The sequence below is a fragment of the Periophthalmus magnuspinnatus genome, chromosome 18 (genome assembly GCF_009829125.3).
Source record: "Periophthalmus magnuspinnatus isolate fPerMag1 chromosome 18, fPerMag1.2.pri, whole genome shotgun sequence".
Lineage (NCBI taxonomy): Eukaryota > Metazoa > Chordata > Actinopteri > Gobiiformes > Gobiidae > Periophthalmus > Periophthalmus magnuspinnatus.
The window spans coordinates 3,208,250-3,335,749 of record NC_047143.1 but is presented as its reverse complement, the minus strand read 5'-3'; the positions used below and the strand labels follow the sequence as shown (position 1 = coordinate 3,335,749).

The following is a 127,500-nucleotide window of genomic DNA, read 5'->3' as shown; positions in this document are numbered from 1 at the left end:
CCCCCCCCCAAAATAAAATAAAATAAAAATAAAATAAATAAAAAAAAACAATAAAAAAAAATCCTAAAAAAAAACAATAAAAAAAATCCTAAAAAAACAACAAAATAATTTTAAAAAAGTAGTAAAAGTCAAACTATTAAAGTATCTGTTTAAAAATGTACTTAATGAGTAAAAGTAGAAGTATTGCTTGCAGGTTTTGATGCGGTTCTAATGAAGCTTCAGACGTAGTGATTTTGATACAGATTTGTGCTGGATTTTGTCCAAAAGAAACAACTGAATCAATTTTTTTTTGTTTATTTGTTGTTTATTTGCTCAAATTATGAACATGCTAAAAATAAACCCTCAGACTTTTCAGCAGGTCTCAAGAGTAAAAAATACTTTTACTTTTCAGTTCCGTTCAACAATGTAGTGGAGTAGAAAGTACAGATACTGCTCTCAGGTGTAGTGAAGTAAAAGTAAAAAGTATCCACTGTAAATTGTACTTAAGTAAAGTACAGATACCCTTTTACTTTGCTATGTTCTACCACTGGACTAACCTATAGGCGCACAAACCCAAATATTAGTCTAATGGCTTATTCACGAATATATTTTTTCGATTACTGTTTTGTTTTGAGTTTTTTTTTAGGGTATTTTGTATGTATTTTATTTTGTTTTTATTCCATCATCATACTTTGGGTGGGTTTCATATTGTTGTGATGATGTCATAGGTTACTCCCAGATGTGGACAAGGAAATTCACAAATGATGAACTCGATCATCTCCATTAAGATGAGTCCCCCCAAACTCACTGTATTACAAGAGGAAAATGTATTTTAACAGTATGCATTTTACTGCCCCTGTGTGTTTTAAACAGCCCACTGTCCTATAATCTGAAACCAGCAATGAGCTAAATAAGATCTGTGTATTACTTGGACTTTATGCATCATTTATGACAGTATTCCGCATTTTTATGACAGCCACATATTTTTTTATAGTCAGTCTCATAATCAACCTGTTATATGTTCCGTTATATGGTTTATAAGCCTAGGTCTATTTATTTAGGCTATTTAAGCATGTATAAAAAACTACATTTGCCTATTTAAGCCCATTGAAATGATAAGAACTGTGTATGTGGGCTTCAAACATCGAACAAATCTTCTAAATAACAGTTAATAGGATGATTTAAGAGATGCGTTGTATTAGATGTATATGTTTACAGGTCTTTCACTCATCTACACCAAACTGTTACTCTTACTTAACATCAGCCTGTCCAGGGACTACACCTGGGAATTTGTAGTTTTGCTATAACCTGGCACCATACATCTTTCCTGTTTTTTTTTTTAGATCAATGTGTTGTTGTGCACTGTCCCTGTCCAAATAAAACCATACCATACCATACAAATAATAAACAAATAAAACAAATAATCCCGTAATATATGTCTTTTTCAATCATCCCAAAGTAAAATAATATAATAATAATAATAATAATAATAATAATACAATATAATAATAACAAAAAATAATTATAATAACAATAAATATACCATAATAAAAATCATCCCATAATATATAATTTTTTCAATCATCCCATAATAATAATAATAATAATAATAACAACAACAACAACAACAACAACAACAACAACAACAACAACAACAACAATAATAATAATAATAATAATAATAATAATAATAATAATAATAATAATAATAATAATAATAATAATAATAATAATCATCCCATTTTATGTGACCTGAACGTGCGCCACGGTGACGTAGCGGTGACGTTGCAGTGACAAACCGGAAGTCCCGAGGAGCGCAGAATCTCGTAGCCGGGGACCGAAGCCTGACAGGCGGGTACAGCGGCTCCCTCTGCAGCCTCCTCCGCTCCGAGTCCCACCGGGAGCGGCTCCTTTTCCACCCGGGCTTCGCTGCAGCATGGAGGAGGCTCACGGATGGAACTACTCATGACAGTCCGGAAGATCGCCTCCATTTGTACGATGGTGAGTGGAACGGCACGCGGCTGACGCAAAGCTAAAGCGACGCGCACTACATCCCAGGCGTTTGAAACATGCAGGCAGATTTACACGAATGAATGTGACTTTATTATGAAATCAATAAAGTTTAGAGTCTGTCCTTGGATTATAAGGTTAAGGAATAGTTTAGGGACGAGCATTTAGATAAAATTAAGTTGAAAAAAACATGTCTACGCTAATGTATTTCACGTAGTTTATCAGCAGCTACACTTAAAAACAAAATGTGTCACAATTTCACCTCATACATTGTTAAGATAATGTAACAATTGTGTAATCCCAACCTTAACACCCACCAATGATCAAAAAGTTTAAATAATGTGGGCGTTTTCATAGATAAAGATTAAAATTTGTTAAGTGTGACCTCGCCCCCGCGCGAAATGCCTGGGGTGTACACACTCCCACAGTTAGCTTCCATGCTAACCTCACAGGGCAACAATAACACAAGTCTTACACTAGTTTAATCCCACGACACGCTTGTTTTTCCCCGTCAGACACACTGCAGAGGTCTGGGGTATCACCCACAAGAAGGAAAAACTGAAATCAGTGAAATCTAAAGCGGGAGTTTGTGATAAAATAGTTTGTTTATGCGGGAAGGGCAGGGCACACAGGCGCTAGCTTAGCCTGTTAGCCTCATCCCAGCCCAGAGCACAAAGTTGTTTACTCATCACACTCAGATAAAAATCGGATTCCTGGACTTTTTTTTTTCCTATTCCACTTTAGTCCCATTCAGCAAATATGTAATAAACTTCCAGATCAAGTTGTGTTTTTAAAGCTTTGTGGAAGAATACTATCTGGAATCTTGTATTTTGTGTTTTGTTTATCTGTTGCTGTCATTCTGGTTTATATTTGTGTGGAATACTCTGAGATTCTGTGGCAAAGCTGTGTACATTTACTTTAGATTGTTATTGCATGTGATGGAGCAAGTAAATACTGCAGGATGTGTTTGGAAGTAAAGTCCAATCTATATTTTGCAGATCTTTACAAATTGAGTTTGACAGTAGCTGACAGATATTCTTTATGTGTTTTATTTGCAGTGTTGGCAGTAATAACAGTGTAGTAGGGGATGTGCAGTGTCCAGCTTATTTTTTGTAGTTATTATAATATCTCCAAACAGTTTAAACGTGCTCATCGTTTGTGAGACGACGTAGATGTAATTTGCCATTGCTGTTAAAGAAGGTTTTGTTTCTTTTGATTTTTCTGTAGTTTTATTTAAAAAAAAAACAAAAAAACAAGTAAGAAAACAATCAAAATGTTGCTGTATACTTTAGCAGTAATGTTGTGTGGTGGGGTGTTAGTAGCAGTAGTAGATGTAGCTGTAGTACTAGCAGCAGTAATAGTATTAATAGTAGCAGTCTCCGTAGCTGTAGTAGTAGTAACAGAAGCAGTCGGAGTAGTAGTCGTAGTAGCAGTAGTAGTAGTTGCAGTAGTAGCAGTAGCATTAGTAGGAGCAGTTGCAGCAGTAGTCGTAGTAGTAACAGCAGTTGCAATAGCTGTAGTCGTAGTAGAAGTAGTAATTGTAGTAGTAGTAACAGAAGCAGTCGGAGTAGTAGTTGCAGTAGTAGGAACAGTAGCAGTTGCAGTAGTATTAGCAGCAGTAGTCGTAGTAGTAACATAGCAGTTGCAATAGCTGTAGTAGCAGTAGTAATTGTAATTAAAGCCGCAAGCGGCGATGATGGCCCTCGCCCCCCGCGCGACCGCCCCCCCATGCGACCGCCTGGGGCCGGCCACCGCCCCCACGCACCATTTTCCCCGCCTGGCCACCCCACGGCCACAATCGGCCCCCCTTCACACAGTTTCTATATAAATGTGTGACCAACACATTATAATGGAGGTCCACGGCGTTGAACCGGCAACCTCGTGCACAATACAGGTATGGTGTAATGGACTTTTTTGCCTCTTTTGAGGTCCACAATGATCTCACCAACTTTCATGCCAATCGGACAAAGTTGTGTTTTTTACCTGTACAGTAGGGGGCGTTATGGAGGTCACTGGCCACATGTTTATAATGGTTCTCTATTCACAGTTTTAATCCGCATAAGTGATTAGAATTTGAGCTTTTTAGTCTGATCCACGTGTCTGTGAGAGGGAATCAAATATGCAGGAAAGCAGTCATATTTTGACAGTGTGGTGTGCATAAACCAGAAAGAATATCCCCAAAACGTGAATGATTATTGACAATTGACATATGTACATGCTGTATGTGGAGTTTGATGTAATTCGGATGAAAAACCAAGGAGTAGATATAATTCATAGACATGTAAGTCAAAGTGCCAAGTGCCAATTTCTTTTCAATTCATTGCGCCCCTGGTGGCCAACAGTGGAAAATAACCCATGGCCATCATGTAATTTTTTGTTTCTTCTGATGCCACTGATTTATTCCCTGAATTTCGAAGGAATCCGATAATGTTGGCGTTTCACCCCTATGGTAGGGGGCGCTATAGTGTTCATTTTGATTAAAATTAATATTGCATTCCATTCATGCCCCAATCACACATATGTGATGTGAATGTGAGCTCTGTAGGGCAATGCCTGTGGTTGTGAGAGGACATCGAAAAAACAGGAAACGAAGGCATTTTTCGGCGGCAACGTACGGGCGAACCGTGTGGAATTCGGAGAAAACATGTATAAGTTATGAAAACCTATGTCTCTGGATGTGGCATGTGAAATCTGAGCTCATTTGGACCAAAAACCTGAGACTAGTAGCGTTTTGAAAACACGCGGCGAAAAATTTGGCGAATTTTCAATTCAATATAGCTGACTTCCTGTCTGTCCTAGGGCCGCACTATGATTGGCTTTTTTGCTCGTCTCCATGAGCTCAATCACTGGTGTGAATTTCGTCAAGCTAGGGCGAAAAATGCGTATCGGCTCCCAATTCATTTTAAAATTTTGAATTTTCTGGGTGGCGCTGTCGAGTCAGGGGGCATGGGACATTTTCCCGACACAAATTTAATGAAATTTTTCACCAAGCCGGTCGATTCTATACCCCCATGTGAGACTTTTCGTGAATGTTCAGGGGGTGAAAAATGCGATTGTTTTGGCGGAAAAACGAAGAACAATGTTAATATGCAGTGTGGCCCTGAGCTGTGTGGCCCTGACTCTATATGAGAGGGGTCTGTGGCTTTGCACCGGCAACCACGTACATAATACAGGTATAGTGTAATTGACTTTTTTGACCCTTTTAATGCCCCCAATTATCTCCCCAAGTTTCATGCCAATCGGACAAAGTTGTGTATTTTACCAATACTATAGGGGGCGCTATAGTGTTCATTTTGATTACAATTAATAATCCATTTTATTAATACCCTCACATCACACGTGTGATGTGAATTTGAGCTGTGTAGACCAATGCATGTGCGTGTCAGACATTTTTCAATGTTTTTATTTGGAGTCTATGCGCCCCTGGTGGCCAACCGTGGAAAATGACTCATGGCCATAATGTAATTTTTTGTTTCTTCTGATATCACTGATTTATTCCCCGAATTTCGTAGGAATCCGATAATGTTTGCGTTTCACCCCTATGATAGGGGGCGCTATAGTGTTCATTTTTATTACAATTAATAATCAATTTTATTAATACCCTGATATCACACGTGTGATGTGAATTTGAGCTGTGTAGACCAATGCATGTGCGTGTCAGACATTTTTCAATGATTCTTTTTGGAGTCTTTGCGCCCCTGGTGGCCAAGTGTGAAAAATGGCCTATGCCCGTAATATTATTTTTTGGTCCATGTGATGCCCCCAATTTATTTCCCGAATTTCATAGGAATCCAATAATGTTGGCGATTCACCCCTATTGTAGGGGGCGCTATAGTGTTCATTTTGATTAAAATTAATATTGCATTCCATTCATGCCCCAATCACACATATGTGATGTGAATGTGAGCTCTGTAGGGCAATGCCTGTGGTCGTGAGAGGACATCGAAAAAACAGGAAATGAAGGCGTATTTCGGTGGCGGCGTACGGGCGAACCGTGTAGAATTTGGAGAAAACGTGGATAACTTTTGAAAACCCATGTGTCTGGATGCGGCATGTGAAATCTGAGCTCATTTGGACCAAAAACCTGAGACTAGTAGCGTTTTGAAAACACGCTGCGAATGAAGTGGCGAATTTTTGATCCAAAATGGCCGACTTCCTGTCTGTCATAGAGCAGTGCTTCTATTCATTTTTATGCTTGTCCCCCCATTCTCTATCATTGTTCTGCTTTTTGTGTGTGTTTTCCAAAATAAACCAGGCTCCTCTCCCATAGGGGTGAATTTTTAGGTGGCGCCGTCGAGTCAGGGGGCATGGGACATTTTCCCGACACCAATTTTATGAAATTTTTTGCCGAGCCGGTCGATTCTATACCCCCATGTGAGACTTTTCGTGAATGTTCAGGGGGTGAAAAATGCGATTGTTTTGGCGGAAAAACGAAGAACAATGTTAATATGCAGTGTGGCCCTGAGCTGTGTGGCCCTGACTCTATATGAGAGGGGTCTGTGGCTTTGCACCGGCAACCACGTACATAATACAGGTATGGTGTAATGGACTTTTTTGACCCTTTTAATGCCCACAATTATCTCCCCAAGTTTCATGCCAATCGGACAAAGTTGTGTATTTTACCAATACTGTAGGGGGCGCTATAGTGTTCATTTAGATAACAATTAATAGTGCATTCTATTAATACCCTCACATCACACGTGTGATGTGAATTTGAGCTGTGTAGACCAATGCATGTGCGTGTCAGAAATTTTTTTATGATTTTTTTTTTTAGTATTTGCGGCCCTGGTGGCCAACCGTGGAAAATGACTCATGGCCATAATGTAATTTTTTGTTTCTTCTGATGCCACTGATTTATTCCCCGAATTTCGTAGGAAACCGATAATATTGGCGTTTCACCCCTATGATAGGGGGCGCTATAGTGTTCATTTTTATTACAATTAATAATCCATTTTATTAATACCCTCATATCACACGTGTGATGTGAATTTGAGCTGTGTAGACCAATGCATGTGCGTGTCAGACATTTTTAAATGATTTTTTTTGGAGTCTTTGCGCCCCTGGTGGCCAAGTGTGAAAAATGACCTATGCCCGTAATATTATTTTTTGGTCCACGTCATGCCCCCAATTTATTCCCCGAATTTCGTAGGAATCCGATAATGTTGGCGTTTCACCCGTATGGTAGGGGGCGCTATAGTGTTCATTTTGATTAAAATTAATATTGCATTCCATTCATGCCCCAATCTCGCATATGTGATGTGAATGTGAGCTCTGTAGGGCAATGCCTGTGGTCGTGAGAGGACATCGAAAAAACAGGAAACGAAGGCGTATTTCGGTGGCGGCGTACGGGCGAACCGTGTGGAATTCGGAGAAAACGTGGATAACTTCTGAAAACCCATGTGTCTGGATGCGGCATGTGAAATCTGAGCTCATTTGGACCAAAAACCTGAGACTAGTAGCGTTTTGAAAACACGCTGCGAAAAATTTGGCGAATTTTCGATTCAATATAGCTGACTTCCTGTCCGTCCTAGGGCCGCACTATGATTGGCTTTTTTGCTTGTCTCCATGAGCTCTATCACTGGTGTGAATTTCGTCAAGCTAGGGCGAAAAATGCGTGTCGGCTCCCAATTCATTTTAAAATTTTGAATTTTCTAGGTGGCGCTGTCGAGCCAGTGTGTGTGGGTCATTTTCGTGATGCATATTTTCTTGAATTTTTTGCCAAGCCGGTCGATTTGATACCCCCATGTGAGACTTTTCGTTGACGTTCAGGGGGTGAAAATTGCGATCCCAGGGGGGGAAAAAAAATAATAATTAAAGCCGCAAGCGGCGATGATGGCCCTCGCCCCCCGCGCGACCGCCCCCCCATGCGACCGCCCGGGGCCGGCCACCGCCCCCACACACCATTTTCCCCGCCTGGCCACCCCACGGCCGCAATCCGCCCCCCTTCACACAGTTTCTATATAAATATGTGTGACCAACACATTATAATGGAGGTCCACGCCGTTGAACCGGCAACCTCGTGCACAATACAGGTATGGTGTAATGGACTTTTTTGCCTCTTTTGAGGTCCACAATGATATCACCAACTTTCATGCCAATCGGACAAAGTTGAGTTTTTTACCTGTACAGTAGGGGGCGCTATGGAGGTCACTGGCCACATGTTTATAATGGTTCTCTATTCACAGTTTTAATCCGCATCAGTCATTAGAATTTGAGCTTTTTAGTCTGATCCATGTGTCTGTGAGAGGGAATGAAATATGCAGGAAAGCAGTCATATTTTGACAGTGTGCAGTGCATAAACCAGAAAGAATATCCCCAAAACGTGGATGATTATTGACAATAATCATGTGTACATGTTGTATGTGGAGTTTGAGGAAATTTGGATGAAAAACCTAGGACTAGACAGGTTTCATTTGCACTTAGGAAAAGTCGTGTAGGAATTTAAATCCAATGACGAAGTCATATTTTGAGGGCATCCTACTCATGAACCATAAAGAATATCCACGTTTTGGGGATATTCTTTATTTATGGATGATTATTGACAATCGACATATGTACATACTGTATGTGGAGTTTGATGTAATTCGGATGAAAAACCTAGGAGTAGATATGATTCATAGACATGCAAGTCAAAGTGCCAAGTGCCAATTTCTTTTCAATTCATTGCGCCCCTGGTGGCCAACAGTGGAAAATAACCCATGGCCATAATGTAATTTTTTGTTTCTTCTGAGACCATGAATTGATGCCCCAAATTTCATAGGAATTGGATAATGTTGGCATTTCACCTCTATGGTAGGGGGCGCTATAGTGTTCATTTTGATTAAAATTAATATTGCATTCCATTCAAGGCCCAATCTCGCATATGTGATGTGAATGTGAGCTCTGTAGGGCAATGCCTGTGGTCGTGAGAGGACATAGAAAAAACAGGAAACGAAGGCGTATTTCGGTGGCGGCGTACGGGCGAACCGTGTGGAATTTGGAGAAAACGTGGATAACTTCTGAAAACCCATGTGTCTGGATGTGGCATGTGAAATCTGAGCTCATTTGGACCAAAAACCTGAGACTAGTAGCGTTTTGAAAACACGCAGCGAATGAAGCGGCGAATTTTTGATCCAAAATGGCCGACTTCCTGTCTGTCATAGAGCAGTACTTCAATTCATATTTATGCTTGTCCCCCCATTCTCTATCACTGTTCTGATTTTTGTGTGTGTTTTCCAAAATAAACCAGGCTCCTCTCCCATAGGGGTGAAATTTTAGGTGGCGCCGTCGAGTCAGGGGGCATGGGACATTTTGCCAACACCAATTTTATGAAATTTTTCGCAGAGCCGGTCGATTCTATACCCCCATGTGAGACTTTTCGTGAATGTTCAGGGGGTGAAAAATGCGATTGTTTTGGCAGAAAAACGAAGAACAATGTTAATATGCAGTGTGGCCCTGAGCTGTGTGGCCCTGACTCCATTAGAGAGGGGTCTGTGGCTTTGCACCGGCAACCACGTACATAATACAGGTATGGTGTAATATACTTTTTTGACCCTTTTAATGCTCACAATTATCTCCCCAAGTTTCATGCCAATCGGACAAAGTTGTGTATTTTACCAATACTGTAGGGGGCGCTATAGTGTTCATTTAGATAACAATTAATAGTGCATTCTATTAATACCCTGATATCACATGTGTGATGAGAATTTCAGCTGTCTAGAACCATGTATGTGCGTATAAGAAATTTTTTAATTTTTTTTTTTTTTTGTATTTGCGCCACTGGTGGCCAACCGTGGAAAATGGCTCATGGCCATAATGTAATTTTTTGTTTCTTCTGATGTCACTGATTTATTCCCCGAATTTCGTAGGAATCCGATAATGTTGGCGTTTCACCCCTATGGTAGGGGGCGCTATAGTGTTCATTTTTATTACAATTAATAATCCATTTTATTAATACCCTCATATCACATGGGTGATTTTAATTTGAGCTGTGTAGACCAATGCATGTGCGTGTCAGACATTTTTAAATGATTTTATTTGGAGTCTTTGCGCCCCCGGTGGCCAAGTGTGAAAAAAGACCTATGCCCGTAATATTATTTTTTGGTCCACGTCATGCCCCCAATTTATTTCCCAAATTTCGTAGGAATCCGATAATGTTGGCGTTTCACCCCTATGGTAGGGGGCGCTATAGTGTTCATTTTTATTACAATTAATAATCCATTTTATTAATACCCTCATATCACACGGGTGATTTTAATTTGAGCTGTCTAGACCAATGCATGTGCGTGTCAGACATTTTTCAATGATTTTATTTGGAGTCTTTGCGCCCCTGGTGGCCAAGTGTGAAAAATGACCTATGCCCGTAATATTATTTTTTGGTCCACGTCATGCCCCCAATTTATTCCCCGAATTTCGTAGGAATCCGATAATGTTTGCGTTTCACCCCTATGGTAGGAGGCGCTATAGTGTTCATTTTGATTAAAATTAATATTGCATTCCACTCATGCCACAATCTCGCATATGTGATGTGAATGTGAGCTCTGTAGGGCAATGCCTGTGGTCGTGAGAGGACATCGAAAAAACAGGAAACGAAGGCGTATTTCGGTGGCGGTGTACGGGCGAACCGTGTGGAATTCGGAGAAAACGTGGATAACTTTTGAAAACCCATGTGTCTGGATGTGGCATGTGAAATCTGAGCTCATTTGGACCAAAAACCTGAGACTAGTAGCGTTTTGAAAACACGCAGCGAATGAAGCGGCGAATTTTTGATCCAAAATGGCCGACTTCCTGTCTGTCATAGAGCAGTACTTCAATTCATATTTATGCTTGTCCCCCCATTTTCTATCACTGTTCTGATTTTTGTGTGTGTTTTCCAAAATAAACCAGGCTCCTCTCCCATAGGGGTGAATTTTTAGGTGGCGCTGTCGAGTCAGGGGGCATGGAACATTTTGCCGACACCAATTTTATGAAATTTTTCGCAGAGCCGGTCGATTCTATACCCCCATGTGAGACTTTTTGTGAATGTTCAGGGGGTGAAAAATGCGATTGTATTGGCGGAAAAACGAAGAACAATGTTAATATGCAGTGTGGCCCTGAGCTGTGTGGCCCTGACTCCATATGAGAGGGGTCTGTGGCTTTGCACCGGCAACCACGTACATAATACAGGTATAGTGTAATTGACTTTTTTGACCCTTTTAATGCCCACAATTATCTCCCCAAGTTTCATGCCAATCGGACAAAGTTGTGTATTTTACCAATACTGTAGGGGGCGCTATAGTGTTCATTTAGATAACAATTAATAGTGCATTCTATTAATACACTAATATCACACGTGTGATGTGAATTTGAGCTGTGTAGACCAATGCATGTGCGTGTCAGAAATTTTTTTATGATTTTTTTTTTAGTATTTGCGCCCCTGGTGGCCAACCGTGGAAAATGACTCATGGCCATAATGTAATTTTTTGTTTCTTCTGATGCCACTGATTTATTCCCTGAATTTCGTAGGAATCCGATAATATTCGCGTTTCACCCCTATGATAGGGGGCGCTATAGTGTTCATTTTTATTACAATTAATAATCCATTTTATTAATACCCTCATATCACACGTGTGATGTGAATTTGAGCTGTGTAGACCAATGCATGTGCGTGTCAGAAATTTTTTTATGATTTTTTTTTTAGTATTTGCGCCCCTGGTGGCCAACCGTGGAAAATGACTCATGGCCATAATGTAATTTTTTGTTTCTTCTGATGCCACTGATTTATTCCCCGAATTTCGTAGGAATCCGATAATGTTTGCGTTTCACCCCTATGGTAGGGGGCGCTATAGTGTTCATTTTGATTAAAATTAATATTGCATTCCACTCATGCCCCAATCTCGCATATGTGATGTGAATGTGAGCTCTGTAGGGCAATGCCTGTGGTCGTGAGAGGACATCGAAAAAACAGGAAACGAAGGCGTATTTCGGTGGCGGCGTACGGGCGAACCGTGTGGAATTCGGAGAAAACGTGGATAACTTTTGAAAACCCATGTGTCTGGATGTGGCATGTGAAATCTGAGCTCATTTGGACCAAAAACCTGAGACTAGTAGCGTTTTGAAAACACGCTGCGAAAAATTTGGCGAATTTTCGATTCAATATAGCCGACTTCCTGTCCGTCCTAGGGCCACACTATGATTGGCTTTTTTGCTTGTCTCCATGAGCTCTATCACTGGTGTGAATTTCGTCGAGTTAGGGCGAAAAATGCGTGTCGGCTCCCAATTCATTTTAAAATTTTGAATTTTCTAGGTGGCGCTGTCGAGCCAGTGTGTGTGGGTCATTTTCGTGATGCATATTTTCTTGAATTTTTTGCCAAGCCGGTCGATTTGATACCCCCATGTGAGACTTTTCGTTGACGTTCAGGGGGTGAAAATTGCGATCCCAGGGGGAGAAAAAAAATAATAATAATAAGAAGAAGAAACCCAGGAAGAACAATGCCCCTCGCCATCACTTCGTGAGTGGCGAGGGCCAATAATAAGAAGAAGAAACCCAGGAAGAACAATGCCCCTCGCCATCACTTCGTGAGTGGCGAGGGCCAATAATAGTAACAGTAGTAGTCGTAGTAGTAGCAGTAGCATTAGTAGGAACAGTAGCAGTTGCAGTAGCTGTAGTCGTAGTAGAAGTAGTAATTGTAGTAGTAGTAACAGAAGCAGTCGGAGTAGTAGTTGTAGTAGCAGTAGTAGTAGTTACAGTAGTCGTAGTAGCAGTAGTAGTAGTTGCAGTAGTTGCAGTAGCATTAGTAGGAACAGTAGCAGTTGCAGTAGCTGTAGTATTAGCAGCAGTAGTCGTAGTAGTAACAGCAGTTGCAGTAGCTGTAGTCGTAGTAGAAGTAGTAATTGTAGTAGTAGTAACAGAAGCAGTCGGAGTAGTAGTCGTAGTAGCAGTAGCAGTTGCAGTAGCAGTAGTATTAGCAGCAGTAGTCGTAGTAGTAACATAGCAGTTGCACTAGCTGTCGTCGTAGTAACACTGTATTAGTCTTTCAAGTGGCTTTTCCAGACACTAAATGTTGTGGTTGTATTTTGTGTATTATTCATTCGCTCCACACTTGAAGTTGATAAGATTCTGTCGTAGCTGCAGCTGCCCTGGGACAGACTTGACAATGTGTGTGAAGCATCTGTGACAATAGGAGACGTAGTAACTGTCCCGCTTTCACTGAGACCCCTTAAAGTTCACTATTTGTTGATTAGAGGTAATTGATTTATGAGCGTTGGAGCGTCGGAGGTTTGAGAAATTCAGAGGTCGGCGTCTAAGGTCAGTGAATCCTGTGGTATCTCCTGATCTGCTCCTCCTGACCCTGGACAAGCCTGTACTGACCCGCACCAACGCGACACTGTCCTACTGGAATGGGACAGAGCAAAAGGGCTGTTACCATAGCAATTATTTACACAGAGTAAAACTATAACAATGATAGTTTTACGTTATGTGATTAAAAAAAAAAGAGAGACGTTATAACGATTTATACGGGACAATAGCAAGGAGAAAGAGGAAAAAATGAGTTAGCAGATTTGTTATTTTGTTGTATTTATATGTAAAAATTTAGATTAAACTCATGATTCACAAGTCGAGTCCATCTTTATATAAATACATTGTTTCGCAGTACTTTTTCCTGCATAAATAAGTAGTAGTTTTGGCATGAACTCCTCCTGCAGATGTCGTCTTATGAGTGAAGTTCGGGACAGATAAACAGAGATCCGTAATATTTCCAGAGCTTTTGCCACGCCCCCTTTTTTCACTGTATTACTGATTACTGTCTTTATTTGTTTATTTTATTATTGTATTTATTTGTGAGCGATGAAAGAGGCAGGACACGGCTGCACATGGAGCTTAGAAATGCAGGAAAATCTCCACAAAGAACAGGAAACAGGAAGCGTACCATATATCTGTACTGGGGCAAGATGCAGTTTAACAAGGGGGAAAATATCAGGTGCAGGGCCTTTAAACGTGATCATAATAATGTAATAATAACAATATGACTGTGTTTTTCCGCAGGGCGCCAATGCCTCTGCTCTGGAAAAGGAGATTGGACCGGAACAGTTTCCCGTAAACGAGCACTACTTTGGACTGGTTAATGTAAGTGTGAACGTCTAATTCATTTTATAGATTTACAGATGACTTCACAACATTTTATAGACCAATGATATTTAACACAGATGAGGGCAGGTGAAATTAATGGGGCTAAACTGCAGATTTCTACGGTAACACGGTGAGTTCTTGGGTTTACTCGCTAAAAATAAATACAAAATAATCAGATTTAACATTTGTGATTTACCTTTTGGATATTTCATGGTAAAGTAGAGCGTAATAATGCTCCTAGTTCCAACAGGGAAATCAGGCACAGGCCCCGATCTGGGAGAATGACTTCATCTTGTTCTAATCTGAAAAACACCAGTTTAATGATGTCATTACACCAACACAAATCTGCTCTGCTCTGGAAATAATAACTGTTTAACTGTTTCTGCCTGGTTGTTCCTGTTCAGGTTTGATTTTTAGCGGAGAATCCAAACGAAATGCCAAAAAAACAAATGTAACAAACGACAACATCAACAACGAACATATGATTTATTACATTATTTATTATGTGTTTCAGATTAATTCCAGGCAAATTGTTGAATTTTTTTGATCCATTCCCTTCTTATTTTTTAGTAAACGAGTCATTTTAACAAAGTATTTTAAAGGTACACTACGTAACCTGTCCGATTGAGAGTGGGTCACCTGCTTATTTATTAATGAATTACTTAGTTAACTAATTCATGAATTGTCTGTGTAATGAGGACTGTAATATGCAGTAGTTTGAACCCTGGCTAGCGATCACTGCAGGGTGTCGGGTCAGGACAGAGATTAGGTTTGTTCAGGTGAGGCTTAAGAACGAGGGAGTCCACAGGTAGGTACAGGTAGAACGTTCCTTTTAATGTCCTTACTTGGGGTGTGGGCGTGTATGGGTGAGAAAGAGTGGGTTTGTGTGTGTGTGTGTGTGTGGTTATCTACAAGAGAAGGAATAAACAAATACAAACAATATGTTAATCACAATCAAAATGGTGATTACACAAGTGACCGCGTGGTGATTTACATAATGTGAAAGACATACAAAGAAGTTCACAAAATGACCGATAGGAGGCCAGCGTGTATAAATTGGAAAGTTTTACTCAAAACTCTAAACTACACACGGTCAATTACAAGTATAAGTTCTGAACACAATATCACAAATACACAGAATACTTACATCTAAGGGACGCACACTATAATTCAGACATTAAGTCAGTCCGAGAGAGCGCCGATGCACGTAACGTTGTGCGACCGTGTAAAATAATAATCTGCGTGTCTGCGGCGCACTGGTGTACACTCGCGCTCCCTCTAGTGGTGCAACAAGGGATAACAACAATTAAGAACAACTAAACTAAACCGGTAATATAACAGAGCTAAATGGGCTTTATGGTCGTCCAGGTCTGATCCGTAGCAAAAGATTAAGTTTAAACCTGTCAACTGGACAAATCGTTGTAGGAGTGAAGACGTTTCGCTGCTGATCCGAGCCGCTTCTTCAGTCGGTGTTTACAGTTTCAGTGTAGTTGGCTCCTCCCTTCAGATATAAGTCAGTGTCCAGCTGTAATCTGACCAGAACTGAAGAAGCGACTTGGACGAGCAGCGAAACGTCTTCACTCCTACAACGATTTGTCCAGTTGACAGATTTAAACTACATGAATCAATAATTAACAATTGGATTCATGTAGCGACTTTCAAGATGCTGCCAATCCGCACTAGCGCCCCCTCTGTCTGAATTCTGACAAGCTCGGGCTCTGACAAGGAGGTCCCACGGTTTTATGCTTGTCTCCATGGAGATGTTATTGCTTGGTCAGGAATGTTCCGCAGTATGTGACTCCATCTGTCTTGCGTCAAAGATATCTTGAAAAACATTATTGTGACGGGTTAGGGCTGTTGGCATCAGCTGCTCGTCTCCTTAAAGTTAGACAAGTTTAACACCGAAACATCCAACGCAACAGTAACATGGAGATGAGCAGGTGACTGACCCTCCTTCAGAAAAGTTACAGTGTCCACCTTTAATTAGAAAAGTGTAAATACTAAATCTCGCCCTTTGTTTGTGTGTGTTTTTGTGTGTTCTTTTACAGTTTGGAAACACGTGCTACTGTAACTCGGTGCTGCAGGCGCTCTACTTCTGCAGACCGTTCAGAGAGAAGGTTCTGGCCTATAAGGTGAGTTCAGGCTTCAGCAGGAGGAAAAACCACATCCTAATGTATTTTTATATGTCCTGGTTGAGGTTCAAATGTCCCACAAGAAGTGTTTGACTGTAAGGCCGCAAGACGAATCGCAATCAAATCAAATGGACACAATTAAATCACAAAGACTGGGATTTCCACCACAAATCACAAAATCTCCTGTCGTATTCTGCGTAAAAACAAAAACTGCTGATCTGTACAAACATGTTCTGAAATGTGATTTTTGTGTTAGTTTGTCACTTCAGATTTCTGTTTTTTTTTGGTCAATTCTTCTGGACGTGTTTTAAAACGTGAACTTTGAACAGAATCTGAATATTAAAACACAAATCGCAATCGGAAAACGTGTCCAAAAAATTGCAATGAGATATTAATACAAAACAAAACATTAAATATCACTTTATACCATTATTTGGAATTTTTATTTTATTTTGAGTTTAATTTATTATCTATATTAGCCTTTTTTTGGGCGACTGTAGCTCAGAGTGTTTGTCCACTGATCTGAATGTTGGCATTAGTAGAGCCATTTCAGTCCCCACAGGTTGAATACTGTTGTTGTGTCCTTGGGCAAGACACTTAACCCACGTCACCCCCAGTGTCTGTATGTCTGACATTTTGCTTCACATTTTTTTGTAAATTTTTTCCCCAAATTTTAATTAAATTCTTCCCCAACATTCTTTGTAATTTTTTGCCACAGTTTTCATCAAATTTTTCATATTTTTGCCTGACTTTTTTTTTAATTCCTAAATTTTTTATTACATTTTTTGTAATTTTTTTTTTACCAAAATGTAGCATACCTTTTTTTAAATATTTTTTCCCAACATTTTTTTTTCAAAATTTTTCCACCAATTTTTTTTTGTCAATCTGTCTGATTTTTTTTCCGGCACTTTTTTTTCATATTTTTTCCCAACATTTTTTCTAAATTTTTCCACCAGTTCTTTGTCAATTTGTCCCATTTTTTCTGGCGTTTTTTCCCACATTCGTTTCAACCCCCCCTCTTTATTTTATGATATTTTCTGTGTGTCTGACAGGTGTTTATCTTTAACAGGTGCAGCCTCGTCGTAAGGAGTCTCTGCTCACCTGTCTGTCCGACCTGTTCAACAGCATCGCCACGCAGAAGAAGAAAGTGGGCGTCATCCCCCCGAAGAAGTTCATCTCTCGACTTCGAAAAGAAAATGGTGAAAACTACTGTGACTTAATAACTTTTAACAATGTCCCACTCAAAGGAGACACGACTCCGCTTTAGAAAAATCTACTTTTACACCGTGTTTAATGTGTTTTCCTCGTCATAAACACACTTTCATATTTAAGTTTTTGTGTTTACGGTGATTCATGTTTGAGTACTAATCTTTCTCCCCCTGTTTTCAAGACGTCATCGCTCTGATCTTGTTTATCTTCATTTACACAATCAGACCCGATGAGAGCAGTTTGACTCTTTTTCATGGGCGTTCTGTTCAAAATACAGGAAAAATACAACTAAAAAAACAAAAACAAATGACATAACTCCATTTAAAACAATAAAAACAGGAGCAGGTGTGAGTATAAATGTTTGTTACCAGATTATTACGCTGCGTTTGTGGCACTAAAGTATTTAAGTTTGCGTTTTTTGGGAAGTAAAACATCCAAAAGACACATTTCCATCTCAGTTCTGGTGAGGAACGTCCTTAGACTTATACAATCACGTCATCTTGTATTAATCTATGCCTCGTTTTCATCGCCATCGCCGGTACACGCCCACTGCGACGTACTTGTATCCTTCTCTAATTGTTCAGTCAGAAATCATAACTATTATCTTCTTTAAACAGTTTTTGTCGTAACTTTTTTTCCCTCAGAGCTGTTTGATAACTACATGCAGCAGGACGCTCACGAGTTTTTGAACTACCTCCTCAACACCATCGCCGACCTGCTCCAAGAAGAGAAGAGCCAAGAGAAACAGCACAACGGGAAAGTGATTCAAAATGGCGGCGGTGGAGGAGGAGGAGGGGGCGGAGTCAACGAGGGCGGGACCGACGGAGACACGCACAAGGAGACGCAGGAGACCTGGGTCCACGAGATCTTCCAAGGAACGCTGACCAACGAGACGCGCTGTTTGAACTGTGAAGCCGTGAGTCCTCTGCGTCCTCTGACCCTCCTCTGCATCCTCTGACCCTCCTCTGCTCCATCTGATCCTCTCTGCATCCTCTGACCCTCCTCCTTGTCTTCTGCTCCACCTGATCCTCCTCCTCTGCATCCTCTGACCCTCTCCGCTGCTCCTTTTGACCCTCTTCTGCATCGTCTGAGCCTCCTCTGCATCGCCTGACCTTCCTCTGCTCCATCTGATCCTCTCTGCGTCCTCTGACCTTCCTCTGCTCCATCTGATCCTTTCTGCATCATCTGATCGTCTTTTGCTCCCCCTGACCCTCTTCCTCTGCATCCTCTGACCCTCTTCCTCCGCATCCTCTGACCCTCCTCCTTGTCTTTTGCTCCCCCTGACCCTCTTCCTCTGCATCCTCTGACCCTCCTCCTTGTCTTCTGCTCCACCTCCTCCGCATCCTCTGACCCTCTCCGGTGCTCCTTTTGACCCTCTTCTGCATCGTCTGAGCCTCCTCTGCATCACCTGACCTTCCTCTGCTCCATCTGATCCTCTGCATTCTCTGACCCTCTCCGCTGCTCTCTTTGACCCTCCTCTGCATCATCTGACCCTCCCCTGCTCCATCTAATCCTCTCTACATCATCTGATTGTCATCTGCTCCATGTGATCCTCCTCCTCTGCGTCCTCTGACCCTCCTCGGCATCATCTGACCCTCCTCGGCATCCTCTGACCCTTCTCCGCTCCTACCTTTGACCCTCCTCTGCATCTTCTGACTCTCTCCGCTGCTCTCTCTGACCCTCTTCTGCATCATCTGACCCTCCTCTGCGTCCTCTGACCCTCCTCAGCATCCTCTGACCCTTCTCCGCTCCTGCCTTTGACCCTCCTCTGCATCCTCTGGCCCCTTACACTGCTTCCTCTGACCCTTTCTGCTGCTCCCTTTGACCCTCCTCTGCATCAACTGAGCCTCCTCTGCTCTGTCTGACCCTCTCCGCTGCTCTCTTTGACCCTCCTCCGCATCATCTGATCCTGCTCCGCATCATCTGATCGGCCTCTGCTCCACTTGACCCCCTTCTCTGCATCTTCTGACCCTTTCCGCTGCTCTCTGTGGCCCTCCTCTGCATCATCTGAGCCTTCCCTGCTCCACCTGACCCTCCTCTGCATCATCTGACCCTTCGCTGCCCCATCTGACCCTCCTGTGCATAATCTAACCCCCCTCTGCTCCTCCTCTGCACCATCTGACCCTCTCCTCTGCATCTTCTTCTTGTTCTTTGCTTGGTCCGTGTTTGTCCTTGGTGATTATACATTAAATGAAACAAAAACCGTCTGTATTACATCATGAGCTGAAGGCTGAACGGACGATAAAACTGTCCTGGGACCTGCCGCACATTAGGACATAAGACAAATGTTTTATAGTAACACAATTCTCTACACTGTAAAAATATCTGTGTGATACAGTGAGTAGATTTAGTCTAATCTGTCTTTATATAGATACATTATTTCCTAGTACTTTTTCTGCATGAATAGTAGTTTTGTGAGTCTTGTGAGTGCAGTTTGGGTCAGATACATCACAGTCAGAGTCATATGTCTGTTGCCCTTAATAATAAATGTGCGTTTTTAGGTGAGCAGTAAAGATGAAGAGTTCCTGGATTTATCTGTCGACGTGGAACAAAACACATCCATCACGCACTGCCTCAGGTACCACTCTGGAATAACAGTCCAATGAGGTTCTTCTGGTCTCACGTTCATTTATTTCAATAGATTATTTTTTTTCAGACCAAGGTTTAGTTTGTTTTCAGTGTAAATTTCAGACTATAACCCACTACTTTTTTCCCCACACTTTGAACCCTGCGGCTTATACAAAGGTGCAGCTAATTTATGGATTTTTACTGGCTAACGACCACCGGGGGGCGCTCTCTAACAGTAAACACCAAAGTGAGACAGATGTGGGGACAGATTATGCGCAGAAGAATTCACTAGTTTTGATTTTGAACTGTCATTTTGTGCATCACACGCAACCTCATCATGGAAAACACACAGAGAAATGTAAATGATGCAGCTTTTAAGTTAAAGACAACGGATCTGGCATCAAAGAAGGAAATAGAGCCGCTGCACGTAAGTTTAGAATCAAAGAAGGAAATAGAGCCACTGCACGTAAGTTTAGAATCAAAGAAGGAAATAGAGCCACTGCACGTAAGTTTAGAATCAAAGAAGAAAATAGAGAAACTGCACGTAAGTTTAGAATCAAAGAAGGAAATGGAACCACTGCACGTAAGTTTAGAATAAAAGAAGGAAATAGAGCCACTACACGTAAGTTTAGAATGAAAGAAGCAAATAGAGCCACTGTACGTAAGTTTAGAATCAAAGAAGGAAATAGAGCCACTGCACGTAAGTTTAGAATCAAAGAAGGAAATAGAGCCACTGCACGCAAGTTTGGCATCAAAGAATCGATGGTGCGACGTTGGCGGCAGCGGGAAGAACTTAGTCAATGTAAAAAAACGACAAAAGAAGGAAATAAAAGCAGATGACCCGTGTTGATGTCGTGTTGGTGCCGATTTTCAGAACCAGTTTGAAAAAAGCGTGTCTTAAACTCAAAAAACCTCCCTGTACCGTCTTTCTGTGTAGATATCTCATGTTACGACACACGGCTTATATTCAGGTGCGCTCAATTGTCCGAAATTTACGGTAAACCTTGGTCTGCAAAAATAATCTATTAAAACAGTGTAATAACGGTGCGTATGTGCGAACTGAAGCTGTATGTCTTGTGTGTTTCTGGCTCAGGGGCTTCAGTAACACGGAGACTCTGTGCAGTGAATATAAATACTATTGTGAGCAGTGTCGCAGCAAACAGGAGGCGCAGAAGAGGTCAGACATGAACACGAACACACGTCAAAGAGCGAGAGTCAAACCGCCAACCTTCAGATCAGAGGACAAAAAATGTTCTATTATAGTTTAGTTATTCATGATTGTCAAAAAAATCCATGCCCAGGTACTAATGAAATATAAAACTAGTATTAAGTCTAGTGTCTGGGATCATCATCGAGCAAAAATGACATAACTGTGACAAAGTTGTGTGACGTTTCCTGAAGAGTTTTATATGGTTTTAATCCGAACTAGTGTGGACACGATACTAAAGTTTTTGATTTGGATTTTGATGCCCAATTGATCGTTTTCCACCAGGTCCACATTTGCCGTATTTGTCCATGTTCAGTGTTAATTGTGGAAACCTGTGACCCCTGACCTCAAACCTGATCCAGTCCTAATAATGTGTAAAGTATTTGTCAAAGGTTTAATTTCTAAATGCATCAAAAATACTTCAAATTGAATTGTCAGAATTTGTTCCTTTCTGTCACAGTTGTAGAATTTATCTTTAAAGTATAAATATTGCAACAATCTGACACCTCCTCAGTCAGTGTTTTTTTTTTTTTTTTTTAATATTTTACACACTGTAGACACATATGAAAACATCAAATATCTGAAGAAAGATTTATTAAATTTTTTAGGAAAGAAAAAAAGGTAAATAGTTGAACTGATTTTTTTTAATTTTTATTTTAATATTTTATTTTTTAATCCAAAGTAGCCATCGTTTGCTGCAGTTTCGTACACTGATTGGGTTGTGATAGTGCTCTGAAGGGGGAGCGACTTAACGCAGAGAGCAAAAAGCGAAGTACACGTGTTTGATGAGTTGTGTTTGTTTTCAGGATGCGAGTGAAGAAGCTGCCCATGATCCTGGCTCTGCATCTGAAGAGGTTTAAGTACATGGACCAGCTGCACCGTTACACCAAACTGTCGTACCGCGTGGTCTTCCCCCTGGAGCTCAGGCTCTTCAACACGTCCGGAGACGCCACCAACCCGGACCGCATGTACGACCTGGTGGCTGTGGTCGTGCACTGTGGGAGGTACTGAAACGGGGCTGAAGCGGGGGCTGAAGCAGGACTTATTTTATATTTCACACTGATGACAAATCTTTGTAGAATATTTTGTTGCAGAGTCGTCGTTATCTCTGAACCCTCTCTCCCTTAAGCCCTGCTCTTTTTTGCTCTCTTTTCTTTCTCTTTACTCTCTTTTCTCTCTTTGCTCTTTTTGCTCTCTTTTTGCTCTTTTCTTTTTTCTCTGCTCTTTTCTTTCTTTGCTCTTGTTGCTCTCTCTGCTCTCTTTGCTCTTTTTACTCTTTACTCTCCCTGCTCTCTTCTCTCTTCTTGCTCTCTTTGCTCTCTCTTCTCTCTCTTTGCTCTTTACTCTCTGCTCTCTCTGCTCTCCTCTCTCTTTGCTCTCTCTTCTCGCTCTTTGCTCTTTACTCTCTCCTCTCTCTTCTCTCTCTTTGCTCTTTACTCTCTCCTCTCTCTTTGCTCTTTACTCTCTCCTCTCTCTTTGCTCTTTACTCTCTCCTCTCTCTTCTCTGTACTTGCTCTCTTCTTGCTCTCTTTGCTCTCTCTTTACTCTTTTCTCTCTTTGCTCTTTTTGCACTCTCTTTTTTCTCTGCTCTCTTTTCTCTCTTTGCTCTTTTTTCTCTTTCCTCTCTTTGCTCTCTTTTTGCTCTTTTCTTTTTTCTCTGCTCCTTTTTTTCTCTGCTCTTTTTGCTCTCTTTTCTTTCTTTGCTCTTGTTGCTCTCTCTGCTCTCTTTGCTCTTTTTACTCTTTACTCTCTCTGCTCTCTTCTCTCTTCTTGCTCTCTTTGCTCTCTCTTCTCTCTCTTTGCTCTTTACTCTCTGCTCTCTCTGCTCTCTTCTCTCTTTGCTCTCTCTTCTCTCTCTTTGCTCTTTACTCTCTCCTCTCTCTTTGCTCTTTACTCTCTCCTCTCTCTTCTCTGTACTTGCTCTCTTCTTGCTCTCTTTGCTCTCTCTCCTCTCTCTTTGCTCTTTACTCTCTCTTCACTCGTCTGTTGACAGATGTTTACTCCACTTTCTCGTGTCTAATTTCTCTTAATCTTAATCTATTTTCACACCTCGTTAAACTGCTTTTATGAGTCTTGTGTCGGATTACGTCATAATCTCGTGAAACCTGGTTTTACCTTCGCCGTAATCCTCACCCGTGGTTGTTTTGTTGTTTACTTTTCAGCGGCCCAAATCGGGGACATTACATCACCATCGTCAAGAGTCACGGCTTCTGGCTGCTCTTCGACGACGACATCGTGGAGGTGAGGACCCCACAGGACGCCCCGTGTGTGCCTGAGCAGAACGCGCTTTCAAAACACAAACAAACAGATAAAGACGGGTTTAAAGCTTCACTGTGTAACTTTTATGGTTGGGGGGCGAGGCTGTTAGCTCCTCGTCTCCATGGAGATGTTAACGCATCGCTGGTAATGTTCCACAGAATAGCATTAAGCTCGTCTGTCTCATTACATCAGTGACTAAAATACAACCTGAAATACAAGCGTTCAAACCGGGAGTGGGCTCGCCTCTCCAGAGATCTGACCTGTAACTCGACCTGGGGGTGCCGCCTGCTTGTTTCCACGGAGATAGATGATTTAATGCCGTACTGCGAGACATTCTAAGCACTGGAACGGCATCGGCACGGAGACGAGAACGCAGAGTTTGGAGGGTCAGCCGCATTTCTTCCGTCTTGGAGATGTAATCGCTTTGCCTGGAATGTTTCACAGTACGGCATTAAACCTACGTATCTCCACGGACACAAGCGGGCCGAGTTCCGGGTCAGATCCGCGGTGAGGCATGCCATACTGCGGAACATTTCAGGCAAAGCAATAACATCTCCATTAATAGTGTTTATTACAATAATCTAGATCTACAAAAGCTCAAATCATGATCATTTTTACTATTTTTATATTTTTGTTTTAATGTTATTTTAGTAAAGACGGTGATGAACTGTAAGTACAAAACGCTCGAGTGTTTTTGAGTTTTCGGGCGCCGCTCCAAAGCCTCAGATGGAGCGAGGAAATAACTGAGCTCATGTGTTTTTAATAATAATAGTGTGGTACATTTCCAGCTGCAGTGAAGGCCCCGCTGCTTTTCCAACATTTCAAATAACGCACGAGTTTCACTAAATGTTTAAAATAGTGGACAGAGATTAGAAGTGAAATTTATGCTTTAAAATCTGAGAAAAGACTGAAATCTGAACTTTAAACTAATCCAAGAACCCCATGTGTTTCAGAACATATTTGTAGACGTCTAAACTACACGGTTCTTTCAAAGTACGGCATTAAAATGACCTGTAACCATGGAAACGAGCTGGTGACACCATCAGGACGATTTACAGCTTAGACAGGACACGATGATCATTATATTGACTTTTTTACTGTGTGGACTGTTTCTCTGCAGCTGGAACATTATGGGTGATTTTTATTTTATTTTTTTTGTTGTATGATCAGATTTAAGTTTGAATGAATAACTTTTATGATTCATTACAGACGCAAAATAACGACTAAAGTGTTTTATTCAAACAGAGGATGTGTTCATACAGGTCAAGGCCTCGTTTATTCCTTTCTTTTCTGTCCTTCTTTCTTTCGCTCTTCTTTCCCTTCTTTTTCTTTCTTTCTTTTTTCTTGTTTTATTTCATTCTTCTTTCTTTCTATTTTCCCTTCATTCATTCTTTCTTTCATTCTTCTTTCTTACCTTTCTTTTTTCTTTCATTCTTCTTTGTTTCTTCCCTTCTTTCTTCCATCCTTCCCTTTCTTTCTCTATTTCCTTCTATCTTTCTTTCCTTCCTTCCTTGTTTCCTTTCTTCTTTGTTTCCTTTCTTCTTTGTTTACTTCCTTCCTTACCTTTTTTGTTTCCTTCTTTTTTCTCACGTTCTTTCTTCCATTCTTCCCTTTCTTTCTCTTGCCTTCTTTCTTTCCTTCCTTCCTTACCTTTCTTGTTTCCTTTTTCTCTCGTTCTTTCTTCCATCCTTCCCTTTCTTTCTCTTTCCTTCTTTCTTTCTTTGCTTCCTTCCTTTTTTCCTTTCTTCTTTGTTTCCTTCCTTCCTTACCTTCTTTGTTTCCTTCCTTCTTTGCCTCATTCTTTCTTCCTTCCTTCCCTTTCATTCTCTTTCCTTCTTTGTTTTCTTCCTTACCTTCTTTCTTTCTTTCCTTCTTTCTCTCTTTCTTCCCTCCTTACCTTCTTTCTTTCTTTCAGATAAGATAAAGTTTGTATAAATCACTCCTCTGACTCATCACAGACACAAAACAAACGACTAAACTGTTTCTTTCTGCTGTTTATTTATTTCACCTGATGATTTTTTATCTGTATTTTAGATTTAGAATAGATTTTGTGTTTTAAATCTGTATTTACTCGAGCGAAATCTCTAAACTTCATAATTTAAGTTAAGTTCATGAGTCACTGCACTTTTAAACTGTTTGTCTTGTAAAAAAAAAACTTTAACTGTCAAACGTTTGTGTTAAAACGTGACATTTATTCTGATCCGACTTTCTTTACGTTTAAACGACAGAACGACAGAACGAGTCTTGTCGCGTCTAAGGCCTTTGCTTTGTTTGTGTTTCACCAAAGTCAGATCTGATGGTGTAAATCCTGGTTTTGTTTGTGTTTTTAAAGTTCGTCTGAGGTGAAACTGCACGTCTCTGTTTAAGTCTGTGTCTGTTTTATGAGACTCACCGGAGCAGCTCAGGTCACGAGTCTCCGGGGTCAAACCGTCTCAATTCAATCGATTAATCGGGACTAGTTGTTAAAGAAATCAGCCAGGGAGGGCATCTGACACACGGGGGACACTTCAGAACACGTTTGTCCACGTCTAAACTAAAGTCTTCTGTTACAAATAAATCTATAAACTACAATTTCATTACATTTCGTCGCAGTTTATAACAATTTTGTATTAAATTCGCCGCTTCAAATGTGTCACAGTACGGCATTAAACTTGTCTGTAACCATGGAGACAAGCCGGTGACACCATCAGGACAAGTTCCATCTTAGACAGGCCACGATCTTTATATTGACGTATTTTCAGCTGTTTGAGATTTAAGACATTAAAGTTTGAATTAACTTTTATGTTTCATTACAGACGCAAAAGAACAAAGTGTTTTATTCAAACAGGATGTGTTCATACAAAGACTCTTTATTTATTTATTTACTTCCTTCTTTACCTTCTTTATTTCTTTCATTCTTTCTTTCCTTCTTTCATTCATTCTCTTTCCTTCTTTCTTTTCTTCCTTCCTTTCTTCTTTTTCATTCTTTTTTTCTTTATTTAATTCTTTCTCTCGTTCTTTCTTCCATTCTTCCCTTTCTTTCGCTTTCCTTCTTTCTTTTCTTCCTTCCTTACTTTCTTACCTTCTTTTTTCATTCTTTCTCTTTTTTCTTTCTTTATTTCATTCTTTCTTTCTTTCCTTCTTTCTTTCTCTCGTTCTTTCTTCCATTCTTCCCTTTCTTTCTTTTCTTCCTTCCTTCCTTTCTTACCTTCTTTTTTCATTCTTTGTTTTTTCTTTCATTCTTGTTTCTTTCCTTCTTTCTTTCTCATTCTTTCTTCCATCCTTCCCTTTTTTGTCTTTCTTTTCTTCCTTCCTTCCTTACCACCTTGTTTGTTTCTTCCCTTCATTCTTTCTTCCCTTCATTCTTTCTTCCCTTCGTTCTTTCTTTCTTTCTTCCCTTCATTCTTTCTTTCTCCCCTTCGTTCTTTCTTCCCTTCATTCTTTCTTCCCTTCGTTCTTTCTTCCCTTCGTTCTTTCTTCCCTTCATTCTTTCGTTCTTTCTCCCCTTCATTCTTTCTTCCCTTCATTCTTTCTTCCCTTCATTCTTTCATTCTTTCTCCCCTCCGTTCTTTCTTCCCTTCGTTCTTTCTTTCTTCCCTTCATTCTTTCTTCCCTTCGTTCTTTCTTTCTTTCTTTCTTCCCTTCATTCTTTCTTCCCTTCGTTCTTTCTTTGTTTCTCCCCTTCGTTCTTTCTTCCCTTCGTTCTTTCTTCCCTTCATTCTTTCGTTCTTTCTCCCCTTCGTTCTTTCTTCCCTTCATTCTTTCTTTCTTCCCTTCATTCTTTCGTTCTTTCTTCCCTTCGTTCTTTCTTGCCTTCGTTCTTTCTTCCCTTCGTTCTTTCTTCCCTTCATTCTTTCTTCCCTTCATTCTTTCTTTCTTTCTTCTTTCTTTCTTTCTTCCCTTCGTTCTTTCTTCCCTTCGTTCTTTCTTCCCTTCGTTCTTTCTTTCTTTCTCCCCTTCGTTCTTTCTTCCCTTCGTTCTTTCGTTCTTTCTTCCCTTCATTCTTTCTTCCCTTCGTTCTTTCTTCCCTTCGTTCTTTCTTCCCTTCGTTCTTTCTTTCTTTTTTCTCTTTCACGTCACATTTTCACTAAACAGTTTTAAATCTGATGCATTTTCCTTGTTGTTTTGACACTAGTTTAGATTAAAGTTCATGTCGTTCTAAACTTGAGGAAAAGTCCAGTTTTCTTTTGTTTTTTTTTCTTCTTTTCTTTTGTTTTTGAATACTTCTTTCCAGTTTTGTTTTGCGGTGGTATCGATCGCTGACTCCGCCCGTGCGTCTGAGCTCGATGGCGTCAGCGTCGTCTTGTTTTGTTCGTTTCCTCTGAGTTCAGTCTCGTCCTGATTTGACCCGTGATGTTTCTGTTGCACAAAAACAGGACAAATGTGGATCATGTTAAAGTCGGAGTTTAGTTCAGGAGGAAAAACTCAGACTTCACCTTTTTCTCAAACACATTTATGTCACACAGAGACGTGAAGATCAGACTGAAACAGAAACGACGTCACAAACTCAACACACACCGACTTAACACGAGGTTCACAACAAACATGAAACATCACACAAACATGAAACGTCACACAAACATGAAACGTCACACAAACATGAAACGTAACACAAACATGAAACGTCACACAAACATGAAACGTCACACAAACATGAAACGTCACACAAACATGAAACGTCACACAAACATGAAACGTCACACAAACATGAAACGTAACACAAACATGAAACGTCACACAAACATGAAACGTCACACAAACATGAAACGTAACACAAACATGAAGCGTAACAGTCCCACAACATCCAGAGACTTGAGGTACTCAGGACGGATCTCATCCACCGAGGAGCTTGCCAACCACCTCAGTGACTTCAGCCAGGGTGATGGACGAGTCCGCCTCTGGGTCCCCAGTTTCTGCTTCCTCCTCGGAAGACGTGACAGTGGGATTGAGGAGATCCTCAAAGTATTCCTTCCACCGCCCGACAACATCCCCAGTCGAGGTCAGCAGCCCTCCACCCGCACTGTAAACAGTGTTGGTGAAGCACTGCTTTCCCCTCCTGAGGCGTCGGACGGTTTGCCAGAATCTCTTTGAGGCCGTCCGATAGTCCTCCTCCATGGCCTCCCCGAACTCCTCCCAACCCCGAGTTTTTGCCTCTGTGACTGCCCGAGCCGCGGCACGCTTGGCCTGCCGGTACTCATCAGCTGCCTCAGGAGTCCCACGAGCCAACAAGGCTCGATAGGACTCCTTCTTCAGCTTGACGGCATCCCTTACTTCCGGTGTCCACCACCGGGTTCGGGGATTGCCGCCGCGACAAGCACCGCAGACCTTACGACCACAGCTACGAGCAGCCGCATCAACAATAGAGGTGGAGAACATGGCCCACTCGGAGTCCATGTCTCCAACCTCCCCCGGGATCAGGGAGAAGCTCTCCCGGAGGCGGGAGTTGAAGACCCCCCTGACAGAGGGCTCCGCCAGACGTTCCCAGCAGACCCTCACAATACGCTTGGGCCTGCCAGGTCTGTCCGGCTTCCTCCTCCGCCAGCGGATCCAACTCACCACCAGGTGGTGATCAGTTGACAGCTCAGCCCCTCTCTTCACCCGAGTGTCCAAGACACGCGGTCGGAGGTCAGATGACACGACAACAAAGTCGATCATCGACCTCCGACCTAGAGTGTCCTGGTGCCATGTGCACCGATGGACACCCTTGTGCTCGAACATGGTGTTTGTTATGGACAAGCTGTGACTAGCACAGAAGTCCAATAACAAAACACCGCTCGGGTTCAGATCGGGGAGGCCGTTCCTCCCAATCACGCCCCTCCAAGTGTCACTGTCGTTACCCACATGGGCGTTGAAGTCCCCCAGGAGAACAACGGAGTCCCCGGTTGGTGCACTGTCTAGTACCCCTCCCAGGGACTCCAAGAAGGCCGGGTACTCTGCACTGCTGTTTGGCCCGTAGGCCGACACAACAGTGAGAGACCTGTCCCCGACCCGAAGGCGCAGGGACGCGACCCTCTCGTTCACCGGAGTGAACCCCAACACGCAGTGGCTGAGCTGTGGGGCAATGAGCAAGCCCACACCAGCTCGCCGCCGCTCCCCGCGGGCAACGCCAGAGAAATGGAGAGTCCAACCCCTCTCAAGAAGATGGGTTCCAGAGCCCAAGCTGTGCGTGGAGGTGAGGCCGACTATATCTAGCCGGTAACGCTCAACCTCCCGCACAAGCTCAGGCTCCTTCCCCCCCAGCGAGGTGACATTCCATGTCCCCAGAGCTAGTCTCCATGTCCGGAGATCCAGTCGTCGAGGTCCCCGCCTTCGACTGCTACCCGGATCTCTCCGCACCCGCCCCTCATGGCTCCTCCCGCAGGTGGTGGGTCCACGGGAGGACACAAACATGAAACGTCACACAAACATGAAACGTCACACAAACATGAAACGTCACACAAACATGAAACGTCACACAAACATGAAACGTCACACAAACATGAAACGTCACACAAACATGAAACGTCACACAAACATGAAACGTCACACAAACATGAAAGTTAACACAAACATGAAGCGTAACACAAACATGAAGCGTAACACAAACATGAAGCGTAACACAAACATGAAGCGTAACACAAACATGAAACTTAACACAAACATGAAACGTCACACAAACATGAAACGTAACACAAACATGAAAGTTAACACAAACATGAAGCGTAACACAAACATGAAGCGTAACACAAACATGAAGCGTAACACAAACATGAAACGTAACAAACATGAAAGTTAACACAAACATGAAAGTTAACACAAACATGAAAGTTAACACAAACATGAAACGTAACACAAACATGAAACGTAACACAAACATGAAACGTAACACAAACATGAAACGTCACACAAACATGAAACGTCACACAAACATGAAACGTCACACAAACATGAAACGTCACACAAACATGAAACGTAACACAAACATGAAACGTCACACAAACATGAAACGTCACACAAACATAAAGACACAGAAGGATGAACATTATGGACTTAACACAAACACACAGTAGGATGTGTTCATACAAAGCCTCGCTTATTTATTTTCCTTCTGCATTTCTTTTTCTTTCTTTATTTCCTTCATTCTATTCCATTCTATTCTCTATTTCATTTTTTCTTTCTTACCATCTTTCTTTCTTGCATCTTTCTTTCTTTGTTTTTTTCTTTCTGCCCTTGTCTTTCTTTCATTCTATATTTCTTACCTTCTTTCTTTCATTCTTTTTTTCTTTTCTTACCTTCTTTCATCCATTCTATCGTTCTTTCTTACCTTCTTTCTTTCTGCCCTTGTCTTTCTTTCTTTCATTCTTTCTTACCTTTTTTCATTCATTCTTTCTTTCTTTCTTTCATTCGTTCTTACCTTTTTTCATTCATTCATACCTTCTTTCTTTCGTTCTTTCTTACCTTCTTTCATTCTTTTTTACCTTCTTTCATTTTTTTTTTACCTTCTTTCATTCTTTCTTTCTTTCATTCATTCTTTCTTTCATTCTTTTTTACCTTCATTCATTCATTCTTTCTTTAATTCTTTCTTTAATTCTTTCTTTCATTCATTCTTTCTTTCATTCTTTCTTTCTTTTCTTTCTTGGATAAATATTTTCTCTGTTAACATCGTCGACTCTTTGTCTTTAAGTCTCTGCGTCGATATCGACCAGAACAGAGACTGAAAACATCATTTATTTCTTTTAAAAACAGCGTCGTAAAGTTTCATTTTGACCGTACGTTGTTTGGTAAATCGTCTTATCGAACCAATTTATCGATTAAAGTGGGATATCGGCTGAACTAATATGTTTCAAACCGATATTCCATCCAACAAAACTGTCAATGTCGGCGCCAGAACCGTGTCTGTGCATCTCAAAAATGTCAAAATGAAGTTAAAAAATGTAAACGTCGCTGTAAACATAAATTTTTCGGGATTATTTACAGCAAATATGTGCAGTTTTGGTTATTTTTACATCTAAAGTTTAATTTCTGCATCAACGTTTAATCGTCTGTTTCTGTTTTCCAGAAAATCGACGCTCAGGCGATAGAGGAGTTTTACGGTTTAACGTCGGACATTTCTAAAAACTCTGAATCCGGTTACATCCTGTTTTACCAATCCAGAGACTGAAGCTCCGCCCCCCAAATCTGCAGCCTCGCCCCAACATGGAAACACTTAGCTTTAGCACACAAGCTAACGCCACAAACTGGGCTTTTCCGACGGGACGAGCCAAGAGACGGGACTGAACAGACTCAAAATGTCCGCCGCCGCCACGATCAAAACGAGCACCTCACAGGAACAAGATGGCCGACGATGGATCTGGGAATAAGGAAGTAATGGAACTCTAGAATGGGCCAAACGACAGCCACCATCTTGGAACTGTAGAACGATCATCTGTTGAAATTAATTTAGTCAAAGGCGGCGTAATCCCTGGACACGTCTGGCTCAAACCATTTTACATTTGGAAAAAAAAAAAAGGATGAGGAAGAATATCTGGATTACCAAAGAAAAATCTGCCCAAAATAAGAAGGTAGAAGTCCAAATTTGTTCAGGAGCACGTTCCGTAGCGAGTTTCCTGGGATTCTAGGCCTGTCACGATAACATAAACACTATACATCGCACTAAATAATAATATTAAAACTACTTAGGGATACATTAAAAAAGCAAGAAAATCCTAATTAACCATTTTGGAGCGGACAGAATCGTTAAAATACACGCGCTGAAGTAAATAAATAGCATAATTAAGCCGTAAATAACCAGAGAAGTGACTTTTTCCACCGTCTGCTGCTCAAATCTTATCACATTACAGCAAAAATATCAAAAAACTATCCCATATTGCAAAAAAATATACCGAAATGTACCGTTCCAGGTTTTATATTTGGGATACAACCACAGAAGGGGTTGAACCCGCAACCCAAACACGGATAAGGCCCTAAAAGTTCAGACCTAAACTGTATCTACTGTTTTAATCTGAATAGAATTAACACGTAAAATGACCAATTGTTTAACACGCTAATGCTAAAGATGCACTAGGTAACTTTTCAGGTGTCTGCCACTTGCTTGTTTTCGTGGAGATGTTACAGCTTTGCCCGGAATGTTCCACACTATAGCAATAAACTTTAGTATTGCCGTGGAGACGAGCAGGTGACACAACCTCAAGTAATTTTTACGTCAAAAAACCCCCCAAAAATCCCCAAAACTTCAAGTGAATATATCCAAGATGAGTTTAACGCCTTGGGATACTACGGAACATTTTAGGCAAAGCAACACATCGCCATAGAGACGAGATGGTGACGCAACCCCACTCGTGTTTTCAAGTGCGGCAAAAAAATGTTTGAAATAAAATAAAATAAACTTAAACTCAATCTTGGATATACAGTATTCAGTTAAACGCTTAGTGATACTACGGAACATTTCAGGCATAGCAACACATCGCCATAGAGACGAGATGGTGACACAACCCCACTCGTGTTTTCAAGTGCGGCAAAAAATTTTTTAAAATAAAATAAAATAAACTTTAACTGAATACTGTATATCCAAGATTGAGTTTAACGCTTTGTGATACTACGGAACATTTCAGGCATAGCAACACATCGCCATAGAGACGAGATGGTGACGCAACCCCGGTCACATGTTTGCAAGTGATCTCTACGGCAACAAAACAAAACTTAAACTCATCTTGGATATATAGTATTCAGTTAAACGCCGCGTGATACTGCGGAACATTTCAGGCAAAGCAACACATCGCCATAGAGACGAGATGGTGACGCAACCCCGCTCGTGTTTTCAAGTACGGCAAAAAAAAAACAACTGAATACTGTATATCCAAGATTGAGTTTAACGCCGTGTGATACTACGGAACATTTCAGGCACAGCAACACATCTCCTGAAAAGTTACATAGTGCATTTGTAATACATAGACTGTATATATAAATGGACGTAGCTAACCTGCTAGCCGCCGCGCTCAAAATACGAACTGAGCATGGGCGAACTTCTGGCTCCAGTTCACTTTCTATTGAAAAACCGTGGCCCCTCTCTCTGTAACTGCTGCTGTCAGACTCGTCATTTTTGGTCTTATATAATTAGACGTAGCTAACCTGCTAGCCGCCGCCGCTGCGCTCCAAACAGGAAGTGATCACGGTCGCGCTTCCTGCTTCAACGATTCTGGCTCCGATTCCCAAAAAAATGCATCGTTCCAGGTTTGATATTTGGAACGAAAAGTCGATTTAGTGATTATCGTGACAGGTCTACACCACGCACACTTCTCCGATACGTTACAAAGTTGTGTGTCTGGTTACCGAGTTTAGACGGGAGTGATTGACAGATGGATCAGCCAATCAGGGACAGGCTTGGTTCATATCAAAACAAACATGGCGGCTTTGGTTAGCGTCCACTCTAGAGTCCTGTTCAAGCTTCGGTATCACTTTTATTTAACTGATTTTGAATGTGCTAAGTTCTCACAATGACGTATGCGTTTGCTCAGCGACATTACGTTACATAATTATTCGTCTTCAAACATTTCCGTTACCGCTTCACGCACAGTTTTGAAGTTGATTTGGGTTTTGAAGTGACTGAAACTGACGCGCGTTGGATCTTTGGTTTGGTTTTATTTGAAAATGTTAAGTAGTTTATGAAGAGTTAATGTGCAAAAACATGAGATTGAGAAACTATAGACTGTTTATATAAATGGGCGTAGCTAACCTGCTAGCCGCCGCGTTACAAACAGGAAGTGATCATTCAATTCTGGCTTCAGTTCACTTTCTATTGAAAAACCATCACTCCTCTCTGTGTAACTGCTGCCATCAGACTCGTCATTTTGGTCTTAAAATGTTCGTAGTTCACACCTGCTAGCGTTAGCGTTAGCCACTTTGTCCAGGGGTGATTGCGCGTAACGAAGTGATGTAAAAAAACGGGCGTAGAACGAAAAAACTGGAGCATGGACACGTGGTCAAAATTTGAGTTAATGTTACAAAAATAATACTCAAAAGTGTGTACGGATTAAACAACTAGATGATACAAAAATAAACTACAAAATTACTAAAAGATCGCTGATATGGTTGATCGCTGGCGGTTAAAGTAGCTTAACAATTAGCGCCCGCTCGATGTGTGGAAGTCTGCTCTAAATCCGCCGCTATAACTGCTAGCCTCGATTAGCTTCATTTGACTGAACGCACTCGCTCAAACCTAATGATGTTTTTGCACATTAATTCTACATAATGTTAATGCTGCACTGTGTAACTTTTCTGGTGGAAAAGATCCATCGTCGCCTGTTTTGTCGCCATGGAGAAGTTATATTGCTTTGCCTGGAATGTTCCACAATACGGCTTTGATCGAACCGTGACGCCAACAGACCAAAAACAACATAATTACGCACAAATGTAATTGAGTGAATACAAGACGGATGCGTTTAATGCCGTACTGTGGAGCATTCCAGGCAAAGCGATGACATCTCCAGGGAGACGATGATGCGGTAAAGTTACACAGAGCAGCTTTAAGGATGAACATTGTGGTGAAGATTGTTTATGTATAAATTTAATCAGTGTTTGAGTTTGGATTCTGTGATACGTTTTGAAAAAAAAGACCTGGAGTTGTGTTTCGTTTCATTCACAAATTCTGCGAGTTCTTCTTCTCTCAAACGGAAAACGCACCGTTCCACCTTGTGATGTCATCGTGTGGTGATACAGGAAGTGCTCCGCTGTGTTTTTAAACTTCACACGCCTTCATTTCTAGAAACATTTGGATCACTTCAGACCTGGAATTATTGCCAATCTCTACTGAACTAAAGGTAAAAAATGAGCTGCTAACTTGAAAAAAATACCACTTGATGACATCACGAGGTGGAACAGAGCGTTTTGAGGTTTGGAGATGTTACAGACTAAGAATAAAGTTACTCAAACATGTGCGAATGAAACAAAACACAACTCCAGGTTTGTTTTTGAGGAGGAAACAAAGCGTCAAAAAGAAACGCACATTTAGTTTTGTTGTCATGTGTCATAACTGATTCATGTGTTTTTTATTTTTTAATAAGTAAAAAAAGCAGGATTTAAGCTAAGAACATCCAGAGGTGGGAGTCAAAAATGTACTTAAGTGAGTAAGTTTAACCGTCAGGACGTAACATCTGATTTATAAGTTGAATTGAATGTTTCGTGAAGGATAAAACATGAAAATAACGCACGAAATGTGGTATTTTTCAAAGGATAAAAGCAAAAATGGAGCTGCAGGGAACACAAAAGTTCAAAGTTCATTTCATATTGTTGCGTAAAACTTTTGTCACTTTAGATTTACTCACAGTGGGAAGAGGAACTGCAACTTTTACTCAAGTAAGAGTACTGTTACCCTGCACAATATATGACTCGAGTAGCAGTAAAAGTATGACATCTGAAGTACAATCATAACTGATACTCCCACCTCTGGCTGCTTCTTTTTCAATGTTTTTTTTTTTATTTTCCAAGTGAAACAGGCCAAAGTTTTATTGAATGTTATTTCGTGTTTTCAAAATCCGTTCTTTCACCAAACGCCTCGTCAGAATCTTGGCGGTCTCGGTCTCTTTTTCATTTTTACATAAGTGTTTTTGTCTGTTTTTCAGCTCAGAATGACACAGAAACATGTGCAGTCCGTGTGCGCGCCATCAACTCCAAAATAACTCTGTATTTAGATCATCGTAGTTCATTTATCTTCACGTTTTCAAGCTTCATCTTCGTTCTCCAGGTGTGGGGAAGTGTCTTGCAAAAGGGCACAACCGCAGCAGGGATTTAACCCGCAACCCGAGCACAAACGAGCCCCTAAAAGTCAAGACATGAACTGTATTTTTCAGTCACTTTACAGCAAAAAAAGTGTTACTCTACGACTTTTATTTGAATAGAACTGACGAAATGCTTGACACGCTAATGCTAAAGATGCACTACGGAACTTTTCAGGTGTCTGCCACTTCCTTGTTTCCGTGGAGATGTTAAAGCTTTGCCCAGAATGTTCCACACTATAGCAATAAACTTGTGCATCTCCATGGAGTGACCTCTACGGCAACAAAAATACCCCTTTAACTGAGTACAGTATATCCAAGATGAGTTTAACGCCGTGGGATACTGCGGAACATTTCGGGCACAGCGTCTCACATCTCCGCGGAGACGTGCAGATGGCCGACCTCCACCTGAAAAGTTACGTTGTGCGCTTTTAATCCATAGACTGTATAAATAAATGGATATAGCTAACCTGCTAGCCGCCGCGTTACAAACAGGAAGTGATCATGTGCGCACTTCTGGCTCCAATTCACTTTCTATTGAAAAACCGTCACACCTCTCTGTCATTTTGGTCGTAAAATGTTCGTATTAACCCGCTCTGCTTGATTCTGGAATTTTTATTTCGCGATTTCGTCCGTAAATCAAGATATGAACATTAATACCGGACAAATCAGGCGCCTTCTTTCCCCGAGGTCGCTCCTGTTAGCGTTAGCGACAGGTTTGATTGACAGTGTTGCTAAGCACTCGCTCCCATGCTAAACTAGCGGTGCGACTGAAGTGAATCGGCGTTACTTTCAACACCCTCGCTCCAGATTGGCTCTTTGGTTGCTATGATACTCGCGGTCAAAATTCCAAAAATTAAACTCGGCTCCAAATTAGCCGCTATAGCTGCTAGCCTCCATTAGCTTCACATCACTATTGGCGACGTCACACTCGCTTAGCCCACTTCTTTATACAGTCTGTGCTTTAATATGAATTTATTTGTTACGTTTGGACATTTTTCTGTTATTCGATGGAAATTTTCTGGCGTTTTTTTGATTCCCGTTTGCTCGAAAATCTCGCGTCTTCTTTCGGGAAAGCGCAGTAACCGTGACAACGCATACATTTTGGGTTTAAGCTCAAAGGAAAACCCGAACCTCGAACCTTGAAACGAACTGAAAACGCCGCAAGACTCGTTACGTAAATGTGTTAACGAGACGTCTCACTTTTGTCGATCGTGTTGTTCGTTTTTTTGCGCTGAGGCGACGGCGTTTAGCGTAACCTTTGGATTATACGATTATACGATGAGATCTGTACATACAAATATATATCGGAATTATTATAAATGCTTGCTTGAAATAATCAGACATGTCAAATTTTGAAACTATAAAAAAAATCGGTTTCAAAATTCCGATTCTTGTTCATTTGTTTTGTTTTGGCGGGAAAACTAAACTGTGAAGCATCGAACCAAAACACTCACGGTTTGGACACGTGTTTTCATTGTTTTTTTCTTTATTTCTATGATTATTTACACCGTAGATTCTCACTGACGGCTCAAAAATATGACTGAATGTGTTTGGAAAAGGTAGTAAATGAAAATATAAACTCAACCTGTTTTAGATTTTAGATTTTTTAAAATAACAACCCTTTGTTTTGACTTTTTGGTTTGGATTTTTTGCATTTTTTTACCCTTACTAAACACTTCCATCCACTTTGCGTCATATTTTTGAAGTTTTTCGGTGTGTATTTAAATGTAAAAAGCGCTAAACGTAAAGAAAAAAACCTTATACGAGAAGATGTGTCCAAACTTTTCACTGTTCTTTCTTGAAATGTCCCTCGCGGGCTCCTGTAGTCACACTAACGACGTCACCGCGAATGTTAACGAAACGATGCAAAACACTGCAAAGAAATGTTCTCGACTTAAAGCTGCGCTGTGGAACTTTTCTGGCGAAGGAGACGAAAGGGTAACGGCGCAAAGCTAAGCCGCGGGTCAGATCTGCGGAGAGGCGGCCCCACTCGCAAGTAAAAGCGCGCGTTTTTCAAGCTAGCCCGTTACCGTTACTGAAGTTTTTAACGCCGCACCGTGGGACATTCCAGGCTAATCACTAAGACTCCACGGAGACGAGCGGCAGGAAAGGTTCCACAGCGCACCTTTTTTAAAATCATGATGTCATTTTAACGCTACAGAATTGCCAGCCTGTTTCCATGGCAACCTCACGTAAACATTACCTCTCATTAAAGAACGTATTAAGTGTTATTTTTTTGTTATTTATTTGCTCATTTAAGCCGCAGTTTGTTTGTTTTTTGTGTCACTTATTCATTTTGATGTTAACGCAGTTTAAAGTTTGAGATTTAAGTTTTGGACTGAAATAAAACACAAACTTTACAACTTTATATGACGTCTTTGTTTTAAATACTGAGAAATGTCTTTAAGTTTCACTATGGAACTTTTCAGACGCTGGGTTTGGCACTTTCTCGTCTGGAATGTTCCACAGTGTAGTATTAAAGTTGTTTGACAGGTTACGCTTTCACTAAAACATGATTAAATATAAAGCAAAATGGAAGTCAAGTGCTGTCCACAGGGGGCGCCGATAGCTCCACGGCTCTTTGTTGTGATGAAGTTTAAGGCGACGTCATCTCCCATTGGACACTGCAGTTTTCTAACGCGGAAGTCGGCGGATTTGTTGCTTTTATTTAGTGGTTTTAGATGAATATTGTGATTTAAAATGTGTAAATTCTAACAATGATCCACAGGGGTCAGAGGTCATAACTACAGAGCAACACAAGCACAATACGTCTGATTTAAGATGGTATTAAAATCTTGTATAGTCTTTTTTATTTTATTTTGTTTTATTTTAGTGATGTCTATTTTATTTTACTTTAGTTAAATTTATCTTATTTTATTTTAGTCAAGTTTATTTTGTTTTATTTTAGTCAGCTTTATTTTATTTTTATTTATTTTTATTTTATTTATTTTAGTGATGTTTATTTTGTTTTATTTTAGTGAAGTTTATTTTATTTTAATGAAGTTTATTTTTGTTTTATTTTAGTCAGCTTTATTTTATTTTTATTTATTTATTTTTATTTTATTTATTTTAGTGATGTTTTAGTTTTATTTTAGTGATGTTTATTTAGTTTTATTTTAGTGATGTTTATTTAGTTTTATTTTAGTTAAGTTTATTTAGTTTTATTTTAGTTAAGTTTATTTTATTTTAATGGTTTATTTTTGTTTTATTTTAGTGAAGTTTATTTTAGTGAAGTGAAGTTTATTTTAGTTTATTTTTTTTAATTTTATTTTAGTGAAGTTTATTTGTACTTTTATTTCACTTCCTGGTTGGGGGACATACTTATTTCCATAATTGTTACCTAGCAACCATCATGTAAACACAGGCCAAACTTGTCTAAATCGCACAGTAGTTACGATTAGATAAATACAAATACATGACAACACTTTTATTTAGTTAAATCCATGTTTAAACTGTCAGAAAAATGCCTTCTCTGTGCCCAAACTGTCTTTTAGGTGGAGTTTTCCAAGATTCTTTTGAGAACTCAACACTACTTCCTGTATTGTTGTACTTATGTTAACTTTATTTCAACAAACTGTCACTGAACTGATGTAAAACTATGATAAATATTGAACATTTACCATAATTAGAAAAATATGAAACCTTCCATGCACTTTGGGGACTCTCCACTCAGGTGTTTACTGCCCCCTTGTGGTCAGGTGGAGTTCCTACATGAAGTGAGACGAGACAAATATGTTTTATATGTAGTAACTTGTATAAAAGATAATTTATTCATTTAAAAACAATTACAAATGCAGTAATTATGTACAGGCTTTGTCCAACAGTCCTTCAACTTTGAGTTTATTTACATTTACAAAATCAGACGTATTATTAAGTCCACTAAAAAACCCCCAAAAAAAACCTTTGTCTTGTATCGAATGCTTAAAGTCATGCAATTTTCCCCTAAACTATAAGGTAGTTTCTGTAAAAAGACATGTATGTTTCAATGTTGTTTTTATGTACAAACATGTTTAAAATATGTACAATGATGAGGCAGACTCTGAGGCTTATTCTTAAAAGATTTTACATTACACAAAATTGACTCTTGTGAGGTTTAAGACGTGTTTAAAGCATCAAAAACACACCTGGTTTCATCACGCATAAGTTTAAGTCATCTGTTGTTTATTAGGCTACTGCTACTTCTTCATCTCCAAATCTCAAAACGCTCTGTTCCACCTTGTGATGTCATAAAGTGGTAGTTTTCAAGTTAACAGCTCCTTTTTTTACCTTTTGTTTAGTAGAAATTGTCAATTCCAGAGCTGAAATCATCCAAATTATTCGAGAAATGAAGGTGTGTGGAGTTTAAAAACACAGCGGAGCACTACTTCCTGTATCACCGCATGACATCACAAGGTGGAACGGAGCGTTTTCTGTTTGAGAGAAGAAGAACTCAGCCAAAATCTGCAGTTTTTGTGTGTTAAACATGTGCGAATGAAACAAAAACACAACTCCAGGTGTGTTTGTGATGAGGAAACACTTATAACAGCTCAAAAAATACGTAATACGAGCGCTTTAAACTGCTTTTCTGAAATAATAAGAACTAGGGCTGAGACGTTTGATTTTGCTGTAATCTCTTCTACACAAAACATGTAAAAAGAGTTTGTGTTTAATGTTAATGGCCCTTTTTTCTACTATACACTGACGTTACGGTTTTAGCTGCGTCTGTGTTTTAAAGATCCGGCTCTTCTTCATACCACAGTCTCGGAGCTGGAGCCTTTCCCGCTGAAAAAGTCCCAAAAGTTCTTCGGTTCGCTCTTCTGCTCGTCTTTCGTCTCGTTTTTGGCGTGCTCTTCTTCGGTGTCCTCTGTCGGAGTCTGTCGCACCCACACGCTGCCCTCGTTGGACACGCTCAGGCCGAAGCCGCCGCCGCCGCCCAGACCGGGTGGATCTGCGGTGGGGGAGAAGGGCCAGGCGGCGAAGGGGGGGTCCTGGGAGTCCGGCGAGCGGGGGGAGGAGAGGGCGGAGGGCGAGGGGTGGCTCAGACTCAGGAGGTTGTGGTGGGAGTGGAACTGTCTCATGTGGGAGATGGATTTGAGCAGAGCGGCGTCGCCTGGAAACAGAAACACCACGAGTTTCATTGTAAATCTCCAAAAAAACCTTTAGAACACGTGTCAAACTCAAGGCCCGGGGGCCAAATGCGGTCCGCCACGTCATTTTATGTGGCCCGCGACAAGGTGAATTTAACTGACTGTCCTTAAATGTCAGTTTATCAGGAGTTTACATCTTTGCACATTTGAGACGAATCATTTTGCTGAAATTGAGTTCGACACCGCTGCTTTAGAACATCAGTCTGTATCACTCTGACTTACATTAAAGCTGCACTACGCAATTGTTTTGGTAGAGGGTCCTGTACCACCTGCTCGTCTCCACAGAGATGTTAAGGCTTTGTAATTTTCCACAATGCAGCGTTAAACGTATTTATCTTACATTTATTCAGTTGCAGAAGTTTCTATTGATTCAAAATGACGTGTACCGTATTTTCGCACTTTTTTTTGTCCGAGGCTGCGACTTATACTCAGGTGCGACTTATTTGTGGAATATAAGTCGCATCTGAGTGTATAAAGTGTATAATTTCACATCTTTGTTACAATTGCACTAACAACCGCGTTTTTTTCTTCATTATTATGCATTTTTTGACTTCTCCGGAGCGACTTATAGTTAAAAAAAATATGGTACCGTATTTTTTGGGCTATAAGGTGCACTTAAGATCCTATAATTTCCTCAAAAGTTGACAGTTGATGGATTGTTGGAGCGTTACAGCTGTGGTCAAGAGCCTCGTGGAGTCATATGTGTGTAAGGATCTCAAAATGGCAAAGAAGAAGTTCACTGAAAAGGAGATCCGGCCAGAACACATCACCAACCCAACATGGACGAGGTCACGTTCGCCTTTGACATCCCCGTTAACCGTACAGTCGAGAAAATGGGCCGGTACGGGGAACGAGAACGTCAGAGAAATCTTTCACTGTCGTTCTCTGTTGCCAGAAACTACCACACGTGATCATTTTCGAGAGGAGGACTTTTCGGTTTCCGGTCGGCGTCATCCTCAAGGCGAACCATAGACGATATAAAGAAGTGGACTAAGCGAGTGAAAATAGACCCATTTATTGATATAGCGACTTGTAATCCGGTGCGTTTATAGCCCGAAAAAATACGGTTTATAATCCTATGTAAACGGGCTTGCCTCTCCACAGATCTGACTCAAGGGTGTCTTAAAGGGGAGGTAAATCGTACTGTTTCCCCGAGCTCCAGACTAACTTTTTAGGGACCGTCCCAAAACGTCCCAAACCCCCGAGTGAACCATTGTGGATAAAGTTCAGAAAGAAGCTAACGGAGCGCTCTATGCCGCAATTTTAACCGTTTCCGAGACGACGGGACAGCGTTAGTTTGGGGTCCCGCTGTTCACCCCGGGCCCAGTGCAGAGACGGGCCCCTTACACACTTTGTAATTGTGCATTTTACATCAGACAACATGTAGGGTGATTTGTACCCAGGCCCTAGAGTTTGTTGCTTCACTCCTGGTCTGGTTTAATGCCGTACTGTGGAACAATGAAGCATCTCCATGGAGACAAGCCAGTGACTCCAGCAGAAAAGTTGCACAATGGACCTTTAGGATTCAAAGAAGGCGGTAACTGTCTGTATACACCAAGTTTATGGAGCAAAAAAACAGCTCATGTTTTATCAGCGGCTCATTTAACATGTGTAATGTCTGCTTTCCTCCACTGGATGGCGCACTGAGCACATTTTACTGTCTCTGGAACTGAGGCTTTAGGCTGGACTCAAACATTTATCATTTTAACATCCAAGACTCAAACATTTATCATTTTAACATCCAAACAGCTTAAATGTGGCTTTAGTGAAGACAGTATTAGACAGAAATAGTACAAATACTGAGGTACTTATAGTAACAGTAACAGTTAGGACAGGTGGGAGGTGTAGTGGGAGGTGTTATGGGAGAGTGGGAGGTGTAGTGGGAGGTGTAGTGGGAGGTGTAGTGGGAGGTGTTGTGGGAGGTGTAGTGGGAGTTCTTGTGGGAGGTGTAGTGGGAGGTGGAGGTGTTATGGGGGGTGTAGTGGGAGGTGTTATGGGGGGGGAGTCCTTACCCCTCTGCTCCCGTCTCCTCTGGCTCTGGTTCAGTCTGATGGCCTTCAGCAGGACGTCGCCGCTCAGAGGAGACGGAGCGTCCTGAGGAGACGCACTTCCACTGGACGCTCCCACCGAGTCTGGAGACGGAGCGCTGTCATGACGACAGGAGGGAGACGGGGAGGGGGAGGAGGGGACGGTGCTGTAGGGAGGGAGAGAGGAGGGAGAGAGGAGGGGGAGAGAGAAGAAAGGAGAGAGAGGGAGAGAGTAGTGAGAGAAAGAGGGAGTAGGGGGAGAGAGAGGGAGGAGGGAGAGAAGGAGGAGGGAGAGAAGGAGAGAGGGGGGAGAGTGAGAGTGAGAGGGGAGAGGAAGGAGGGAGAGAGAAGTGGGAGAGAGAGAGTAGGGGGAAAGAGAGGGAGGGACAGGAGAGGAGGGAGAAAGAGGGAGGAAGGAGAGAGGGAGAGAGGAGGGAGAGAAAGAAAGAGAGAGAGGGGAGAGAGAGGGAGGAGAGGGAGGAGGGTGAGAGGATGGAGAGAGGAGGGAGAGAGAGGGAGAAGGAGGGAGAGAGGAGGGAGGAGAGGGAGAGAGGAGGGAGTGGTGAGAGAAACAAACTTTATTTTATTTGATGTATTTCACACATTTCCAGTGTTCACTACCTGCTCCTGTTTCCTGTTGTTATTTAAAGATGCACTATGTAACTTTAAAGGTGGAGGGTCTGCCACCTTCGCTATCACAGGTGGAATTTTTTAGCTATTGTGGTTGTCATGGTTACCTGAACTTGTGTGTGTTGCCGTGGTTACCTGAGCTTACGTCGCAGGAGGTAGTCGATGATGTCGGGGTCGGTCTGGATCAGGCTCATCAGCACCTCCTGCTGGAGCTCCGCAGAAACCTGCACAGTTAAAATAATCCACTGTGACGCTTCAGTACATCAGATCTGTGGAAACGCTAAACTAATAAAGTTGAACTCTACCGTGAAGAGCCGCCTGTAGTTCTGGATCAGTACCAGAGTCACGTTGATGATGGCGCTGCTGTCCTCGATGCCCAGGGACAGAGGACACTCAGACGTCCTCTCCTTCTGCAGAAGGTTTGGACCAAAGATCACGGCCAAGTTTGCAGCCGTCATCTTATTCCCTGAGATCTGCACCAGCACAGGACACACGGGGTTAAACATGACACGGCACACGCGGGGTTAAACATGACACGGCGCACGCGGGTTAAACATGACACGGCACACGCGGGGTTAAACGTGACACGGCGCACGCGGGGTTAAACGTGACACGGCGCACGCGGGGTTAAACGTGACACGGCGCACGCGGGGTTAAACGTGACACGGCGCACGCGGGGTTAAACATGACACGGCGCACGCGGGGTTAAACATGACACGGCGCACGCGGGGTTAAACATGACACGGCGCACGCGGGGTTAAACATGACACGGCGCACACGGGTTAAACATGACACGGCGCACACGGGTTAAACATGACACGGCGCACACGGGGTTAAACATGACACAGCACACGGGGGGTTAAACATGACACAGCACACGGGGGGTTAAACATGACACAGCACACGGGGGGTTAAACATGACACGGCACACGGGGGGTTAAACATGACACGGCACACGGGTTAAACATGACACAGGACACGGGTTAAACATGACACAGCAAACGCGGGGTTAAACATGACACAGCACGCGGGGGTTAAACATGACACAGCACGCGTTAAACATGACACAGCACAAGGGGGTTAAACATGACACAGCACGCGTTAAACATGACACAGCACAAGGGGGTTAAACATGACACAGCACATGGGTTAAACATGACACAGCACACACGGGGGGTTAAACATGACACAGCGCGCGCGGGGTTAAACATTATAAGATGTTTAACAAGAGCATCTCTGTTTTGAAAGAAATCTCCAAACTCATGATGAACTTTCTCTTTATTTGTTTGGGATCGGCTCTACAAACTTGTCGTGTTAATCTCGTGTCTTAAAGTCTTTTCAAATCACAACAATCACGTCTTTGGGATCGTCTCCGCTCTTTCCTTTCATTCATTTATGTTTAGTTTGTTTTATTCTACAAAACTTTGGATCATATTTTTAGAGAACTTGATGGACATATTTCCGTGTACCTGTTCTCCGTTGGGGCTGACACTGTCCTGGGCGTGGCTCTGGACACGGTGCAGCAGAGACAGGAGCCTCCACAGAGTGTCCGAGTTACAGGGAGGGAGGAGGAAGAGGAGGAGCTGCAAGTACTCGATCTGATCTGGACCATGTAAACCTGCGCCGAGAGAACACGCTTTAAACATGTGAGAGACGCTTTAAACATGTGAGACGCTTTAAACATGTGAGAAATGCTTTAAACATGTGAGAGACGCTTTAAACACGCTTTAAACATGTGAGAGACACTTTAAACATGTGAGAGACACTTTAAACATGTGAGAGACACTTTAAACATGTAAGAGACGCTTTAAACACGCTTTAAACATGTGAGAGACACTTTAAACATGTGAGAGACACTTTAAACATGTGAGAGACACTTTAAACATGTGAGAGACACTTTAAACATGTGAGAGACACTTTAAACATGTAAGAGACGCTTTAAACATGTGAGACGCTTTAAACGTGTGAGAGAGACTTTAAACATGTGAGAGACACCTTAAACATGTGAGAGACACTTTAAACATGTGAGAGACACTTTAAACATGTGAGAGACACTTTAAACATGTGAGAGACACTTTAAACATGTGAGACGCTTTAAACATGTGAGACGCTTTAAACATGTGAGAAATGCTTTAAACATGTGAGAGACACTTTAAACATGTGAGAGACCCTTTAAACATGAGACGCTTTAAACATGTGAGAGACGCTTTAAACACGCTTTAAACATGTGAGACGCTTTAAACATGTGAGAGACACTTTAAACATGTGAGACACTTTAAACATGTGAGACACTTTAAACATGTGAGACACTTTAAACATGTGAGAGACGCTTTAAACATGAGAGAGACGCTTTAAACATGAGAGAGACGCTTTAAACATGAGAGACGCTGTAAAAACGTGAGAGACACTTTAAACATGTGAGAGACACTTTAAACATGAGAGAGACGCTTTAAACATGAGAGACGCTGTAAAAACGTGAGAGACACTTTAAACATGTGAGAGACACTTTAAACATGTGAGAGACACTTTAAACATGTGAGAGACACTTTAAACATGTGAGAGACACTTTAAACATGTGAGAGACACATTAAACACATTCAAAACACGCTTTAAACATGTATAAAGTGTCATTTCAGGAGATTTTGAGCTCCAGCTCCCCCTGCAGGTCAGATGTTTTTACACTTAATATGTTTTTTCTGTTGTATTGTGTTAGCATGCTTAAGCACTGGGACAGTCCATTTGTCACGTGCTCAGTGCAGTAAACACTGACCATGTTCATTACAAACTGTGACTTTAAGTGAAAGAGTGATGAAGAGAAAGAGTGTTTTATTTGTACCGCTGGCGTGGAGGAAGGCGGGGTATAGTTCCCGTGGTAACAGAGGGTCAGGCATGTCCCGTAAGAACTCTTTAAGCAGAGCTGCGACGTCGTGGATGCTCTGCTCCTCGTCCAGCTGTACGTCCAGACCCAGGTCGAAATCCTCACGTAACTGCAGAGAAATATGAAGAACATCACAGGAAATATGACAAACTACAGATAAATCACTGAACTTTTCCACTTCAGTGCATTACAAATGTGTCCAGATGACCTTTGACCTCTGCAACCTTTGTTTTACACAAAGCCAAGAATGAGAACAGCGCCCTCACCTGGCGGACACGCTTTTTGGAGCTCCCCACTCGGAAAATGCCGACTGTCTGTAAACCTGCACGAAGAAATCAAATCATGTCACAATATTTAAACACATCACATTATTATGGAGCAGTGACCACCACCTCTGGTCCTGGAAGTACAGTTCTGTTTCATTTTTCCCATAAATTTCCAAAAAATATATATATAAAGTTTGAAAGCTCAGGGCTAATCAGCTATGAGGAAACTAATGACCACAAGACCGACAATTTATGTAAAATCTCTTTCTGAAACTGCTGCATTAATAAAACATTTTTGGATAGTTTTGTGTTTTTAATGTTCTTTTTGGACCTTCCACCTTTTATGGAGATTATTGACCACACAGTAATGGAGTCTTGGAAGTATTTTAGGACACTCAAACACAATTTACTATTATTTTTTTACTATTATTATTCACTTCATACTTCTACTGCGACTGACAGAACCATATAAAGACAAAATGAGAGAAAATAAATGTTTTTAAAAACATAAAAAACTGTGATATTTAAACAGGTTCTGACCGTGGCTCTCGATGCAGTGGCAGCAGCTCTCCACCAGGCGGGGCACTTGTCTGTAGATTGGGTTCAGGCTCAGTTTGGAGGGAGTGCGCCCCCTGCTGGACCCCTGAGGCTTCTTCAGGTCCAGCTCCGCGGGGTGAGACAGCTGCAGCGCCTCCAACAGGCGAGACTGGCTCTCTACAAGGTCTGAGATGGAGTCCACTGACAGACCGCCCTGAGGTGAGACAGGTGAGACAGACAGGTGAGAGACAAGAGAGACAGACAGGTGAGAGACAAGAGAGACAGACAGGTGAGAGACAGGAGAGACAGACAGGTGAGAGACACGTGAGACAGACAGGTGAGAGACAGGAGAGACAGACAGGTGAGAGACAGGAGAGACAGACAGGTGAGACAGACAGGTGAGACAGACAGGGACGAGACAAGAGAGACGGACAGGTGAGAGACAAGAGAGACAGGTGAGAGACAAGAGAGACAGACAGGTGAGCGACAAGAGAGAGAGACAGACAGGTGAGCGACAAGAGAGAGAGACAGACAGGTGAGAGACAGGTGAGACAGACAGGGACGAGACAAGAGAGACGGACAGGTGAGACAGACAGGTGAGAGAGACAGGAGAGACAGACAGGTGAGAGAGACAAGAGAGACGGACAGGTGAGACAGACAAGTAAGAGACAGGAGAGACAGACAGGTGAGGCAGGTGGGACAGACAGGTGAGGCAGACAGGAGAGACAAACAGGTGGGACAGACAGGAGAGACAAACAGGTGAGGCAGACAGGTGAGAGACAAGAGAGACAGACAGGTGAGAGACAAGAGAGACAGACAGGTGAGAGACAGGAGAGACAGACAGGTGAGAGACACGTGAGACAGACAGGTGAGAGACAGGAGAGACAGACAGGTGAGAGACAGGAGAGACAGACAGGTGAGACAGACAGGTGAGACAGACAGGGACGAGACAAGAGAGACGGACAGGTGAGAGACAAGAGAGACAGGTGAGAGACAAGAGAGACAGACAGGTGAGCGACAAGAGAGAGAGACAGACAGGTGAGCGACAAGAGAGAGAGACAGACAGGTGAGAGACAGGTGAGACAGACAGGGACGAGACAAGAGAGACGGACAGGTGAGACAGACAGGTGAGAGAGACAGGAGAGACAGACAGGTGAGAGAGACAGGTGAGAGACAAGAGAGACGGACAGGTGAGACAGACAAGTAAGAGACAGGAGAGACAGACAGGTGAGGCAGGTGGGACAGACAGGTGAGGCAGACAGGAGAGACAAACAGGTGGGACAGACAGGAGAGACAAACAGGTGAGGCAGACAGGTGAGACAAACAGATAAGAGACAGGTGAGACAATAAGGTGAGACAGACAGGCAAAAGTTTGGTGAGACAGGTACAAGACAAGAGAGACGGACAGGTGAGACAGACAAGTAAGAAACAGGAGAGACAGACAGGTGAGGCAGGTGGGACAAACAGGTGAGACAGGCAGGAGAGACAAACAGGTGAGGCAGACAGGGACGAGACAAGAGAGATGGACAGGTGAGACAGACAGGTGAGAGAGACAGGAGAGACAGACAGGTGAGAGAGACAGGTGAGAGACAAGAGAGACGGACAGGTGAGACAGACAAGTAAGAGACAGGAGAGACAGACAGGTGAGGCAGGTGGGACAGACAGGTGAGGCAGACAGGAGAGACAAACAGGTGGGACAGACAGGAGAGACAAACAGGTGAGGCAGACAGGTGAGACAAACAGATAAGAGACAGGTGAGACAATAAGGTGAGACAGACAGGCAAAGGTTTGGTGAGACAGGTACAAGACAAGAGAGACGGACAGGTGAGACAGACAAGTAAGAAACAGGAGAGACAGACAGGTGAGGCAGGAGAGACAAACAGGTGAGGCAGACAGGTGAGACAAACAGATAAGAGACAGGTGAGACAATAAGGTGAGACAGACAGATGAGAGACAAGAGAGATAGACAGGTGAAACACCAGAGAAACATCAGACATACTTCCAGGTTTTAAGCCAGATGCCCTCCCAGACACAACTGACTGTGGATTTTTTGTGTTTTGTTTTGTTTTAATGTGCTGCCCTGAGACCACAGACAGGACGTGTGATTTTTATTACAGAATGAACGAGACACAAGATTTGACATGATTCATAAAATACATTTTGTTATTCTGTTCACAATTTAAATTAAACTTTCTGATTTTCAAACTACAGCTTTTCTTTGTCTTAGTCTCTGTTTTTGTCCAGTCTAAACATAAACACATGAGTTCAGTTTCCACATTTGGGCAAAGTCTCATGGCATTTTTGTCTTTATCTCGAAATCTTGACTCTTTTCAGTCCATTGCTGTTAAAGTGTGTGTGTGTGTGAAGGTGTGTGAGGGGGTGTGTGTGTGTGTGTGTGATAAAGCTGCACTCTGTTACTTCTCTGGTTGAGGGTCTGTCAAATGCTTGTCTCCATGACGATATAGCTTTGCCTGGGATGTTCTGCAGTGTGGCATTAACTCTGTCTGCATTAACCACAGTGACACTGGTCTGGAGGAGGAGGAGGAGGAGGAGGAGCGAGGAGGAGGAGGAGGAGGAGGAGGGAGGGGAGAAGAGGAAGAAAAGGGAGGAGGAGCGGGAAGAGGGAAGAGGAGGAGCAAGGAGGAGGAGGGAAGAGGAGGAAGGAGGTGTGAAGAGAGAGAGAAGAGGGAGGAGGGGGATAGGAGGGAGAAGAGGGAAGAGGAGGGACAAGAGGGAGGAGAGGAAGAAGAGGGAGGAGAAGGGGGATGAGGGAAGAGGAGGGAGGAGGTGGGAAGAGAGGAAGAAGAGGGAGGAGGAGGGAGGAGAGAGACGGGGAGAAGGGGGAAAAGAGAGGGAAAAGAAAGGAGGGGGAGAAGAGGGGGAAGGAGGAGAGGGAGGAGAGAGGCGGGGAGAAGGGGGAAAAGAGAGGGAAGAGGGAGGAGAGGAAGGAGGAGGAAAAGAGGGGGAAAAGGGAGGAGAGGAAGGAGGAGGAAAAGAGAGGGAGGAGGGGGAGGTGTCTCTTGTGTAAACAGTTTCTCGGCTGAACTGTGAGTCACAGAATTATTTGGCACAAAACCAGTGGGAACGACGTGGCCTTTTATTCTCCGAGTATAAAAAATATACTTTAAACAAACATATTAGGCTGATGTCTGGTGTATGTTATAATGTTGTGTCCTCATCACAAATATACACACGTTTAACACACAAACCCTGCATATTTAGGGTGCGTTCTTCTCTCAAACAGAAAACACCGATCCACCTTGTGATGTCATCATGTGGTAATACAGGAAGTGACATGTTCTGTAAACGTTTAACTTAACTGTAACTTTTATGGTTTTCTTTAACTATTTTAACAATATTCCCTCGTCACCATCTTATTCAGACAGATTTGGAATGATGTATGTGCTACATCTGAGGCTTGAGTGCTCAGGAAAATTCCAGTTTCACCTACCCCCTACCCCCGCCCACTGCTCTATACAGATGGTTTTAAATGTAGGGTTAAAAATGTCACGTTTTAACAATAAAAACACAAGAAAATCTGCTTCTTGATGAGGTGAAATAAGCTGAGAATGACGGGGGAGCGGAGACGGAGAGAAAGAAAGAGTGAGGGGAAAAAAGAGCAACAGTGAGAGGGGGGTGGATGGAGAGAGGGGTAAGAGGAGGGGTGAGGAGAGAGAAGGAGACAGTGGGTGAGGACAGAGAGATAGAGATAAAGACAGAGAGGAGAAAGACTGAGAGAAAGAGAGTCAGAGAGGGGGGCTGGATGGAGGAGAGAATCGTGAGAAGAGAGGGAGGAGAGGGTGAAGGGAGGGAGAGAGTGCGAGGGAGAGAGAAAAACAGAGAGTGAAAGAGAGAGTGTGTGTGAGAGGAGGTGGACGGAGGAGAGAATCTGAAAAGGGATGAAAAGGGTGAGTGGAGGACAAAAATGGGTGAGGGAGGGAGAGAGGGGAGGGCTGGATGGAGGAGGGAATCGTGAGAAGAGAGGGAGGAGAGGGTGAAGGAAGGGAGAGAGGGAGAGAGAGAGAGCAAGAGTGAGAGGGCGGTAGATGGAGAGAGTTGTGAGAGGGGTGAGGAGAGGGAAGGAGACAGTGGGTGAGGAGAGAGAGAGAGCAAGAGTGAGAGGGCAATGGATGGAGAGAGTTGTGAGAGGGGTGAGGAGAGGGAAGGAGACAGTGGGTGAGGAGAGAGAGAGAGCGATAAAGACAAAGAGGAGAAAAACAGAGAGAAAGAGAGAGTCAGTGAGGGGGGCTGGATGGAGGAGTGAATCGGGAGAAGAGAGGGAGGAGAGGAAGAGGGCACGAGAGGGAGAGAGAAAGACAGAGAGTGTGTGAGAGGAGGTGGATGGAGGAGAGAGTCATAAGAAGAGGGGGAGAAGAGCGAATGGAGGACAAAAATGGAAAATGGGTGAGGGAGAGAGAGGGGAGAGGGCTGGATGGAGGAAGAAATCGTGAGAAGAGAGAGGGAGAAAGAGAGAGAGAAAGTGTGAGAGGGGTAGGATCGAGGAAAGAATCATAAAAAGATTGACGAAAAGGGTGAATGGAGGGAGAAAATGGGTGAGGAGAGGGAGAGAAAGAGGGAGTAGAGAAAGAGTGAGATAGAGGAAGTGAGTGGCTCTGTTTTAAGCTGTTTTAGATGAATACGGTGGTTTACAATGAAGAAAACGTGAAACCTTGATCTTCGTTTGTTATTAAAGCTAAATACTTTATATCCAGACCTGGCGTGTCCAACCTATGGCCCCAGGACCAAACACGGCCCTCGGAATAATTTTTTTTGGCCCTCCTACTGGATTCCTATTGAATTGGCCCAAATGATCACACACACATATTTTTTTGTGCAAATTCAAGTATTTCTAGCACTATAACTGCACGATATAGATCTAAAAATAGTGTCGTGTGACGAAAAAAGTTCAAACAGTATCAGCTGATCACACGTCTGAAGCTTTCAAACCCACAAAAATCCTAAACTACCACTTCGGTGCATCACGTGACCATTTCTCCAGCATCTGATTGGCTCCTGGGTTTTGTAGTTTTGTAGCGCTGCGGATACATAAATGGCAGGTCTCTCGTCGGCATTAGCGGCTTAAGCTAAGTGTAGCTCAGGGCGGGAGAAGTACAGGCTGCAGCAGCTAATTACTAATGCTAAAGCTAACAATCGCACGCCACAAAGAGACCGAGCGTTTTAAGAGTTCAGGAGAAAATCAGAATAGACCAAAAAAATGTAATTGAAATAGGTAGAATAGTTTAGCATTGTTTTGTTATCTATTCTGTTATTATTGTGATATTATGTAAAAAGAAGTGGTCTAAGTGAGTGTGACGTCACCCTTAGCGCTCAGCTGCCGCCAAATGCTCCTCGAGGCTAGCAGTTATAGTGGCTAATCTGGAGCCAAGGGCCGTTCTTGGAAATCCGAGCACAAAACCAAAGAGCTAATCAGGAGCGGGGCTGTTGAACGTACACGCCTCCTCCCGCTCGCACTCTTGGTTTGACAGAAGGCGGACGCTGAGCAACGCTGTCAATCAAAGCTGTTGCTATCGCTAACGGGAGCTACCTCGGGGAAAGCAGGCACCGGATTGGTCGGTTATTAATGTTCATATCTTGAGTTACAAACATAATAGTGAAATAAAAACACCAGGATTCTGCAGAGCAGGTTAATACGGACATTTTAAGAGCAAAATGACGAGTCTGACTTGAATTAGAGCCAGAGTGGATGAAGCCGAAAGCGCGCCCATGCTCACGTCCTATTAGCATTAGCTTTGTCCATTTACCGTGTTTTCCGGACTATAAATCACTCTTTTTTTCATAGTTCGGCCGGAGATGCGACTTATACTCAGATGCGATTTATATATGACTTTTTTTTTTTTCTTCATTATTATTATGCATTTTTTTGACTGGTGCGCGACTTATACTCCATTACGACTTATACTCCCGTGCGACTTATACTCCCGCACGATTTATACTCCCGCGCGATTTATACTCCCGCGCGAATTATACTCCCACGCGACTTATACTCCGGCTTATACTCCAGCGCGACTTATACTCCCGTGCGACTTAGACTCCGGCGCGACTTATACTCCATTACGACTTATACTCCCGTGCGACTTATACTCCGGCTTATACTCCTGTGCGACTTATACTCCGGCTTATACTCCGGCGCGACTTATACTCCGGTGCGACTTATACTCCATTACGACTTATACTCCCGTGCGACTTATACTCCTGTGCGACTTATACTCCGGCGCGACTTATACTCCCGTGCGACTTATACTCCAGAAAATACGGAAATACTCTATGGTTATTATTAATGACATTTTATTACATTTTATTTAGATATTTGCTTTACCATTCTCTTACATTGGGATAGAAAGTAACTATAGTAACTCAAAAGATGCACTATGTAACTTTCTGGTATGGAGTCACCTGTCTGCTTAATGTTATTGCTTTACTTGGAATATTCCACAGTACGGCATTAAACTGATCCATTTACTCCAATACGCTCATTTTATTTTTTAAAAACTACCTTAAAAAAACACACATTCTTACTGTAAGCGGAGTTGCCTTTCCACAGATCTGACCTGTAACTTCACTTCGCGTCACTTGTTTGCCTCTATAGAGATAGCTAAGTTTAATGCCATACCGTGGAACATTACACAAATCAATAACATCGCCGTGGAGACAACTTTAAGACTTTAGGTTTGAGCAACAGGAAAGTCAAATTCTCTTGTCCAAAAAGACCATGGATCAAAAGCGGAGACAGGACGAGAGGCGCGGCCGCAGACGAGACGCGTTTAAAGACGATACGATCAAATAAAAAACATAAAAACGTGAAAAATGTGTGAAATATTCGTAAAACTCGGGGAGGGTCACAGACATCAGAGCGTATCTGGAGTTTGGACGAAACGTGTGAGGTTTAAGGAGGAGATTTACGGTTATGTCGTCCTCAGAGAAACAAGGAGTACGATGAGAGGTCAAAGGTGAAACTACAAGAAACGAAAACACATAATTCCACTTTTTAAACCAGATGCCCTCCCAGGTACAGCTGACTTAATAGTGGACTTAAGCAAACTTAAGTCTTTTAACAAACAAGTACAAAATGTGGTCTAGAAATATCATAATTTAAAGTAAAAATACAAAAATAAATGTCTTTTTTTGACTAAACTTGTATTGTAGCCACAGCGGCCCTGGGGCAGACTGACAGAAGCGAGGCTGCCAATCTGCGCCATCAGCCCTTCTCTCACTCAAACACCACATTTATGGTCAGAATTAACTCCCCAAAGTGTAACATTACAACATCATACTTCAGATAGCACCATAAACACTTTCTCAGCTTAAACCAGATGCCCTACCCTGCGCTGCACTCTCCCGCTGTTGTCCAGGAACCCGGGCGGCTGCGGTTTGTCGAAGAAAGGAGCGGGCGCCACCGAGTTGGCCGAGGGAGAGGAAGGCGCCACGCAGAAGGGGGGGCTCATCAGAGGCCTGCTGCTCGAGAACAGGAGCCTTTTCTGGGCCCTGAAGCGCAGCACACTGGCCTCTAGATCCAGACAGTCCCTGCGGCTCGCCTTCAGCTCGTCCTGTCTCCGTTTGTGAGCGCGGTCGTTGGCGATGACCTGGGACAGGGGCAGGCCGAACGCTTTGGGAGCCGTTTCTGAGGAGGAGAGACGCAGAGATTACAAATAAATATTACACATTTTTTAAAATCCTCACGGTCGTACTCAGAGATCTGTGTATGTTTGAGCAGTTTGAGTTTGAGGAATATGGGATGTTTTCTTTTAATATTTTGCAGTATTTACAGCCCAAGAGATATGCCAGATAAATAAAATCATGTACTACTTTCTGAAGTATAAGTCGCTCTGGAGTATAAGTCGCTCTGGAGTATAAGTCGCGCTGGAGTATAAGTCGCGCTGGAGTATAAATTGTACTGAAGTATAAGTCGCTCTGGAGTATAAGTTGTACTGAAGTATAAGTCGCTCTGGAGTATAAATTGTACTGAAGTATAAGTCGCTCTGGAGTATAAATCGCTCTGGAGTATAAGTCGTACTGGAGTATAAGTTGTACTGGAGTATAAGTTGTACTGGAGTATAAGTCGTACTGGAGTATAAGTCGCGCTGGAGTATAAGTCGTACTGGAGTATAAGTCGTACTGGAGTATAAATTGCTCTGGAGTATAAATTGTACTGAAGTATAAGTCGCTCTGGAGTATAAATCGCTCTGGAGTATAAGTTGCACTGGAGTATAAGTCGTACTGGAGTATAAGTCGCTCTGGAGTATAAATCGCTCTGGAGTATAAGTCGTACTGGAGTATAAGTTGTACTGGAGTATAAGTTGTACTGGAGTATAAGTCGTACTGGAGTATAAGTCGCGCTGGAGTATAAATTGTACTGAAGTATAAGTCGCTCTGGAGTATAAGTTGTACTGAAGTATAAGTCGCTCTGGAGTATAAATCGCTCTGGAGTATAAGTCGTACTGGAGTATAAGTTGTACTGGAGTATAAGTTGTAGTGGAGTATAAGTCGTAGTAAAGTATAAGTCGCTCCTGAGTTTAAGTCACACCAGCCAAAAAATGCACAATAATGAAGAAAAAAACATATACTTCACACAAAAGTCCCATCTGAGTATAAGTTGCACCCCCGGCCAAACTATAAAAAAAGTGCGACTTATAGTTTGTAAAATACGACACCTGGAGCCTGAGTATGATTTTGATTTTTGTCACAATCTATTTAGACTGAGGCTGTATCCGAATTTTGTCTGAAATGTGTAAGTTATCGCTCTGTTAACAGCTCAAGCTAAGGTAAGCGGCTAACGCTAGCAACTTTAGACCATAACGAGTATTTTATTCATAATCAGGATCAACAGTGGGATAATTTCACTGGTCTACTGAGTGCTGGACGCTACTTTTCGAGGTGCATTGTGGGTGATTTTGATTCCACTACTTTTCTCCAACTGGACATTCGGACAGCGCTGAACATGGCGTGACCCCTGAATAGCGCCCCCTGTAGGAAAAGTGTGGACATTGACACACAGCCTTAGTAGATCTACATAAAGATTCCTGCTTCTTCTGAAAGTTCACATTTTATTGTGATTGGTTGAATCCACCTCTGACTCATTGAGACTGACCAATAGGAGAGGGGGGTGGGAAGTCGACTTTGTTCGAGCGTCGAGTTGGATTCACCAGAACATTTTTCAATCGTGACACGTTCATTTGATCAAAACAGCAAATTGTCACAAGAATGAGACCACGGTTTGATTTTTATTAAAATATTGCCCTGCCTTAACACACACACACAGACACACACACACACACACTTAATCCTTCAGACTTCTCTCTCTCCCTCTGTCTCTCTCTTTCTGCCCTCCCTCCTTCTCTCTCTGTCTTTCTCTCTGGTGCAGGTTTAATGGGCGAGCAGTGTCACATGACCTGTCACATGACCTGTCACACGGCTCAATCCTGTTAAAACTACAGCAAACGGGTTACTATAGCAACAGTGTAGGGCACCACGGTTAACAGGATTCCACTCTACGACGTATGACCTCTGAACCTGAACTGACCCAAAACAACAACGCTTTTCTTGGTGAACATTTTAAACTTATTTATCTCCATGGAGACAAGCAAGTGATACCACCGGGCCAAGTTACAGGTCAGATCTGTGGAGAATGTTTTTTTATCGATACAAACAGCTGGAATTGGAACAGTTAAAGCAACAAGATCTCCCACTAGAAAAGTTACACGGTGCAGCTTTAAGTTAAAATCACATCTGAACAGGTTTGTAAACACAGCCCTTTTCAAACCTTCATGAGGACACATCAGATCTCACACTGTCCCGAGAGCTCACGCACACACACACGTGCACACTACTACGTGCACACTCCTACAGGTCAAAGGTCACAGACTGGCACCGTGCCCTGTCCAGACTTAGAGCTCAGAATAACTCAGGATCATCAGGCTTATTCAAGATTAACTAAACCGACTCCCTGAAATCTTTTTCTCAGAACAATGTCATAACATGAGCCTTAATCATGAAATAAATACATAATTTAAAGATACACTGTGTAACTTTCTGGAAGTGGCACCACCTGCACAGTTCCACGGAAAAAGACAGTTAAAGTTTCTCCTCCAAGCCAAGTAAGAGTCAGGTTTGTGGAGATGCAAGCCCAGTCACAGTAAGGACGTATTTTTATGTGTTTTCCACTGTAATAAACACATCCATAGTGAAAAAAACATGCTTTCATTTTAGTCTATTCTTAGTGAAAAAAGTTACATATTATGGCTTTAAGTGGTGAATGTGACAGTGAAAGAAGAAAATGTCTCAGGTTTAGAAGGAATATTTCTGACAGGCCTCTCACACTTTCACTCAGGCTTCACTCGGAGGTGCTTAGACGGGGGCAGTGTCTTGCCTAAGGACACGTCAGAGCTGTATTTGAACCTTAGACCCTCTGGTTGATGGGCTACCTCTTTATCCACTGATCCGCTGTTGTGTTTGTGCTTCTTTTACACATTTACACAGTCTGCTGCTTATGGGACAGCTCTGTTTATTTTCCTGGAGCCTCTGGGAGATAATTACAGACAGAACAACACGCGCTCTGGTCTCTGGTCTGGTCTCTGGTCTCTGGTCTGGTCTCTGGTCTGGTCTCTGGTCTCTGGTCTCTGGTCTCTGGTCTGGTCTCTGGTCTCTGGTCTGGTCTCTGGTCTGGTCTCTGGTCTCTGGTCTGGTCTCTGGTCTCTGGTCTCTGGTCTCTGGTCTCTGGTCTCTGGTCTCTGGTCTCTGGTCTCTGGTCTGGTCTCTGGTCTCTGGTCTGGTCTCTGGTCTCTGGTCTGGTCTCTGGTCTCTGGTCTCTGGTCTCTGGCCTCAGATCTCTGGTCTAGTCTCTGGTCTTGGCTCTGGTCTTGGCTCTGGTCTCTGGTCTTGTCTCTGGTCTTGTCTCTGGTCTCTGGTCTTGTCTCTGGTCTTGTCTCCGGTCTCTGGTCTTGTCTCTGGTCTCTGGTCTTTGGTCTGGTCTTGTTTCTGGTCTGGTTTGAATTTAGTTTAAATAAATCAAATCAAAATGACTTATCTGTCTCTGGGGGATAATAAAAAGCTCAAACTAAAATCTCAGTGCAGCTCAACAGTCGTCAGGAGACACCAGATCCAGATCCAGATCCAGTGTCAGGGCAACTTGAGGAGAGTAACAGCCCTCAGGATAAAAGTGTCCCTCCTCTGTGTCCTCTGTGTCACAGCAGCCTCTAGGGGGAGCCAGGTGAACTCTGGAGACACGACGGGAAAGTCTCTTCTAAGACTCTTTTCTCTGCTCTTTTGTTTCAGTCTTTGATGAGACAGGCCATTCCTTTAACGTGTTTCCTCTGCCATATTTGGTGTAGAAAGCCCAAAGAATTATTGTTAAAAAATCAGTAGCATTTCAGAGCGAGTTGGCGAGCACAGTTATCTCCAAGGATACAGGAAAAACAACTGCTCAAATCACACAATCCAAAGGGCCTTTGAACATAAGCATGAGCCACACGTCTTAGTCAAAATCCCCAAATATTAAGATAAAAATGTAACAAAAAAACTGGCAAAAATTGCTCAGTGTGCCAGCCAGTCAGCCACAAGAGCAGCCAACCACAACCACGGCAACCACGGGAAAATCGCTTTAAATTTTATGTAGTTTGTATAGTTTTGCGTGAGTGTGGACGACCTGAGAGTGAACCCAGATGTGAGGCTTAAATAAACCTGAGTCACAGCAGAGACGATGTCCAGAGCGTCCACATAGAGACATATGTGTCTGCTCTGTCACACGACGCTTATGATGTTTGTCCTGCTGCTCCTTTGTGTGTATATTCAAAGGACTGTGTTTATGGGGGGTTAAAGCCTCACTGCGGGACATTTTGTCACATTAAAACAGGGTTAAAGCCCAACTGTGGGACATTTTGTCACATTAAAACAGGGTTAAAGCCCCACTGTGGGACATTTTATCATATTAGAACAGGGTTAAAGCCCAACTGTGGGACATTTTATCACATTAGAACAGGGTTAAAGCCTCACTGTGGGACATTTTGTCACATTATACAGGATTAAAGCCCAACTGTGGGACATTTTATCATATTAAAACAGGGTTAAAGCCCCACTGTGGGACATTTTATCATATTAGAACAGGGTTAAAGCCCAACTGTGGGACATTTCATTGCATTAAAACAGGGTTAAAGCTCCACAGCAGAACATTTTATCACATTAGAACAAGATTAAAGCCCCACTGTGAGACATTTTATCAGATTACAACAAGGTTAAAGCCCCACTGCGGGACATTTCTGTGCATTAAAACAGGGTTAAAGCCCCACTGTGAGACATTTCATCAGATTAGAAGAGGGTTAACCTCCCATTGTGAGACATTTTATCAGATTACAACAAGGTTAAAGCCCCACTGTGAGACATTTCATCAGATTAGAAGAGGGTTAAAGTCCCACTGTGAGACATTTCATCAGATTAGAACAGGGTTAAAGCCCCACTGCGGGACATTTCTGTGCATTAAAACAGGGTTAAAGCCCCACTGTGAGACATTTCATGACATTAGAGCAGAATTAAAGACCAGGACCACGTCAGAACACTACTCCACACTCATCAGCCATGACCCAGGTAACTCCAAACAGCTTTTCTCCAACATCTTCTCAAACCTCAGATCTCTCCTTGTTACAACCCCCCAACACAAACTGCAACATGGACTTTATCACTTCCAAAACTGACAATATTCCACACAGTTCCACTCAGGACATTTCAACAATATTCAACACACACAACCTTTCACACTTTTGTCCCACGACACAGTAGGAGGTCAAGAAGCTGCTCAAAGCACACAACTATTCACCTGCTCTAATCAAACCTTCTAAAAAAAACCCACCTTGGACCCAGTACCCATGTCAAATTACAGACCTATTTCAAATCTCTACTTCATCTCCAACATTTTAAAAAAGTTGTTTCCACCCAGCTCCACCATCATCTCAAATCTAACAGTCTTTATGAAAAATTCCGATCTGTTTTCCGCCCCTCCGTGACCTCCTGATGGCCTCTGACCCCCGTTCCACTTCCCTTCTCATTTTTCTCGACCTCTGCTGCGAGTCACCATTGACCATCTCATCCTCGTCCACCGTCTCCAGCACTACATTGGCGTCTCTCACATTGCCCTTCACTAGTTCCGGTCCGAGAACTCAAACTAAATCCCAACCCCACACTGTCACTTATGGGGTCCCTCAGGGCTCCATACTCGGTCCAATCCTCTTCACCTTCTACGTGCTTCCGCTTGGGTTTGTTGTCAGCAGGTATGGAATAAATTTTCACTGCTATCCTGACGGCACACAACTCTATCATAAAGTCATCCCCTTTGGACCACCCTCTGCTCCTGTCTGGATGAGGTAGGAGCATGGATGTTTCAGAATTTCCTGCAGCTGAATGGCTCAAAAACAGAAGCCATTCAAACCGGAACCTCTCAGGAACTTCACTCTTCCTCCATCACCTATACATTAATGTTTCAAAGCTCCACCCCTCTCTTTTCCTCCCAGCTGCAGAGAGGCTCGTCTGTGTCTTTGTGTCCTCCAGGTTGGACTACTGTAACGTGCTCCTCATCGGGATCCCTGGCAGGAGCATCCAAAAGTTCCAGTATGTTCAGAACAGCGCTGCCAGGGTCCTGATGAGGGTGAGTAAACACGAGCACATTACCCCCATCCTCCACACCCTGCACTGGCTTCCTGTTCACCCCTGCATCAAGTACAAGGTCCTTCGGCACACTCACCACTGTCTCCACGGTGATGTCTCCACCTACCTCACAGAACTGCTCACACCACACAGCTCAGCCACGACCCAGTGAGGCCAACACCAGCGGCCAGCACCATCTGCTCCCGCCCAGGACACGACTCAAATCCCTAGGAGACGGGGTCTTTGAGGCTGCTGCTCTCCGTCTGTGGAATGCCCTACCAGACCACCTCAGACCACCTCAGACCACCTTAGACCACCTCAGGACTCCACAGACCATCTCAGACCACCTCAGACCACCTCAGGACTCCACAGACCATCTCAGACCACCTCAGACCACCTCAGACCACCTCAGACCATCTCAGACCCCCCCCCAGACCACCTCAGGGCTCCACAGACCATCTCAGACCACCTCAGAAAACCTCAGACCACCTCAGGACTCCACAGACGGTGGATACTTTTAAGAGAGGTCTAAAAACCTTCTTTAAAATGTGTATCAATGCTTTTATTGTTGTTGTTCTTTTATTGTAGCACTTTGAGATTTGTATTCAAATCCCCCTCAGCAGAACATTTCATCACATCAGAAGTTTGGAACAGGGTTAAAAGCTCAAAACTATTGTTTAAACCAGTGGCTCTCAAACTTTTCACACCAAAAAACTATATATCACCAGATCTAAACCGGGTCTAAAACTGGACTATTTCAGGTCTAGGGCTAAACCGGGTCTAAAAGTGGATTACACCATTTCCACTGTAGTTGTAAACCAGAAATGATCCAAATTAGGACAAAAGCAGAGTGGATAAAATGAACCACAGACTTTAAGAGCCAAGCCCCACCTGAAGGAGCTCGTGCACCACAGTTTGAGAAACACTGGTTTAAACTATAGGCCTTTAAAAAATGCCACACACATCAAACTCATTATTCTCTCAATGGGTGTTCTCCAGTTTCCCACATCAAACATGAACAAACTAATCCTCCAGGAGCTCAGACACAGGTAGAACATGCAAACTCTACACAAACACAGCACAAATACATCAAGAGTTATGGATGTAACTTCAGTTCTATGAGTCCCGGATCAGGAGGGATCAAATAAAACTCTATGGAGACGTGTACGGCAGATGGAAAAAAGTGACATAATGAAACTGTAAGACCCTCAAATCCAAACATAAAGGTCACGATGGATCAAAGAGCAGAGCTTTTCAGGGACCACCCACCAGGAGCTTAGAGGACCCCCCCCAGTGAGGCGTCCCAGGACCAGGCTCCGTCCTCCCCACGTCACATACACCTCTGTCTACCCCTCTCTCCCCTCTGTGCCCCTCTCCTAACTCTCTCCCTTTCCCTCTCCACTCATTCCCTTCTGCACCCCTCTCTCCCTCTCTCCTCACTCCCCTCTCCTTCTCCTATACGCTCCTCTCTCCCTCTTCTTTCTCTCCCTCTCTCCTCCTGTCTCCATTCTCTCCCCTTCCTCTCTCTCCCCTCCTCTCTCTCTCTCCATCCACTTTCTCTCTCTCCCTTTGTTCTCTCCCCCTCTCCCCTCCTCCATCCCTCTCTCACAGCCACCCCGTCCTCTTGACCTTCACCCTCTCTCCTCTCCCTCCACTCTCTACCCCCCTCCTCCTCTCTCTCTCTCTCTCTCTCTCTCTCCCCTCTCTCCTTCCCCTCTATACCCCACTCTCCCTCCCTCCCTCCCTCCCTGTCTCTCTCTCTCTCTCTAGCTCCTTCTTTCCCATCTCCTTCCCCTCTATACCCCACTCTCCCCTCCCTCCCTCTCTCTCTCTCTCTCTCTCCTTCTCTCCCCTCTCCTTCCCCTCTATACCCCACTCTCCCCTCCCTCCCTCCCTGTCTCTCTCTCTCTCTCTAGCTCCTTCTTTCCCATCTCCTTCCCCTTTATACCCCACTCTCCCTCCCTCCCTCCCTCCCTCCCTCCCTCCCTCCCTGTCTCTCTCTCTCTCTCTAGCTCCTTCTTTCCCATCTCCTTCCCCTCTATACCCCACTCTCCCCTCCCTCCCTCTCTCTCTCTCTCTCTCTCTCTCTCTCCTTCTCTCCCCTCTCCTTCCCCTCTATACCCCACTCTCCCCTCCCTCCCTCCCTGTCTCTCTCTCTCTCTCTAGCTCCTTCTTTCCCATCTCCTTCCCCTCTATACCCCACTCTCCCCTCCCTCTCTCTCTCTCTCTCTCTCCTTCTCTCCCCTCTCCTTCCCCTCTATACCCCAACCTCCCCTCCCTCCCTCCCTCCCTCTCTCTCTCTCTCTCTCTCTCTCCTTCTCTCCCCTCTCCTTCCCCGCTATACCCCACTCTCCCCTCCCTCCCTCTCTCTCTCTTTCTCTCTCTCTCTCCTTCTCTCCCCTCTCCTTCCCCTCTACACCCCTCTCTCCCCTCCGTCCCTCCTCTTTCTCTCTCTCTCCTTCTCTCCCCTCTCCTTCCCCTCTGTACCCCTCTCTCCCCTCCGTCCCTCCTCTTTCTCTCTCTCTCCTTCTCTCCCCTCTCCTTCCCCTCTGTACCCCTCTCTCCCCTCCGTCCCTCCTCTTTCTCTCTCTCTCCTTCTCTCCCCTCTCCTTCCCCTCTGTACCCCTCTCTCCCCTCCGTCCCTCCTCTTTCTCTCTCTCTCCTTCTCTCCCCTCTCCTTCCCCTCTGTACCCCTCTCTCCCCTCCGTCCCTCCTCTTTCTCTCTCTCTCCTTCTCTCCCCTCTCCTTCCCCTCTGTACCCCTCTCTCCCCTCCGTCCCTCCTCTTTCTCTCTCTCTCCTTCTCTCCCCTCTCCTTCCCCTCTATACCCCTCTCTCCCCTCCTTCCCTCCCTCCCTCCTCTTTCTCTCTCCCTCTCTCTCCCCCCCTCTCCTCCATCTCCCCTCCCTCCTGTCTCCCCCCTCTCCCCCAGAGCCTAACCCGACCTCCAGATGCCAGAGGGCCCGGGGCCAGCTCCCGATGTCCCGTCACGGGCTAAGGCGGCGTTAGCATTAGCATTAGCGGCTAAGCTTCAATCAGGCATCAGCAGATTTATCTCCAGGAAGCACAAGTTAATCAGATGAGAGCGGAGCGTGTCTTTATGCTCAGAGACAGAGACAGAGGAGTGAGACGACGCACTTCAGGAACTTTAGTTTTTAGTTTTAGCCTCATTTTTTGACATCTTAAAGGGCCGGTACCTGAATTTTTCCCATGTATTTGAGCAAAATGTGTCTTTCCCCAGCACAAAAATAGTATATAAGCGGTTCTTGAGGTCAAAATAAGTCCTCTGTGTTTTGTCTGAATCTATTCGGAAAGCATTTTATTGTCCGAGAATCAGGAAATGTGTGTTAGCATGCTAGTTTTTGTTAGCTTTACCGTAAATAGTCACATTTTTACATGGTGCTCTTTCTTTTTCTTTGAGAGCGGGATTTGAACTACCAGTCTTTGTAACAGCACAGCGAGACAACAAAACTCTGCTCTGGTGTCTGAAAGTATTTTTACTACTACAACAGTGCTTATAAACTCATCGTGGTGAATAATTAGGATGCTCTGAATGCATAATGTCAGTTTTTTTTATGTTTTTAAGACTGAAAAAGTGAGTTCTTGGGTCAAGTGAAGACCAGAAATGACCAGGTTCGACACTTGTGAATTTACTGGGAGTATGACGTCATCACTTTGTCGAATTTTAAAACCCCTAACAGTAAAACACGTGAACCTTGGTAATATATATTCAGTTTGTAAATATTTGTACTAATAACCGTTTACTTTAGAGACCCCATCTGATCCATAAACAGGGACAATTCCACATAAGTTCCCCAGACACGCCTCACTTCCTGTGGGCCACTGAGCTTTAAACACTGACAGACGAGCAGCAGGATTGATTTATCTTGTCATTTTAAAAACTTAAATACTTTTGATCCGACCCTCTTTTTCTCTAAAGTATTTTAAAGAGACTGTACCTGATTTTTACTGTCTTAAAAACACAAAAAAAAACAGTTTGCGTTGGTCCAAAGTTACTCCTCACTTACCTTATGCATTAAAAACATCCTAATTATTCACAGTGATGCGTTTATAAGCACTTTTCACAACTTTCAGAGACCACAGCGGAGTTTTGCCGTGACAGTAAAGCGAACAACAACTAGCATGTTAACCCGCAGTTCCTGATTCCCAGACGAAACACTTTTTAGTAATCTGAGATATTGTTTTTGTAAAAGAAAGGAGAAATAATCTGGGAGTAGCTTTATCTGTGGTTCTTGGACGATAGAATGCACGTACAGTATAAAGATTTTGTGATTTACAGACACAATAACGAAATAAAAACGCCAGGATCACGTGGAGCGGGTTAATACGAACATTCAAGACCAAAATGACGAGACTCGTTGCAGCAGTTACAGAGAGAAGAGCCACAGCTTTTCAATAGAAAGTTAATGGAGCCAGAAGCCGCACATGCTCACTTCCTATTTACAACGCGGCAGCTAGCAGGTTAGCTATGTCCATTTGTATATACAGTCTAGTATTGCTTAAAGTGGAAATGAAGGTGTTTAAAGTGGATATACGGGTGTTTAAAGTGGATATACGGGTGTTTAAAGTGGATATGAAGGTGTTTAAAGTGGATATACGGGTGTTTAAAGTGGATATGAAGGTGTTTAAAGTGGATATACGGGTGTTTAAAGTGGATATACGGGTGTTTAAAGTGGATATACGGGTGTTTAAAGTGGATATACAGGTGTTTAAAGTGGATATGCAGGTGTTTAAAGTGGATATACGGGTGTTTAAAGTGGATACGCAGGTGTTTAAAGTGGATATGAAGGTGTTTAAAGTGGATACACGGGTGTTTAAAGTGGATATACGGATGTTTAAAGTGGATATACGGATGTTTAAAGTGCATATACGGGTGTTTACAGTGGATATACGGGTGTTTAAAGTGGATATACGGGTGTTTAAAGTGGATATGAAGGTGTTTAAAGTGGATATACAGGTGTTTAAAGTGGATATGAAGGTGTTTAAAGTGGATATACGGGTGTTTAAAGTGGATATGAAGGTGTTTAAAGTGGATATACAGGTGTTTAAAGTGCATATATGGGTGTTTAAAGTGGATATGAAGGTGTTTAAAGTGGATATGAAGGTGTTTAAAGTGGATATACGGGTGTTTAAAGTGGATATGCAGGTGTTTAAGACTCACCACGTTCCTTCTTCTCCTTCGAAAAAGAGTCAAATTTTCTGCGGATCGACTTACTCCTCTTCCTCGTTTCTGGAAAAGATGAAGATTTTATGATGAGTGAAAAACAGAGGTCCATTTAAACACATTAAATACATTAAACACAATAAACACATTAAACACAGTAAACACATTAAACACAATAAACACAATACACACTGTACACCAGTCACAGGACAATGGTTTAATCCTGGTTTAATCCTGGTTTAGTCCTGGTCTAGTTCTATGGTTTAGCCCTGGTTTTTAGTCCTGGTTCAGACTTGGTTTAGATCTGGGTTTGGCTTTGGTTAGACCTGTCTGTGTCCTGGATTAGTCTTTATTTAGTCCTTCTTTGGTGCAGTCCTGGGTTTAGTCCAACTTTAGTTCTCTTTTAAACCTGTTTTAGTGCAGCCTCAGCCCTGAGTGGGACTTGGCTAAGATCTGGCTTGGACCTGGATTAGCTCTGGGTTATACCTGTTTTAGTCCTGTTTTCAGACCAGTTTTAGACCTGGGTTAGTCCTGGTTTAGACCAGTTTTATTCGTTGTATAATCCTTTTTTAGTCCTAATTTAGTCCTAATTTCTAACCTGGGTTAGACTTTGTTTAATCTTGCTTTGGTCCTATTTTAGTCCTTGTTTACTCCTGGTTTTAGACCTGGGTTAGATCTCATTTAATCCTGATTTGGACCTGGTTTAGACCTGGGTTGGACCTGGGTTAGACCTGGTTTAGATCAATCACAGCCTTGTGGTTTTAGACCTGGTTTAGACTTTGTTTAATCCTGTTTTAGTCCTGGTTTAGACCTGGTTTAGTCCTGGTTGAGTCCTGGTTTAGACCTGGTTTTAGATCTGTTTTAGACCTGTTTTAGACCTGGTTTAGACCTGGTTTAGACCTGGTTTAGACCTGGTTGAGTCCTGGTTTAGACCTGGTTTAGTCCTGTTTTAGACCTGGTTTAGACCCGGTTGAGTCCTGGTTTAGTCCTGGTTTAGTCCCGGTTGAGTCCTGTTTTAGACCTGGTTCAGTCCTGGTTTAGTCCTGGTTTAGTCCTGGTTTAGACCTGGTTTAGACCTGTTTTAGACCTGGTTTAGTCCTGGTTTAGACCTGTTTTAGTCCTGTTTTAGTCCTGTTTTAGTCCTGTTTTAGACCTGGTTTAGTCCTGTTTTAGTCCTGTTTTAGTCCTGTTTTAGTCCTGGTTTAGCCCTGGTTTAGTCCTGGTTTAGTCCTGGTTTAGCCCTGGTTTAGTCCTGGTTTAGTCCTGGTTTAGTCCTGGTTTAGTCCTGTTTTAGACCTGGTTTAGACCTGTTTTAGACCTGTTCTAAACCTGGTTTTGTCCTGTTTTAGACCTGGTTTAGACCTGTTTTAGACCTGTTCTAAACCTGGTTTAGTCCTGTTTTAGACCTGGTTTAGTCCTGTTTTAGACCTGGTTTAGACCTGTTTTAGTCCTGGTTTAGTCCTGTTTTAGACCTGGTTTAGTCCTGTTTTAGACCTGGTTTAGACCTGTTTTAGACCTGTTTTAGTCCTGTTTTAGACCTGGTTTAGTCCCGCTTGAGTCACAGCCTCTTCCTGTTCTTCTGAGAATAGCCTCTTTGATTGTTTATTTGGATCATTTTAGTCCGACTCAGACCAGAGACATAAAACCCAGGGTCAGACGTGTTTAGAACAAAAACACATTCACAATGAGGAAAATCCTAAAACTACAAACTCATTTTCGAGTCAAACACAGAACAAGCCAAATGTTTATTTTATTTCCAGCTGTTTTTAAGCTACATAAGCGTGAGGGCGTCAGTCAAAATTCTAATAACAACAAGAAAATATCGATATAGAAACAACTCAATCAAGAAATACAATGAAGAAACACTCTGTATGTTTAAAGGGCCTGAACCTGATTTTTATTTGAAATGTTTCCTGTCCCAGTACAGATTTAGTGTATAAGCAGCTCACGAGGTCAAGAGTCCGCTGTGTACTGTCTGCGTCTTATTATTATATATATTTATTATCTGATATTCAAGAATTGCGTGTTTAGAATATTAGTTGTTGTTAGCTTTATTGTGATGACAAAACTTCTCGGCACAAGAACCCTCAAAACCAATCAGCTTTCAGCACAAAAAACCCACAACCAATCAGCTCTCAGCACAAAAAACCCACAACCAATCAGGTGTCAGTACAAAAAACCCACAGCCAATCAGCTCTCAGCACAAAAACATCCACAGCCAATCAGCTCCCAGCACAAAAAACCCACAGCCAATCAGCTCTCAGCACAAAAAACCCACAGCCAATCAGCTCCCAGCACAAAATCATCCATAGCCAATCAGCTCTCAGTAGAAAAACCCACAGCCAATCAGTTCTCAGCACAAAAACCCACAGCCAATCAGCTCTCAGTACAAAAAAACCCATAGCCAATCAGCTCTCAGTACAAAAACCCACAGCCAATCAGCTCTCAGCACAAAAAACCCAAAAACCCTCAGAGCTAATCAGCTCCCAGCACAAAAACACCACAGCCAATCAGCTCTCAGCATTCAGCTTTCTCCGCTCTGTTCTCTGAGACTTGTGAAAGTTGCTTGTAAACTCATCAGGGTGAATGATGAGGATGGTCTGAGGTCATGAGGTGAGTGAGGGACGACTCTGCTCCACTGTAAACTGTTTACTGTTATAACTTTTATAGGTTAGTTACGACGTTGTTTGGTCGTGACTCATGTTAACACTGACATCCGGCTCCGAGTGTCGCCGTGGTGAACGAAACAAAACTCTACAGAAGGTTAGAGACAGGACCGTGAGTAGAACAGTCTCCTAAACCAAAGCCTTTACCTCAGGGTTGAAGTAAAGTATCGAAAAATCAGATACTAAAACTAATATTGAAACTACATTATAATATCGTCTAAAAAGCTTTTAAAATGATCCTTTGGGAATCAAAATCAGTGTTGAGTATCAAGTATCTAGTATTGTTTAGTATCAAAAATGAGTTGAGTATCAAAAATGAGCTTGTCTCTCAAACTGAAAACACACTGTTCCACCTTGTGATGTCATCGTGTGGTGATACAGGAAGTGCTCCACTGTGTTTGTAAACTACACACGCCTCTATTTCTAGAATCATTTGGATCATTTCAGCTCTGGAATTGTCAATCTTTACTGAACTAAAGGTAAAAAGAGCTGAAAACTACCACTTGATGACATCACAAGGTGGAACAGAGCTTTGGAGATGTTACAGACTAATAATAAAGAGCTACTCAAACATCTCCAGGTCTGTTTTTGAGGAGGAAACAACATTATAACACGACTTAAACCTCACAAGAGTCACTTTTATGTAATATAGGACCTTTAGCTATAATCAGCCAATCAGGTCTCAGCGCAAGAATCCTGACGGCCAATCAGGTCTCAGCGTTCGGCTCTTTCTTCCTGGTTTGTGATCGATCAAAGGTTTTATAATAAGATGCAGACAGAGCACAGCTAGACGTAAAATAACAGATTAATTCGTGTTTGTTTTCCAGTTTTCTGCTCCTGTTTCTGTTATTGTTGTTGTAAAGTTTTAGTCCTGCACTGAGGAGTCTTGTTCTTATTGTGTGTTACTTGTGTGGACATGAGCGGAAGGCCTGGTCTCACAGTCCGAGTCCCCACAGAGCACACAGACCAGAGCGTTTACACGGCTCCAGGGTCCGAGTCCCCACAGAGCACACAGACCAGAGCGTTTACACAGCTCCAGGGTCCAAGTCCCCACAGAGCACACAGACCAGAGCGTTTACACAGCTCCAGGGGTCAGGGGTCAAATGTCACGTTCTCACACAAAACGGAAATTAAACATTTATTTACAAAAGGCTCCAAAGTGAATTAGACATGTCCCCTACTGTGAGAGGGACAGAGGACCAGGACCTGGTTTAGACCTGGTTTAGTCTTGGTTTAGACCTGGTTTAGACCTGGTTTAGACCTGGTTTAGACCTGGTTTAGTCTTGGTTTAGACCTGGTTTAGACCTGGTTTAGACCTGGTTTAGTCCTGGTTTAGACCTGGTTTAGACCTGGTTTAGACCTGGTTTAGACCTGGTTTAGACCGGGTTTAGACCTGGTTTAGACCTGGTTTAGACCTGATTTAGACCTGGTTTAGCCCTGGTTTAGACCGGGTTTAGACCTGGTTTAGACCGGGTTTAGACCTGGTTTAGACTGGGTTTAGACCTGGTTTAGACCTGGTTTAGACCTGGTTTAGACCTGGTTTAGACGTGGTTTAGACCTAGTTTAGTCCTGGTTTAGACCTGGTTTAGACCTGGTTTAGACCTGGTTTAGACGTGGTTTAGTCCTGGTTTAGACCTGGTTTAGACCTGGTTTAGACCTGGTTTAGACGTGGTTTAGTCCTGGTTTAGACCTGGTTTAGACCTGGTTTAGTCTGGGTTTACTGGTTAAAGTTAAGTTACACTTAACACATTTTCCCTCTGCAGGGAAAATGTGGCCTCTGCATTTGACCCATCCTTCAGTGTCTCTGGGTTAAATCTGCATTTGACCTGGTTTAGTTCTGGTTTAGTCCTGGTTTAGACTGGGTTTAGACCTGGTTTAGTCCTGGGTTAGACCTGGTTTAGTCCTTATTTACTCCTGAGCTGTTTACCATTTGTTACTTTAAAGTACTTGTTGTACTTGTTGTACTTGTTGTACTTCCTCATTCACCTCACACATTTGTCTTATTGTGATTCTTCTTTCGTCCTTCATCAGTCCTGGGAAACATGTGGTCCTGGGCGGGTCTGGGTTTATTTTAATCGTCCCTGATGACCAGAGCTGAGAAAAACCCAGAGAAAACCAGGAAACACACGAACCAACAAGTGACAGAAACACACGAGTGATGGAGGTCTGTGGTTTAGACTCTGATGATGTCATTTATCGGACAAGAAACGACTGATTCCCAACTATTTTTATAAGAGAAAGTCCCAAAGAAAATGTATTGAACCAGATCATTCAGTTCCACATTCTGAAAAGTACTTGTGTAGTTTAGTACTGCAGTATTTTCACCTGGCCACGCCCCTCCTCACTTCCAGAGCTGACAGTGTCTAGTGTCTTGCTCAAGGACACAACAACAGTATTTATCTGTGAGCTGGAATCACACCAACAACCAGTGATGTTTATGTGGAGAGCGGGAATCAAACCACCAACCTTCAGATCAGGACCAGGACCAGTATTTGAGGTAGTAGTATTACCAGCAGTAGCAGTACTAATAGTAGTTGTAGCAGAAATAGTACTAGTACCAGTATTAGTACCAGAAGTATTAACAGCAGTATTAGTAGTATCAGTAGTATTTGTTGTACCTTTGGGGATGCAGATTTTAAAGTCCAGCTCTCTCTCCTCCAGATGCCACAGCGCCACCTCCTGGAGACGCGCCCTCTCCAGCTCCGACAGGCTCTGCACCGGGACGGGCTGGAGGTGCACCGACTGTCCCAGCATGGTGCTCCAACTGTGGGCCCCCTGAGGAGAGAGGAGAGGGTCAGAGAAGCAGGGGAGAGGAGGAGGAGAGAGGAGAGGGTCAGAGAACCAGGGGAGAGGAGGAGGAGAGAGGAGAGGGTCAGAGAACCAGGGGAGAGGAGGAGGAGAACCAGAGGAGAGGAGGAGAACCAGAGGAGAGGAGGAGAGAAGGAGGAGAGGAGGAGAACCAGAGGAGAGGAGAAGAGGGTCAGAGAACCAGGGGAGAGGAGGAGGAGAGGAGGAGAGGAGGGGAGAGGGGGAGAACCAGAGGAGAGGGTCAGAGAACCAGGGGAGAGGAGGAGGAGAGAGGAGGAGAGAGGAGAGGGTCAGAGAACCAGGGGAGAGGAGGAGGAGAGGAGGAGAACCAGAGGAGAGGAGGAGAGAAGGAGGAGAGGAGGAGAACCAGAGGAGAGGAGAAGAGGGTCAGAGAACCAGGGGAGAGGAGGAGGAGAGGAGGAGAGGAGGGGAGAGGGGGAGAACCAGAGGAGAGGGTCAGAGAACCAGGGGAGAGGAGGAGAGAGGAGGAGAGAGGAGGAGAGAGGAGAGGGTCAGAGAACCAGGGGAGAGGAGGAGGAGAGGAGGAGAACCAGAGGAGAGGAGGAGAGAAGGAGGAGAGGAGGAGAACCAGAGGAGAGGAGAAGAGGGTCAGAGAACCAGGGGAGAGGAGGAGGAGAGGAGGAGAGGAGGGGAGAGGGGGAGAACCAGAGGAGAGGGTCAGAGAACCAGGGGAGAGGAGGAGGAGAGAGGAGAGGGTCAGAGAAGCAGGGGAGAGGAGGAGGAGAGGAGGAGAGGAGGGGAGAGGAGGAGAACCAGAGGAGAGGGTCAGAGAAGCAGGGGAGAGGAGGAGAGAGGAGGAGAGAGGAGGAGAGAGGAGAGGGTCAGAGAACCAGGGGAGAGGAGGAGGAGAGGAGGAGAGAGGAGGAGAGAGGAGGAGAACCAGAGGAGAGGGTCAGAGAACCAGGGGAGAGGAGGAGAGAGGAGGAGAACCAGAGGAGAGGGTCAGAGAACCAGGGGAGAGGAGGAGAGAGGAGGAGGACCAGAGGAGAGGAGGAGAACCAGAGGAGAGGAGGAGGAGAGGAGGAGAGAGGAGAGGGTCAGAGAACCAGGGGAGAGGAGGAGGAGAGAGGAGGAGAGGAGGAGAACCAGAGGAGAGGAGGAGAGGGTCAGAGAACCAGGGGAGAGGAGGAGGAGAGGAGGAGAACCAGAGGAGAGGAGGAGAGAGGAGGAGAACCAGAGGAGAGAAGGAGAGAAGGAGGAGAGGAGGAGAACCAGAGGAGAGGAGGAGAGGGTCAGAGAACCAGGGGAGAGGAGGAGAGAGGAGGAGAACCAGAGGAGAGGAGGAGAGAAGAGGAAAACCAGAGGAGAGGAGGAGAAAGGAGGAAAACCAGAGGAGAGGAGGAGAGAGGAGCAGAGGAGGAGAAAGACCCCCACCTCCTCTACAGTTGGTCCATGTTCAGTGTAATGACACGTGTGACCTGTAGGTGGAGCTGTGGATTTATGATCATGAAGAACTCAGACGTATTTAAGAGAATTATTTTACTTCATTAAACGTCACGCTCTGAAAAACAACAACTCACGAGGAGCAGGGTCAAAGGTCAAGACACAAACGACGTGAACCAGGACTAAACCAGGATTAAACCAGGACTGAACCAGGACTGAACCAGGACTAAACCAGGACTAAACACACTGTAAATGAGTGTGTTGCAGCTGCACATTAGATGATCCAGAGTTCGTTTGAGCTGAAACTTCAGGTGGTTTGGTGAAGATCTATGGACTAAACTGAAATGAAACAAAGTCTGGATCTGGTTATGGAGGAGGAGCAGGAGGAGGAGGAGGATCCCAGTGAGTTTCCCAAAGACGTCGTATCGTCAACACTTTCTGGAAGTCCATAAAATAAAGTTTGTCTCTGACTGTGGCTCATGTTTTCTCCTCATCTCTCCTCTGCTCCTCCTCCTCCTCTCTTTTTCTCTCTCCTCTTGTCCTCCTCGCTCCTCCACTCTCTTGCTGTCTCCTCCTCTCCTCTCTCTCTTTCTCCTCCTCTCTTTCTTTCTCCTCCTCTCCTCTCTCTCTCTCTCTCTCTCTCCTCTCGTAAACACTTCACACTATTAAATAAATTCCTCTTTGTTTCTGACGGTGTCTGTGGAAAAGCACAGACAGAAGGAGAGATGAGGAGTCCATGTTTAGTCCTGGTTCAGTCCTGGTTCAGTCTTGGTTTAGTCCTGGTTTAGTCCTGGTTCAGTCCTGGTTTAGTCCTGATTTAATCCTGGTTTAGTCCTGGTTCAGTCCTGATTTAGTCCTGGTTTAGTCCTGGTTCAGTCCTGATTCAGTCCTGGTTTAGTCCTGGTTTAGTCCTGGTTCAGTCCTGATTTACTCCTGGTTTAGTCCTGGTTTAGTCCTGGTTTACTCCTGGTTTAGCCCTGGTTTAGTCCTGATTTAGCCCTGGTTTAGTCCTGGTTTAGTCCTGATTTACTCCTGGTTTAGTCCTGGTTTAGCCCTGGTTTAGTCCTGGTTTAGTCCTGGTTTAGTCCTGGTTTAGTCCTGGTTTAGTCCTGGTTTAGTCCTGGTTTAGTCCTGGTTCAGTCCTGGTCTGATCTTGTATTGCTCCAGTTCATTTTTACACATTTTTACATTAATTAATATTATGTGTATTTTTTCTCCAAATGGTTGAAAGTTCAAAGTTCAAAGTTCAAAGTCCTGCAGGAAAAAAGTCCCAAGATGAAAAGTGAAGAAGAACAAAATGGATTCAAACTCAAACACATGAATCTCTCCAAACACAAGATACTTAAAGAAAAGAAAGAAAAGAAAATGAGTAGAACAGATTCACACTTTTAATTCAAATGGAGTAAACGTTTCATTTGACCCGTTTTACTCCAGATTTACTCGTTACCTCATTTTGTCCAAACCTTTTCTGACTTTTTCAAACCCAAACTACATTTTTAAAATACCTTCTCTGCTCAGTCATTTTTATTTCCATCCGTCAGACGCACTTTTCCTTTTAAAGCTTTATTTTTAAACCACGTTCTTTGTAGAGTTTGGCTCATTTTAAGATATCGTGGGTACAGTATCCAAAAATGCAAAGAGTACTGCAAGTAAACATTACTCAAGTAGAAGTACACAGTAGTGGTAAGAGTAAAAAGTATTCGAGGAAACGACAACTCCGGATATGATTTATACTCGCCGCTTTAAACTCCAGAGACTCAGGGCGAGATCTGAGCAGGAACCAGGAAGTAGAACAGGAACCAGGAAGTACACCAGGAACCAGGAAGTAGAACAAGAACCAGGAAGTAGACCGCACCAAAGCCCACACAGAACAATGAGACGGAACAACACGGAGGACAATGAGGACGATGAGGGGACGGGGACCAAAATAGAGCGGCAGGAGTCAGGGGAGTGGTGGTAGTAGAAGTAGAAGTAGTAGTATAAGTAGTAGTAGTAGTGGTATTACAAGTCGTTAGCTCCTCCCTCAGACGGATATAAAACAGTGTCCAGGACTGAAGGACGAGCACCAAACGTCTTCACTCAAATGACTTTTTGTCCAGTGACAGATTTAAAATTGTACTTTGGATCAGACCTGGAGGTACCTGAGGGATTACACAGACGTAGTAGTAGTAGTAGTAGTAGTAGTAGTAGTAGTAGTAGTAGTACGACTGAAAGGGTTTTATTCTGCTTCTTCTGTTTTAATGTTAATTTTATGATGATTATTTGTGATTATTTATGTTTTGATTTGTGTGATTTTAATGTGTTTTTTATTCTGTAAAGCACTTTGAAATACTTTGTGTACAAATTGTGCTGTACAAAAAAACTTGCCTTGCCTAGTATTGATGGTAGTAGTAGTAGTAGTAGTAGTAGTAGTAGTAGTAGTAGTAGTAGTAGTAGTAATAGTAGTAGTAGTAGCACTGGTATTGTGGAAGTAGCAGTAGTAGTAGAGGTAGTAGTAGCAGAACTAATAGTAGTAGTGGTGGTAGTAGTGGTATTGTGGTAGTAGCAGCAGTAGTAGTAGTAGTAGTTGTAGTAGTAGTTGTAGTAGTAGTTGTAGTAGTAGTTGTAGTAGTAGTTGTTGTAGTAGTTGTTGTAGTAGTAGTAGTTGTAGTAGTAGTTGTTGTAGTAGTAGTAGTAGTAGTTGTTGTAGTAGTAGTAGTTGTAGTAGTAGTAGTAGTAGTTGTAGTAGTAGTAGTAGTAGTAGTATTATAGATCATTGTACACTGTCATTCATCCACACGCTCAAAAGTACAAATAACAAACAGTAGGAGGCGCTAAAACAAATGCAGTACATTTTGCAGGGGTCAGTGTTTACCCCCAGGACCTGGTCTAGTCTAGGTTAAGTCCAGGTTTAGTCCAGGTTTAGTCCAGGTCTAGTTCAGGTTTAGTCCAGGTTAAGTCCAAGTTTAGTCCAGGTTTAGTCCAGGTATAGTCCAGGTTTAGTCCAGGTTTAGTCCAGGTTTAGTCCTGGTTTAGTCCAGGTTTAGTCTGAGTAAATACACCACTGTGGCCCAGAGGCTTAAACCTGAGGACAAGACGTTCATTTGACCCAGTTCTGAAACGTGAATGAAAACGACACACGACATGATGCAGTTTGTCATTTTAAAAGAGACAGAGAAAACTCTGTCTGTTTACAAAGGATCAAAATAAATAAAAATGACACTACAATTCTCCCTGTGGAGTGTAACTCTCTCAGATGCCCCGATGACAACTGGACCCTCTCCTCCTCCTCGCCTGGACCTCCTCCACCCGCCTCCCTCTCCTCCTCCACCCCCCTCCCTCCTCCTCGTCTGGCCGATTTTTCTTGTTTTGTCTGATTTTGCCTGTTGTTTTGTTTTTGTGTGTTGTTGTGTTTTTGTGTGTTGTTTTGTTTTTGTGTGTTGTTGTGTTTTTGTGTGTTGTTTTGTTTTTGTGTGTTGTTTTGTTTTTGTGTGTTGTTTTGTTTTTGTGTGTTGTTTTGTTTTTGTGTGTTGTTTTGTTTTTGTGTGTTGTTTTGTTTTTGTGTGTTGTTGTGTTTTTGTGTGTTGTTTTGTTTTTGTGTGTTGTTTTGTTTTTGTGTGTTGTTTTGTTTTTGTGTGTTGTTTTGTTTTTGTGTGTTGTTGTGTTTTTGTGTGTTGTTTTGTTTTTGTGTGTTGTTTTGTTTTTGTGTGTTGTTTTGTTTTTGTGTGTTGTTTTGTTTTTGTGTGTTGTTGTGTTTTTGTGTGTATATCTCGGTGGCTGAGTGGCTCATGTCTCACAGCAGAGGGTTTGGTTCGATCCCCGGGTCGCCCAGGCCTTTCTGTGTGGAGTTTTTCATGTTTCTCCCCGTGTCTGGATGGGTTTCCTCCGGGTACTCCGGTTTCCCCCATCAACCAAAACATGAACGCCCTTCGAGACAACTGTTATTGTGATTTTGGGCATTACAAAAATAAATAAAATGAATTGAATTTAATTGAATCATACCAGAAGAAGCAGCCAGAGTGTAGAGTCTACGGGACATAGAAAGGTACAAGGATGTTTCTCCAAATACATCCCCCCAAACGGACCTAAGGATCACCCCTTAAAGTCTCGCCCCTTAAAGTCTCGCCCCTTAAAGTCTCGCTCCTGAAAGTCTCGCTCCTTAAAGTCTCGCCCCCTCAAAGTCTCGCTCCTTAAAGTCTCACCCCTGAAAGTCTCGCCCCTTAAAGTCTCGCTCCTTAAAGTCTCGCCCCTCAAAGTCTCGCTCCTTAAAGTCTCGCTCCTTAAAGTCTCACCCCTGAAAGTCTCGCCCCTTAAAGTCTCACCCCTGAAAGTCTCGCCCCTTAAAGTCTCGCTCCTCAAAGTCTCGCTCCTTAAAGTCTCGCTCCTTAAAGTCTCCCTAACACACACCAAACTTTAAATTCTTGGACATTATAAGATTTTCACTAAATGTAGGATTTTTTAATCGTCATTCTTTTCATTCTTCATTCACTTCCACTTGGTGATGGTAAAATTCTACTGTAGCCACAGCTGCCCTGGGGCAGACTGACAGAGGAGAGGCTGCCAATCTACTACCACACACCACTTTCATATTACTCAAGTAAAAGTACTCTCTTACATAGTACAATATATTACTGAATATATTACAGCACAGCACAGTACAGTACAGTACAGTAAAATGCAGTACAGTACAGTACAGTACAGTAAAATGCAGTACAGTACAGTACAGTACAGTACAGTACAGTAAAATGCAGTACAGTACAGTACAGTACAGTACAGTACAGTAAAATGCAGTACAGTACAGTACAGTACAGTAAAATGCAGTACAGTACAGTACAGTACAGTAAAATGCAGTACAGTACAGTACAGTACAGTAAAATGCAGTACAGTACAGTACAGTACAGTAAAATGCAGTACTCTTTGTTTCATTGGTCTGATTCTTTTGCTGCTCTAAACTCACACACTCCAGACTCGAGGTGAGTTTGATGCTTTTGCCTTTGTGCCTTTGAGCAAACACAAGTATCTGAGATAAAACTGAAACAAACTGAAGCCCAACACTGTCACATCATCTGAACCAGCGGCGACACACACGGCTTCACCAGAGACGAGCAGATGATCTACGCACATGTGTAAAGACACACTGTGGAACGTTTCTGGTGTAGATTCCATAGTGTGGCATTAAACATCTATCTAGTATTTTGTTTAACACAGATGTTTTTGTTTTTTGTTGCTAAAAAAAATTACCTGAAAAATATGAATTCTTATTGTGAGCGGGATCGCCTCTCCACAGATCTGACTCCTTTTTCTATAGATCAGATTAATGCCATTTTATAAAACATTCTCCATGGAGACAAGCGTGTGGCAAACCCTCCACCAGGAAAAGTTACACAATGTAGCTTTAAAATGACTCTTTGGAAAAACATTACAAGACAAAGAGGACACACAGTATTAAAGCCACAGTGTGTAACTTTCTGGAGGAGGCACATCACCTGCACGATTCCATGGAAACAGAAAGTTAAAACCACACTTCGGAACATTCCTCATGGACATAGATACGTTTTATCTAATACTGTCGGATTATAGTCAAAGGAACAACATTTCCATGGAAACGAGCAAGAGGTGTCCCCTACAGGCCAGAGAAGAGTCAGGTTTGTGGAGAGGCAAGCTCGCTCAGAGTGAGGACAGTGCAGAAAAAATATCCAAAATAAATGAATAAATAAATAAATAAATAAATAAAAATTAAAAATACAATTAATAAAATAAATAAATAAAGTTTTTAATGTGTCTGTTTTTCGGGCATAAAAGTTCCACACTGTAGCTTTAATAAAATATCCAGGGTGATACATTCTGATAAAAATATGTTTATATGAGAAGAAAATCCAAATTTACAAACAAAAATTTTTAAAAGTTTTGATTTTTTTTTTACCTGATTTTGGGGTAAATCTGATGAAATAAAATCCACAGCCGTTGAGACGAAAGAGTGACTGTAAGAGAACGAGAGACTGAAGTGAAAGAGGGAGGAGAGAGGGAGGATAAAAGACAGAGAGGGGAGGAGAGAGAGCACGGAGGGGGAGGAGACACTGGAGAGAGAGAGAGAAGGAGGGAGGAGGAAGGGGAGGAGAGAAGGAACGGAGGGAGAAGAGAGGTAGAGGTAGAAGTCGGTAAAGCATGTGATGGAAGGAGGGGTGGAGGGGAGAAAAGAGGAGGGTGAGGGGTCGACTGAAACAGAAGGAGAGAGGGAGGGAGAGAGGGAGGAGGAGGTGGAGGAATTAGATCAACACCCCATGTGGATCAAGGAATGGACAGAATAAACAAAGAGAAGAGAGGGAGGGAGAGAGAGGGATGGGGGGTAGAAAGAGGAGAAAAGGAGAGATGGGATGGATAGAAAAAAGAGAGGAGGAAAGGATGCAGAAAGAGGAGAGAAGGAGAGACAAAAGAGAAGGTGAGGAGAAAGAGGGAGGGAAGAGAAGAGAGGAAAGATAGGGAGAAGGAAAGGAGGCAGGAAGGAGAAGAGGAGAAACAGAATAGGTAGAGAGTAGAGAGAGCAAGAGAGGAAGTGAGCAGAGAGAGAGGGAAGAGGAGAGAAAGGAAAGGGAGCAGAAAGAAAAGAAGGACAGACAAAATAAAGAGAGCAAGGGAGAAAGTGAGGAGAGAGAGAGGAAAGAGGAGTGACAGAGGGAGTAGGAAAGGAGGCAGGAAGAGGAGAGAAGGAGAGACAGAATAGACAGAGCAAGACAGAAACTGAGGAGAAAGAGGGAGGGAAGAGGACAGAGGAGAGAGAGTGAGGGAAGAGAAGAGAGGAAGGAGAGGGAGGAGGGAAGGCGGCAGGAAGAGGAGAGAAAGAGAGACAGAATAGAAAAAGCAAGAGAGGGAGGGAAGAGGAGAGAAGGAGAATGGAAAGGGAGCAGAAAGAGGAGATAAGGAGAGACAGAATAGCAAGAGAAAGGGAGAAAGTGAACGAAGAGAGAGGAGGAATGGAGGCAGAAAAAGGAAGAGAGAAAGATAAGAGAGAGGTGGGATGGAGGAAGAGAAGGAGAAATAAAGAGCAAGAGAGAAAGTAAAGAGTGACAGAACGAGAGAGAGAGGAGAGGCAGAGATAGGTGGAGGTAAAGAAGGAGACGGAGGTGTGGAAGAGAGAGAAAAAGGAGGACATAAGAGAGGAGAGAAGGATGAGAAAGACAGGAGAAACAGGTCGTAAACGTAAAATAAAGAGCTGTGACCTTTGACCTGTTTACAGAGACTTAGAAATGTGAAACAAATCTGAGCAACAGTGACTCCCGGTGGCCACGTCTGGTATTACAACAACATCCCACAGCACAATGAGTCAAAAACAACACATTTATATGAGACTTTTACTGTTACTTGAGTATTTTTTTGCTTCAGTATTTATACTTTTACTCGAGTAACGACACTGAGCGGAGCGTGAGTGCGTCTCAAACACACCAAACACACACTGATCAGGAGGATTCTCTTTATTATTATAACACTCGATCCTCTTTTATCATCTCGTGGTGTTGTAAACCTTCAGAATTTTCCACGGCAACAAACTTTTTCCTCAAAATTCCTCCTGCAGATTTTGGCTCCGGGTCCTGTCCTCCCTTTTTCCAAACCTCGTCTAAACCTCGACTCGTTTTCACAATATTTCAGATGTGAGTCAGAGAAAGTTTAGACACAAAAAATCGATGGAGTCTTGTTTGAGTTGTTGACTATTAGTACGACTATGATTGTTATTATATCATTTTAAGATTTATTTGGAATTACAGCGGAAAGGAAAAGTGAGTGAGACTTGGATTTTTTTTTATATTTATCTGTAAAAAGTCAGATTAAACTCACTCTCACTTTTCACTCATTTTCATTTGTATTTATTTATTTATTTTATTTAATTTATTTATTTATTTCAAACACATTTATCAGGTAAACTTAAAGCACATTTCACAAATTTGTTCGTATTTAAGCTCAAAAAGAAGCGGGAAGAAGAAAATGTATTAAACCCCACCCTTATTTTCCTTTAGGACTTAAAATAAATGCTTTGTTTAAGGTTCATATGCAGTTGAAAAATAAATAAATAAAAATAAAATAAAATAAAATAAAATAAAATAAAATAAAATAAATAAATAAATAAATAAATAAATAAATAAATAAATAAATAAATAAATAAATAAATAAATAAAAAATAAAATAAAAAATAAAATAAAATAAAACATATATACCTATACACATATACATATACACACACACAGACTCAATTCAATTCAGGACAATAAATAATTTCGATGTAAAGTGTTACTGTGAGTGACATGAGGCATTTCTAAAGTGCAACAGAAAGAAAAACAGACCAACAACGGAAAGAACAAGAAAACAGCGATGGAAAAGGAAACAATAAACATAAAGTTGAACCAACACTAACACAGAGAAAGTGCAGTATGACTTTATATTTAAACTTTATATTTAAACTTTATATTTAAACTTTATATTTAAACTTGTCTTTCTGTATCAGACCAGATCATGTCTTTATATAAAAACTTAAATGTATAAATACTTTGGCGTTGCTTTTGTTTTAAATCCAGAGCGTTCTATAGTTTCACACAGTCACACACAAAAAAAAAAGGGGGAAAAAAAGACAAGTTTAAACTGTTTATATAAATACTTTGTTTCCTAGTACTTTTTCCTGCTTAAATAAATAGTCTTGTGAGTGCAGTTTGGGTCAGACACACAGAGATATGTAAAAGTTTTGAGAGATTATGCCACGCCCCTTTTTTAGTCGACCAATCGATCGGCAGGAAATGAATGAGAAACAGAGGAGATATAAAGGGAGAGAGAGAACGAAGAAGGGTGTGGAGGGAGAAAGAGACAAAGGAGAAAGAAGAGAGAGAGGTGGGGGGTTGGTGGTAACAGCTCTGAGGTCGTAAACGTAAAATAAAGTGACCTTTGACCTGTTTACAGAGACATAAAAATGTGAAGATGAAGGTTAATCTGAGCAGTGTTAAGAGTGACTCCTGGTGGCCACTTCTGGTATTACAACAACATTCTACAGCACAGAGTCAAATACAATAAAACACAACTATCACTGGAATCAGGGTTGTCAGGTGACCCCAAAACAACTGACCCACGACCTCTGACCTTTACAACCAATGAGATATAAATGAGGAAGTAGATCGTCGCCATGGTAACCTGTAGTAAAGACTGTCCAGGTGCAGCAGACATGTTGTGTGTAGAATTATACTCAAGAATTCAGACAGAATAACACGGAGCTGGACTTTTTCATTATAATTTTCCATTTAATACTTTGGGGAAAAAGAAGATAATTGTTTGTTGTTGTTTTTTTTGTTTTTAGTTTTTTTTTTTTTTTTTTGTATAGAGGTTATGTCATTTTATTTGAAAAAAAAAGAAAGTTTAATTCGAAAAATATTTATTCAAAAAATGCTCCTCAACAATCCAACATGTCTTTACTCGACCAAGGCTGTGTCTGAATGTCGCCCCCAGCCCCTAACCCCCCCAGTCTTTAGCGGTCATGTGACTCTGGCGTCTGTGTGAAAAAAGAGTCTAAAGGCTAAACTCTGATAAAAACCTCATTTCTGTCATAAATAACGATCAGATAAGTATTTATAGACTAATAATAATCGTAAAAGTTATTGTCAAGCTCGATCTCACATAAACAGACTGGATTAGTAGATTTTTGTTTAAAATGTGGAAACTATCGCTCAGTAAACAGCTCGAGCTAAAGTGGCTAACGCTAGCAACTTTGCACTGCAAGAGTTAGAAAAACAGCGTGGCGACAGGAACTGAGTGAAGCAGATAGAAGCGCTGTTTTACCTCACTGTTGATCCTGATTATTAATAAAAACTTAAATAAACTGTTATGGTGTATTGTGGTGTGACCAATAGCGCCCCCTGTTGGGAACAGTGTGAACATTCAGACACAGCCCAAGATGTTCTTCCGTCGTCTACAGCCCTGAAACGATCAACTGTATTTTCTCTTCATCAAACTGACGACACATCCATTCTGATCGTGTTGTAGATGATCGTTTCTAAAATGGCGTCCGTTCCCACCGCTCTGGGCCCGGGGCCGTTACATAAGTGTCAGAAGTGCTTGTTACAGTTAAAGTGACTTCCTGTTCTCTGCCTCATCCGTGTCACTCAGCGCCATCTTTGATCGGTCACTTCCACAGCGGGTACTTCCGGGGTCAAAAGGTCAGGGGTAGAATCGGGCTTCAAAACAGGATGGGCTGGATCACAGAAAACCACAGAAAATCACATTTAATTCCACAAACGCTTCGGTCGCTTTCCACGGCCTGCGGGAGGCGCCACAGCTGCCCCGGGGCGGCCTGAGGGAGACGTGGCTGCAGATCAAACACGCACGTTTACATATCAGTGAATCCGACGACAACCTTCCTGTACAAACAAACTCTGTACCACATGTCAAACTCAGGTATATACTGCACGCACCACTAATACTACAAATCCCAGAATGCTTTGCTAGTACACTGCAGTCGAGACCAACAAGAGAGAGACATCATTTATTTTATTTATTGAAATGAGAAATTAACACTACTAATGTGTCTTTTTACTAATTAAATTTCTCATATGTTTGTAATATCAAGCTCTAGTTGTTCCAGATTTTGTGTTTAAGCAAAATTAAAGTTTGTTTCCATGAAAAGGTTAAACATTTCACATCAGGTGCAGCCAGTTTTTAAATAAATATTGAGTTTGATTTGTGAATTTGTCTGTGTTTTTTAAATTTTGGCCCACTGTGAATTTGAGTTCTACACTGAGCCCATCCAAAAAAGTGCAAAGCATTTGTGTCTATCGCCATGGAGACAAGCAGGAGAGTCACACCTGGCCAAGTTACAGGTCAGATCTGTGGAAAGGCGAGAACTCTATTCCGTTTTGCACCAGCCTCCAGATAAACATATAAAATAAATATGGTTATGTCACTATATAATCTCTCTGTCTCTCTTTTCTTTCTCTTCTCCTTCTCCTCTCCCACGCTCCTGCTCTCCTCCTCTCTGCCATCTCTCGTTCCTCCCTCCTTCTCTCGTCCCCTCCGTCCTCTTTCCCTCCCCTCCTCCTCTTCCCTTCCTCCCCGTCTTAACCTACACCAAAACTATTACTTTTAACCTCTCGCCTGAAGTAACGATAGAGTTTACAAAGAGGAAAAGAACACTATACTTCCTTTCCCCTCTCTGTCCCTCCTCTTTTGTTTCTCTCCGTCTCTCTCCTCTCACTATTTATATATTTTTAGCGTCTCACCTGGGGGGACGATAAAGTTTACAAAGGGGTAAAGAAAACTCCACTTCCACCCTCCTCCCTCCCTCCTTTCTTTCTTTTCTTTCTTTCTCTCTCCATTTAACGGTAACATGTATTTTTAGCTTCTCGCCTTAAGGACTCGTCTTGTTGAAGGTAAAGTTACTCAGATACGGGTCAGAGAGAAAAACAGCAAGACGTCACAACTTTAATGGTTTTAAATGTTGCATAATGTCTCTAGCTTTTACATCAGATGCCCTTCCGATGATCCTCTGGTCTCATGTTTTCCCAGTGTGGTTTTAAACAGCAAATTTCAGACTATAAGCCGCTACTTTTTTCCCCACGCTTTGAACCCTGCGGCCTGTACAACATACTGGGTAATGGCCATCGGGGGGCGCTCTCCAGCACTAAACACAAAAGTGAGACAGACGTGGGGAAAGATTATGCGCCGAAGAATACACTTTTGATTTATTCATTTTACGCATCACACGCAGCCTCATCATGGAAGAAATGCAAATGGTGCAGCTTTTAAGATAAAGACGATGGATCTGGCATCAAAGAAGGAAATAGAGCCGCTGCACGTAAGTTTAGAATCAAAGAAGGAAATAGAGCCGATGCACGTAAGTTTAGAATCAAAGAAGGAAATAGAGCCGCTGCACGTAAGTTTAGAATCAAAGAAGGAAATAGAGCCGCTGCACGTAAGTTTAGAATCAAAGAAGGAAATAGAGCCGCTGCACGTAAGTTTAGAATCAAAGAAGGAAATAGAGCCGCTGCACGTAAGTTTAGAATCAAAGAAGGAAATAGAGCCGCTGCACGTAAGTTTAGAATCAAAGAAGGAAATAGAGCCTCTGCACGTAAGTTTAGAATCAAAGAAGGAAATAGAGCCACTGCACATAAGTTTGGCATTAATAAACCGATGGTGGGACGTTGGAGGCGGCAGCAGGAAGAACTTAGTCAATGTAAAAAGACGACAAAACCTTTCAGAGGAAATAAAAGCAGATGACCCGTGTTGATGTCGTTTTCGTTCAGGCAAAGTTTGAAAAAAAGCGTGTCTTAAACTCAAAAAACCTCTGTGTACCGTCTTTCTGTGTAAATATCTCATGTTACCACATATTTGTGACATGCGTCTTATATTCGGGTGCGCTTATATATGTACGTAGTTTATTTTCTTTTCAAATTCAGCTGGTGCGTCTTATATTCAGTCCGAAATTCACAGTAAACTTCTATGGGGTAGTTATTACCTCCGCATATTAGATCATCCAGGTTTGTGAAGTTGTAGTATATTGTTTTGTATCCTGATCTTGTATATTTATAAAGAACAGCTGTGCAGGAGGGTGGTATAGGCTTGTGGGCGGAGCTTTGTACAGAGTCGTACTGCTAACTGTGAGGAGAGTTCAAACAGGGCTCGGGAAAGATCACTAGATTACTCAAACATGCATGGATAACATAAAACGTCATCAGGTGTGCGTTTTGACCTTTATTTAACCAGGAAAGTCCAGCTGATGGGAGGAGCCTATTGCACATGTTTCTCGTGGTAGGGCATCTGGTGGAATCTTATGCGGACACAGTGAGAACATGCAAACTCCAAAAGGCCCTCTCCAGAATCAAACTAGGACTTTCTTTCTGTGAGCTAACGCTAACAGTCGCACCACAGAAAGCTCCAATAAGTTCATTTTGCATTACTCCCTCCTCTTTAATGATTCTGTCTCTTATAAACAAAGATATCTGTGTGGTAGGGCATCTGGTGCAAAAGCAGAGTCATGTCTTGGCTGGTCTGACAGAGCCGGGGTTTCTGTGGGTTTGGTCTGAAGGAAACGGCGCTCTGAAGAGGAAGAGGAGGGCAGATTTGAACAGATAAAAGCAGTCTGATCTAAACAGGAGCGTTCTAAACATGTTTAATGGAGTAAACAGGAGACGCGCTCTTCATCCTCATCATCATCACATCGACTCTTCCTCATCATCATCATCATCATCATCACTACACATCGACCCTTCCTCATCATCATCATCATCATCATCACTACACATCGATCCTTCCTCATCATCATCATCACTACACATCGACCCTTCCTCATCATCATCCTCATCATCACTACACATCGACCCTTCCTCATCATCATCATCATCACTACACATCGACCCTTCCTCATCATCATCATCATCACTACACATCGACCCTTCCTCATCATCATCATCATCACTACACATCGACCCTTCCTCATCATCATCATCATCACTACACATCGACCCTTCCTCATCATCATCATCATCACTACACATCGACCCTTCCTCATCATCATCATCATCATCATCACTACACATCGACCCTTCCTCATCATCATCATCATCACTACACATCGACCCTTCCTCATCATCATCATCATCATCACTACACATCGACCCTTCCTCATCATCATCATCATCACTACACATCGACCCTTCCTCATCATCATCATCATCACTACACATCGACCCTTCCTCATCATCATCATCATCACTACACATCGATCCTTCCTCATCATCATCATCATCATCATCACTACACATCGACCCTTCCTCCTCATCATCGTCACTACACATCGACCCTTCCTCATCATCATCATCACTACACATCGACCCTTCCTCATCATCATCATCATCATCACTACACATCGACCCTTCCTCCTCATCATCATCACTACACATCGACCCTTCCTCCTCATCATCATCACTACACATCGACCCTTCCTCCTCATCATCATCATCATCATCACTACACATTGACCCTTCCTCCTCCTCATCATCATCACTACACATCGATCCTTCCTCCTCATCATCATCACTACACATCGACCCTTCCTCCTCATCATCATCACTACACATCGACCCTTCCTCCTCATCATCATCACTACACATCGACCCTTCCTCCTCATCATCATCACTACACATCGACCCTTCCTCCTCATCATCATCACTACACATCGACCCTTCCTCATCATCATCATCATCACTACACATCGACCCTTCCTCCTCATCATCATCACTACACATCGACTCTTCCTCCTCATCATCATCACTACACATCGACCCTTCCTCCTCCTCATCATCATCACTACACATCGACCCTTCCTCCTCATCATCATCACTACACATCGACCCTTCCTCCTCATCATCATCACTACACATCGACTCTTCCTCCTCATCATCATCACTACACATCGACCCTTCCTCCTCCTCATCATCATCACTACACATCGACCCTTCCTCATCGTCAGTAGAGTTCGGGATAGTGACGTCACACTGGAGATTTTGTTGTTTTGTTTCTGACGCTGTAGAGACACATTTCCATTTACTTTTTAATGTCGTTATGGTTTATTTTTCTCTACTGTCACAAACATGGCTGGTTTCCATGGTAACGGCCGGAACAATACACTGATATTGAGACAGATACCATGTCAAACCAGTGTGTGTGTGTGTGTGTGTGTGTGTGTGTGCGTCTGTGGGGGTGTGTGTGTGGGTGCATGTGCGTGTGTTTGTGTGTGCGTGTGTTGGTGTGTGCATGTGTGTGTGTGCACGTGCGTCTGTGTGTGTGCATGTGCGTTTGTGTGCATGTGTTTGTGCATGTGCGTGTGGGGGTGTGCATGTGGGTGTGCGTGTGTGTTTGTGCATGTGCGTGTGGGGGTGTGCGTTTGTGCGTGTTTATGTGTGTGCGTGTGTTTGTACATGTGCGCTTGTGTATGTTTGTGTGTGTGCATGTGTGTTTGTGTGTGTCTTTCTGCATGTGCGTTACAAACAGGAAGTGATCATGGACGCACTTCCAGCTCCATCGACTCTGGCTCCCATTCACTTTCTATTGATAATCTGTCTCCTCTCTCTGTCTCTGCTGCTGTCAGACTCGTCATTTTGGTCTTAAATGTTCATATTAACTCTCTACATGATCCTGGTGATTTTATTTCACTACTGTGTTTGTAAATTAAGATATGAACATTAATAACAGACAAATCAGGCACTTTCTTTCTCCAGGTTTGATTGACAGCGTTGCTAAGCACTTGCTCTCTGCCAAACCAGTGGTGCGGGTGAGAAGGGGCGTTACCTTCAACAGCCTCACTCTGGATTGGCTCTTTGGTTGCTATGATACTCCCAATCAGAATTCCAAATATGAAACTCTGCTCCAAATCGGCCTCTATAAGTTACCTTCGATGAGCTTCCTTTGTTTTTAGTAACATTAACATCATGTTTTTGTATATTTATGGAGAACTGTCCTGTGGGAGCGTGGGCGGCGTGTGGGAGCATGGGTGGCGTGTGGGAGCGTGAGTGGCGTGTGGGAGCGTGAGTGGCGTGTGGGAGCGTGGGCGGCGTGTGGGAGCGTGGGTGGCGTGGGCTTGTGGGAGGAGCATTGGACAGAATCATAAAGCTAACAGTAAGAATCTAAAACCTCCTCAGACCTGTTTTGGACGAGGTAATAGTGTTATAACATGATAGAACGCTCCAAAAAATCGATTTTGCATAACGCCCTCTCTTTAACTTCAAATTCTTCAGAAGGATCTGGCTGCAGACCTCCACCCACTGGACCCTCACCTCCATCCACACGTCCCTAAAAGTAAACAAACATCAGCCGTGCCAAAAGACCACCAAAGCCCACCGTTTCCTGTCCGCTGTTTTCATAACGTTACAAAAATTGACAATGTCTTACACTAAAAACAAGCACAAACCCCTTTCATAAACTTTCCTTAAACCATTACAAACACGGCCTACGGCAACACATTCAGGGACAAACTTCATCTAATGTGCCTATTTTATTTGTATTTACACCGTTGTAGGAAAACATGCTGACAGTTTAATAGTATGTTATAATTCTGACTACGTGTTTTAAACTGCTAATTAAATGTACAATCTTTGAATGAGGAGGTGCGTCCTGGTGGAGGTGCGTCCTGGTGGAGGTGCGTCCGGTGGAGGTGCGCCCTGGTGGAGGTGCGTCTTGGGGGAGGCACATCATGGGGGACGTTCGTCTTGATGGAGGTACATCTTGGTGGAGGTATGTCTTGATGGAGGTGTGTTTTGGTGGAGGTTTATCTTGGTGGAGGTTTATCTTGGTGGAGGTGTGTCTTGGTGGAGGTTTATCTTGGTGGAGGTGTGTCTTGGTGGAGGTTTATCTTGGTGGAGGTGTGTATTGGTGGAGGTACATCTTGATGGAGGTACATCTTGATGGAGGTGCATCTTGGTGGAGGTGTGTTTTGGTGGAGGTTTATCTTGGTGGAGGTGTATCTTGGTGGAGGTTTATCTTGGTGGAGGTTTATCTTGGTGGAGGTGTGTCTTGGTGGAGGTGTGTCTTGGTGGAGGTGTGTTTTGGTGGAGGTTTATCTTGGTGGAGGTGTATCTTGGTGGAGGTTTATCTTGGTGGAGGTTTATCTTGGTGGAGGTGTGTCTTGGTGGAGGTGTGTCTTGGTGGAGGTGTGTCTTGGTGGAGGTGCATCTTGGTGGAGGTGTGTCTTGGTGGAGGTGTGTCTTGGTCTTTATCAGTTTGTTCCCAACTTTTGAATGTCCAGCCCAGTTAGAGAAGGTCAATTAAACCTCATGAAATCCTGATAAATCTCTTGTTGATTTTGTTGATTTTGTTGATTTTGTTGATTTTGTGATTGTGATCCTCTTCTGCCTCAGTCGTCCTGATTCTCCAAAGATCTCAGCTCAGATCACACCAGGATTTTTACATTTGATGGTGATGGAGGTCCAGTCCAGATCTGACCAGATCCAGTTGAGTCCCAGAAGAAATATGGACTTTGATCAGAGTTGCTCATCCTGTCTCCAACAAACTCAACCAGAACTAAACCAGGACTAAACCAGGACTAGACCAGGACTAAACCAGGACTAGACCAGGACTAAACCAGGACTAAACCAGGACTAAACCAGGACTAAACCAGGACTAAACCAGGACTAAACCAGGACTAGACCAGGACTAGACTGGGACTGAACTAAGACTGAACCAGGACTAGACCAGGACTAAACCAGGACGAAACCAGGGCTAAACCAGGACTAAACCAGGACTAGACCAGGACTAAACCAGGACTAGACCAGGACTAGACTGGGACTGAACTAAGACTGAACCAGGAATAAGCAAGGACTAAACCAGGACTAAACCAGGACTAGACCAGGACTAAACCAGGACTAAACCAGGACTAGACCAGGACTAAACCAGGACTAGACCAGGACTAAACCAGGACTAAACCAGGACTAAACCAGGACTAAACCAGGACTAGACCAGGACTAAACCAGGACGAAACCAGGACTAGACCAGGACTAGACTGGGACTGAACTAAGACTGAACCAGGAATAAGCAAGGACTAAACCAGGACTAAACCAGGACTAAACCAGGACTAAACCAGGACTAGACCAGGACTAGACTGGGACTGAACTAAGACTGAACCAGGACTAGACCAGGACTAAACCAGGACGAAACCAGGGCTAAACCAGGACTAAACCAGGACTAGACCAGGACTAAACCAGGACTAAACCAGGACTAGACCAGGACTAAACCAGGACTAAACCAGGACTAAACCAGGACTAGACCAGGACTAAACCAGGACTAGACCAGGACTAGACTGGGACTGAACTAAGACTGAACCAGGAATAAGCAAGGACTAAACCAGGACTAAACCAGGACTAGACCAGGACTAAACCAGGACTAAACCAGGACTAGACCAGGACTAAACCAGGACTAAACCAGGACTAAACCAGGACTAAACCAGGACTAGACCAGGACTAAACCAGGACTAGACCAGGACTAGACTGGGACTGAACTAAAGCTGAACCAGGAATAAGCAAGGACTAAACCAGGACTAAACCAGGACTAAACCAGGACTGAACCAGGACTGAACCAGGCCTGACCTCTCGCTCTCTGTTTATGTAACATCTGACCCTTTAAGTGGAGTCTTTGGACCAACTCTGGACTTAAGTAAATCATCTTAAACCAGGTGCGTCCCGGGGGAGGTCTGCAGCCGTACCCTCTCGAAATTCCTTATCAGTTTGTTCCTAACGTTTGGAATGTCCAACCCCGATAGAGAAGGTCGAGTAAACCTGATGAAATTATGATAAACGTCTTCTCTTCCTAAAGCGACTGTTGATTTTGTGATTATGACGTCCTCTTCAGTCCTCGTGAGTCTCCAACCAGGAGCAGGACCAGGACTTTTAGATTTGAGATTTGGGAGCGCGACGTCGGGACGTCTGAGGTGATCACATGACCACAGTCACTTTATCATAATTCGATAAACTCAGGGACATTCTTCTCCACGGCTTTAAAATACTTTTCTTAAACACAATTACACAGAACAGGTTTGAAAGGTCACATGTCTCAGACTCAGACACAGGATCTGCCACAAGGAACTGTACGTCCTGGTCTAGACCTGGTTTAGTCCTGGTTTAGTCCTGGTTTAGTCCTGGTTTAGTCCTGGTTTAGACCTGGTTTAGTCCTGGTGTAGTCCTGGTTTAGTCCTCGTTTAGTCCTGGTTTAGTCCTGGTTTAGTCCTGGTTTAGTCCTGGTTTAGTCCTCATTTAGTCCTGGTTTAGTCCTGGTTTAGTCCTCGTTTAGTCCTGTTCTAGTCCTGGTTTAGTCCTGGTCTAGTCCTGGTTTAGTTCTGGTTTAGACCTGGTTTAGTCCTGGTTTAGTCCTGTTCTAGTCCTGGTTTAGTCCTGGTTTAGTCCTGGTTTAGTCCTGGTCTAGTCCTGGTTTAGTCCTGGTTTAGTCCTGGTGTAGTCCTGGTCTAGTCCTGGTTTAGTCCTGGTTTAGTCCTGGTTTAGTCCTGGTCTAGTCCTGGTTTAGTCCTGGTCTAGTCCTGGTTTAGTCCTGGTGTAGTCCTGGTGTAGTCCTGGTTTAGTCCTGGTTTAGTCCTCGTTTAGTCCTGGTTTAGTCCTGGTTTAGTCCTGTTCTAGTCCTGGTTTAGTCCTGGTCTAGTCCTGGTTTAGTCCTGTTCTAGTCCTGTTCCTGGTTTAGTCCTGGTTTAGTCAAAATAATCATAACAGTCTGAGAGGTCTGTCTCTGTGCAGGGGTAACGTACAGAGGTCAAAGGGCAGAAGAGGTCAGAGGTCACCAGTTCATCATGATGACAGATCAGACTGATGGTGGTCCGGCCCAGATCCGGTTCAGATCCGGAGTCCCAGAGGAAATACGGACTTTGATTGGAACTGCTCATCCTGTCTCCAACAAACTCAACCAGGACTAAACAGGACTAAACCAGGACTAGACCAGGACTAAACCAGGACTAAACCAGGTCTAAACCAGGTCTAAACCAAGACTAAACCAGGACTGAGCCAGGACTAAACCAGGACTAAACCAGGTCTAAACCAGGACTAACCCAGGACTAAACCAGGACTGAACAAGGACTAAACCAGGACTAAACCAGGACTGAACAAGGACTAAACATGAAGAGGAGGAGAGAGAGAAGAGGAGAGAGAAGAGGAGAGAGATAAGATAAACAGAAAAAAGATCTTTAAAAATGTGATTATTCCGTTTCATTTATATTATTTGTTTATTATTTATATTATTTATTTATTCTTATTCCTTTGGTCGTGTAAAGTGTCGGAGTAACAGAACCTGAGACATGAAAGTTTAGACCAGGGTGGGACCAGAGGAGGGAGTAATTAAAGCCCCTACATGTAACTTTACCTCTGCACAAAAACTGTGACAAACTCATGTCTCCTCCTCTGCTCATGAACCCTACTAACCCTGTGTAAACCTGTCCTCTGCATTTGACCCATCCTTCAGTGTCTTTGGGCTGACCCTACATTTGATCCATCCTTTAGTGTTTGTGGGTTAAATCTACATTTGACCCACCCTTCAGTTTCTCTCAGTTACACCTGCATTTGACCCACCCTTCAGTGTCTCTCAGTTACACCTGCATTTGACCCACCCTTCAGTGTCTCTCAGTTACACCTACATTTGACCCACCCTTCAGTGTCTCTCAGTTACACCTGCATTTGACCCACCCTTCAGTGTCTCTCAGTTACACCTACATTTGACCCATCCTTCAGTTTCTCTGAGTTGAACCTGCATTTGACCCATCCTTTATTGTCTCCAGCTTAAATCTGCATATGACCCATCCTTCAGTGTCAGATCTGTGGAGAGGCGAGCCTACACACAGTAAAAAATACATGTTTACCAAGTGTTTTTGAGCAATAAAAACATCGGTTATTGAAAAAAATGAAAGTGAGATACATTTAATACTATACTGCGGAACATCCCAGGCAAAGCAATAACATCTCCATGGAAACAAGCAGGTGGCAACCCTCCAGAAAATGTGCGTAAGTTTCCTTTAATAAGCTGAAATAATGCATCAAAATAAAGGTATTGCTCTGAAATTGAGTCAGTGAAGAGGCTAAACACACAGACGGGGCTAGGACTCGTAACAAGAAGGTCTGTGGTTCAACTCCCGGGTCTTTCTGTGTGGAGTTTGCATGTTCTTCCTGTGCCTGGGTTGGGTTACGTCCAGACAGTCTGGTTTCCCCCGTCAACCCAAAACACAACAGTCTGATCCTGAAAACAACCGCAGTCAAACATCTGTGTGATAAAAATACTACCGACAAATTTAGTGTTAAAAGAGAAAAAGTTTTAAATCATCCTCAAATCCAAAAGTCAGACAGACCTCGCTCCCGTGTCCAAGTCAGATCCTCCTGCTCCGGAGAAAAGTGCAACGTTTTGGAAAATGACAAATATATCACTTCCTGGAAAAACATCAGCGCCGCGTCTGAATCAACGGGTTTTATATAAGACACGTACGGATCCGCGAAACTGGGACTAAACAAGGGCTAAATTTGGACTGAACCAGGACCGAACCAGGACTAAACCAGCTTTTATCCTAGAGAAGTTCCAGTTTGGGTCCAGATCACGGCATCGCTGGAATCCGCACAATGATATTCCGCTGTGCCCTGTGGTCCTAGTTATGTTGGACTTAGCGTTAGCTTTTGATTCAGTCGACCTTTCACCTTAACAATGACGACCCGTTTGTCGCGCTGCAGTTCCATGGTTTAAGTCAGTACCGATCCATTACGCATTTGCCACCGCGTCGCACAAAAACAGTAAATAATTCATCAGCGACCGCATCTTCTTCGATATAACTTTCGCCCGTCCCTCGTGACACGCTAATAAGCTTGTCCGTCGATATATAATGAAAATCCTGAAAGGAAATCGCCTCAGAAATCCATTTGATACAACGGCGAGTTTATGATATCTGTGCTAGATCTGCGCTTGTCCTTCGCGACGACGTATCACGTGTAACGCATCGGACACGTCGCCCAAAAGTAGAGCCGCAAGCTAGCGAAAATTAGCCAAAAACAAAAGTCTTTAGAGAGTTTTTTTGCAAAGGGTAAAAGGCCAATTGAGGAGCGAGAAGAGGAGCCTATGACCTCCAAGAAAAAGAAAACTAAATTTATCAGACAATACCAGAAGTCCTACGTAAAATATCAGTTTGTCGCTACAGGTGACTCTCGCGCGCTGAGTCCGCTCTGCGTAATAAGCGTAAAAAAGCAAACGAGGCAATGAAACCTTCAAAACTGCTTCGGCACATGGAGATTAAGCACCCGGGATTAAAAGATAAACCGTTAGAATTTTGAGAAAGAAACAAACATGAACAAGAAGGAAAGAAGAAACAAACGCAGGGCTTCCACTGATTCAGCAGTATTTTTTTTCTGCTACGCGTAAAAGGCCGGTCCGTGAAAATAAAACCTACATCATTCCGGATCGTGGTGCAAAAATGGTTGGGGATCCCTGGTTTAAGTCATATTTGACAAACAGAACTTTTTTCTGTCAGGATTGAGGCCCAGTCCTTCACAGCTGCCTTAATGTTCTGTGGAGTACCCCAGGGCTCCATGTTGGGGCCCATGCTCTTTTCACTTTACATATTGCCAATGGGGTCAGTTATCGCAAAACGAAGACTATCCAGGTTTACTTATGTTTCCAGATAAAAAATGGTGCTCTTCAAACTCTAAATGACTGTAGTGCAGATGGAAAAGTGTCGCTAGAGAAGAATTTCCTTCACTTAAACGAGAATAAAACAGTACTTTCAGGTTTTGGTTGGTTACCGTTCAAGTAACTCATGTCATTTTCCGAAAACAATTTTAAATTTGACAAACAGACAATGATAAGTTTTGTCAATCACATCTTTTCTTGATCACACTGACCTTGAAAAGACGACGCTTTTATCAGCTCAAGATCAGATTACTGTACTTTATGAGGGTGTCTTCCAGTTCGCCCTCAGTCACCTCCACCTCGCGTAAAATACTACAGCGCGTTTTTGACCAGCCCAGTCCTGTTATCACTGCACTGGCTCCAGCTTCTTTTAGAATTGATTTTAAAACTGTGTTGTGTTGTTAATTTTGCTGTTTCTTATTTGGCTGAACTCCCGTCTCTTCCAAACTGTTCAAACGTCTGATTCTGCTCGAGTCTCCAGAGCTGGACTCAAACTCAGGGGTGGGGGTCAAACTACAACTATTCAGAAACGTAACTATTCAGAGTTTTATTTCACTGTTTAATGTTTTGCCTGTTTTTATACTGTGTTGATTTCCTTGGAAAACTCTCCTTGAGTGTTGTAAACGGCTCTATAAATAAAGACTGATTGACAGATAAACTATATAAAGTTGAATTTAACCTCCTGAGACCCGAGCTCTTGCATGACCTGCTTTATTCATTTCTCTTTGTTATTTGGGCTGACTGGGACCTGATGAGTCTAAATACAAAGAATTGTCTTTTTACATTATGTAGTTTCTGAGAAAAAAATATGTAAATCAAATGTCCTCATATGTGACATTTTTAATGATTTGCAAAACCTATTTATTAAGACCCTGAAAACAGCAACATTTGTCCTGAATGTAAAAACAAAATGAGAAACAACAATTGTGCCTCTTGGAACAAAGTGTCTCATGTGAAGAGCTGCAGGAAGAAAATAAAAAAAAATAAAATAAAATATTCTAAACATTCTAAACTGTTAAAAAACTAATATATATAATTTATTTACATTGTTGCTGTTATTCTTCTTCTAAAAATTTGCATTGTGGCCTAGACGACTCAAAATGTGTTGTCCACATATGAGGACGCCAGGTCTCAGGAGGATAAAGATGTTTTCTGTTAAATCGACTGCAGTTCAATTCACATCTTGGACAAAACAAATGAGGAAACCTGATTTGTGTGTTTAGTTTGGACTAAACTGTGTTAAATGTTGGTTTAATTTAAACAGTCTGAGTGACACAGTGGCACAGAGTCATGATGAAATAAAAACATCATAAAATCATAAAACGGTCTCACCTTTGAGTCCAGGAAACAGGACTGAAACGGGACTGAACCAGGACTGAAACAGGACTGAACCAGGACTGAAACAGGACTGAACCAGGACTGAAACGGGACTGAACCGGGACTGAACCAGGACTGAAACAGGATTGAACCAGGACTGAAACAGGACTGAACCAGGACTGAACCAGGACTGAACCAGGACTAAACTAGGACTAAATCAAGACTGAACAAGGACTGAAACAGGACTGAACAAAGACGATAGCAGGATGGAAACAGAACTGAACCAGGATATAAACAAGACTGAAACAGGACTGACCCAAGACTGAAACAGGTCTGACCCAAGACTGAAACAGGACTGACCCAAGACTGAAACAGGACTGACCCAAGACTGAAACAGGACTGACCCAGGACTGAAACAGGACTAAACCAGGACTAAACCAGGACTAAACCAGGACTGAAACGGGACTGAACCAGGACTGAACCAGGATTGAACCAGGACTGAAACAGGACTGAAACAGGACTGAACCAGGACTGAACCAGGACTAAACTAGGACTAAATCAAGACTGAACAAGGACTGAAACAGGACTGAACAAAGACGATACCAGGATGGAAACAGAACTGAACCAGGACACAAACAAGACTGAAACAGGACTGACCCAAGACTGAAACAGGACTAAACCAGGACTAAACCAGGACTGAACCAGGACTAAACCAGGACCTTGTATTTCAGTGATCTGCAGTGAAATCTCTGTATCATCTTCATCATAAACATCTGCACATGTGCTGATGTGACGTCATAGAAGAACATTATGGAACTTTTCATCTGAATTTAAAGATGTTTTTTGATCTGGAGTCGCCTCAAAACTTTTCACATTTTGAACAAAACAAATGAGAAGAGATTTATTTGTTTAGTTTGATGTAAACTTAAACGGTCTGAGTGCACACAGTGGCATCGACTCATGATTAAATAAAACATCATAAAATCATAAAACAGTCTCACCTTTGAGTCGAGTAAACCAGGAATGAAGCGGGACTGAAACAGGACTGAAACAGGACTGAAACAGGACTGAAACAGGACTGAAACAGGACTGAAACAGAACTAAACCAGGACTGAAACAGGACTGAAACAGGACTGAAACAGGACTGAACCAGGACTGAAACAGGACTGAAACAGGACTAAACCAGGACTGAAACAGGACTGAAACAGAACTAAACCAGGACTGAAACAGGACTGAAACAGAACTAAACCAGGACTGAAACAGGACTGAAACAGGACTGAACCAGGACTGAAACAGGACTGAAACAGGACTAAACCAGGACTGAACCAAGACTGAAACAGGACTGAAACAGGACTGAACCAGGACTGAAACAGGACTGAAACAGGAGTAAACCAGGGACTGAAACAGAACTAAACCAGGACTAAACCGGGACTGAAACAGGGCTGAAACAAGACTGAACCAGGACTGAAATAGGACTGAAACAGGACTGTACTGGGACTAAACCAGAACTAAACTAGGATTAAATCAGGACTAAACCAGGACTAAACTAAGACTGAACCAGGACTGAACTGGAACTAAAACCTAAAGCACAGAACCTGAAGTCAACCAGGACTGGACAAGAACCAAACCAAGTCCACATCCAGACTAAATCAAGACCAAACCACAGGACGAACCAGGAGAACATCAGGGATAAATCAGAATCAAACCAGAACTAAACCAGGACTAAATTAGGACTAAAGCGGGACTAAAGCTGGACTAAACCAGGACTAAACCAGGACTAAAGCAGGACTAAAGCTGGACTAAATTAGGACTAAAGCAGGACTAAAGCAGGACTAAAGCAGGACTAAACGAGGACTAAACCAGGACTAAAGCAGGACTAAACCAGGACTAAAGCAGGACTAAAGCAGGACTAAAGCTGGACTAAACCAGGACTAAACCAGGACTAAACCAGGACTAAAGCTGGACTAAAGTTGGACTAAACCAGGACTAAAGCTGGACTAAAGCAGGACTAAAGCTGGACTAAAGCTGGACTAAACCAGGACTAAAGCTGGACTAAAGCAGGACTAAAGCAGGACTAAATTAGGACTAAACCAGGACTAAAGCTGGACTAAAGCAGGACTAAAGCAGGACTAAATTAGGACTAAACCAGGACTAAAGCTGGACTAAACCAGGACTAAACCAGGACTAAACCAGGACTAAAGCTGGACTAGTACTCACCATGTAGTAGAACTTCATACTGGGCTGTTGTGTGGAAAATGTTGCAGGTCTCATCAGGTCTCATGAGTCCAGATCTTCTTGGATCTTTTAGGTTCTCGTCCCTGGGTCTGGGTTCTCCTCGTGGTCTTCAATCTCTCTCTTCTACTATCTCTTTCCCCTCTCTCTTTCTCCCCTGTCACTCTCTTCTGTCTTCTTCTCTTCCCCTCTTCTCTCTTTCTCCGGGACGAAATCCAGGACGATTCAGGACTAAACCAGAACTTAACCAGAACTGAATTGGCACTAAACCAGGACTAGACCTTCACTCCTCTTCTCTCTCTGTCTCCCTCCCTCTCTCCCTCTCTCTATCTCTCTCATGCACTTGTTTGGCTCCTCCCACTCACCACAAACCCCGCCCCCTCACACTTCCTCTCGCCGTGTTTGGTTTTCACTCATTTCCTTATTTTCATTCGTGCAGATGTGCCGATAAGGACCTGGCTGCAGACTCTGAACACGGCTCAACGGTGAAGTGAGTGAGACGTTACTATAGAGGAAAGTTACACACTGTAGCTTTAACAGAGCCTCACTTTTTATGCATTTTTGACATTGTTTGGTGAATTAAAATGTGTTTTCAGAGTCTATGTGCTTGAGCCAATGTGTTTTATGTATTAAGACAAGAAGATCTAAACCAGAACTAAACCAGAACTGAACCAGAACCAGGACTAAACCAGGACTGAAGCAGGACTAAACCAGAACTAAACCAGAACTGAAGCAGGACTGAACCAGGACTGAACCGGGACTGAACCAGGACTAAACATGGACTAAACCAGGACTAAACCAGGATTACACCAGAACTAAACCAGAACTAAACCAGGACTAAACCAGAACTAAACCAGGACTGAACCAGAACAGAACCAGGACTAAACCAGGACTAAACCTGGACTAAACCAGGACTGAACCAGGACTGAACCGGGACTGAACCAGGACTAAACATGGACTAAACCAGGACTAAACCAGGATTACACCAGAACTAAACCAGAACTAAACCAGGACTAAACCAGAACTAAACCAGGACTGAACCAGAACTAAACCAGGACTGAACCAGAACAGAACCAGGACTAAACCAGGACTAAACCTGGACTAAACCAGGACTGAACCAGGACTGAACCGGGACTGAACCAGGACTGAACCAGGACTAAACCAGGTCTAAACATGGACTGAACCAGGACTAAACCAGGACTGAACCAGGACTGAACCAGGGCTGAACCAGGACCAAACCAGGACTAAACCTGGACTAAACCAGGACTAAACCAGGACTGAACCAGGACTGAACCAGGACTGAACCAGGACTGAACTCTGATTCAGAGTTTCCTCCTCTGTCTTCACGTCCTCATTTGGATGTCACTGATAATCCTCGTCCCTCCTCCTCCTTCTCGTCCGTTACACCCTCCTCTTTTTCATCTCTTCCTCGGTGCTTCTCTCTTAATCTCTTCACCCCCTTCTTTTCTCTTTCTTTGCCCAGTCTCTCCCTCTTCTCTCTCTTTCTCTTTCCTCTCTTTTTCTCTCTTTCCATCATAACTCTGCACCTTCTTCTCTTGCACCATGTGTCTCCACCAGGGGGCAGTGTACTAAACCAGAGAGCAAAACTGAACTCAAAAGACAAACTCTGCATCATTGTCTGTGGTACTTTTAGTCAGCGGTGGACTGATGCAGAAGTGAAGTATCCAAACGGTTTGGTAACATGTGTTTATAAGATCAAGCTACTCATGTTTTTTAAATACTGATCATTTGTTGTTGCAGCCAAACTGGTGATTGTGATATGTGTGTGTGTGTGTGTGCGTGTGCGTGAGTGTGCGAGTGGGCATGTGGGGGTGTGTGTGTGAGTGTGAGTGTGCGAGTGGGAATGTGTGTGTAAACTGTAAACTACTCTATGTGCGTGAGTGTGCGGGTAATCTGATTCATGTGTGTGTAAAAGAGTATGTGTGTGCGTATATGTGTGTGTCTTTGTGTGTGTCTGTGTCTATGTGTGTGTGTATATATATGTGTGTGTGTCTGTGTCTATGTGTGTGAGTGTGTGTCGGTGTGTGTGAGTGTGAACGTGTCTATGTGTGTGCATGTGTCTGTGTGTGTGTGTGTGTGTGTATATGTATGTATGTATGTGAGTGTATATGTGTCTATGTGTTTGCGTGTGTGTGAGTGTGTGCATGTAGGGGTGTGTGGGTGTGTGTTGGGGTGTGTGTGAGTGTGTGTCTTTGTGTGTCAGAGAGTGGACAGTGTGATTTCTTGTTGTCGTCTGAATGTTTTCGTTTTATTTCATGTATTTAAATCTGTACATGACGTGATGTTGATTTTCGGCCTCGTCTCTTTAAATGAATTTCTAAAAAATAATAAAATTCTTCCAGTATTCAGCTCCACAGTGCACAAAGATGTGTTCTATAAATGACAGATAGTTGTAGTATGTGTATTGTGTTTCAGTTCACAAAAAACAGTGCGATGTTCTGGTGGAAACAGCACATTGTGTCGGTTCAATTCCACAGATGAACACTGACTCTGAGCCACACTGTTTACTGTGGACAGAGGGCTGTTTCTGTGGAGTTTGCATGTTCTCCCTGTGAGTTTCAACCTAAAACATGCACAATAATCCTCCAGTGAGGTACTCCAGACCAGGATCTGAGCTCAGCCCTGGCCCACTGCTCCTGAGACACTGAAATAAAAAGTATTTTATTTGATTGTGTGATTTTGTGATCTTGTACTTTCCTAACATTCCCACTAGATGGCACCAGCTTCCTCTCAGTAGACCCAGGTTTATTGCACTAAAAACACGTCCTCACTCTGACTGGCTTGCATCTCCACAAACCTACTTCTTATTTGGCCTACTGAAGGGCCGTCTGATTGTTTCCATGGAAACTGTGTTGCTTTGACTATAATGTTCCACACCATGGCATAAAACGTGTCTTCACCCTTTATCTTCATGGAGAATGTTCCTAAGTATATCTTTAACTTTATCTTTCCATGGAATCATGCAGGTGACAGGCCACCTCCAGAAAAGTACATACTGTAGCTTTAAAAGTGCCAAATCTCCACATTTTGTTGAACTGTATAAAACCAGAGGAGTATTCAGCTCTTGGGCGCCCTCTAGTGCCAAAGTGAAGAATACATCACTCAAAAATATGATTCAAAAATGAGCAAGAATCATGAAGGATCCAAACACCGACGTCCCGAAAATAATTTATTCATAGGATATTTCATTTATCAGGCTGTGCTCTTCGGCCTTTCCACAGACACAATACTCCACACGTCTCCTCAAACTAAAATGAACAAAAATAGAATCAAATAGAATCCAAAATCATCCAAAATCATCAAATCTCATGACTCCAAAGGTGTTTTTTTTCGTCACGTTTGTTTGTGTCTTTGCACCAGTGACAAAAGCAAAAGTCAAATCATATTCCTCATGTTGAACAGGTCTGAGTTTATGCAGCTGCTGCTTTAGCTCTGATACTTTTCTCATATTAGTATAGTATTCATTTAATAATATTACTTTATTTTTACTTTAATTTCACCTTTTTTTTTAGAGAATATGTCTTTATGTCCTATTTTTGGACCAGGCGTCCATTATAAATATTACAGAATTTCTATAAATATGAATTTGAATCATTCTTCGACGTTATTTTACCCTGATAAACATCATATTTGGCCCATTGCACCAGTATAACATCTGTCATTACATTTCATTACATTGTATTTTTAAAGCATTGCACGTGAGTTTAAATATGAAAATATATTTATGTTAATTTGGACAAATGTAAAATATTGATTAAACAAGGTCTCACCAGGGGGCGCTCTCGCAGCACCAGATAAACTGTATTTAATAACAATCTCTTAACGTTTTCAGTATAATTTTTATATTTATCTATTCTTTTTGGGTCCTGTATTACACAAAACTGACTCTTGTAGCTTTAAATCATGTTAGAATGTTGTTTCCTCCTCAAAAACAGACCTGGAGTTGTGTTTTGTGTTATTCAACCACTTTATTATTATTCTTAAAACGCTCTGGTCCACCTTGTGATGTCATCAAGTGGTAGTTTTCAAGATAACAGCTCCTTTTTACCTTTAGTTCAGTAGTAGATCGGCAATTCCAGCGGCTGAAATGATCCAAATTATTCTAGAAATGAAGGTGTGTTGAGTTTAAAAACACAGCGGAGCACTTACTGTATCACCACACGATGACATCACAAGGTGGAACAGAGCGTTTTCAGTTTGAGAGAAGAAAAACGCAGCGTAAATATGCAGGGTTTGTGTTAAACTCCAGGTCTGTGACTAGAAACAACATAATAACACGGATCATAAAACAGCGTAACACGGACCCTTTAAACTTTTATATATCATGAATCACTTGTGCAATACTTCATACTTCATAAAATCGCGTATTAATTGCTATAATAATAATCACATTTCAATCATCTGAGTTTCTTCAAAAGGAAAATAATTGAGTTTTGGTCTCCTCCAAAAAAGTGTCTGAAAAAAAACAAACTCTAAGACGATCAAAAGTTCAGATTTAAGGTCCGTTTTGCACAAATCGTCTGTTTTTTGTGCCATTGCTCCTCGTCGTATCTCTCCATCTCTCGTTCTGAAATCAAGTCTGAAAAATGAAGCGGCACCTCCAGGCATTCAGGTACATTCATACGGCAGATGCATAGACCGAACGTGACAACGCAACCGACAAAAACATGGAAACTTAACCAAAATGTCCTCGAGAATGTGGAATTTTCAGATGTTTTAAAACCGAAATGGAGACGGGTCCGAACTCTACGGTGGGATTTCCTGTTTAACTGTCGGATTATAGATGTTTTGACCTGGTTTACGGTTAATATTTCTGTAATTATTGAGCCCGAAAAGCCTAAAAATGACCAGGTTCTTCATAAATCTGGACTTTTCTTTCAAAAACAGTGAATCTCCCATAGAGTGACATAAACCCCGTGAGAATGTCAGCGGAAAAAAGTCAAAAATCAAACAAAAAACCTCAAAAATGTCTGACAATTCCGCGATTTTCCATATTTCTGATCGCATGGACTGTACTCCTTGGCATTTTGTTTCATTTGTTTGAACTAAAGCTGTATTATGTAGCATTTATCTACGGAAATATAGAGATTTTTTTTGCGTTTCTATAGCTACAAAAATAAGTCAACAGTCGCTAATCCAAAAAAAACATTTTTTCTTGTTTTATACATTCAGTTCTTGGGTTCTTTTTAAAGCAGACGGTGGTTCCTCGCTATCAGGTGTTACTTCCTGTGGGCGTGGTCAGCCGACGGACTCAGACTGACCACGCCCCCCGTCGCCTGGTCGTCTCTGGAGGTGCGTGTTCCAGGTGTGTGAAAGGACAAAGGCTCCTTCATCTCGGTTGATGGTGTCCGTTTGTCCCGTTTTCTGATTTCAGTCACTTCTCTTTTCCGGCGTTTGAACTTGTTTTTTTCCATCCAAATCCATAATCCGGTTATTTCTTTTCCAGTGAACTTCTACGGCAGTTAAAGATAAACTCCAACAAGAACAAAAATGTAACGCAACCTACGAGATGAGAAAATCTAAAATAAACCGTATCGGATCGCTCTAAAAGGAAGAACCGGATTATGGATTAGGACGGCGCACGGGACTTTGGATCGGAAAATGTTCAAACGCTGGATCAGAGAGGCGACTGAAGTCAGAAAACAGGAAACGGACACCATCAACCGAGATGATGGAGCCTTTGTCCTTTCACACACCTGGAACACGCTCCTACACAGATGATCAGGTGACAGGGGGCGTGGTCAGTCTGAGATCACCGAGCAACAGGGGGCGTGGTCAGTCTGAGATCACCGGGCAACGGGGGCGTGGTCAGTCTGAGATCAGCGGGCGACGGGGGGTGTGGTCAGTGTGAAATGACAGAGCGACAGTGGGTGTGGTCAATCTGAGACCACCGGTGACAGGGGGCGTGGTCAGTCTGAGAAAACCGAGCGATGGGGGGGCGTGGTCCGTCTGAGATCACCAGGCCACAAAGGGCGTGGTCAATCTAAAATCAGCAGGAGACAGGAGGCGTGGTCTATCTGAGAGGGGGGTGTGGTCAGTTTGAGATCACCAGGCGATAGGGGGGCGTGGTCAGTCAGAGACAATCAGGCAACAGGAGGCGTGGTCAGTGTGAGATCAGCGGGCAACAGGGGGCGTGGTCAGTGTGAGATCAGCGGGCAACAGGAGGCGTGGTCAGTGTGAGATCAGCGGGCAACAGGAGGTGTGGTCAGTGTGAGATCAGCGGGCGACAGGGGGCGTGGCTGTCAAGCTGACCACGCCTACAGGAAGTAACAACAGCTGAAAAACGCATTTTGAAGTGCGATATGACGCTGAAGTAAAAATAAACGATAAACAATAATATTAAAACCAAAACATAAAGCAGAATTATCCTCAAAAAACTATTCTAAACGCACAATATCGTTTAAAATATGTGTATTATAATCGTATTTATTGATTCGTGACCCAAACTTGTCTATTTTATCGTTTTTAAAAAGAACCCAAGTAGAAAGAGTCACTAAATTTGCTGCTAAGAAAATTAAAGTTAAAGCTTTTTATAAGGGGCTTTGATGATGAAAGGCAAAAAAAACAAAATATGCAAATGAAAAATGAAAAGAAACCCAAATAAAATGAACTATAAACATTTTAATTTCACTATTTTTGAATGTACAACAAAAACACAGGTGGAGATACACAAAACAGAAGGTGTAAAATGGACACACACACACATGCATTTTGAAATCATGCTCATTTGGAAACGTCGCCTCCGCCTCTTGAAAACTCAACACTCACTCTTTTTTGTCCCCTCCGAGACGCCGTAGTCTTTGGGTCCCGTCATGAGGGACCGTAGAAAACCCTGTTAAACCGAACCTGCTTCATGCCTCTGCGCGGAAACTCCACAGGAACGATCCAATTTTAAACATTTAAACGTAGATTTTGCATGACAAGTTTTTATATTTTACGTCGGTCTCCTTTGATATTTAGAGCAATTTCTCGTCCCTTCCGTAAATGCGTTAAGATACGGTTAAACTTTGTACAAGATGCATTCGATAAAAACAAATAACGAGAATAATATTTCGCGAACAAAATGGCGCTAGAATGCTCGGAAATAAACGTTTTCGACGCGTTTTTTTAGGGGTTGTGTAAACGGAATGAAAGTGCTTTTCTTTTGCGGTCCAGTCTCATTTAAAATCCATGAAATTTTGTGTCTTTGGTGGAAAACAATCACCAAAAATTTGTCGGAAATTGCAAATCCGGGTTTTGTCAGTCGCGGTTTTTGTTGTTTTGGCGCAGAAATAACCAAAATATAACTTCACGTAAGGTCCTTGGTCAGTTTTTTTAGGTCGGTAAGACTCCGTGAAACGCTTGGCACTGAAGACGATTTGGTCGAAGTTTAAGTTTCCGTTTTAAAATTATTTTGTTGGTTTGCAGATGCAGTGGCAGAGTGGTTAGCGTCCCCCATCTTACGGCGAGAAGGTCCCCGGTTGGAGTTAGCTTGTTCTCCCTGTGTCTGGGTGGGTTTTCCTCTGGCTACTCCCGTTTTTCCGACCCAAAACATGCACAATTCCGGGTCAAAATCGGCTCCAGACCTAGCTCACGATCTGGAGATGGGTCCCACTGGTCCTGACGGGGTTAACCCAGAGACACTGAAGGACGGGTCAAATGCAGAGGACACGATTAGCTACAGGGACGACAAAATTATCAATATATAGATCACTTTAAGCTGTTTTTCATTGATAATTTTCCAAACTTCCATACTTTCTCCATATAAGTGGGAATACCGGTGCTCTACTTTTCCTGTATGGACATTTTTCGGACCGTTTTGCTCCAACCACGTGACCATTTGTCCAAACTCTGCATTCTGATTGGACGTCACAAATGGTCAGTGATGAGTTGGAGCGACCAGTCCCCCCCCTAGATGGCGCCGTGTCTCTGGGGTCGTATTGTGCAGCCCGGTTTGCCTCGTTAGCCTCGTTGCCGCTGGCGCTTCACTGGTTGCAGTTGCTGGTTGCAGACTTGGCGTCGTCGTTAGCGTTAGCCGCGCTGAACTCGGTGACGCGGCGCGCTAGCGGGTTTGTGCTTCGGAGCAGTTCCATGGCGGAGACACGCGTTCCGCAGGAGGAGGACTTGTTTCCTTTCTTCTGGAGCAGAGCCATGAAGTTCTCGTTCCTGGAGGTGGAGCGCTGGCTGGAGCTCAGGGTGTAGCTGCGCAGGTCGGAGCCGCAGGGGGCGTTCTTCACCGGCGACGACAGGTTCTGACGACTCCCGAAAGAGTCTGAGGGCTCTTTACGGCCCAGGACCTTCCTCTTAGACCTGAGGAAGACAATGAGACGTTTAAAGACGAGGTATTTTACTTCTGTGCGATATTAACTGCTAACACATGACATACTTAGATCAACCAGATGAACCAGACTCTCTTTTCTTAAAATCCGAAACACATAAGTACAGGTGCAGGTGTGATTATAAATGTGTATCACCAGATTATTAAAATGCATTTGGGGCACCAGTGTATCCAGTTTTGCATGTCTTTGAAATGGATTCGATTTTTGGGAAGCAAAAGAATCAAAAGCTTTTTCCCCATTTCAGTTCAAGTGTGGACAGCTTTTAGTCAAATCATGAGTGCCCTCTCCTCCTGCCTGCTCCTGTTTGCTCCTGCCTCCTCCTGCCTGCTCCTGTTTGCTCCTGCCTCCTCCTGCCTGCTCCTGCCTCCTCCTGCCTCCTCCTGCTCCTGTTTGTTCCTGTCTCTGTTTGGTTGTTCTGTCTCTGTTTCTTCTCGGAGCTGATCAGATTCACTTGTTGCTTAGAGACTGGACCTCTCAGAGTTTATGAAATGTGTGGACAAGACACAGACAGAAGAATAAACCTGATTGGTCGATCACAGCTGCTGTTACCAGGCTGTTGCTAGGCAGATTTCTCCGACTCATAACATTTACACTGTGTTTTCTTCACATGGTTTTTCTGGTACATGAAAGACTCATGGAAACAAATCTGTTTGGCAGGAATCATGTGCAAAATGAAATGATTTGAACATTTGTGTTTCTTGAAACACTCCTTCAGATATGGTTGTGTGTCCCATTTTTGTGTCTGTCCTTTGAAAAAATAAAAATAAAAAAATGTATGCATTATTTAATGTTTTGTCCTTCAAATTATAAATCAGATGTTCCTGAATAGTAGTTTTCTAAATACTTTTTTCTACTGTTACTCGAGTAATTTCTTGGACCACTACTTTGTACTTCTACCTGAGTAATATTATTTTGAAATAACAACACTGTAAATGATGATATAAAACTATGTCTATGGCGTGAGTGAGAAAAATGTGCTGTATTTGGTAACTATGATTCTATTTCATACCTTCAGACCACTAGAGGGCAGTGCTTTGAATATCTACATGTGTGTGCAGGATATAGACCGAGAATAAATACCAACAAAATAACATTCTGGACGTGTCCTGGGTGTCGTCAGAAAACTCATCTCAGACCTGTGTATGATGGTGAACTGTTGTTAGCATTAGCATTAGCTCAGACCTGCGTATGACAGTGTTAGCATTAGCTCAAACCTGTGTATGATGGTGAACGGGTGTTAGCATTAGCTCAGACCTCTGTATGATGGTGAACAGCTGTTAGCATTAGCTCAGACCTGTGTATGAGGGTGAACGGGTGTTAGCATTAGCATTAGCTCAGACCTGTGTATGATGGTGAACAGGTGTTAGCATTAGCTCAGACCTGTGTATGATGGTGAACAGCTGTTAGCATTAGCATTAGCTCAGATCTGTGTATGATGGTGAACAGGTGTTAGCATTAGCATTAGCTCAGACCTGTGTATGATGGTGAACAGGTCTTCTGTGGTGTGGGTGGAGCAGCTCAGGACGTCTTCAGCTTCTTCTGAAACCTGCAGCTCTGAGGCGTCGCTCGCGGTGGTCTCGTCTGGACACAAGACAAGAGCAATTAAAGATGTTCTACCTGATGTTTACTGTCTTGAAAATGTGAAAAAACAGAACTAGTTTGTTTGAAACGGATTGCAGTGGTCCAAAGTTACCCCTCAGTTACCATTCAGTGCATGCTAATTATTCATGCTAACAACAGTCTTTTTTCATTTCCTGATTCTTGGACAGTAAAACGATTTATAATTAGACAGCACACAGTGGAAATGTATATACTTCCTTCCTTAAAGACAGATTACTTTCTATTAATTGACTCAATAAGAGAATCGTTAAGGAACCGGATCAACAGAGGAATCGTGAATGCCTTTGGTAGATCTTTTAAATTCCCATCGTTATTAATCAACACAAAATGAGGCCTTATATTTAATCCTACGTCCACATTTCAGCAGCTCATGTTAGCTTGACCGCGCTATGAGTTTGACCAAAATAAACTCACCCGCCCCGATGTCCACGGCGGCCATTTTGTGGTCCACCTCCGAGAGAGAGGAGTCCTGCAGAGACGACTCTTTGGAGCTGTCCTCCTGCAGCTCTTCAGGGTGCTCCTCCAATGGTTGCTCCTCTCCTGGGTGCTCCTCGGGCGGGTGCGGGTGCTCTTTGAGTGGGTACTCCCATGGGTGCTGTAGTGGGTGTGGTTGTTCCTCTGGTCTCCGTGGATACTCTTCGGGTACAGGGTCTGGGACTTGGTGGGTGGTTGGTAAAGGCTCGGGGATACGGGGGGTGGTTGGGCGGTCGTCAGGCGGGAGGGCGCCCAAAGGACACCGGGCACCCATGGGACTTTCGCCTTGAGTGCTGGGACGCTCGCTACTGCCCCCGTTGGAGGCGTGGGTGGGTGTGGGTATTACACATCTGGGTTTCTTGGGGACTGGAGGAGGGACCTGGAGAGAGTCAAATATGAGTATTTCACATTATAACGTTTAAAATCATCTAATTTTTTGCGTTTTCTAAGCAGATCTGGGCGTGATTCGTACTTGGGCTGAGACACCGATGGAAATAGCAGGTGCAACAGTGGAGCAGCAGTGTCATTGTGTCCTTAGGCAAGACACTTCACCCACATTTCCTAGCGTGGATGTGGATCGAGTGACTGTTTGCGGCGGAAGTGGCCGTTGTCTTCTTCTGTCAGTCTGTCCCAGGGCAGCTGTGGCTACGCAAAAAGCTTCCCACCATCGAGCGCGGAGTGAATGAATAATGCACCAAACTGTAAAGCGACTTTGGGCGTCTGCAAAAACCTCTGTGTAAAACTAATGCATTATTAAAAGGCAGAGGGCAATTTGCTATTCTCATTTATGGGCAATAACCACTCTTCAGCATCGCACCATAGTGTACTCTGTTAAACCTACTTAAACAGTTTTGCTAGACTCTGAGTGGGGTTGGTCCTTAAAAAGAAGTTTAATACCTTTTCTTGAATTAAATTTGTTTTTTATATAGAACAGCACAACAGAATAAAAAGGTTAGCTGTAGTTTTGCTCATTCGTGGTGACTCTGCCTCATGACTTTCTTTAGAGCTCTCACAGAACCAATCGCAATCTTAGTTTTGAGTATGACTGCACTGCGTTGGTTTACGGTTTACAAAAGTACCGTATATCGAATGTGTTAACAGTAGAGTAGACCGATATATTCATTATTGCTATTGGATATTTGGACTTTTTAGCGCATCAGCTACGAGCCTTCAATCTTCAGCAGAGGCCGATTTGTTTTGGTCGATCTGCTGCCTCAAAACACGCAAAACAAAAACACTTGCACAAAACGTGACTACAGCGCTCTCGTGTAGGTCTGTGGTTAAAAAAGGGCTCGGGGGGAGTTTGTAGTAAATGTAAATGACATAATTTGGGTAAAATAATCCAAATCGGCCCTACGTATCAGCCCAAAAGTATCGACCATCGGTGGATTTAGATTCTCAACAATCGGTATCAACATCATCCATGAAAAACCCATATCGGTCAATCTCTAGGTAACAAGATTGCATAACTTTCTCAAAAACATAGTGCATTTATTGAAAATTGCTAACTGCTCCATACCTTGGGCTTCTTCCTGTCTGGGATCTCTGCCCCACTGGAGCGGTTGGTTCTGGGAGGCAGTGTTCTGCTCTTGTCCTGGAGCTCTGGAGTTTCCTGGGTGCTACAGGGAGATGGCAGCGAGCCTCCATCCCCCAAACGTAGTTCCGGATCGGGGTCGAACTCCGGCTCAAGCCCCGGGTCCTCGAGCAGAGGCTGGGGGTCGGGTAGAGGCGGCAAGTCGAACAACGCGGGAGACATGAACTGGGTCTCGTAGTTCTGGATAGTGTTGGAGTTGACGTCTGGACTTGCGGGGACTTGCGGAGGAGTTTTTTTAGGTTTTGGTTTTTTCATGACTTTGTAGATGTTGCCGAGCGGGACGGGGCGGTCGATGGGCGATGCTGGCGGAGAATCGTTGGACAGGGGCGTGGACGATGGCGAGGGGGGCTTTAGCTGAAGGTTCATTGGGCGTTTGGGCAAAGGCGGTTTGATGGCGACTGGCGGTCTGGGTTTGGGCAACGTTGGCGGAGGACTCGGATTCTCGCCGATATCTCGCCCGTGCTCCTCTTCTATGGTATCGGACGCGCCGTCGGGACAGTCCTCCAAGTCGCCACGTGAGACCGAGCGGAGCCGAATGGTTTTCAGCTCGTTTTGCGTCACCACGGGAAGCGCCTGGGAAGAACTCGGGCTGATCTTTCCCGGTTTTTCTGCCGTTGATGTGTCCGAATGCCGACGGTTCGCTCTCTGCTTTGGTTTGAGGGAAGATAACTCGAGGTGTGCGTTCCCGGGCATTTCGAACGACAGTCTTGACCGCGCAGCCGGATCTTTTGGCGAAGGCAGAGACGACTTTCTTTCGGGGATTTTGGGGCGGAGCTTACACCCCGTTACTGCGACAGTGGCGTGCGCGGTGCCCGGCTGGTGCGGCACGGTTGGTGTAGGGGCCTCGGATTGGCTAGAGTAACCACTAGAGGGCGACATGAGTCCGTGCGGCGGTCTGAAGGGAGAGGAGGCTTTGTGGTCGGTTTCCATGGCAAGCGGCAAGGGGGAAGTAGCTCGGGAGGTGGAAGGCGACTCACGGAGAGACTCGGAGCTGTCTCGGACTTTCATACATTCAAGAACCGTGGTCCCAGTGGCTGTGCTCGAACCGGAGAGAGACCTGGGGAACAGAGAACTACGTTAGATTAGCTTTGGGCAGAAAATGTTCTAAAATTAGGTAGTGGACAATGTTCTTCCAATCGAAACTTTTTGGCTCCCATCGAGAAACCATTTTCAACTGATAATAACTCAGTACGATAAAGTCTTCGTGTTTCAGGTCAGTTCTAAGTCCAGCAGAGACAAAGAAATGTTTGCAAGGTTAGTGAAGGAAGCTATTTTTGTGAAGAAAGAGAATCCGTCTCTGAAAAGCAATGGTGGACTCTGATATAATCTATAATCTAGCTGTTTACAGAAGCATTTTGAACCTTGATAAAGACCACAACAAGCCAATCAAATGCTAATCAGGTCTTTAACGATGCTGAAGGTGAGACGGCAAATACACAACAGGGACATAACGACCGATAATGATGTTAGCTGGTAAACAAGGTCCAGACAGTTTCAGTATTAAACTCCTCCTTTCGTCAGTCAAAGTAGGATAAAGTCCCAGTGTTTCAGGTCTGTTCTATTAAATTGAAAATGGGTTCTGGACGGGAGCTGGTGGTTGAGTTTCTGTGATCCGACGGGACGTTTTGGAAGAAATAAACAAAGAGAAATCAATACTTTTAAGTCTTTTTTAGAGACTGGGCTCACACATTTGTCATTTTGACCTCAATATGTCACATCACCACAGAAGGGCGAGCAGAGGAAGCAAACTTTTGTTAAATCCAGTATCCAGTCCAAAAGCACAGACAAGTTTTTCACAAATAGGCCATTAGACTCATTTTTCACAACACATTTCCATTTCTTTGAATCTTTGACTAAAATTGTAGAACCTTTATCTGTCTCACAATGAGGAACTTTCTATTTCAATGCAACACAAAGTACAAGAATATTTTTTATGTTTGATTTAATTTACAAATGGCCTACGTTACCTGCATAATTCCGTGGAAATTAAAGTCTCCAGGACAAACAAGAAAATGTAAAAAAGCTTTTATTTTAATCATTTTTTTTGGCTAAAAACTTGCATACTGTGGCGTTATGTAAAAGCTCGAACAAGAATCCTGTTTGCCGAGGTCTAAACTGCAGGATTATCAGTTTTTGCATGTTTATAATACTTTTTCTCACCTGTAGGGGTCGTTGTTGTTCTTCCACTCTCCGAGCTGCCAGTGGTTGGTGAACTCTGTCTCCCCCTCCTGGTCAGGCGCTTGTATCTCCAGACTCGGAGGTCTTTCCACCCTCCTCTCCTCCACCCCGTCTCCGCGCGAGTTCCTCCCAGAGTTCGGCATCAGGAAGTCGGGTTGGAAGTCGTGGTACTGGTCCCGGGGGATGTGCAGACTCTTGGGTCGCCCGTCGCGGTACAGGCCCCTCCCCTGATGCACCCGACCCTCCGCTTCGCCCAGATTCTTCATCAGCGACACGCTTCGCACGGGTGGAGGCGGTTTCCGTTTCGACTTTTTCAGCGAGATCGATCGGGAGCGCAGTCTTAACCGGCTTTCGTTGCTGTAATCCGAAGCCGTGACCGAAATCGTGTCCGTCGTGCTCGCGCTGTCCTCTGAGCTACCACTAGGGTACAGTAACGCGTAGTTCTCACCCGTGCCCAGGTAGTTGTTATGTCTTTGGTCATTGGTTCCATTTCCTGTCGGCAAACGTCCATCAAAGCCAAAAGAGTCGGAATCGGTGGGCGTGGACAGCGACCTCTCTCTGAATTTGAACGCATTAGCGGCTGCGATGGAGCGTGCGGATCTCTGGCGCCCTCTGCTGGCCTCGCCCCCCTCGGTCTCGCTCCTCGCGCCCACCGGGGCTCTGGGTTCGGGGGGAAGGGCCTGGATGCAGCCTCCCACCACGGTGTGCTGTTTTGGGGGCACCGCGGGGCCCTTGGTGGAGGTGCTGTGGTAGTTGTGGTTGTGGTGGTTGTACGGTTCATTCCAGGCTCCGGGGGAAAAGGTGGAGCCTTTGGGGCCGTTCCAGGAGCACAGAAGCCCAGAATGGTCCATCGCTCCCGGGGAGAGGTCCGAGTGACGTTGCTCTGGAGGGTCTGGAGGAGAGGACATTTAGGGATTAAGGTCACACAAACTTCAATTGTCCGTATTATTCCAGGAGATTTTTTTAGGCTGTACTGTTGTTATTTACTCTTTTTAAAGATTAGGAGCAATTTTATAAGTGAGGAGACAAGTGCCACATGACAACAGCTGTTTTTTAGCATTAGCATTAGCATTTTTTTTTAGCAATACGTCAATAAATCAATCACTGTCAGAAATACTCAAAACAAGACTCCTATTCCCAATTCAAATGTGTTTACAGTTGTCCCTCGCTATATCGCGGTTCTCCTTTCGTGGTCTCGCGGATTACGGCGTATGAACGTGCATTGTGTTGTGCGTCCTGATTGGCTGTTGGACTGTAGACCATTGTGTCGTGCGTCCTGATTGGCTGTTGGACTGTAGACCATTGTCCATCAGTCTCCTCCGTGCCGTGTCTCCTGTCCAGTACAGAATGTGTTCATACAAATTTACATAAACGTTGGATCGCGGTGTGACTCTGAAGTGCTGTACGTTTGCAATTCGTTTTCTCCCCGACAAAACCCACAACGTCGATGAAACGTTCTGCACCGACAAAGACGCCTACGAAGGTTTGACCCTTGAGAGAGTTTAAACGAGAGTGAAATGTGAGAAAATGTTAACGCCTGTGTGAGAAAAGTGTATAAAGTGTGTGGTGAGGGGTTTTACAGACAAAAACATAGAGAATAACTGTAAAAAATAAAGCGGATACTTCACGGATTTCGGCTATTGCGGGTTATTTTTAGAACATAACCCCCGCGATAAACGAGGGACCATTGTATTTCTTTTTATTTTATTTTTTGCAGGCATAATCGATCACGTAGAGCAGGTTAAATCGAACATTTTAAGGTCAGATTGACGAGTCTGAGAGCAGCAGTGACGGAGCGAGGGGCCACAGTTTTTCAATAGAAAGTGAATTGCACCCACGCTTATAATGACATTCAGCACCAAACTGGATAAATAGATTTTCACCTGGACTTTATATCAGGCCGAGACGTTACGTAAGCATCAAAAACTTAAACAACAACCCGAAACCTGAACGAAACAACCTCCCTCAGCCCCTCGCTCTTCCTCTCCGCCCCCTCTTACCCGGAGTCAGGGCGGCTTCCAGGTCGGAGTGCGTCTTCCTCAGCGGCGCCCCCTGGTGGAGAGTGTCTGTCACGGGCTCCAGAGAGCGCGGCTGATGGGGCAGCTCTGCGGGGGAGGGGCAGGGGGAGTGCTGAAGAAGGTCGACGCCGTGGAACCTCCCTCCTCCTCCTCCTCCTCCTCCTCCTCCTGTTTCACCTAAAACACAGAGACATGTTTAAAATGAGGAGGTGCAGTGCTCTATTTATACATGTGTCCTGGGATTTTACGGTTTAAAAAATGTAAAATCTCCACTGACCCTGGGCCGACAGACTCTGAATCCACTGTTTTTGTTACTAAACTGTGTATATTGTATTTGAACAGTTTCTGATTTTGACAATTTCACTGGAAACTAAGTACATTTGCATTTTTTTTTGGGTCAATAATGTATAAAAATCAGTGTGTGCTGCGTCTAGAGTCCACTGCAATGTCAAGTACTACGTGACATCACCCAAGACTGTCCTGATTACAGCCAGGTGTTTGTGATAGGTCCTTCCTTCCTTCTTTCCTTCCCTTCCTTCCTTAACTTCCTTCCTACCTTAACTTCCTTCCTTCCTTTACTTCCTTCCTTCCTTCCTTCCTTAACTTCCTTCCTACCTTAACTTTCTTCCTTCCTCCTTTACTTCCTTTCTTTCTTTTTCTTTTTTCCTTCCTCAATTTCCTTCTTCTTTCCTTCCTTAACTTCCTTCTTTCCTTCCTTCCTTCCTTCCTTCCTTCACTTCCTTCCTACCTTAACTTCTTTCTTTCCTTCCTTCTTTCCTTCCCTTCCTTCCTTAACTTCCTTCCTTCTTTCCTTCCCTTCCTTCCTTAACTTCCTTCCTTCTTTCCTTCCTTCCTTCCTTCCTTCCTTCCTACCTTAACTTCCTTCCTTCTTTCTTTCCTGCCTTCCTTCCTTCCTTTACTTCCTTCCTTTCCTTCCTACCTTAACTTCCTTCCTTCCTTACTCCTTTACTTCCTTTCTTTCTTTTTTCTTTCCTTCTTTCTTTCCTTCCTTCCTTATCTTCCTTCTTTCCTTCCTTCCTTCCTTCTTTCTTTCTTGTCAGGACCTTGTACAAATTCTTTAATCTCACAAAATAAAAGTTGATTTGTTCCAGTTTTCTCTCTTGTTTCTTTCTCTCTGCAGACCCAGTGCAGTGAACACATTAAACTCACATTAAACACACATTTCATTTTGCACCAATCACATTAAAATGATCTGTTACTACGGAAACAAACTGGTGTCAACAAAAAAACCTAATCTGGTAATCCAAAGTGACGAGCTCATTGTGCGTTCTGATTGGACAACAACACAAACTCATGTTAAACACTTGTGAAACTGTGAATAAATGATCATAATTACATCATAATTACATCATAATTACATCATAATCACATCATAATTACATCATAATCACATCATAATCACACTCACTACGTCTCACCTCTAAGAACAAACAGCCTGGAGATTTGAATTTACACCAGAAATAAAAAAAACGTGTTGTGAAAAAAACAGCGACACAGTTTGAATCACAAAAGCGGGAGACACTGACCCTGATTCAGCTCTGACTCAGCTCGTCTCTCCATTCACAAAAATAAAATCTCTCTGTTTTTTTTTCTGAATCCGACCAAAGCGCAGACAGCTGTGACAACACGTCCCACCAGTTCATTCAGAGCTGTATCCTCCCTCTGCTCCTCTGCTCCTCCCTTCATCTTTCCCTCATCTCTCTGTCTCTCCCCCCTCCACCCTTCCCTTTTCTCACTCCATCTCTCCTACCCTCTCTCCTCTTCCTCTCCTCTCTTTCCCCTCTCCCCACCTCCCTTTTCCCCCTCTCTCTCTTCAGCTCTCTCTCTCCTTCTCTTTCTCTCCTCTCCCTCCTTTGCTCTGTTCATTCCACCCTCCCCTCACTCTCCCCTCTCTCTACCCCCTTTCTTATACCTCCCTCCATTCATCCCTCCTCTCTTTCCCCTCGCTCTCCTTTGCTCCATCCTTCCATCCTCCATCACTCTCCTTCCCTCCATTCATCCCTCCTCTCTTTCCACTCTCTCTCCATCTCCCTTTCTCCCCTCTCTTTCCCCTCTCTCTCCTTCTCTTTCTCTATTCATCCCTCCTCTCTTTCCCCTCTCTCTCCTTCTCTTTCTCCATTCACCCCTCCTCTCTTTCCCCTCTCTCTCCTTCTCTTTCTCCATTCACCCCTCCTCTCTTTCCCCTCTCTCTCCTTCTCTTTCTCTATTCATCCCTCCTCTCTTTCCCCTCTCTCCCTCTCCCTTTCTCCCCTCTCTTTCCCCTCTCTCTCCTTCTCTTTCTCTATTCATCCCTCCTCTCTTTCCCCTCTCTCTCCTTCTCTTTCTCCATTCACCCCTCCTCTCTTTCCCCTCTCTCTCCTTCTCTTTCTCCATTCACCCCTCCTCTCTTTCCCCTCTCTCTCCTTCTCTTTCTCTATTCATCCCTCCTCTCTTTCCCCTCTCTCTCCCCATTCACCCCTCCTCTCTTTCCCCTCTCTCCCTCTCCCTTTCTCCCCTCTCTTTCCCCTCTCTCTCCTTCTCTTTCTCTATTCATCCCTCCTCTCTTTCCCCTCTCTCTCCTTCTCTTTCTCCATTCACCCCTCCTCTCTTTCCCCTCTCTCTCCTTCTCTTTCTCTATTCATCCCTCCTTTCTTTCCCCTCTCTCCTTCTCTTTCTCTATTCACCCCTCCTCTCTTTCCCCTCTCTCTCCTTCTCTTTCTCCATTCATCCCTCCTCTCTTTCCCCTCTCTCTCCTTGTCTTTCCGCTCCCTTTCTCTCCTTTTCTCCACTCTTTCCACTCCTCCTCCTCTCCTCTCTCCACCCTCTTCCTTACACCTCCCTCCATTCATCCCTCCTCTCTTTCCCCTCTCTCTCCTTCTCTTTCTGCTCCCTTTCTCTCCTTTTCTCCTCTCTCCACCCTCTTCCTCACACCTCCCTCCATTCATCCCTCCTCTCTTCCCCTCTCTCTCCTTCTCTTTCTCCATTCATCCCTCCTCTCTTCCCCTCTCTCCTCTCTCTCTCCTTCTCCCTCCCTTCATCTTCTCCTCTCCATTTCACTCCCTTCTTCCCTCTCTCCCTCTCTTCCATTCACACACTCTCTTTTCCCCTGGAGATATTGTTTTTCCAAATGTTTTTTTTTTTTCTTCTCTCGTATCTTTTGGGGGAAGAGGAGAGTGTTTCCATGGCAACAGATTCAGTCCAAATCACATCTGTACTTGTTCTGCTGCTCGTTTTTTTTTTTTTTTTTTTGGGTTGCCAGATCCTACAATTAAAAACCCGTTTGTAATAAAGCCAAAAAACACAAACTCTAAGATATTACGGGTTGTAACGTTGTTTTTCATCAGTTGGAACACGTTTTACAAAAGTATTAGGCAGTGATCCCAACACAAAGTCACATACCAGCATCGCCTCCTCTGATTGGCCAAAGCTCAGACAATTAAATTAAATTATGGTTTAAAACAAAATGAAGTCTTCCACTTTACACAAGCTTTGTATAAAAGTGTGATCTAAAACGCTTATAAAATGGAGTTAAAAGTTACTAGTACTCACAGTAGAATACTTCATACATACTTTCTACTTTTACTTAGGTACAATTTGGGCAGCAGTACTTCTAACTGAGTACATTTACTTTATGTTATTTTCATTTCGATATCTGTGAAACCCAATAATCAATAACAGCTCTGGAACTAACATATTGTCCAGTCGTACTAGCAAACATACACTGTATATATAAATGGACGTAGCTAACCTGCTAGCCGCCGCTATGTAACAGGAAGTGAGCATAGCTGCGCTTCCAGCTCCATCGACTCTGGCTCCATTTCACTTTCTATTGAAAAAATGTCACCCCTCTCTCTGTACCTGCTGCTGTCAGACTCGTCGTTTTGGTTTTAAATGTTCGTATTAACCCGACTCTACGTGATCCTGGGGTTTTTATTTCGCTATTTTGTCCGTAAATCAAAATACGAACATTAATAACAGACAAATCAGGCGCCGTCTTTCCGCACTAGCGTTAGCAACAGGTTTGATTGACAGCGTTGCTCAGCGGGCGCTCAATGCTAAACCAGCGATGCAGGCGAGAAGAGATGCTAACTTCATATTGCTCATTCCAGATTGGCTCTTTGGTTGCTATGATACTCACGGTTGGAATTTGGCTCTAAATTAGCCGCTATAACTGCTAGCCTCGATTAGCTTCATTTGACTGGAGCTGAACGCTACGAGTGACGTCACGCTCGCTCTCTATGGCACCTAGGCAACAGTTCAAGGACTTTTTTCCCATTCATAAGATATTAATTTTGTTTTAAATTGTTGATCGCTATGGCAACAGCTCAAATTTGTTGTCATTCTTTAAAAAAAAGCCTTACACTTCGCGCTACACTGTGTAATTATTCATTAAGTCCACACGTCCAGATGAAGCTGCCAATCTGCACCATCAGCCCCGCCCACCACCAACGCACACACACACACACACACACACACACACCCCCCGACACACACACTCACACACAGACACACACAGACACACCCACCCCCTCACAGACACACTAACACACACGCTAACACACACGCTAACACACACGCTAACACACACACTAACACACACACTAACACACACGCTAACACACACACACAGACACACCCCCACACACCCCGACACGCACACACAGACACACCCCGACACACTCACACACACACCCCGACGCGCACACACAGACACACACACACAGACACACACACCCCGACACACACCGACACACACAATCACACACACTCACACACACAGACTAGGGGGTGGGTGAAGTGTCTTGCCTAAGGACACGACAACAGAACTACTTGATCCTCGCGGGAATCGATACTTTCCACCTTCAGGGACGACTGCTCCGCTCTACAAACTGAGCCACTGTCGTCACTATAAAAGGAGAGATGGAGAGATGGAGAGATGGAGGGGAGAAATGAAGGAAGGAACTGGGGAAGGAAGGAGAGGAGGAGTAGACGGAGAGGCGCAGAGAACGAGGAGATAAGGGGAAAAGGGTGAGAAGGAGGAGAGAGGGAGAGAAGGAGGAAAAAGAGAGCGAAAAGAGAGAAAAGGGAGGAGGAGGAGGAGCCGGTCTGACGAGGCAGTTGCCATGACAACCGCTATATGGGTCCGGTTTCCTAAAGGACGTGGAACGAGGAGCGAAAAGCCACTGAGGAACTTTAGCTCGTCTGACGGCGCGCAAAAGAGAGAGAAAGAGGAGAGACGAGAGGGGGGGGGGGAAGAGAAGGAAAGATAAAAGGAGGAGAGAGAGAGAAGATAAGGGGAAGGAGAGAGGGAAAAAGAGGTAGGGGCGATGTGTCTTCCACGTTTCTGTTTTCCCTGTGAGCACAGAACCTGCGTCAAGACTCAAACTGTGATTTTTAAAGCAGATCCGGAACAGCAGGGGGCGATACTGACCTCAGCCGTGTGTTTGTGCGTCAATAAAATGTACACAACAGCGCCCCCAACCTGTCTGTTAGCGTCACTACTTCCTGTCCAGCTGTATCTCTATGAAAATCACTACGAACACTATGAAATCACTAAATCCGATCGCTAGCGCCATCTGTATCAAATAACGATGCTTTGCCGCTGACGTCATCAACATTCCTCGACGCTGTGATGCTAACTGTAGGCACTGCTCTGTCTGGAGCTTTGTTAGACTTTAATCTGCGCTTCATTTATTTATTTAACACAGTCTGAGCAGAGAGACATGAGCTGATTTGCGCTATTAAACAAAAAGTCTCTCACACATAACAAGTAAAATTACAGTCACAAGCTAGCTAGCATTAGCCAACAATTAATGAGAAACCAGAGAACTTTTTGTTGCGCATAAACTTTGAACATTTTACACAAACAAACCGACTTTATATAATATTTTAGCGCCAAAACTTTTTCCCAAATTCACAATTGAAAAGAATGAAGCGCTAAAAGTGGGCGGGGCTGTTGTGATGTCATCTGAAACACAGTCCGTCGATAAAGCTGCAGTACCTGTGATGTCCAGGGGGATGAACTGTGCGGGGGTTCTTCGCCCGTGGGTCCAGCGCGGTTTCTCTGCGACAGGAGGAGGCCCGGAGCTGCTGTGAGTCCCCCAGAGCTGCAGGGGGCGCTCTGATCCGCAGGGGGACGCGTTCAGGATGGAGCGCAGCCCGAACACGGAGGAGGCGGTCTCATCGTCGTAGAGCTGCTTCGACGCCGGCTGCAGACACAGACGCACAAGGATTTAAAGCCGCGAGCAGCGATAAAGGCCCTCGCCCTGCCACACACCTTGTCTTGAGTGTTTTACCGAATTGTGTCAATCACACTAGTTGTTATTCTGACTGTATTTTCGTTGTTTTACTTTTCAAAAATGGTTAAAAATAATGTCTGCATGTGGAAAATATACTTTATAAACGACACCTCCTGAAGCTCCCTCTGCTGTCAGCAACGGGAATGAACATTTATAAAGGAAACAAGCCTTTATCTCCTGTGAATGCTTTGCTAACAGAGCCATGTTATGCTAATAGAGCCATGCTAGGCTAATAGGGCTGTGTGTTTGTTCTGAACACAATTTGACAGTAGAATGAGTCCGGTGATGGTTAATGGGCTTAAAAACTGTACAGGAGAAGTCTGGAGTTTTATCTATGACGCAACTAAACAGGCAAAATGTGAACGAAGCACTTTTGAGGCGTGAATGAAACAAAATACAACTCCAGGTGCGATTTAATGAAGAGAGAACAGTATAACATGGTTAAAAGGTTAAAAAAAACAATTAATTTAGCAAAATATGTGTAAATATATTTAAAGAGTAAAATACAATAATAGCAAATTGCATGTAGTTTGTCCGTGTTTGTGTTGCCGTAGTGACTAAAGTGTGTCATTAGGGAGCGGTTTGCTTTGACCACGCCCACATAATAGAAAAGCTAACATGGGCGCGCTATATTTTTTAACTTCCTCCCATGAATTAGCGAGTGTCTGTTAATGTTTTGTTGCTATAGAAACGACCGGGGCAAAAATATTGATTTGAAGAAGTCCAAATGTCCAAATGTGTCGTCATGAGCGCGGCGGCGTTTGTTTCACATTGGGCGTCACACTCCGACGTGTCGCCGGCGTTTATTTTAGCGACAGATCCATTTCTGAAATGAGTTTATTTCTGCAGCATCACTACTGGCAAAAGTAGCACCGTAAATCCACTGAAAGGTGAAATCGATCGGACCAAAATAGAAGAGAGGAACGAGGGAGGGATGAGAGGGAGAGAGAGGGAGAGAGAGGGAGCGAGGGAAGAGAGGAATGAGAGAGGAGGGGAAGGAACAGAGGGAGCAAAGCAACAGAGGAAGGGACTGAAGAGAGGGAGGGACAGATGAGGGAGGGCAGAGAGGGAGAGATAAGGGAGAGATAAAGGAGGGATGGAAGAGAGGGAGAGAGAGGTGAGGGAGGGAAGAGGGGGAGGGAGAGGTGAGGGAGGGAAGAGGGGGAGGGAGAGGTGAGGGAGGGAGGGAGAGTTAAGGGACAGATAAGGGAGGGAGGGAGGGAGGGAGAGGTGAGGGAGAGAGGGAAGAGAGGGAGGGAGAGATGAGGAAGACATAAGGGAGAGAAGAAAGGGAGGGTGGGAGGGAAAAGGGCAAGAAGAGAGGAAGGGAGAAATGGTGAGAAAAGAGGGAGTGAAGAGAGATAAAGAGAAATAAGGGAGAAATAAGGGAGAGAGATGGAAGGAGAGAGAAAAAAAAAGGGGGAGAGAGAAAAAGGGAGTGATAAGGGAGGGGAGGGGGGAAGAAAGGGATGGGGTAAAGGAAAAGCAGAGGGGTGGAGTGAATGAAAGATAGAAAAGAGAGAGGGAGATGGAGAGAAGAGAGAGAGAGGGAGAAAGTGAGAAAAACAGGAGAGAGGAGAGAAAGAGGGGTGGATAGAGAGTGAAAGAGTGAGAGGAGGAGAGGTCGTGTCCACACTGTTCTCCTGGTTCAGACAAACACAAGGACACACAGATAAGAGCAGAACATTTATATTTTTAACTTTGGTTTTTTTAGAAAGTTTCACGTCTAAAAAAAGTTACAAGTTATTTTTAAAAGACGAGAAGATGAGTAAGAGAATTATCTTAAAATATCTATATGTAAATCAGGTCGAACCACGACAACGCTGAGACTATAACAGGACTAAACCAGGACTAAACCAGGACTAAACAAGGACTAAACTAGGACTAAACCAGGACTAAACCAGGTCTAAACCAGGACTAAACCAGGACTAAACCAGGACTAAACCAGGACTAAACCAGGGCTAAACCAGGAATAAACCAGGAATAAACCAGGACTAAACCAGGACTAAACCAGGGCTAAACCAGGGCTAAACCAGGTCTAAACCCGGGCTAAACCAGGTCTAAACCAGGTCTAAACCAGGTCTAAACCAGGTCTAAACCAGGTCTAAACCAGGACTAAACTAGGGCTAAACTAGGGCTAAACCAGGTCTAAACCCGGGCTAAACCAGGACTAAACCAGGTCTAAACCAGAACTAAACCAGGTCTAAACCAGGTCTAAACCAGGTCTAAACCCGGCCTTGCTGACTCCACACTGTCGTGTAAATAAACCCTGATTCGATTCTTCTGAGTCTTTTACACCTCGGCTCTGATTCACTGAGGTCAGAGTGAATCTTTGTTTTGATTATGAATCTGTAAAGTGACAGAAACAACACGAGTCTGTGAGAAAGACGGACAGAGTGAGTCAGATGAACGAGAAGAGAGGAGGAGAGAGAGACGGAGAGATAACTCTGTGGGAGATTCACTGTTTATATCCAAACTTTTTATCCACAAATGTTAAACTTTATCTTTATTTGTTTGGATCTAACTCCACAAACGTCACATTGGTCTCAGTTTAAACTATAGCAGCTCTTCAAACGTACAAACTTATTACTGTTGTTGTTTTTATTTGTTGTTTGTTGTTTGTTTTTGTTTGTTTGTTTTTTACCAGAAATATGAAGTCTGTTCTTTTCCCGGAGCTTCCTGGAGACCCCGGAGAGGCCGGAGATCGGGTCAGAGACGTTTCTTCTGAACTCTGTGACGAAGACGGGAGACGAAATGTTTGACCAGGTTTGGAGTCGCACAACTGCTCCTCAAAATCTGCAACACAAAAACAGACGCACTTTTAACACAATCACAACTGGAGCTTAAGGTATCGCACTTTTATGAGGCATTAGCCGCTAACACGGAACATTTAGATCACCGTGTTACCTTTGATTCTTAAAAAATGCTATATTTACCTTTCTTTGCTCTCTGTGCTAACTCACTCCCCCTTCAGAGCGCTATCACAACAACTACAAATATCAGACATCAGAGGTATAATACTCCCTACAATGGACAATATAATGTTGTTCCCTCGTCAAAAACATGTCTGAATTGGTTTCAGATGTCGTCCATGCATGTTTGAGTAATTTAGCGATCTCTCCCGGGCCGTATTCAAACCCTCCTAACGTTTAGCTGTAAGATTCTGTGCGAGGCTCCGCCCACAAGTCACTCCCACACAACAATCCTCCATAAATATACAAAAACATGACCCAAAACTGTAAACAAAAAAATAAATACCTCCTCTTTAATACCCCATAGAAGTAAAATACCTCCTCTTTAATACCCCATAGAAGTAAATACCTCCTCTTTAATACCCCAGAGAAGTAAATACCTCCTCTTTAATACCCCAGAGAAGTAAAATACTCCTCTTTAATACCCCATAGAAGTAAATACCTCCTCTTTAATACCCCACAGAAGTAAATACCTCCTCTTTAATACCCCATAGAAGTAAATACCTCCTCTTTAATACCCCATAGAAGTAAATACCTCCTCTTTAATACCCCATAGAAGTAAAATACCTCCTCTTTAATACCCCATAGAAGTAAATACCTCCTCTTTAATACCCCACAGAAGTAAATACCTCCTCTTTAATACCCCATAGAAGTAAATACCTCCTCTTTAATACCCCATAGAAGTAAATACCTCCTCTTTAATACCCCATAGAAGTAAAATACCTCCTCTTTAATACCCCATAGAAATAAATACCTCCTCTTTAATACCCCATAGAAGTAAATACCTCCTCTTTAATACCCCATAGAAGTAAATACCTCCTCTTTAATACCCCATAGAAGTAAATACCTCCTCTTTAATACCCCGTACAAGTAAATATCTCCTCTTTAATACCCCACAGAAGTAAATACCTCCTCTTTAATACCCCACAGAAGTAAATACCTCCTCTTTAATACCCCATAGAAGTAAAATACTCCTCTTTAATACCCCACAGAAGTAAATACCTCCTCTTTAAACTACTTCAGTTTACTGTACAGGACAACACGTTCCACCCAAAGTACTTTAAAGTGCATTATTCATTCACTCCACAAACTGACGTAAAGAGGAAGCACTCCCGAAGCCCCACCCGATGACATCACAAGGTGTAACAAAAAACACATAAGAACAGCGTTAAAGCCCCCACTGCGGGACATTTCCTCACATTAAGCTTAGTTATAAATAAATAACCGCTCCCCCCCCAACCCCCCCGGGTCTTCTAAACTTAGCCTCAGACGCTCCAGCCCTGTTGCATTGTGGGAGTTTGTGTAAATATTAATGAATTGACATTTTAACAGCTTCTTTTATAAATATGTGTGTTTTTTAAATCTAACTGAGCCATATGCGCTGCCACCGATGTGTTATTTATACGGAGTTTGGGAGCTCGGCCAGAAACATGTCCTCTCGCTCTTTCCTCCTCTTTCTCTTTCGGTCTCTCCCTCTCTTCCTCTCTCTTCCTCCATCCCTCTCTCTTCTCCACACGCCTCTCTGCATTAGCACATTGTAAACACTGTCATGGAAATGTAAAGACCATAAAGAACGCAGCATCTGGAGCTGGCGTCTGCATTTTCTACAAAACGCGATTATTGTTGTGGTTTTTTTACATTTTTATATTTAAAGGACTTACATAACCTAAGCTGCTTAAGGCTCGACTAAAGATTTTACCGGAAAAAGATTTCTGAAATACAGCGATAAATAAGTTATCAGTGACTTTGTGAATCTCTTAAGCTTCTCCAATCCACCAGAGGTCATCATTAAAGACGTTAAAGAAAAGGTATTTCACTTTACTGCGATGCATTTTTATTGTTTTGAAAATGCTGTTATATATATTCGCATCGCACCAGGTTTGTGAAGTCGTAGTATACTGTTTGTGGCATGTTTTTGTATATTTACGGAGAATTGTCATGTGGGAACGTGAGTGATGTAGGTTTGTGGACGGAGCTTTGTACAGAATCTTGCAGCTAACCATAAGGAGAGTTTGAATAAGGCCTAAGAGAGATCGCTAAATTACTCAAACATGCACGGATGACATTTAAAACCTCTGAAAAGATCAAAAAAGTCAGTTTATAGCAGGGACATACAGTATCAGGGACAAATCCTGGTTTTAACGATCCTGAACGTTACTAGGGATGCACTGATCCAGCTCTTGTAGTTCCGATACCAATACCGATACTGATACGAGACGCTCTGGAGCAAGATCAGCCTCCAAATCGTCCGAATAAAGTCTCCAGGACATGGGCTTAAACATCATGAAACCGAAACCCAGTCCAGCGAATTTTTCAGTATCGGTGCCGATATTCTACACCAGTATCAGTATTTTTACACACACAGGGTTTAATGTGAATGAGGAGGCGTTTAGCTGCACACATGAGTGGTAAAGGCGCATTATGAAACTTTTCTGTGGAGGGTCTGCTACCTGCTTGTCTCCTACATTATCGCTTTGCCTGGAATGTTCCACAGTGCGGCATAGATCTGTCTCGATAAATACTACACCGACTTTGTAATACAGTAGTGGGGAGTGTGTTGCTTTTTTGATGTAATATGATTAGATTTGAGCTGTAGAGGGGAGACTGCATAACTTCTATGGCTAATTATTGCTTCATTCTGCTGGGTATTGTTTGCAGCTCGGGCCTTTTAACCCTCTGGTGCACAGCGGTCACTGCAGTAGACAGATACTAAAACATAACTTTCTCTTTAATGCATTTGTTTATATGGTGGAGCCTCTAGAGTGCTCTCTGCTGCCACACTCCATTGAGGTCAATTCAGTGGTCAGTCGGTGTAACTGCAAGTAAGTTTCCTCTGGTTTTCTTATTCAGAGCCTAAACAGTTTTGAAATTTCCCCCCAAAAAATGTTGAAATGTTTTTCAAAGCATAAAAGAAACATGTGTCTGTATATTTACAATAAAACACAAGTTA

General features: G+C 43.3%; 3 protein-coding genes across 4 annotated transcripts; 1 reads left to right on the top strand and 2 right to left on the bottom strand.

The window, feature by feature from the left end:
* Positions 1-1,752: 1,752 nt before the first annotated feature.
* usp12b (ubiquitin specific peptidase 12b) lies at positions 1,753-32,926 on the top strand. The gene is made up of 10 exons (XM_033983631.2): positions 1,753-1,980; positions 13,994-14,074; positions 16,126-16,209; positions 17,279-17,408; positions 18,063-18,334; positions 19,920-19,996; positions 21,080-21,163; positions 22,000-22,197; positions 23,356-23,434; positions 31,470-32,926. The coding sequence occupies exons 1-10, from the start codon at positions 1,933-1,935 to the stop codon at positions 31,569-31,571; spliced, it is 1,155 nt and encodes a 384-aa protein (XP_033839522.1). The 5' UTR covers positions 1,753-1,932; the 3' UTR covers positions 31,572-32,926.
* Positions 32,927-39,926: 7,000 nt separating this feature from the next.
* arhgap36 (Rho GTPase activating protein 36) lies at positions 39,927-99,341 on the bottom strand. Of its 2 annotated transcripts, none has more exons than XM_033983622.2 (12): positions 99,042-99,341; positions 71,762-71,918; positions 66,475-66,543; positions 54,988-55,286; positions 47,651-47,861; positions 47,111-47,166; positions 46,803-46,953; positions 45,436-45,584; positions 44,272-44,439; positions 44,102-44,190; positions 43,322-43,503; positions 39,927-41,272 (listed from the first exon to the last, which is right to left on the bottom strand). In XM_033983622.2, the coding sequence occupies exons 1-12, from the start codon at positions 99,093-99,095 to the stop codon at positions 40,911-40,913; spliced, it is 1,947 nt and encodes a 648-aa protein (XP_033839513.1). In that variant the 5' UTR covers positions 99,096-99,341; the 3' UTR covers positions 39,927-40,910. The 2 variants fall into 2 exon arrangements, with proteins under 2 accessions (XP_033839513.1, XP_033839514.1); XM_033983623.2 differs by lacking the exon at positions 99,042-99,341 and adding an exon at positions 79,258-79,322 and having other exon boundaries at positions 39,985-41,272.
* A 6,417-nt stretch (positions 99,342-105,758) lies between these two features.
* nhsl2 (NHS-like 2) lies at positions 105,759-126,832 on the bottom strand. The gene is made up of 9 exons (XM_055229222.1): positions 126,709-126,832; positions 124,223-124,374; positions 121,281-121,488; positions 115,262-115,456; positions 113,244-114,153; positions 111,009-112,140; positions 109,430-109,868; positions 108,868-108,976; positions 105,759-107,366 (listed from the first exon to the last, which is right to left on the bottom strand). The coding sequence occupies exons 1-9, from the start codon at positions 126,830-126,832 to the stop codon at positions 107,042-107,044; spliced, it is 3,594 nt and encodes a 1,197-aa protein (XP_055085197.1). The 3' UTR covers positions 105,759-107,041.
* Positions 126,833-127,500: the final 668 nt, after the last annotated feature.

Excerpts from the sequence above, each read along its gene's own strand:
- usp12b (XM_033983631.2), top strand. The coding sequence starts at position 1,933 with ATGGAACTACTCATGACAGTCCGGAAGATCGCCTCCATTTGTACGATG. Across the intron at positions 14,075-16,125 it reads ACTACTTTGGACTGGTTAAT|TTTGGAAACACGTGCTACTG; the intron begins GTAAGTGTGAAC and ends GTTCTTTTACAG. Across the intron at positions 18,335-19,919 it reads GCTGTTTGAACTGTGAAGCC|GTGAGCAGTAAAGATGAAGA; the intron begins GTGAGTCCTCTG and ends GTGCGTTTTTAG.
- arhgap36 (XM_033983622.2), bottom strand. The coding sequence starts at position 99,095 with ATGAGACCTGCAACATTTTCCACACAACAGCCCAGTATGAAGTTCTAC. Across the intron at positions 71,919-99,041 it reads GTATGAAGTTCTACTACATG|GGGGCCCACAGTTGGAGCAC; the intron begins GTGAGTACTAGT and ends CTCTCTCCTCAG. Across the intron at positions 47,862-54,987 it reads GCGGGAGAGTGCAGCGCAGG|GGCGGTCTGTCAGTGGACTC; the intron begins GTAGGGCATCTG and ends GTCTCACCTCAG.
- nhsl2 (XM_055229222.1), bottom strand. The coding sequence starts at position 126,832 with ATGTTTAAGCCCATGTCCTGGAGACTTTATTCGGACGATTTGGAGGCT. Across the intron at positions 121,489-124,222 it reads GAACAGACTTCATATTTCTG|CCGGCGTCGAAGCAGCTCTA; the intron begins GTAAAAAACAAA and ends CTGTGTCTGCAG. Across the intron at positions 107,367-108,867 it reads CTGTTCACCATCATACACAG|GTCTAAGAGGAAGGTCCTGG; the intron begins GTCTGAGCTAAT and ends TGTCTTCCTCAG.